This window comes from Carcharodon carcharias, chromosome 2 (assembly GCF_017639515.1).
Source record: "Carcharodon carcharias isolate sCarCar2 chromosome 2, sCarCar2.pri, whole genome shotgun sequence".
Lineage (NCBI taxonomy): Eukaryota > Metazoa > Chordata > Chondrichthyes > Lamniformes > Lamnidae > Carcharodon > Carcharodon carcharias.
The window spans coordinates 63,517,034-63,661,212 of NC_054468.1; the positions used below are offsets into that span (position 1 = coordinate 63,517,034).

At 43.2% G+C, this 144,179-nt stretch overlaps 1 protein-coding gene across 3 annotated transcripts; it reads left to right on the forward strand.

Moving 5' to 3' along the window:
• The first annotated feature begins 30,505 nt into the window (after positions 1–30,505).
• si:dkeyp-97b10.3 (NACHT, LRR and PYD domains-containing protein 1a) lies at positions 30,506–112,793 on the forward strand. 3 transcript variants are annotated; one of them, XM_041209221.1, is made up of 18 exons: positions 30,506–30,646; positions 71,032–71,063; positions 78,203–78,238; positions 79,717–79,761; positions 80,181–80,207; positions 80,417–80,464; positions 81,908–81,949; positions 84,517–84,564; positions 85,964–86,007; positions 86,177–86,229; positions 86,328–86,545; positions 87,067–87,320; positions 87,503–87,637; positions 92,305–92,443; positions 93,735–93,788; positions 101,001–101,078; positions 109,091–109,375; positions 112,286–112,793. In XM_041209221.1, exons 1-18 carry the CDS (start codon positions 30,609–30,611, stop codon positions 112,300–112,302), a joined length of 1,593 nt encoding a protein of 530 aa, XP_041065155.1. In that variant the 5' UTR covers positions 30,506–30,608; the 3' UTR covers positions 112,303–112,793. The 3 variants fall into 3 exon arrangements, with proteins under 3 accessions (XP_041065155.1, XP_041065165.1, XP_041065173.1); XM_041209231.1 differs by having other exon boundaries at positions 30,509–30,646; positions 109,094–109,375; XM_041209239.1 differs by lacking the exons at positions 101,001–101,078; positions 109,091–109,375; positions 112,286–112,793 and adding an exon at positions 99,775–99,830 and having other exon boundaries at positions 30,509–30,646.
• Positions 112,794–144,179: the final 31,386 nt, after the last annotated feature.

Below are 144,179 nucleotides of genomic sequence, written 5' to 3' on the forward strand. Positions count from 1 at the left end.
AAGGCAATCCTAATGCTTGATATTAAAGTTACACATAAAAATTATTGTGTGGTTTCTAATGTGAAACTGATATTTCATGACAAGATACATGGCAGAAAGGTAACTAAGATCTTATCATCTTACACAATCTAGGAGAGCTATTTTTCTTGGAACTTCGGTTAGGAACATGGGAACAGGAGTAGGCCATTCTGCTTCTCTAACCTGATCTACCATTCAGTGAGATCACAACTGATCTGTAACCTAATGCCATTCACCCGTCTTGGCTCCATATTCCTTAATACACTTGGCTAGCAAAAACCAATCGAACTTAGATTTTAAATTATTAATTGAGCTTGCATCTATTGCATTTTGTGGTAGAGAATTCCACACTTCTTACTCCCTTTAACTTCTCTTCAGGCCTGGCTCTGATTTTAAGGTTGTAGCCCTCTGTCCTAGCCTCTGTGATCAGTGGAAACATTTCTTTATACCTACCCTGTCAACTCCTTTCAGACCTTTAAAAATTTCAATCAAATCATCCCCATAACCTTCTATATTCCAGGGAATACAAGCTTGTTTATTTAATTTCTCCCCAGAATCTAACTCTTGGAGCCCTAGTAACATTCCAATGAATCTCTACTGTATGTACTCCATCCAAGGCTAATATATCATTTCTACAATCTAGGGCCCAGTACTGTTTACAGTTGTCCAATGTTGTCTAATCGGCACTTTCTATGGCTATAGCAATACTTCCTCCCCTTTATAGTTTACCCATCCAGATATAAAGGCTAACATTCTGTTACCTTTTTTGATTATTTTTTGTAGTTACTTCATTTTATTGATCAGTGTACATAGACCACTAAATCTCTTTGGACCTCCATGATTCCTAATTTTGCACTATTTAAACTTACACTTTACTTTTTTCCCTTGTTAAATCTCCAGTGCTATATTCTTTCTTCTGCAGGTCTGTTAATAGAAGGGTTTCATCTTTAAACCATTGCTTGTCTTATGTTTGAGGTTGCACTTGTCATCAATGAACCTGAAAGTAATGCAAAGTATAGGGTGGAGGATAGCAGGAACGAAACTCAGAAGAACATGTCACAATATCCAATTTCAGCATGGATACCTAATTTTATATTTTACTTCTGGGTTTTGCATCACCAACAAGTGTCAGCACACCCGCATGATGTGATCTCAACTCCAGCATTTAATGGGCCGATTCAAAGATGAGATTTGGAGGAGTTTGATGACAAAAGCTTAAAAATTGACTCAGGACATTCAAACATTTTACTTATGCCTCAAGTGATATACTGCTGTGTCTAGGAAGGAGCACAAAGGAGATCATCTTCTCTGCATGGGGAAAAGAGCCATACTGCTGTATTGAGAATGCATGGCTAGAGTTGACTGAGGAGGTCTGCATCAGGAATATTTGCCTTGTGTGTGAATCCAGTGCAGGAAGCAATTTAATGAATTAATCAGGTCAGGAAAGGTGAGTACAGCTGCATGTTTACCTAGATTCTGTATTGCAGGGGGTTCTCAACTTTTTTGCTTTTGACATCCCCTCCAGCGTTATAAAATTTCCATGGAACCCCTTAACACAAAAGTATTTTTCTGCACAAAAGTTAGTTATACGATTGAACATAAGTTTATTATAATTTTTGTTTTACTTAATGTGAAACTTGTTGCTGGAGCACATTTTCAATTTGCTAACTGACCTCGCATCTCCCTGTATGTATAACTTCCTCCAGCTCCACGACCATCTAAGGTCTGTGCACTCCTTCAATTCTGGCTTCTTGCGCATCCCGAATTTTCAGTGCTCCACCATTGACATCTCTGCATTTAGCTGGCTACTCCCAAAGTTCTGGAATGCCCTCGGTGAACCTCTCTAGCTCTCTAACACTTTAATTCTCTCTCTTTTTAAACTCTCTTTAAATCGCTTCTTAAAACTGTCTCTTTAATTAAGCAAGTTAACTGCATCTACTTTTGTAATTCGTGGTCAAATCATGTTTGATAACACTCATGTGAAGCACCTTTGGGTGTTTCACTATGTTAAAGGTGCTATATAAATGCAAGCTATTGTTGTTGAGGCTGTAGGCATTCCCAGGATTCCACAGACAGTGTGGGAGAAAGTTAATTTGGTGACAATAGCAGAACCACCCCAGATTAGACAAAGCAATTGGTTCAAATCAATCCTAAATTATTCAGCAGGTATTTTCATTTACTTTGTGACTGTATGAAGTTTCACTGAACTGACTTGTAATATTATCCCTCATCTTCTAAAATATCAACCCACCTGTATGCTCCATCTGTTTTCCGCAGCTTTGAATTATTTTCCTTAGTAGAATTTAAATTCTCTCAAACTTCTCCGAGATTTTTCTCAATTGTTTTTGAATCTTTCCCTCTTGTCCCAAGATCTCTGATTAAATGCTGCTCTTTCCCAGTGAGAATGTGGTGATTCTGAGTGACAGGCAATCTGACCCAATCCAATTTCCCAGGAGCACAATAACTGAAGCTTGCCTCCATCACTGAGTGACAGGCCTTTCAGCCAATTTACTGCCCCAGGAGCTCGTCAATGGACCAGAAACTGACCAATCAATGCTACTGGAAGGTGGGAGTTTACAGAGGTTGTTTCAGTTGACAGCAATGATTCTATTCATCTCTTCCCCTCCAAGGCATTCATAGGAATTTGGAGATTTTATGGACAATGATTTCTCAAAGGAGCTGATTCCTTCTCAGGGTGCACCAACATATGAATAATGCTTACCAGACACCAATGTAGATATACCTGGAAAAACTCAGCAGGTCTGGCAGCATCGGCGGAGAAGAAAAGAGTTGACGTTTCGAGTCCTCATGACCCTTCGACAGAACTTTCCAAGATCTGTCGAAGGGTCATGAGGACTCGAAACGTCAACTCTTTTCTTCTCCGCCGATGCTGCCAGACCTGCTGAGTTTTTCCAGGTAATTCTGTTTTTGTTTTGGATTTCCAGCATCCGCAGTTTTTTTGTTTTTACCAATGTAGATATAGCATTTTAGTGGGTCCTGTTCCATAGTTAGTTAGGTTTTCACTTGTAACTCATAGTTCACAGGTAAGCGTAAGCAGATACTGGAAGGAGGGACAGTTCTGGAGAGTTTGCATCAGAGGGCACAGCACTCTTGAATTTCTGCTCAGCTGGGCACAGAGGCTGAATCCTGTGGGCCATGGATGAAAAGGATAATCATAGAGTGACAGCAGCAAATCTGTGAAGTACTGGCAGTCCTGCCATAGACACTGTCCACAATAGCAGAGCAAATGGAGTGTTCCAGCTCAAGCATTAGTGGATTGATAGCACAGACCATTCTAAGAATGCCTTCTTCCACGGATAAACTGACCTCCTCCGTGAAACTTCAATCGCAGCAATCTAATCAGTCCATGCAATAATAGGCCATGGCCATACAGGCTTCAGATGCCAATATATCTGCTGTCTTAAACAAGATGATAACTACCTTCATCATAACCTTACAGCATATCACTTCTCTGCATCAAGTTGCTCCCTTCCAATGAGGTAGGAATGATGTGCTGCTGGCCTAGGAGAGGAATGATGACAAAAGAGGATATGGAAGTAGGAACTCCACTCCAAGTTCATACATTGCTCCCCACGCCTGCTCCCCGCCCCCCCCCACTAACCCCACCATACCCCAGTCGGTACCCAAAATGTTGCCTTCTTTCCCAATGGTCAAGTCTGCCCCTGCAAAGGCGTAGGTGGGGCAGTCTTTGGTGGGGTCCTCACAGGATTCAACACCCAGAGGTCATCACCCTCGAACAACTCAATAGTGTCAGGGGACTAATACCTCACAGTGGACAATTTTATAAAATATTATATATATATGTAATATATATATATAAGAACAAAGGAGCTACCATGATAGTATCACAGAAACTTGCATATTGTTATCTCTGAAGAGTCTCTAATGACCCACTGTGGGCTGCAGAGACTGAATTCAAAGATAACTATACAAAGGCCATCTCATTTCATAAGCCAGGCTGGCCAAATGAAGCCTATCCATCTACCAGGACAAAGGACCCCGCAATCTTTCTTCCAACTCTTAATTGTTAGAACACTTAACCATCTCGGGAACCCAGATGGGGCAAATGTACCCTATGTCATAGACACTGTGAAGAGGTGGGAGTCATGGGACATGAACCTCTAGCTGGTAGGACCAGTTATATTGCCTTGCTGCACTGAAAACTCCGTCTGTCATTTTTACCATCTAGAAGCAGCAGCACAGCAAAGGGGCTCTGCTTAGGCTAAATGCCTGGCCCCATCCACACTCTTTCTACCAGAATTTCTGTACCATCACCTCCAAGACTGATTCATCTCTGCATGCCCATCTCCTCGTGTGAAGGAGCTTCGGTTTTCAGTCTGACGACCTACGTGAAGCAATATCTTACTGGACTTTGATTCTGGACTCTGGACACACCTGAAACAATTATTCTTTTCTCTGTGATCTTTGCCCTGTAAATATTTCTTTTCTCTATCCCTCTTTTACTGTATGAGTGCACAGGGGACTACTTAGCAGCACCTCCCCCGCACATTCCAAGTGTGTGCAAATAAATTAACCCTCTGAATTTCTCCTATCTTGAGTTTGCTGTGGGGTTATTAATAGAAAATTGGATCACACCAAAACTGAGGGGTTGGGAAATACGCCACCACTTATAAAGGGGGAAGTAAATCAAAACACCTTTTCATTCACAAGATGGGTGGCAAGAGGAGAAATCAGGTCTGTTCAATTCAACCCCCTCCCTGTCCGTAACAATAGGTGGAGCAGGAACCTGAGCAGCCTGCCTCTACTTTTTCTGAAGACACAGGGGTTGCACCATCTAGGAGTGGGAAGCAAAGGAAAAGTTAACCATTGTAATTGCACAAGTGTATGCACATGGGTATTTGTGAAAATGCTATGTTACTCAGTTTCCCTTGTTTTATCAAATCATTCTTTGTTGTGTTTGGTATATTATCCAGTTGTCAGCATCTGTGCTTTTCTTTTCATTTTTGTGTACTTTTGCTTTTAGTTTATGTTTCTAATCTCCATACTTGTTCACGGCTGTCTTTTCTGGCAAGTAGAGCTTTTGCCCCTTAGGGGTATAAATTGATTCTGTATCACATTTAATTCTCTTTAGAATGCCTCCCACTCATCCTTTTGTCATTTTTACCCATGGACAGATTCACTCAGTTTACTGAGGGGAGTCTGTGTCTTCCCTTGAAGTCAACCTTGCCTAAATCTGGAATCTTAGTAGTTGTTTTGTGTTTCTCCTTTTCAAATATTGCATTTAACTAAATGATATTGCTATTAAATAAATGATTACAAACTGTTAGGCTGCTGTTAGGGGGAAAATATAAGGATACAGTAGAAATATATGTTGCCAAGATAAAAGGTATAGGGATGCAGTAAGAATCTATTAAAGGTCTCTGGAATTACTTAAAATACCTAAGCATGTGAAGCCTGCAATTAACAGTTAAATGTCAGGCTGGATAGAGAGAGATTTGAACCATACACACCCTTAGAGCTTGTGATTACCAGCAAGGCCATACCGGACAAAGAAGAATGCAACTATGATAGATTGGGTGTTCTGGGAATCAGACTCCAGCCTTAGGTTGGAAAAACAACCAAGATTGGGTTTGTTTGTAGTAAATAAGGGAAGAGCAGGTGGTCATAGTGGAGATAGGAGAAAGGTCGCCAGGGTGAAAGTAGGATCAGATGATGTATGTACCTTTGTACCAGAGACCTGCCTGTTTAATGTAAATCTATATGTTGAATAAGATCAGAATCTGGAGGATGTTCTTGTATGTGACCAATAATGTATAAATATGGTGAACACTTGTAGCTGAGCAGAGTACTGTCTCAAGCTGTATTGAGATGGTGCCCTCCTTGCAATTGCTCAAATAAACGATCGTAACTTGTACCTGAGTCTCCTGTGGTCCGTTCATCAAAGATACCACATCAGCTGTTAACTAAATCTGACTCGTTATTCATTATTAAACCTAATATAGCATTCCTCTTTGTTGGTTCTAGGACATATTGTTGCAGAAAACTATATCAGACTTATTGATGTACTAACCTGCTTATCTCAATCGATATGAAAGGTAAACATCCCATTAACTCCATGCTGCCTTTGCTACATGCTTGACTAATCTCTGCATTTATACAATCTACCATCTCACAACTGCTATCAGTTCCCAGTACAAAACCTATAGGTATCAGTGGTGGCTTAGTTAGTAGCACTCAGGCCTATGAGTCAAAAGATTGCATGTGTCAGGTTCCACTCAAAGACTTAAGCACAACAGTCGAGGTTGACATTCCAGTGCAGTACTGAGGGAGTGCTGCACACTCAGAGGTGCCATCTTTCAAATGCGACATTAATCCAAGGCTCTGTCCTCTCTCTCAGTTGGATGTAAAAGATCCCATGGCACTATTTTTGGAGAAGAGCAGGGGAGTTATCCCTGACATCCTGGCCAATATTTATCTCTCAATCAAAATGACAAAAAACAGATTATCTGGTCATAATCACATTGTTGTTTGTGGGAGTTTGCCGTAAGCCTACTCTATTCCTTTCTTTTTTTTGAACTGTTATTTATACTATCTTTTTCATCTGAGCCCTCCCCCAGTTTAGAATCCTTGTGATTGTCCTACCTATCCTTTCCGCAAGGACTCAAGTCCCAGCCTGGTTCAGATGCAGCCTGCTCCCAAAGGTACGGATACTGGTGTCAGTGCCCTCTGAAAAAGAACTCCTCTTTTCCACACCACTCCTTCAGCCCTAATCTGTTTATCCCCATGCCATTTTGAATGTGGCTTGGGTAATAATCCAAAGATTATATTATAACCCTTGAGGTCCTCTTCTCTAATTCAGCTCCTAGTTCCTGGTAGTTTCTGAACAGTCTTTTCTACTCTTCCCTATGTACCAACATGGATCACAACATGGATCCTCACCCTCTCCAATATCCTTTTCAAGATGATTTGAGATGCTCCTCATCCTGGTATTAATAAGGCTACACAGCACTTGGGACTCTTGATCCTGCTTACAAAGAATGATATCTATCCCCTTAATTATTGAATACCCTACAACTATCACATTACACTTCCCTTTCTTCTCTCCCCTGTGGACAATCTCTAGTTTCAAGGTACCATGGTCTACACTTTGGCTGTCCTTCTGACTGTCTTTATTCATATCCTCACAGGCAACAAGTATATTATACCTGTGGAATAGAGTCAGTTTCCATAGGATCTGTATTCTCTATCTCATCTGATTTCCCCTTACTCTGTACACCATCAGTTCCACAAGCCCAATCTGAACTGGCATCTCTCTACTAGCTGTGACTAAAATCTGAAATAAACAGTTCAGTTACTGTTCCCTCTCATTTATATGTTGGAGTGTTTCCAACTCACACTCCAGCTCAATGACTCTCAGCTGGAGAGATTCGAGCTGGAGACATCTGCCGCTGATGTGTTTGCTATCATTGGTCTCATTGTCCACAAACTCCCATATACAGCCCAGACACACAAGCTGCTCTGCCATATTTGAGGCTAGATTTTTTATGTCTTCTTGTAACTTTTTGAACATTTTTCTACACAATAACTTGCACAATTAACTGAACAATGGACACAAAATTTAAATTCTTATTGCTTCAAGCTTACATGAACCAGTACAGAAGCAAAAAAGTACTTGAGGAATTGGCCCTAGAAATAGTGGATGCATTGGTGGTCATATTCCGAGATTCTGTTGACTGTGGAACAGCTCCTACAGATTGGAGGGTAGCTAATGTGACCCTACTATTTAAAAAGGGAGGTAGAGAGAAAACAGGGAATTATAGACCAGTCAGCCTGACGTTGGTAGTGGGGAAAATTCTAGAGTCCATTATAAAACAGTGGCAGAATCGGACAGAGTCAGAATGGATTTACTGAAGGGAAATCATGCTTGACCAATCTACTGGAATTTTTCGAGGATGTAACTAGTAGAGTTGATGAGGGGGAGCCAGTGGATGTGGTTTATTTGGACTTACAGAAGGCTTTCGACAAAGTCCCACATAAGCATATAAAATTAAAGCGCATGGGATTGGGTGTAATGTATTGAGATGGATAGAAAACTGGTTGGCAGACAGGAAACAAAGAGTAGGAATAAACGAGTCTTTTTCCGAAAGGCAGGCAGTGACTAGTGGGGTACCGCAGGGATCGGTGCTGCAACCCCAGCTATTAACAATATATATTAATGATTTAGATGAAGGAACTAAATGTAATATCTCCAAATTTGCAGATGACGCAAAGCTGGGTGGGAGGGTGAGCTGTGAGGAGGATGCAAAGATGCTTCAGTGTGATGTAGACAAGCTGAGTGAGTGGGCAAATGCATGGCAGATGCAGTATAATGTGGATAAATGTGAGGTTATCCACTTTGGTAGCAAAAACAGGAAGGCAGATTATTATCTGAACGACTGTAATTTGAGAGAGGGGAATGTGCAATGAGACCTGGGTGTCCTCGTACACCAGTCGCTGAAGGTAAGCGTGCAGGTGCAGCAGGCAGTAAAGAAGGCAAATGGTATGTTAGCGAGAGGATTTAAGTACAGGAGCAGGGATGTCTTGCTGCAATTATACAAGGCCTTGGTGAGACCACACCTGGAATATTGTGTGCAGTTTTGGTCTCCTTATCTGAGGAAGGATGTTCTTGCTATAGAGGGAGTGCAGCGAAGGTTTACCAGACTGATTCCTGGGATGGCAGGACTGACATATGAGGAGAGATTGAGTCGGTTAGGATTATATTCGCTGGAGTTCAGAAGAATGAGGGGAGATCTCATAGAAACCTATAAAATTCTAGCAGGACTAGACAGGGTAAATGCAGGAAGGATGTTCCCGATGGTGGGGGAGTCCAGAACCAGGAGTCACAGTCTGCAGATACAGGGTAGTCAATTTAGGACTGAGATGAGGAGAAATTTCTTCACCCAGAGAATGGTGAGCCTGTGGAATTCGCTACCGCAGAAAGTAGTTGAGACCAATACATTGTATGTTTTCTAGAAGGTGTTAGATATAGCTCTTGGAGCATGGGGAGAAAGCGGGAGCAGGCTATTGAGTTGGATGATCAGCCATGATCATGATGAATGGCGGAACAGACTTGAAGGGCTGAATGGCCTAGTCCTCCTATTTTCTATGTCTCTATGTTTCTAAAAGCTGCACCTCCTACCACCACACCAAATTTTCAATCTCACTAAATTCCCAACTTTTGCATTCTATTAATGCTGCACTCTTTTCATGCCCACCTTGTGTGAACGCTAATGTAGTACAGGTCCAAGTATCATTTATCCAAAACCCTCGGGGCCAATTGCATTTCGGATGTCAGTTAATTTCAGTTTTCAATACAGCATTTAGGCCTAGTTCTAATTACGTTACACTGGCCGAAACCTAGGTCAGCTATAGTCTAAAGAAAATAATATGGCTAGAAAGATAAGATGTACCACTGAATAATAAATACAGGATGTGGTCAACAAGGTTTGTGTTGGCTCGGATCATGTTGGCTCAGGTCATAGATTTCCGCGCTAAAGGTTCAAAAAAAATGTGGTTTTTGGATGTGTTCAGTTTTCAGATTTATGGATAAAGGATACTCGGCTTGTACCTGGAACAGGAAGCTAAAATGTAAAGCCAGGCCTCAATTTGGGGGGGGGAGTGGGGGGTTGGTGGTGGTGGGGGTTGTGCCCAATTGGTGCCCCTGATTGGGTCCGCGCCGCCATTTTACATAGGCAGGCCTTAATTGTGTGCACCCAGAAGCGCCATGTGCTCCCTGTGCAGCCAGGGAGCCAGGGTAGGTTCCCTGAGTCGGGGCCTGTGCTTTTTCGCGCACGTGTATGGAAGAGCGCACAGATCTCCCTTAGGCTCAGAATTGCCTCAGGGAGATTAGTTTAAATAAATTTTAATAAAGAAAGAAAAATTTTAAGACATGTCCCCTCATGTGAAGTCACAGTGTCACATGAGCTGGGACATGTCAATGAACTTTCATGAAAACATTCATTTCATTTAAAAATCCTTCCCGCCCATGGATGAGGTTCCATGAAAAATGCGAAGGCCACCTGGGCTCTTCGCCTGCCCACCAACATTAAGGTTGGACAGGCAGCTTTCTCAATAGGCTTAATTAGTTCATTAATGGCCTTAACAGGCCTTTGACAGTTTGGTGGGTGTGCAGCCGACTCAGCTGCGCGCCCACCGAACTGAAAATCTAAATGACACATGGTGATGTCGTGACGCACGCCCGACGTCACCTTGCATCATTTTACCCCTTGGCGAGCGGGCCCCGCCCCCACTTGCTGAACCGAAGAATCTGCCCATGGAACCTTCAGATTACTAAAGCAACATACACATTGGTATAAAGATAAACAGACCAAGAAAGCAAATGCCTAGGTGATAATTGGTGTGAAAGTCGATCTCTCCTTGAGCACATATGAAACTGGATGAATGAACATTGGCAAAAAGTGAATAAACAATCAGTTTCAGGTTTAAGTTATTAATAATGAAGTCATTCAACATTCCAGAGCTGCATATTTAACTCACACAAGATCACTGGATAAGGAGGACCTCATCAGGAGTTAAAATCCTCTCTATGGTTCTTTTAGCCCTTTGTCTACTGACAGTGTGAATGGAACACATCATGCAAACCATAGAATTAATGCTTAATAATAAACGCAGCAGTAATTCTATGCAAACCTCTAATTTCCACAACCCTAATCCTTTCTAAAGTCTCTTTCCCTATTCAATCAATTCAGTGGTCACCTGCAGAACTCTATTATGTTATATACTGCACTATTATTAATACTGCTGCATCCACACCATTTTTTTCAATCCAATAAGAAATAACTTTCAAAACAGCTTAGAATTTAACCAGAAATAACCCAATTTATGAACTGAAAAGGGAAGACCTTCAACAGTCGGTGCCCAATGAAATGGTTTTGCATCAATGGTTTGTTTTAACCTATTGGTCACTCTGGCAGCATAGGGGTGTTTTGGAGGTGCTCTTTCAAAATTCAGAAGGCTCAATTCAGTATATTTAAACACAGTTCCTCTGAATACCATCAAACTCCAAGGGTATTTTAACATCTCAGTCTCGTTGGCTACTTTAATTCGACATTATTTTAATAATTCTGTTGTTCTTAGTGTACATGTCTTATGTGAAGCAGTTCAAAAATCATGCCTCATTATCACCATCAGTCAATTTAATCTCCCATCTTGAAAGTCCTTATTCCATCATCACACAAGAAATAGGAGCAGGAGTAAACCATTCAGCCCCTCAGATGTGCCCTGCCATTCATTATGAACATAGCTAATCATTTGCCTCAGCACCACTTTCCCATCTTCATTACATATCCCTTGATACCCTGAGAGATCAAAAAATCTATCCCAACCTTGAATGTACTCAACAATGAAGCATCCAGAATCCCCTGGGGTAGAGAACTCCTATGATTCACAGCCCTTTGAGGGAAAACATTTCTCCTCATCTTAAATCCAAATTATTGACCTCTTATACAGAGGATGTGCTCCTGTGTTTTAGATTCCTCAGCCAGGGTAAAAACCTCTCAGTGTCTACCCTGTCAAGCCCCTTCAGAATCTTGTATGTCTTGATGAGATCACCTCTCATTCTCCCAAGCAGAGTATTGACATAATTTACTCAGTCTCTCATCCCAAGAAACAATCTAGTGAACTTGCGCTGTATTGTCTCCAACCCAAGTACTGTATGTCCTTTTTTAAATGAGAGGCCAAAACTGTTCACAGTACTCGAGGGGCAGAATTTTTCATTCCGTGGTCAGGTGCGTGCCTGATCTGAACGGGAGTGAAATAGTGCATGATGACATTGGGCAAGTGTCTCGGCATCATCGCTCAATCTCGCGATCCTTTGGTCAGCGGGCACGTGGAGAGGTGGCAGCGTACCCGCTGACAGTTAAGGGGCCTATTAAGTTCGGTTGGCGGGCAGGCGAATAGGCCAAGCAGCCTTTGCATCCACGGGAGGGATGAGGTTTCCTGCGCTTACTAAAAGAAAAAAATTTTTTGGACATCGGTTTTAACATGCCCCTCATGTGACTGAGACACATCAGGGGACATGTTTATTTTATATGTTAAAAGTTTATTTGTGTATTTAAAATCTGTCGGCACCCTGAGGCAGCTCTGTGCCTTTAGGGACCTGCCAGTGCATGCACCCCCCCCTGCACATGCACGCACTCCTCCTGCCCCCAGCCCAGCAGCACAGAGGCTCCCAGCGTGCGTTTCATGTTAATTATACAGCCAGCGTGAAATCACGGGCAGCAGTTGGTTTCACGGCCATTCCTGTCGCCTGCTGCACCCACCTGGTGAGGGAAAAATTCTGCCCCAGGTGTCATCTCACCAAAGCCCTATAGAATTGTAGCATTTTTGAATGAGTAGCAATTCTCAGGCCATTGATAAATGCTGATAAATAACACATTCGCACTTTCTACGAAATTAGTACTACTTCTAACTTGCATTTTCTTTCTTAGCTTGTTAGCAATATGGCCCCAAAAACCAAAAGCATAATTAATTCAAAACTGGACAAGTAAATATATTGCCGACATTTACACCAGATGTCTTCGATTGAAGAATGGACTGAATCTTCGGCTCGGCGAGCAGGGGCCAGGCCCTCTTGCCAACGCGTAAATTGACGCCACGCGTCATTTAGATTTTCAGTTCGGCAGGCACGCAGTTGAGTCGGCTGCACGCCCACCGAACAGTCAAAGGCCTGTTAAGGCCATTAATTAACTAATTAAGCCTAATGAGAAAGCTGGAGAAAGCTGCCTGTACAACCTTAAGGTTGGCTTGGCCTAAATAGCCAATTGGTTATGGTACTGGGTTTGTAACCCCAAGATCAAGAGTTCAAATCTCACAATGGCAACTATGAAACTATGTAACTTCATCTGAAACAGATGGAAATGGGTTTGTACTCGAAAGAGTTACAACCTTAAGGTTGACGGGCAGGCGAAGAGCCCAGGCGGGCTTTGCATTTTTCGTGGAACCTCATTCACGGGCAGGAAGAGGTTTCATGAAGGGTTCAAAATTAAATACATTTTTTCATTAAAGTTCATTGACATGTCCTAGCTCATCTGACACTGTCTGCCTTCCAGTATTTCTTGTCTCAATCCTGTCTTAGCGTCACCACCACAAATTACAAGTAATAGTATTCACATGAAGGGACATGTCTTAAATTTTTTTTTCTTTATTAAAATTTTTAAAACTTATAACTTATCTCCCTGAGGCACCTCTGTGCCTCAGGGAGATTTCTGTGCTCTTTCTTGCACATGTGCGAAAGAGCACAGGCCCCAACTCAGGGAATGTCCACACCACCACCCCCCTCCCACGCCTGCACAGGGAGCGCTCAGCGCTTCCAGGTGCACGTCATGCTGGGCAGGCCTTAATTGGCCCACCCACATAAAATGGCGGCACGGACCCGATCAGGGGCGCTGATGGGGTCCGCGCCCACCCACGCCTGCGCCCGCACAACCCCCCTGATGGGGGGAGAATTCTCTCCATGAAAATGAAACGATTATTCAAAATGAAATGGAAACAGTCATTTAAATTAAGCATTTCAGTTATTGTTTTGCAAATATAATTTCATTACACCTCATATTTGAAATGATATTAACTATAAGTTCCGTTATGCACTATCAAAAAATAAATTTAAAAGGATCACATTTGATGAGGAAATTAATAACTGGGAGTTGATAAACAGCAAGCATTCTCTGAACTGACAGAAATGATTCCTACCATAATATGATATTCCTTGATGTGACAGTTCATCAGATTAAATCCACGTCTTTTTTGTTGAAATGGCTTAAATTTTAACATTTAATGATCATTATCAGCAACTTTTTTTAGGCATACACATTTGATCGATCAAATACTTGCATTAAGTAATAAACAAATTCATAACAAAAGCTGAAACCAATTATATTCAAAGAGGATTTAATTATATTAGTGAAGGCAATAATACTATTTATCTAAAACCTAAAGAAATATTGTTATTAAACTAGGAAAATCTCAGTAACACTGATTTCAGTTGAGCTGTATCTAAATTGTTGGGTACAATTTACTCTCATTTAGAACAGGCATGAATCCAAGAAATTTGCATTCTTTGTGTGTGGGCACATTAATGTTAATGTTATAAGCTTGGTGCTTGGTGGATGTAACTCAGGAACTGTGAGAATAATTATGGAAATTTGCAGGTAATGAGGCACTGCTGTAAAATATGCATCTACATTATAATGGTGATAATACTTCAATAAATACTTAATTTGGCTGCAAAGCATTTGGGATGTCCAGAAGGTATGAAAAGCTCTAATTACAATGCAAGTTTTTCTTTCTTTAAGTTACACAATTACACAACACAGTTCTCAAGCCATTGTTGTGCCAAAAATTATGAGGAACCCTGGGCCAATATATCTTCAACAAGGTTTTCATGGTGATCAACTCAGTGACTGAATTGCAAATCAAGTTGTGATGCTCTGGAATTATAACGGTCTGTTACTTTGGGGCAGAATGTTCAACTTTGGAAAGGTGTATGACAGACGATCAATCCCTCACCACCTTTTCTAAGCCCAATAGAAGTTTAAAGTTGTTCCTTTAATTAGCTAAGTCTCTATATACTTGAAATCCTTCCAAATTCCGCTATCCATCCAATTGCCTTTTAAAGGAGTTAATCAACAAACATTCTGGGGGGTGGTGGGGGATTTTTTTGGAGCTCGCAAGAGCCAGAAACGTGGTGTACAGGGCGACTTAATTAGGTGGGATGTGAAATTTTGATTTTCTGACGGTGGGTTGAGCTGCAGAGGTGAAGTCAGTGGTGTGTTTGTGGTGTGTCGAGCATTACACAGGCCTGTGGTGGGTTTGTACATGTAATACATTTGATTGCAACAAATACTCATTAGCATGAAATAGGTTTTAATAAAGTCCTACCCTCAGGGTATAATCAGTGGCAAATGAGAATCTCGTGGCATCTGGTTCATGATCATTTAAAAGCGGCTTTGTGCAGTTGTGTCTAAGGTAAGCGGCTTTCCATGTTGAACCCTGTGACGCAAGGTGGTAGGGGTTGAAATGTTTGCCTTTGAATGCTGGGAGGTGTGGTGGAAGGAAGGGAGGGTGGTCAGGGAGTTGTGTTTGGTGAACAGAGATACAGCAGAGGGAAGGGAGAGGGGACAGAAGGTGTAGTTTGGGTGCAAGGTGGTGTGGTGGAAGGAAGGCCCTAGCATCCTGGGTGTGATGACCCTATAAAGGATGGTTCCAGGCAGGAATGGAAAGATGAATGATGGGTATAAAGAGTGGGGTTGGCGCTGTCAATGTTGGAGTCCTGTGGGTCAAATTGAGGGTGCTGGGTGATGGAGGGAACAGTCACAATCAAAGACATGAGTTGAATTTGGTATGGGGGCAGGTCCAGAGTCAGGATCGGGTATTCAAAGGTCTTATGGGGTGGCTCATGGGATTGGCCAAAAGCATGGAGGGGGATACGGAATGATTCAGGGGCAGAGTGGGCATTGAGATGGTCACAGATATAGGCACTTGAGGAGAACAGCTAGAATGGGGGAGGTTCAAGGGTAATAGAGGGAAGACGAAAGATTATGTTGGTGGTTCAAGGTTGATGGGGACAAGCATGACGGTGACAAGAGGAGGGTGGAAATTACAGGATCAGGTTTCAACTGTAACACACACAATTGTTTGTGGCTTGCTGAAGACGCTCATTCAATTGTAAGGATTTGCTGATCGAAATGGGAGGAGGATTGTTATGGGTGGGTGGAGTTCAGGGTGCTCACAATTGGCTGATTAAGGGGACTCTCTAATAATTAGTTAAATGGATGAGAACCATGGACAAGCATGCTCTCACATGTATGTCTGCCCTCTTCATACAGTGCCATTACTGCAATAATCATGGCTCGCATTCACCCAGTTTTGCTGCAAACTCAGGAGCAGGAGGACAGAATGTGAAGGAGAGCTCTTGCTGTCCAACAACAGAGGCCACAAGGCCAATGGCAGGCAGCATGAGAGGGGGAGACTGGTCCAGACACAGAGATCCATGGAAGGCACCAGTGAAGCTGGGCACTGGCGCGTCAACACATCCAGAGGACAAGAACAAACTACCTTCAGATGTCAGAGACGTGATGCCAGAGATGTCTGATGGTGCTTCGGAATCCATCACTGAGATATATTGGATTGTTCATCAAGATATGTAGCCTTGTGGATTTGCTGGGCATTCCATGACAGTGCCCCTGAAGGTTACAGTGGCGCTCAATTTCTACACCAGCTGTGGCTTCCAGGGAGCGATGGGCAGCATCACACAGACTGCCACACATTGGTAAATAAAGGACGTGACCAATGCCCTGATGCCTTATTTGGTTGTGCTAATAATTTTATCCACTTCACCACCGATGAATATCGCCAGGCACCAAGGTCAGCTGCGTTTGCTCGGTTTCCTCAAATGCAAGGGGTCATCCACTGTATTCATGTAGTCAGCAAGCCACAGGCAATGGTGCATTTTACTAGTGAAACCTGATCCTGTACCTTCCACCCTCCTATCACCTTCATGCTTGTCCCCATCAACCATGAACCAACAATATAGCCTTTGGTCATCCCTCTATAACCATTGAACCTCCCCCATTCCATCGCTGCCCCCCCACCCCCACCCCCCACCCCACCCCAACCACCCCCCGCACCCCCCCGCCCCCCCCACCACCCTGTGCCTACACCTGTGACCATCCCAATGCTCACTCTACCCCTAAACCCTCCTGTTGTCCTCCTCCATGCTTTTGGCCACTCCTGTGACCCACTCCATGTGACTAGTAAATATCCCTTAGAACAGTCAGCTGCAAGGCTTTCACTCCTTGAACATACAACTGGTGTGCGACTACAGGAGAAGAATAATGCAGGTCTGTGCTCGTTTCCCAGGGCACTGTCATGAAGCATACATCTTGCGAAACTCAAGACTCCCAGAGCTGTTTGAAGCTCCGGACTAGGGCTAATGGATGGATCCTTGGTGATGAGGGCTATCCCCTGTGTACATAGCTGATGACTCCAGCAAGGAATCCACAGAGCGAGGCAGAGGAGCACTACAATCAAGCTCACGCATCCACCAGAGCCATCATTGAGCACATCATTGGGCTTCTTAAAATTTGCTTCCGATGCCGTGACCGGTCTGGAGGGGTTCTGCAATGTGCAGAGTGCAGGGTGTTGTGAATTGTCATGCTCTGCTGTGCACTACACAGCCTGGCTCTGCAATGTGGACAGCTGTTGCCAGGCGAAGAGCGCAAGGAAGATCAGCCCTCCTCAAATGAGGAGGATTTATTGGAGCATGAGGAGGAGCCCATAAATCCAAATGAGCCTTTCCTGATTGCCAGGGTCATGGAGGGATGTGCAGGATTGCCAGGGACAACCTGATCTATACAAGGTTTGCACAACAATAACAGCATTTGCCTGACCATTGTCCCATCTCCATTACCTACATTGAGGTGTAGACCTAGCCCTGCCATCCTCCCATGCTGAGTTAACAATAAACCAGTGTCCTCTACCATCTAAAATAGAATGGGGAACAGAAATTTGTCTCACACCCTTGCTAGTGAGTGCTGGTACCAAGGACATCTTAGGGATACATAGAGATCCATGTAACAGCCTGCATTACCCAATTATTCTGGTCCAACACCAGCTTTAAAGTGCATTTATTGCAACTGTACCCGACTCAGTTATACCCATTGAGAGTGAAATGGGCCAATATCCTTTAGACCGCATAATATGAGGCCAGCTGTGCCTGCATTTTAAGCCATGTTCCACAGAATGATCTTCACAGGAGTAACAATTCACATGAACATTCAATAAAAAATGCACAAAACACAACACATCTCATTCAGGGATAATGTCGATGTCTCTAACTTCTCTTTAGACATGAAATTGTGACAAACTTGGGGCATGTCATGCATCTGATGCTATGACACGCCTGAACACTTCTCAATAATTACAAACAATTATAGAGAAGGCATTATTTGTGGGCATCCCCCTTGACCTCGCTTGCTAAAGCTATTGGGGTCAATGATAGAGGAGACGAGGAGGTGCACTAACGCTAGGGGCTGTCCTAAGATGAAGGCTCCAGAGCAACTAGCATGCACTCCTCCACCATCTGGATGCGTGAAGACACCTCCTGAGGGGATGAGACTCCTGGAGGGAGGTCCAGGTGTCTCGTCCCCCTCTTACCAAGCCACTGTTGCTCTGAGCCCATGGCTAAAGTGATGGAATGCAGGTCAGAGTGCATATGAATCGAATGTTCGACCTTACTCTCCATGGCAGTCATCATCCTCTCCATGGATGAAGTTGTGTGCTAAAATCCCTGAGACATGGCAGAACTTGTGGCATGCATGGACTCCGCTATACCCAGTGCAAAGCCACGCATAATCCCTGGCATCTCTGGTTTATTTTCCCCTAGCCTCTGCTGCATGTCTAGCAGACTTCTTGTGGCCACAACCAGAGGCCTATCATCAGTGTTGGGGTTGGCAGGAGCCTGGTCCCCAGGAGTCCTCTGATCATCTGAAGACACAGCATTCATATCCATCCGCAGCTGCTGGAATGTGTCTGTGGTGCGCTCACCAGACTGTGCTCCTGAGTCTACATGCAAACCCTCCACGGCCCGTGTATGTGTAACCATACTGACAGAGATTGATGATGAGACAGATGATGGTGCATCCTCTGGGACATTGGCTTCTTCATCCCCAGGGATGGAATTTTTGGGCTCCTCCTGTGGCTGTGGCCTGGTCCTTGGATGATGATGACCCGTGTTGGAGAACAAAAAGAATCATATTAAGAATCATCACAGATTGAGTGCTTCACATTCCATCATATCTCTCCTGTGAGCCCATGTGCCACCAGCCTCATCCTTCTTGTCTGTGGACTGTGCTCTGTGACTGTGATCTGGAACTGTGTTCCAAAGAAGAGTCATATTGGACTCGAGACATTAACCCTGTTTCTCTCCCCAGAGACTCTGCCAGACCTGCTGAGTTTTTCCAGCACTTTCTGTTTTTATTTCAGATCTCCTGCATCTGCAGTATTTTGCTTTTATGTTGCTGAGCAAATAAACATTGGATCAGCCTATGTCAAGAAATGCCAAGAAATCCAAACTTCTTGTGACAATGGGAATCTACGTATTACTTATGATGGGATTATACATCATGACCCTGCCATCAACAAAGTCGTCCATTTGAAATTGGCAGTTGCTGAAGGACTCAATGACAGAAGCAAACAGAAATCCCACTGGGCTGAACAATGCTGTGAGCTATACGCCCATGAAATGGACATCTCCCATTTGATGCTCTCCGGCAGCTTCCTGTTCTGGATGAGTTAGACGCAGAACACTCATCACTTGAGCTTGAAAAGGCTATTGTTTCCTTAGCAATCAGAAAGGCAACTGGTAAGGATAGAATTCCAGCCAATTGCTTAAGCAAGCAAATTTCCATCTACAGCCTTATTTTCATGACATCCTCCTTCTCTGTTGGATGGCAGCATCCACTCAACAGGACATGCATGACCCAAAAACCATCACATTATAGAAAAACAAAGGCAACAGAGGAGACAGGAACAACTACAGGGTCATCTCACTCCTCAGCATCCCTGGGAAGGCCTTTACAAAGGATGTGCTCAAAAGACTCCATCTACTTGCAGACCAAGTGTATCCAGTCTGGTTTTCCATTCTGGCAGATCTACAGTGGACATGATCCCCTCCATACGCTAGCAGCAAGAGAAGTGGTGGGAAGAGGATGTACCCCTCTACCTTGCTTTCATAGATCCCACAATAGCATTTGACAACATTAGCAGAGCAAAAAACTTTGGAGAAAACTGGAGTAAATTTGGAGAAAAGTGTCAAAGCTCTCAAGCCCCACAGTATCCCCAACATTGCTCACCAACCACACCCTCATGCCTGACAATGTTCATCCTCTCCCAGCAATGCTCACCCCTCCACCTGGCAATGCTCCCCCTACCCCAACAATGTTCATCCCCCTCCTGTCAATGTTCATCCCATCACTAAGCTCCCCTTCCCCTCCCAGCAATGCTCGAAAATGCTCATTCCCCACGGGCAATGAACACCCCCTCCTGATAATGCTCACCATCCCTCCCAATAATAATAACCCCCCCTCCTCCCCTGATAATGTGCAGCCCCTGCCCACCACCACCCCCCCCACCCCGCACCCCCCATTCTGATAAAGCTCAGCCCTTCCACGCCCAAGTTATCTTCTGGAATCCCTGGCTCCTGTCCGGCTGATGTTGGGAGAGTCAGCCTTGTCAGGGGTGTGAGGATAAGGAGAATGAGCATGTTCAAATTGGGGGCAGAGGATGAGCTAGGGGAGGCATTGTGAGGGAGTGAGGCAGGAGGTGATCACCATCAGGGAATGAGAGAGCTGAGCAGTGTCAGGGACAGAGGTGGAGGGTGACCATTGTCAGGGTTGGGGAGGTAAGCAATGTCGGGGGAGAGGTGGAGGGTGACCATTGTCAGGGGTAGGGAGGTAAGCAATGTCGGGGGAGAGGTGGAGGGTGACCATTGTCAGGGGTAGGGAGGTAAGCAATGTCGGGGGAGAGGTGGAGGGTGACCATTGTCAGGGGTGGGGAGGTAAGCAATGTCGGGGGAGAGGTGGAGGGTGACCATTGTCAGGGCTAGGGAGGTAAGCAATGTCGGGGGAGAGGTGGAGGGTGACCATTGTCAGGACGTGAGACGGGGTGAACATTGTGGGGGATGAGACTGTGCAGTGTCAGAGGCTGACCGGTCCTTTTAAAACAAATGTAAGTCAGTGAACTGAAAACAGACCTTAAGGGGCATGTTTTCAGTTCATCTTGAAAAAGGTGGTGGGGCTTAGGTGGAATTACGCTCGCTTGGTCTCCTGACTCTGCTTGTCACTGGATTCAAATTGGAACCAGACCGGAAGGTCCTAAAGGTCCTGCATAAAGTGGTAAGTGGACAGTTCAAATCTCAGTTAGCAGCAGGCACTCCTATTCTGCTGCTGACCAGAAGATCTGGGCCTGATTGTGTTATAGCCAAATTTACTGACAACAGCATGAAAAGCAAGTTGTGAGGAGGACACAAAGGGAAGAATTTTTGGGTCGGGGCCTGCTCGCCGACATGTAAAATGACCCGCGGTGATGTCACCGTGCGTCATTCAGACTTTCAGCTCGGCAGGTGTGCACCTGAGTCGGCTGTGCACCCACTGAACTGTCAAAGGCCTGTTAAGGCCATTTAAATATCAATGAAAGTTATTACCTTCAGGTTGGCGGGCAGGTGAAAAGCCCAGGAGGCATTTGCATTTTTCATGGAACCTCATCCACGGGCGGGATGAGGATTCACGAAAGGCTTACAAATTAAATAAGTTTTTTCATTAAAATTCCTTGACATGTCCCAATCTGCACAAAAGAGCACAGGCCCCAACTCAAGGAACCCCCCCTGCTCAGGGACCCCCCACCCACACAGGGAGCGCACAGTGCTTCCAGGCACATGTCATGCTGGGTGGGCCTTAATTGGCCCACCCATGTAAAAAAGTGGCGCGGACCCGATCAGGGGTGCCGATCGAGGTTGTGCCTGCCCCCCCCCTACAACACCCCCGATAGGAGGAAATTTCTGCCCAAAGTGTGTGCAAGGAGATTTAGATAGGTTATGTGAGTGGGCAAAATTTTGGCATATGTGGGAAAATGTGAGGTTGTCCACTTTGGCGGGAAAAATATAAAAGCAAAATAGTTTCTCAATGGAGACTGACTACAGAATGCTCAGTACAGAGGGATCTGTGTGTCCTTGTATATGAATCACAAAAAATTAGCACGCAGGTACTGCAGGTAATTAGGAGGCAAATGGAATGTTAGCCTTTATTGCAAGGGGGATGGAATAATTGTACAGGGCATTGGAGAGACCACACTTGGAGCACTGCATACAGTTTTAATCTCCTCACTTAAGAGGGATATACTTGAATTGGAAGCAGTTCAGAGAAGGTTCACTAGTTTGATTCCTGGGATGAAGGGGTTGTTATATGAGGAAAGGTTGGGCCTGTACCCAATGGAATTTAGAAGGATGAGAGATGATCAAGATTCTGAGGGGACTTGGCAGGGTGGATGCTGATAGGTTGTTTCCCCTGCAGGGGAATCTAGAACTAGGGGGCACAGTTACAAAATCATTTAAGACAGATGAGGAGGAATTTCTTCTCTGAGGGATTTAGTAGTCTTTGGAATTCACCACCCTAGAGAGCAGTGGAGACAGGGTCATTGAATATACTGAAAGTTGAATTCGACAGGTTTTTGATTACAAACGAATCAAGTATAATGGGAAACAAGCAGGAAAGTGGCATTAAGGCCACAACCAGATCAGCCATGATGTTATTCAATGGCAGAGTGGTTCAAGGGGCCAAATGGCCTATTCCTACTCTGATTTCTTATGCTTTTAAGCTCAACAATTTTATTTTTTGATTTGTGTGGTGCACTCTCAGCATCCTATGGAAGGACCAAATCACAAATGCAACAGTTGCCTCAAAGGCAAATCTCCCAATGTGCTGATGCTCGCCAAACAGAGGTGACATTCTGTGTGGCAAGGTGCTGGAGCTAAAAGACCAATAGAATGCCCAAAACTCCACTTCAAGAAAGCTTGCGAGCATGGCATGAAGGTGCTTAACATTGATTTTCACACATGGCAGACACTAGCCAACAACAGAGGGAAATGGCGACATTACCTGTGGGCCGATTTGCACCACCATGATGATCAGTGGCTACAGCAGCTTGAGAGCAGGCTCCAACATGAAAAAAAGCAACTTACAGCGACACCTGATAACCACCTCATATGTGGCACTTGTGGCAGAACCTGCCTCTCATAGATTGGTCTCTTCAGCCAACAGCAGAAGTGCACCATATGAAACTATCCTACCGCCAATGGATTTGCTGAATGCTCATCATCTCACGTCGATAGAAGGACAGGCAATGACGATTTTACAGATCTATTTGTCTGTGGGAAAATAATTGCTTTGAAGTCTAAGTTTTCCAAATGGGATCTTGAGGGTGAAATTCAACTTTGGTGGTGGCATACAATGAATGGCAGTTAATCAGTTGCTTGTATAGCAGTATAATGGTTATGTTACTGCACTAATAATCCAGGGGCCTAGATGAGTGATCCAGATACTATGAGCTCAAATCCCACCATGGTAGCTGAGGAACTCAAATTTATTTAGGAAATAAATCTAGAATCAAAGATTAATATCAGTAATGGTGACAATGAAACTACCATAGTGCAGTTAAAAAATGTCTTGTTCACTAATGTCCTATATATGAACTCAGACCCTCAGCAATATAATTGCTTATCAGTCCTTTGAAATTGGTTACCAAACCACTCAGTTGTATTCAGGGAGGTAATTTACACCCACCTTCTCAAGGTGAATGATTCCCACATTCCATAAATAAACAAAAAAACACTCCACCAGATTTTTCTATTCATTTTGGAATGGAAAATTGGGCAACATATCTAATAGGTGGACAAACTGCATCTGCCTGTTTTGTGACACCATCAAAGTTTAATTTCACCCCTTCTTCGTTTTACAGGCATTAATCTGGCACTCCATATTTCACTGTGGTTAACTAGTGAAGAACCTGCCTCAGTCATGCAGAAGCTTAATTTAAATACTAATTTAGGAAAAGTGGCATTCAGTACACCACTCCCTTGACTTCTACAGTATTAATTAGATTTGTAGAACCTGCTGTACATTTTGCATAATCCGCATGACAACTGCTTCTTGCATTGCTTTTGGGATTTGCACTTGCATGCAAAATTTCTTTAATAAGCTTCTATGCTGATACATCTAACAGATTTCCCTTCACGTGACTTGTGGCAGCATAAAACAACAATAGTTATAGTAACTACAACTTTATCTTTACATTGTTTTCAGTTATGCATGAAACTTAACTTGCATTGCACTTACCAGCAAATATCAACTCTGTTTTTTCTGCATTATTTTATGGACCATCTAGCTTTGCAGTTATGTGACATTTTTTTAGACTCATTTTATTTTATCTTGCTTGCATTAGCTGTTTGATACTAAAAGCTGCACAAAAGCATATCCATTCCGCAATGGCCCTCCCTCTTGTAAGATTTCCTGGGGTTCAGGACCACAGATATCTAAATAGTCATAAGTAATTTTAAGATGGTTTATTAAGAAACAACAATTTGGATATGATACAATAACTAAGTAGACAGAAAAAAAGTATATGACCAGTAACAGCTTGTGATAACAGCATTCCGCTCTTTAGTTGAAGTGTTAGGAAACTCTTCCCTTGACCTCTTGATCTTTCTTCTTCTTCTCTGGTTCGTCTTCTGTCTGAAGAAGACAGCTATCCAATGAGCACTGTCTCATCTCCAGCACTTCTGCCCGACCTCAGCCCAGCACCTCTGCAGCCCTATTCCACCAGCATGTCTACCCATTTTGGGGGGCTGGTAGCTTACCCAGTGTCAATCATCTATCTAACTATTCTGACCAATGGCTACAGGACAGGCACTCAAAACGTCAGGGCAGTTACCATACCTCCTTGTGTGTCATCCCATTTGAGGTCAGTTTTAGTTTACATCCTGCTGAGGATATCCTGGTACTTTCTAAACACTCGCATTGATGAGGGGGTACAGAAGACTCCATGTAACAACTCAGGAAAGTCAACATGACTGCCTGAACTATGGCTGTTTAGAGGTCAATTGTGTTTAGAAATCCTCTTTCCAAAAAGAAAATCAATGCTGCTTAGCTAATCCCATAAAATGCAGAAAATACCCACTTATTAAAGTCTCCAATTTCTTACACTCTGAAGAAAATGAACAGGAAGAAGGTGCAAACCATTAACCCCCTTGTAATGTCAAGGATCCATCCTTGGCAACCCCCCCCCCCATTCCTCATTACATGCTGCCCTTTGGCAACATCATCCAAAGGCACAGTGATTGTTTTCAGATGTACGCTGATGACACCCAGCTCTACCTCATCTTCACCTCAATCGACTACTTCACTGTTGCTAAATTATCAAGCTGCTTATCTGACATTCAGTACTGGATGAGCAAAAATTTTCTCCAATTAAATATTGGGAAGACTGAAGCATTGTTTTGTTCATGCTCCAAATTCCATTCCCTAGCGACCAACTCCATCCCACGCCTTGGCAACAGTCTTACCTTAAACCAGACTATTCGCAACATTGCTGCCACATTCGATCTCGAGATGAGCTTCTGACCTCATATTCATACCATTGCTGAGGCCACCTATTCCCACCTTCATAATATTGTTCAACATTGCCCCTGACTCAGCTACTGTTGAAACTCTCATTTGTGCCTTTGTTATCTCCAGACTTGACTATTCTGATACAGTCCTGGCTGGTCTCCCACATTCTACCCTCCGTAAATTTGAGGTCATCCAAATCTCCGCTGCCCGTTTCTTAACTTGCAACAAGAGCCATTCCCCTATCGCCCCTGTGCTTGCTGATCTACATTGGCTCTTGGTAAAGCAATGCCTTGATTTTAAAATTCTCATCCTGTTTTGTAATCCCTCCATGTCCTCGCTCATCCTTACCTCTGTATTTTCCTCCAGCCTCAGAATCCTCTGAGATATCTGCGCTCCGCTAATTCTGGCCTCTTGAGCATCCCCAATTTTAATTGCTCCACCATTGGTGCCCATGCTTTCAGTTGCCTTGGCCCCAAGATTTGGAATATGCTCCTTACACTTCTCTGCTCCTCTACCTCACCTTCCTCCTTTAAGACACTCCTTAAATCCAACCTCTTTGATCAAGCTTTTGGTCTCCTGGCCTAATATCTCCTATGTGGTTCAATGTCATACTTTATTTGGTTGTGTGAAGCACCTTAGGATGTTTAATTACATTAAAGGCATTATATAAATATAGTCTGTTGTTGTTGTTGACACCCAGGAGAGGGAAGAGATGACACAGGACAACCCGTGACATTCAGCAGGAAATTATCAGCAACCTTTTCCACTTGAAAGGATATATATCCTATTATCAGAACTCATTGTACCATTTAGGTCCCTTTGAAGTGCTTACAAGCAAGCAGAACTCAAAAGCTGTTGTACATTTATCCTCCTAATATGGAAAGGGCACTTACAACACATTGCAAACAAATAAAAAAGAGATCCAAAGTTCTACATAAAAATGATCAACCAAACCCACCAATCTGCCAAAAATTGATTAATTGTATCCTCTCTACATCCTATTGCTATTTCTAGTCACTGTGGCTCTTCCTTGTGACTAAAGTTAGTTTCACATTTGAACTTGAAATCTCTTACTCCTTGAAATAATACCTCAGTGAGAGGAAACTGAGAGTTTGGTGGCTGAGACTGACTATGCCGATGGAGAGAGCTATCTGCTGCTAAAGCCTTTGCTACTTTCAGAATTGACCATTCTGATGCTCTCCTGGCTGGCCTTCCATCTTCCTCACTCCATAAACGTGAGCTTATCCCAGCCTGCACCATTCTACTCACTCATCACCACCGTGCTTGCTAATCTACTAATTTGAATTTAAAATTTTCTTGCGTTGCATTCAAATCCTTCCATGACCTTGCCCTTCCTTATCTCTGCAACTGCCTCCAGCTCTGTGTTTTTCTAACTCTGGCTTCTCATGCATCTCCCACTCCCGCTGGTGCTGTTGTACCACTGGGGATGCAACAGAAACCCCAGCAATGATACACATGATGTTTGGACACCTGCAAGAAAATTCACAGTCTGCATAGGGCTAGATGAAGTGGTATCATAATTTCCAGTTAATACCAAAACACCAGAGGTTCTCTGCCCTCTGTTTCAATCCGCAAACCTGAGATTGTAAAGCACCAGCAGAACACAGGAAGAATCGTTTATTTTCCGAATTTGATGATGCTGAGTTGGCTTCAAGTTTCTAAGAACCAGTTACTCATCATTCCAGTTTACTCGTTTTTCTTCAAATTTATAGGTTTAAAAATTTAGGAGGGAGAGATGACAACTTGGTGCAGTGCTTTGTCATTCATTCAGCTCCTAACAAAAACCCTTCCTGATCAATAAAAGGAAGACACTTAGTGGTAACGGATAATTCGAAGAGCCGTTTACAGGCTAAGGCTCTTCCAAGATGTTTGGGACTTGCTAGCTATTAGCTCCCAGGTTGAATTTTATTAATTCACCTGTGAATTGAAGTTTTTCGGTGCCTTAACACCATTGGAGGGGAATGAGATGCCCTGTGCTCTGCAAAGCAATAATAGAAACCTGGGAATAACTTACTGCACTCCATTCTCTCAGGTCCAACCCTGACATCGTCATCAAACCCGCTGACAAGGGTGGTGCTGTTGTTGTCTGGCGCACTGACCTCTACCTCACGGAGGCTGAGCGTCAACTCACAGACTCTTCCTCCTACCTCTCCCTGGACCATGACCCCACCACTGAACATAAAGCCATTGTTTCCAGGACTGTCACTGACCTCATCTCCTCTGGGGATCTTCCACCCACAGCTTCCAACCTGATAGTCGCCCAACCTCGGACGGCCCACTTCTACCTCCTACCCAAAATCCACGAACAGAACTGTCCCAGTAGACCGATCATGTCAGCTTGCTCCTGCCCCACAGAACTCATTTCTCATTATCTTGACTCCCTTCTCTCTCCCTTTGTCCAGTCCCTCCCCACCTACATCCGTGATTCCTCTGACACCTTACGTCACATCAACAATTTCCAGTTCCCTGGCCCCAACCGCTTCCTCTTCACCATGGATGTCCAATCCCTCTATACCTCCATCCCCCACCAGGATGGTCTGAGGGCCTTTAGCTTCTTCCTCGAACAGAGGACCGAACAATCCCCATCCACCACCACTCTCCTCCGTCTGGCTGAACTTGTTCTCACACTGAACAATTTCTCCTTCAACTCCTCTCACTTCCTCCAAATAAAAGGTGTGGCTATGGGTACCCGCATGGGCCCCAGCTATGCCTGTCTCTTTATGGGGTATGTGGAACATTCCTTGTTCCAGTCCTACTCCGGCCCCCTTCCACAACTCTTTCTCCGGTACATCGATGATTACTTCGGTGCTGCTTCGTGCTCTCGTCAGGACTTAGAAAAATTTATTAACTTTGCTTCCAATCTCCACCCCTCCATCATTTTCACGTGGTCCATCTCTGACACTTCCCTTCCCTTACTTGACCTCACTGTCTCAATCTCTGGTGATAGACTGTCCACCAATATCCATTACAAGCCTACCGACTCCCACAGCTACCTTGACTACAGCTCCTCACACCCCACTTCCTGTAAGGACTCCATCCCATTCTCTCAGTTCCTTCACCTCCGTCGCATCTGTTCCGATGATGCTACCTTCAAAAACAGTTCCTCTGACATGTCCTCCTTCTTCCTTAACCGAGGTTTTCCACCCACGATCATTGACAGGGCCCTCAACCGTGTCCGGCCCATCTCCCGCGCATCCGTCCTCACGCCTTCTCCTCCCTCCCAGAAACATGATAGGGTCCCCCTTGTCCTCACTGATCACCCCACCAGCCTCCACATTCAAAGGATCATCCTCCGCCATTTCCGCCAACTCCAGCATGATGCCACTACCAAACACATCTTCCCTTCACCCCCACTGTCGGCATTCCGTAGGGATCGTTCCCTCCGGGACACCCTGGTCCACTCCTCCATCACCCCCTACTCCCCAACCCCCACCTATGGCACCACCCCATGCCCACGCAAAAGATGTAACACCTGCCCCTTCACTTCCACTTTCCTCACCGTCCAAGGGCCCAAACACTCCTTTCAAGTGAAGCAACATTTCACTTGCATTTCCCCCAACTTAGTCTACTGCATTCGTTGCTCCCAATGCGGTCTCCTTTACATTGGAGATACCAAACGTAAACTGGGCGACTGCTTTGCAGAACACCTGCGGTCTGTCCGCAAGAATGACCCAAACCTCCCTGTCGTTTGCCATTTCAACACTCCACCCTGCTCTCTTGCCCACATGTCTGTCCTTGGCTTGCTGCATTGTTCCTGTGAAGCCCAACGCAAACTGGAGGAACAACACCTCATCTTCCGACTAGGCACTTTACAGCCTTCCGGACTGAATATTGAATTCAACAACTTTAGGTCTTGACCTCCCCCCTCCATCCCCACCCCCTTTCTGTTTCTTCCCCCTTCCTTTTGTTTTTTTTGTTTTTTTTCCCAATAAATTATATAGATTTTTCTTTTTCCCACCTATTTCCATTATTTTAAAATATTTTTAAATCTTTTATGCTCCCCCCACCCCCACTAGAGCTATACCTTGAGTGCCCTACCATCCATTCTTAATTAGCACATTCGTTTAGATAATATCACCAACTTCAACACCGATGCGTTCTTTTGTTCTGCTGTCTGTGACATCTTTTGATGATCTGCTTCTATCACTGCTTTTGCCTACAACCACACCACCCCCTCCACTTCTCTCCCCCCACCCAACCCCACCACCTTAAACCAGCTTATATTTCACCCCTTCCTGGGATTCGCCTAGTTCTGTCGAAGGGTCATGAGGACTCGAAACGTCAACTCTTTTCTTCTCCGCCGATGCTGCCAGACCTGCTGAGTTTTTCCAGGTAATTCTGTTTTTGACCTGCGAATATTTCTGGGCAAGGCACCCTATCCTAATTGTGGGTGGCCCGCGTTTACAAATGCTCAGGACAATAATCCGAGTCTTTCAAAGCAAATGATCGTTGTGACTGTTCCTGTTTAAATATTTATAGCCACACAATAAACGCATTTTTGTTTTTAAGTAGATTATTACATTAAATAAATCCAATCTTCATGGAAAACCATTTGGAAAAATTTACTCATTCAGTTTCAAAACTTCGAGATGTTTCGCCACCAGTTTTATGGTGAGAATAACACGACTCCTCACCCCTCCGTATAAAAACAAGCTCTGATGAAAGGTCATCGACCTGAGAGGTTAAACTGTTTGTTTCCACAGATGCTGCCTGCCCTAAATATTTGCAACAATATCTGTTTAAAACAAAAACAGAATTACCTGGAAAAACTCAGCAGGTCTGGCAGCATCGGCGGAGAAGAAAAGAGTTGACGTTTCGAGTCCTCATGACCCTTCAACATTCTGTGGGGTCATGAGGACTCGAAACGTCAACTCCTTTCTTCTCCGCCGATGCTGCCAGACCTGCTGAGTTTTTCCAGGTAATTCTGTTTTTGTTTTGGATTTCCAGCATCCGCAGTTTTTTGTTTTCATATTAATATCTGTTTAAGGCACTTTATGAAGACAGTGTGATGTATCTTTTTGCCAGCTGGGTCTTTGGTGTCTAGTTACTGGTGGCTACTGGCACAGAATACAGTTACATCTAATCAACAACTAAAACACAGCGCTCACAAGTCTCACAGCACAGTATTCCCTCTCCGCTCCGCTTCCTCGTATTGACTGTAAGAGCACTGGCTGTATTCCAGCACTGCGTTTATTCACCCTGCTTCCTGCCCATTCAACAGCAGCACTTTCTCTGTCCACCGCCCCCGCCCACCCGCAAACCCCGACCGTTCCAATTATACTCACTGGAAGAGCAGCTCGACTTCCTTCCCGCCAAACGCTTTTAAACATAAAAGTACCGAGCACTATCTCAAACATTAAATGGATAGAAATGGTTGCAGACTGCTCAGTTGAAAAAATGCAAGCCAGGTCGGTGAAGAATTAGCTTTATATCTAATCAAGAAAAATTACATGTACTTGTTTTATGTGTGTGTCATTCATAATCATAAAGAACGTTGAATATCGTTTACAATTACTTCACGTGTTTGATGATAGTAAAATATTCATAAATGCTCTTGCAATTTGGATATTTTAGGGGACTGCAGAGGTTGTTTTTCTTTGTTTGGGTAAGTTCCTGTAGCTGTGGAAGCTAGGTCCCATTGTTATTGTTTTGGAGATTCAACGTGGTTTGGTTGTACACTGTCTTTGGCGCCATGTTTTTAGAACAAAGACTTTGTTATTATTGCTGCAATCGGTGGTCGTAACCAGCAAACTGCACACTTGAAGCAACTCTCGGTTGTGTTACATCGAGAGCAGATGCGTTTCTTTTTTTTGAGAAAACACATTTGATTCCCCAGGAAGACGTTTGTTGAACGTATTGCCCGGAAGCTCACCTGAGGAGCAGGTGATGTGCTTCAATCTGCAACAAACATCAGAGAGACTGACGGCTGAGCTCAGGGTGGGCAGTGGCTGCAGCGTCCCACCTGGACCTGTACAGTGTTTGCGCTGACTGGGGTCAAATGGGGAAATGCGACTAGATCTTCTGGAATCTTGCCAACGCAAATTTGTAGCTAAGTTTTAGCACTCGCTGCAAATGTCTAGCATTCGCTTAACACCCTGTAACCTGGGAAAACAAGTGTTTCTTGCACAAGTTACTGGTATTAAATGCATCCGTTTCGTTATTCTCTTCAGGAAATGTTTTTTTTTGAGTTGTGGCAATAATGAAACGACTGCTAGCAATAATACTTATTTGTATGGATGGCTAGGTGCCAATAGATCACCATAGAAATAATAAAAGATATAAAAGATAGTGTACAGGTTTAAACCTGGCCAGTGACGTACTTGTAGCTGAAGTAGAACGAGCCAGTTGTTAGCCTATACTACCTGCGAGAGGTTGATTTCACAGAGCTCTGGAGGCAGTCCTATAGCAGACACGTTGCTTTTGCACCGTTGTAGTCAGTAGCGAACGCTTGTAAAACACTCTTCCGCAGAGCTCAATATACAAATAAAACGCATTGCAACAATGGGATAAGTTTTATTCAATCGAAGACGATAGTGGAGTCAATTGTGAATGTGGCCCATGACCAGAGTAGCCGTGGGTGGCACTTTGATTTTCTGGGCCCCAATCGCCTCTTCCAGTGCAGAGAGCACCAGTTTGCTGTGTATGTTTCTGCATTTCAGTTCTGGAAGTTATGAGAAACAATGACACTGTTTCCAATAATAATAAACAAATATGGTCATATGACACAAGTGCCAGGCAATGACCATCTCCAACGAAAGGGAAATCAACGATCACCCCTTGATGTTCAATGGCTTTACCATCACTGAATCCCCCACCATCAACATCCTGGGGGTTACCATTGACCAGAAACTGAATTGGACTAGCCATATAAATACTGTGGCTACAAGAGCAGGTCAGAGGCTAGGAATCGTGCAACGAGTAACTCACTTTCTGACTGTCCAAAGCCTGTCCACCATCTATAAGGCACAAGTCAGGTGTGTGATGGAATACTCCCCTCCTGCCTGGATGAGTGCAGCTCCCACAACATTCAAGAAGCTTGACACCATCCAGGAAAAAGCAGCCCACTTGATTGGCACCACATCCACAAACATTCACTCCCTCCACCACCGATGCACAGTAGCAGCAGTGTGTACCTTCTACAAAATGCATTGCAGGAATTCACCAAGACTCCTTTGACAGCATCTTCCAAACCCACAACCACTAGCATCTAGAAGGACAAGGGTAGCAGTAGATGGGTACACCACCATCTGGAAGTTCCCCTCCAAGCCACTCACCATCCTGACTTGGAAATATATCACCATTCATTCACTGTCACTGAGTCAAAATCTTGGAACTCCCTTCCTAACAGCATTGTGGGTGTACCTACACCACATGGACTGCAGAGGTTCAAGAAGGCAGCTCATCACCATCTTCTCAAGGGCAACTAGGGATGGGCAATAAAAGCTGGCCCAGCCAGCAAAGCCCACATCCCGTGAATGAATAAAAAAAAAATCATGCAAAACGTCCAGATATTGGTTAGTATAACTCCCATCAAACTAGGCAATGAGAGTTTATGGGTAGGCAGTACTATGCATCACTATTGTTCAGCTTCACTAAACAGGCAAAAAGCACAGCAAAACATTGCCATGAAGAAACAGCGTGCTATGATGTACCATTACCTGGTCAATTTAATACAGAACAAAAATACATTGCTATATTGCTCTTGCATATGATCTTGGCTAGGTTTCCTTTAGAATATTATGGTCATTTTTTATTCTTTCACATTATGAGTGATATAGAAGCCTTGGAAAAGGTTCAGAGGCAAGGTGTGGATTGCTACCTAGTTTGAAGGACCTGAGTTACAAGAAAACATAGTGAGCTGGAACTTCTTACACCAGAAAAGTGCAGACTTCGTGAAGACTGGTCCATGCAGATGGACTAGTTAATTTTGATAGGTTAAAGGTAATCAGAGGACATAAGTAAAAATTACTTTAGAAAAGCACCAGGCTAGCTGCCAGAGGGTACTGAAACTCGCACAGTTTCCTGCTCATTTAGTGAGTGCAAATGCAGTGAAAACATCTGAAAAGGAGCTGGATGATTCTTAACTGTGGCTCACATTATAACATAAAAAATGTAAGTGAGTTATTTATGAATGTACCACCCAGTCACTGTGATCTACTGGAAATTGTTTGGTTGCTTTTGGGGATCCAAGAAGAATTTCCAAGATAAAAACAGAAAATGCTAGAAATGTTCAGCAAGTCAGGAACATCTGTAGAGCAAGAGAAATGGAGTCTGTGACCTACAACATTAATTTTCCAAGCTTCTTTTCTCCATATTTTGTAGAACTATTTTAAGAATGCACATAATCAAATGTTGGGCACTGTACAATTTGTGCAATGCAAAATTCAGTCATTTTTAATCATTTCTGAGGTCTTGCGAATAACACATTTGCCCATAAAATTGTTTATCCACTTTCGTGCAGAGAAAAGTTCAGTTTGGACATCTGCTTAGTTGTTAGCTACTTCGTCAGCAATTTCATGGAATTAGATGCCAAAAATGGTGCTTTATTCCTGTTTCTCCATCTGCTGACCTGGAACTATGAGTTTCAATGTCTTCCTCACTCTGCTTTCAGCAGTTTCTGTCGCACTGTCAGCAACTTTGTGCTAGCAGCAATCTGGATGCCAGCTCTTCCTTATCATTACCAGGCCTACAACCCTCTGATAACTGTGTTCCTCCAACTCTGGACTCTTGTGAATCCCCCACTTCCTTCATTCCACAATTGGTGGTTGTGCTCATAGCCATGTAGGCCCTAAGATAAACCTCTCCACCTCTCAACCTCACTTCCTTTAAGATGCTCCTTGAAACCTATCTCTTTGACTAATCACTTAGTCACCTGTTCAATACCTTCTTTTGTTCAATCTCAATTTTTGACTAATTATGCTCCTATAAAGCACCTTGAAATGTCTTTCTACATTAAAGATGCTCTATATGCAAGTTGTTGTTGTTGTTGACAATGATTCAAAGCTCATGTCTATGACAGTTGCATTAGAGAACTTATTTTCTGCAAGTGGCTCATGGTTGTTGGTCCCTTTGTGGATCCTTGGCTGTATTAGTTGAAGTTGTTTCCTCTGCTTGAAGGAAGAATTCAATCTGCCAGAATAAGTTGGCAAAGGATTCTGCTTTCAGCTTCTCACACAATGAAAATGTATATAAATTTCTTGCAGAACATCTGCTGTAATGACATCACAGGATCACGCTAACCAACATTTCTTATAATATTGTTTCACAACATAAACCACTCCAGCCTCCATTAGCTGGATCACTGATGCTGTGTTAGATGGAAGAAATATTAGTTCCATTGCACTTAGGTGAGCCCCCAGTTGCCTGGTAATATCACCATTGACCAAGCTGATCGAGGGCTGAAGGACACGACTACAAGACTGCGCCTGTGTCAGATGATATGGGAACCAAAATGAAGAAGTAATTTATTTGATCTTCCCCTTACTTAACTACCTGTCACAGACAGGCTGCCCATGATAATATTGACATATGCAAAATCTACACAGAGTGAAGAAAGAGTCTTGTCTTCACAATGAGACATCTTGCATCATGTAATGAGGCACTACCACTTTGCTAAGTGGACCAAACTAAGAACAGATATAGCAGCTGAAAACTATCCTTGAGGCAGTGTGGGATACCAGTAGCAACAGAATTGTATTTTACCAACATCTGTCACTAGAATTGGCAGAGGGAAAATCAAAGGTTCCTACATGTACCTTCAAATTAATTAATTGTAGTAATTATCGGTAAATAACTAATATTCACAACGTGGTTTGATCCCTGAAAAACTATGCTTGGCTTTTACATGAAGTGTCTAAAAATATCAGATTCTTTTAGGCCAAAAGTCATGGGTCAATTTTTACACAAGATCAACCTTTTCACGAGTATACGCGGTAAATGCCGGGATGTGACCATTTCAACTACTAATAGAATGCCCAGTCGCATTTCAATCTTCAATTGTACCATCATCATAGAATTCCCAACAATTAACATCCCAGAGTCACTAACAACTTGAAACTGAACTGAATCACAGTATCAACAGCATGTTGCCAAGAACAGTGCAGAGTCTACACACTGTGGCTCAGTTCCTGAACCCATGAAACCTCCACACCATTTGCAAAGCTCAAGTCAGGATTTTGATGGAATACTGACCACTTACTTGGATCAACACTCAAGAAGCTTGACAAAATCCAGGACAATCGCTTGATTGGTGCTGCACCATTGGACTGAATCTATAGGATGCATCACAACAACTTGACAAGGTTATTTTAACTTATCTATCCACCACTGAGGAGGATAAGAGCAATAATGTCACAGGAACATTATCATGCCCAACTCACACATCATTTTGACTTCAACATTGTTACTTCATCATTGCTGGCCCAGTATTCTGGAACTCTGTATAGAATACTATCGTCAGAGCATGATCTTTCCAAGAACAGCGATGGTAGAAGAAGAAAGTGCACCACCATCTTCTCAAGGTAACTAGGGATGGGAAATAAATGGAGCCTTGCTAGTGTCATCCGCACCCCATGAACAAATAAAAAAAATAAAGCTATTATCAAGGCAACTTTTCTCCCTTCAGATGCCTTTAGTCAAAAGGACACAACCACTTCTCAACAGGAATCATCAGTCACCAATACATTTTTGTTGTTTCTGTGGATTACAGGCAGAATAATAGCATCAAAGTTCAGAGATTTTTGGAATTCCCAATCACCAGCAGGTTTTTGTTCATGATAGCACTAACTATGATGCTAATTCAGTTAACTATTTCTCATCTGAAAATGCTTTATTGGTGAAAACTAGTTTTCTGCTTTGGTGAGTACTGTAAAAAGGACACTTTCATCTGCATCAAGAATGTGGACTTGTAGTGAGATTAAAAGTCGAATTTTGATATGCCAAGCACAGTGGTGGGTAGGCCGGGTGCGGGGAATGGAGGAGGGGCAGGTAAAATTGCCTGTGGTACCTACCCACTGAGATCTGTTGCCTCCTCATGGGTTGAAGCTTTAACCTGCTCTTCAGAGCAGGCAAGAGGGACCATTCACCAGAAGCCAGTAGGCTCCTTGGAATATGCTGATCAGACTCTCATAATGCCATCATGGCCTGCATAGGAAGCTATTGTCTTGCCTTGGACTCACCTCTCCAAGTAGTTTACCAGAATTCCCTTTCAACCACTTACATAATTGCAGAGGATTCTTCGTTTGGAGCCTGAAGGCCTCCTGTGCTTGACATATCACTTTCACCAGCTGCCATTTCCTGCCGGTTTCAAAGCATGGGGAGAGATTAATTTTGGATTGCTCTAACAAAGTGTCAGCACATGAATGATGGGCCAGACAGCCTCCCATCATGCTGTAAATGCCCATATTTCACTGGTTCTATAACAATCGGCTACTGAGGAAATTAAGTGCTTTTCACCATCACCACCATAATCCAAGCTGACTGCTTCAGCTTCCTGATCTTCAAGGCTGTATATCAAACTTTCTCACAGTATATCATTTAGACGAAGTGATGCAAACTGTGTTCAATGAGAAAGAATATATGATCTTACAGGAAGTTGACGCTCTGCCAATAAAGTGTCCATTAGCTTATAGAAATAAAGTTGTAGCTGAGCACTTTACCCGTTCTAAAATTTGTTTTGAGTTCTGACTGCATAAAACCACTAAATTGAAGGATTTTTATTTATGCACATGCAGTGCTTCCAACAAAATATGTTTCTCAATCATCAAATTTACAGCTTTGTTTCAGATTAATATAAAATGGCAGCCACCAAAAGCAATAATTATATTCTTCTAACAATTAGTGCTTGTGTCTTTAATAAGCTGAATGAAGATTGGTGTTAGCAAACTTTTTATTATGAAAAGCCTCTGCTAAGTTCAATAAAAGACAAATGTTTGACTTCAAAGTTATATTTTGCACTTGGGTGATTCAGGTTTCGTATGGGCATGGTCTTAAATTGGAAAACGACTGAAACTATCTCCATGCATGATGTGTTTTTTTGCAACAAATATCACATTGATGCTTTTGCTATTAAGGACCTTCTACATATTTGTCTCATGAATGGTGAAAGGTCACTTCCGCAAAATGCCAGAAATGGATCTGCATAGCACTGGTTTTCAAAGCTTAGAGTGCCGCTTAGAATCCTAGTTTTTCTGTACTGAAACCAGGCTTTTGTAAGTTTGCATCTCAGGAATTTGAAAGGAATTGGCTTATGAGCATATTCTTTTGTAACTTTTTTCATGAATTGTGTGGATTCTGTGTTACTGAGATGGCTTAGTGGCTTGGTCATATGAGCAATTTTGAGCAGAAGCAGCAGCAATTTGACTTTGCGGGAGCAGCAGAATTTCCAGCAGCAGTTGAACTTCAGGTGGAAGCAGCAGCTTTTCTCACTTATCAATTAGCAACAAATCAATCTCTTTCACAAGTTAGGCACTGATGAGAAAGAGCATTCAGCAGATTAAAATGAGCAAACTGTTCAAATGATTTTTCAATCCCACTCTTCATAGGGCAGCCACACTCAAAACTTGCAGGGCTATGAAATAGAGTGTGGGAATGGGAGTGACCGGATTGCTCTACAAAGAGCTGACAGGACTTGATGGGCTGAATGGCCTCCTTCTGTGCTGTACTGATTCAATGACTCAAAGGGACCGTCAGGTCAGCAATGTGGCAGCATTATTCTCTAACCCACTTTTCCATTGAGTGTGGCATTCCACTGGGAGAGCAGGATCATAGAATTACCTGTTAACATAAGGACATTGACAGATGTTTGTCTCTGAATATGGGAGGTTCCTGGCATTGCTTAGCAGTAAAACAACCCTTATCATAAGATCACTAGATAGATGCAGATCGGAGAATTATAGAATAGTATACCACAGAAGAAAGCTATTTAGCCCATCATGCCTATGCTGCTCTTAATGAGCATTATCAATTAGTCCCACACTCCTGCTCTTTCCCCATAGCCCAGTAAGTATTTCCTTTTCAAGTATTTATCCAATTCCCTGTTGAAAGTTATTATTGAATCTTTTTTCCACAACCTTATCAGGCAGTTCATTCCAGATTGTAACAACTATTTTTCCTCATGTCATCTCTCGTTCTTTCGCCAATAACTGTAACTCTGTGCCCTGTAATTACTGGCCTTCTGCCACTGGAAACACTTTCTCCTTATCCTTATCAAAACCCTTCAAGCTCTATTAAGTCTCTCCTTAACCTTCTATTAAGAAGAATAACCCCATTTCTTTGGTCTTTCCATATAACTGAAGTATTTAATCACTGTTACCACTCCAGTAAATCTCCTCTGCATTCTCTTCAAGGCCTTGACATCCTTCCTAAAGTGTGATGCGCAAAATTGATTAATGTCCAGATAGGGCCTAATCAGTGTTTCATGAAGGTTTAATGTAACTTCCTTGCTTTTGCACTTGTTTGTAAAGCCAAGAAATCCTTATGCCTTTCTTAATAGCCTTCTCAACCTGTCCTGTCTCCTTCAGAGACTCGTGTATGAATACCCTCTGGTCTCTCTGTTTGTGCACCTTCTTTAAAATGTAGTTCATGTTGCTTCTCCCAATTCTTCCTATTAAAATACTTCCCAATGTTAAATTTAATCTACCATGTGTCTGCCTATTTCACTCAACTGCCTATGTCTTCCTGAAGCCTGTTACTATCTTGCTCACTGTATACATTTTTGAATTTTGTGCCATCTGCAAACTTTGAAATGATCCCTTCTTAACCCAAGTCCATGCCATTAGTATATAGCAAAAAGAGCAGCGGCCCCAGATTTGATTCCTGGAGGACACAACTGCACACTTTCTTCTAGTCTGAAAAACAACTCTTCAACTTTGCTTTTTTCCGCTTAGCTAATTTCATATCCACATAGTCAGTGCCCTTTCAATGCCTTGGGCTTCAATTTTTCTACCAATTCTATTATTGAATGCCTTTTGTTTATATACACAACGTCAACCACACAACCTTGAATTCACCCTCTCTGTTATTCCATCAAAGAACTCAATCAAGTTAGTTAAACTTAACTTTAACAAATCCATGCTGGTTTTCATTTATGAACAGATATTTTTTCAAGTGGCAAATAATTTTCTTCGTCCATAGAAGTTGCCCTGACTGGCCGAGGTTGTTGTGTTTATCCTTCCCCTGATTTTAAATAAGGGTGTTACATTGTAATCCTCTAGTCCTCTGGCATCACTCTCATATCCAATGAGGATTGGAAGATTGTGGCCAGAGCCTTACAAGTTCCATCATTACTTCCTTAAGGGTGGAAACTAGGATGCACCCATCTAGACTTTTCTACTTTGTGCATTGTCAACAATTTAAATACCTTGTCTTTGTCTATTTTATTCCAGCCTGTTTCTCTGCTACCTGTTCCTTTACTGTGATGTTGTCTGCCTTCTCTTCTTTAGTGAAGACAGATATAAAGTACTGAGTTAGTAGCTCAGCCTCAATATGAAGGCCTCACTTGGTTCCTAATTGGCTCCACACTTCCTTTGACTACACTTTTGCAATTTATGTTTAGAAAATACTTTTGGGTTCTCTTTTATGTTATCTACTAGCAGGGGTATAGTGCCAAATTTTGAGGTGCAAGAGCTCGAAGAAAATGTGTTGGCCATGTCATTACTAAATCTACTATTATGTTGTTTTCCTATGTTTTAATCATTTAAGCCCCAAACGACAGTAAAACTATGTGTTTCAAGTGAAAACTATTAGTGCCATTGGGCATTTTATTTCAAACCATGTGGTATTTTGAATCATTAGTCTTTAGCATAGCTAGAATTTCATTATGCAACAATTTAATTATTTAATTCAAGCCTATTAAAAATATGAATACAGAAAACTTTACTTACTTCTAACTGGGGGATGATATTTAGAGGGGGCCACTGCTTTTCTTGATTTTTGTTAATAACCTAGACCTGGGTATACAGGGCACAATTTCAAAATTTGAAGATGATGCAAGACTTGGAAGTATTGTGAACTGTGAGGAGGATAGTGATAAACTTCAAGAGGATATGACAGGCTGGTGAAATGGGCAGATACATGGCAGATGAAATTTAAAGCGGAGAAGTGTGAAGTGATACTTTGGTCAGAAGAACAAGGAAAAGTGACATAAAATAAGGGGTACAATTCTAAAGCAAATGCAAGAGCAAAGGAACCTGGGTTTATATCTGCATTAATCATTGAAGGTGGCAGGGCAGGTTGAGAAAGCAGTTAATAAATTATACTGAATCCTGGGCTTTATAAATCGGGGCACATAGTACAAAAGCAAGTAAGTTATGAACTGTCATAAAACACTGATTCAGTCTCAATGGGAAAGGCCGCCCCATCACTCTACTCTCAATCATCAGTAAAGTGATAGAATGGGTCATCAACAGGGCTCTCAAGCAGCACTTGCTTAAAAATAACCTACTCACTGACGCTCAGCTCCTGACTTCATAACAGCCTTGTTTCAAACATGGACAAAAGAGCTGAATTCCAGAGGTGAATTGAGAGTGATTGCCCTTCATATAAAGGCAGCAAGCATTACACCAAGTATAGCATCAAAGAGCCTTAGCAAAACTGGATTCAATGGGAGAATCTCTCCACTAGTTGCAGTCATACCGAATAAATAGGAAGATGGTTGTGGTTGCTGGAGGTCAATCATCTCAGCTCCAGGACATCACTGCAGGAGTTCCTCAGTGTAATATCCTCAGCCCAACCATCTTCAGCTGTTTCCTCAGTGACCTTCCTTCCATCGTAAGGTCAGAATTGGGGATGTTCGCTGATGATTGCAATATGTTTATCACCATTCACGACTCCTCAGATACTGAAGCAGTCCATGTCCAAAGGCAGCAAGACCTGGACAATATCCAGGTGTAGGCTGACAAGTGGTAAGTAACATTTGCGCCGCTCAAGTGCCAGGCAATGACCATCTTCAACAAGAGAGAATCCAACCACCGCCCCTTGACATTTAATGGCATTACTATCACTGAATCCCCCACTGTTAACATCCTGGGGGTTACATTGACCAGAAACTGAACTGGACCTTTTTTTTAATATTCATTCATGGGATGTGGGCATCAATGGCTGGGCCAGCATTTATTGCCCATCCCCAGTTGCCCTTGGGAAGTCGGTGATGAGCTGTCTTCTTGAACCCCTGCAGTCCATGTGGTAGTGACCATGGGTTTGGAATGTGTTGTCTAAGGAGCCTTTGTGAGTTCCTACAGTGCATCTTGTAGATGGTGCACACTGCTGTCACTGTTCATCGGTGGTGGAGGGAGTGAATGTTTGTGGGTGGGGTGCCAATCCAGTGGGCTGCTTTGTCCTGGACAGTGTCAAGCTTCTTGAGTGTTGTGGGAGCTGCACTCATCCAGGCAAGTGAGGGGTATTCCATCACTGTCCTAACTTGTGCCTTGTAGATGGTGGAAAAGCTTTGGAGAGTCAGGAGGTGAGTTAATTGTTGCAGGATTCTTAGCCTCTGACCTGCTCTTGTAGCCACAGTATTTATGTGGCTAGTCCAGGTCAGTTTCTGGTCAGTGGTAACCCCCAGGAAATTGATAGTGAGGAATTCAGTGATGGTAATGCTATTGAATATCAGGTACTTGTCTGGCACGAATGTTACTTGCCATTTGGCAGCCCAAGCCTAGATATTGTCCAGGTCTTGCTGCATTTGTACATGGACTTCTTTAGTATCTGAGGAGTCACGAATGGTGCTGAACATTGTGCAATCATCAGCAAACATCCCAACTTCTGACCTTATGATGGAAGGAAGGTCATTGATGAAGCAGCTGAAGATGGTTGGATTGAGGACACTACCATGAAGAACTCCTGCAGTGATGTTCTGGAGCTGAGATCACTGACCTCCAACAACCACTCGATATGACTTCAATCGGCGGAGTGTTTTCCCCCTGATTCCCATTGACTTCAGTTTAGTTAGGCTTCCTTGATGCCACACTCAATCAAATGCGGCCTCGATGTCAAGGGCAGTCACTCTCATCTCACCTCAGGAGTTCAGCTCTTTTACCCATGTTTGAACCAAGGCTGTAATGAGGTCAGGAGCTGAGTTTATCTGGCAGAACCTAAACTGGGCATCAGTGAGCAGGTTATCGCTAAACAAGTGCCGCTTGATAGCACATTTGATGACCCCTTCCATTACTTTACTGATGATCGAGAATAGACTGATGGGGCAATAATTGGCCAGGTTGGATTTGTTCTGCTTTTTGTGTACAGAACATTCCTGGGCAATTTTCGACATTGCCGGCTAGATGCCAGTGTTGAAGCTGTATTGGAACATTTTGGCTCGGGGCACAACAAGTTCTGGAGCACAAATCTTCAGTACTATTGCCGGAATGTTGTCAGGGCCTGTAGCCTTTGCAGTATCCAGTACCTTCAGCCATTTCTTGATATCACATGGAGTGAATCAAATTGGCTGAAGACTGGCATCTGTGATGCTGGGGACCTTCAGAGGAGGCCGAGATGGATCATCCGCTTGACGCTTTTGGCTGAAGATTGTAACAAATGCAGTCTGCCTGCAAGAATGACCCAAACCTCCCTGTCGCTTGCCATTTTAACACTCGACCCTGCTCTCTTGCCCACATGTCTGTCCTTGGCTTGCTGCATTGTTCCTGTGAAGCCCAACGCAAACTGGAGGAACAGCACCTCATCTTCCGACTGGGCACTTTACAGCCTTCCAGACTGAATATTGAATTCAACAACTTTAGATCTTGAACTCCCTCCTCCATCCCCATCCCCTTTCTGTTTCTTCCCCCTTCCTTTTGTTTTTTCCAATAAATTATAAAGATTTTTCTTTTCCCACCTATTTCCATTATTTTTAAATATCTTTAAATCTTTTATGCTCTCCCTACCCCCACTAGAGCTATACCTTGAGTGCCCTACCATCCATTCTTAATTAGCACATTCGTTTAGATAATATCACCAACTTTAACACCTATGTGTTCTTTTGTTCTGTTGTTTGTGACATCTTTTGATGATCTGCTTCTATCACTGCTTATTTGTCCCTACAACCACACCAACCCCCTCCACTTCTCTCTCTCTCTCTCTCTCTCTCCCCCCCGCCCCCACACACCTTAAACCAGCTTATATTTCAACTCTTTCTTGGACTCGAACTCAAGTTCTGTCGAAGGGTCATGAGGACTCGAAACGTCAACTCTTTTCTTCTCCGCCGATGCTGCCAGACCTGCTGAGTTTTTCCAGGTAATTCTGTTTTTGTTTTGCCAATGAAACAAGCTGCTTTGTCCTGAATGGTGTCAAGCTTCTTGAGTGTTATTGGAGCTACACTCGTCCAGGCAAGTGGGGTGTATTCCATCACACTCCTGACTTGTGCAGATGGTGGACAGGCTTTGGGGAGTTAGGAGGTGAATTACTCACCGCAGGATTCCTAACCTCTGACCATACTCACCTCTGCCCCCCGACTCTCTTGAACTTTGGGGATGTCACTCGTGTTTTCCACTGTGAAGACAGACGCAAAGTACCTATTCAGTTCCTCCGCCATTTCTTTGTTCCCCACTACTACTTCTCCTGCGTCATTTTCCAGCAGCCCAATGTCTTTTGCCTCTCTCTTACCCTTTATATATCTAAAAAAAACTCTTGCAATCTTCTTTTATATTACTGGCTAGTTTACCCTCAAAATTAATCTTCTCCCTCCTTATTTCTTTTTTAGTTGTCCTTTGTTGGTCTTTATATGCTTCCCAATTCCCTGGTTTCCCACTGCTCTTCGCCACATTGTATGACTTCTCTTTAGCTTTTATGCTGTCCCTGACTTCCCTTGTCAGCCATGGTTGCCTCGTCCTCCCTTTAGTCTGCTTCTTCTTCCTAGGGATGAATTTTTGCTGTGTCTCCCAAATTACTCCCAGAAACTCCTGCTATTGCTGTTCCACTGTCTTTCCTGCTAGGCTCATCTCCCAGTCAATTCTGGCCAGCTCCTCCATCATGCCTCTGTAGTTGCCTTTATTCAACTGTAATACCGTTACATCTGATCCCAGCTTTTTCCTCTCAAATTGCAGGGTAAATTCGATCATATTATGGTCACTTCCTTCTAAGGGTTCCTTCACCTTAAGCTCCCTTATCAAATCTGCCTCATTACACATCACTAAATCTAGAATTGCCTGTTCCCTTGTGGGCTCCACCACAAGCTGCTCCAAAAAGCCATCTCATAGACATTCCACAAATTCCTTTTCTTGCAATCCACTACCAAGCTGATTTTCCCAGTCTACCTGCATATTGAAATCCCCCATGATCAATGTAACCTTGCCTTTCTTACACACCTTTTCTATCTCCTGGTGTATCATGTGCCCCACATCCTGACTACTGTTCGGAGGCCTGTACATAACTCCCATTCTGGTTTTTTAACCAAAACAAAAACAGAATTACCTGGAAAAACTCATAAGGTCTGGCAGCATCGGCGGAGAAGAAAAGAGTTGACTCAACTCTTTTCTTCTCCGCCGATGCTGCCAGACCTGCTGAGTTTTTCTAGGTAATTCTGTTTTTGTTTTTGTTTTGGATTTCCAGCATCCGCAGTTTTTTTGTTTTTCTATCTATGGTTTTTTAACCTTTGCGGTTCCTCAACTCTACCCACACAGATTCTACATCATCTGACCCTGCCTCATTTCTTGCTATCGATTTGATTTCATTTCTTACTAACAAAGCAACCCCACCCCCTCTGCCAACCTGGCTGTGTTTTCGATAGAATTTATATCCTTGGATATTTAGCTCCCAGTCCTGATCTCCTTGCAGCCAGGTTTCCGTAATGCCCACCACATCATACCTGCCAATTTCAATCTGCGCTACAAGCTCATTTACCTTATTTCGTATACTGCGTGCATTCAGATACAACACCTTCAGTCCTGTATTTCCCGTCCCCCTTCTCATTGTCGTCCCTTTATCTGATGTGCTTGAAGTTAGATTCCTAGCCCTTTCCAAACACTCTGTCCTATTTTATGTTCTGGAGACTTTAATAGCCTCTCCTGGGCTCTTTTTTTCAGTTTTTTCATAATTTTCCATGAAGTTGAATCCACCCCCCGATACGCTAACCTGCTGCTTTGTTTCCCATTTGTCATGCTTCTTGGAGTTTTACCCTTCCCTCCACCCCAACTTTCTAGTTTAAAGTCCTGTTGACCACTCTATTTACCCTTTTCGCTAGAACATTTTAATTCGAAACTCAAGATATGATAATCACATTGAAGAGTTAAATATTTAAAACGTGCTTTAAGTGTAAGCAAGCATTCTAACTGCCATAGTGGAGGTAAAGCAAAAAGATAAAGGGGGAAAGATTAGATTAGGCTGTAAAAGGGTGTGGGAATCGCAATGCATGATTAACTCTCGTCCATTCGCACTGAATAAGGCAGTATGCCAGCTCTGTGCTACCTGCTAATGTAAATGCAGCCCAGCATTAAGTGTACTACTGAGTGGCTGCACGGCTCAACAGGGATGCCACGTTGTGGGAAGGCTTGCACCACTTAAAGCTAGGCGGTACTAATTAAAGCGCCTCTGAAAGGGGAAATGTATTCTAGCTGCAGCAGGTGTTACAACTGGTTATAGCAGATATCTAAGCAGAAAGAGGAAGAAGAACTGTGCAACAGGCCAGAGATTGTGCTCCATAAGCAGTATTGGAGACCTTGGTGCAGGAGATGCACCAGGAGGAGAGAGGTTCTCATCCCTGAGGGCACAGGAGGCCCTCCAGATGCTATGGCGGCAGTGATTTTTTTAATTCATTCATGGGATATGGGCGTCACTGGCTAGGCCAGCATTTATTGCCCATCCCTAATTGCCCTTGAGATGATGGTGGCGGGCTACCTTCTTGAGCCGCTGCCGTCCCTTTGATGTAGGTACGCCCATAGTGCTGTTAGGGAAGGAGTTCCAGGATTTTGACCCAGCGACAGTGAAGGAACGGCGATACATTTCCAAGTCTGGATAGTGTGTGGCTTAGAGGGGAACATCCAGGTGGTGGTGCTCCCGTCTATCTGCTGCCCTTGTCCATCTAGATAATAATGGTGGGTTTGGAAGGTGCTGTCTAAGGAGCCTTAGTAAGTTGCTGGAGTGCATCTTGTACATGGCACACGCTGCTCCTACTGTGCATCGTTGGTGGAGAGTGTGAATGTTTGTGGATGGGATGTCAATGAAACAAGCTGCTTTGTCCTGAATGGTGTCAAGCTTCTTGTGTGTTATTGGAGCTACACTCGTCCAGGCAAGTGGGGTGTATTCCATCACACTGACTTGGACAGGCTTTGGTGAGTTAGGAGGTGAATTACTCATCGCAGGATTCCTAACCTCTGACCTGTTGTTGTAGCCACAGTATTTATAAGGCTTGGTTTCTGGTCAATGGTAACCCCCAGGATGTTCACAGCAGGAGATTCGGCGATGGTAATGCCATTGAACATCAAGGGGCGATGGTTAGATTCTTTCTTGTTGAAGATGGTCATTGCCTGGCACTTGTGTGATATGAATGTTACTTGCCACTTGTCAGCCCAAGCCTGGATTTTGTTCAGGTCTTGCTGCATTTGGACACGGACTGCTTCAGTATCTGAGGGGTTGTGATTGGTGTTGAACATTGTGCAATCATCAGCGAACATCCCCACCTTATGATGGAAGGAAGATCATTGATGAAGTAGCTGAAGATGGTTGCGCCGAGGATGCTACCTTGAGGAATTGAAGAGAGCAGATAGCCATTGTAGTCAATGCCAGCAGTCTTGCCTCGAGGACCTGGATGCCGTCCACAAAAAGTTAACGACCTCACAGGAGTGATCAGTGAATGCATCTTCATCAAAAGCCCTTCATTCACCTACCAACAATACCTATCTTGCACAACTCATAGCTAACATTCATAGCCTCACTTCATCTTCAAGCACTCAACACTGCTACAAACTCCATTCCCACATTTCACAACTTGTGCACACTAGCAGCTATTCAATTGTGCAGGCACATCACCCAACCACATTGTACCACACTCACTGACACACTTCCCTCTCTCTGACAGGATAAGGCGGTCTTTATTTGGAGGCAGCAGCAGATTGCTGGCAGGGAATGGGAATGGCTTCATGTCCTCATCCCCATGGAAGAGATGGTGCTGGCAACCATTGCAAAGAGCACAGCTGAGGCTGTGGTCAAGAGCAGGACTGGAGAACATAGGGAATAATGGTAAGTTCCTAGCTGATCTACCATCTCACATCCCATCTCCTCCTCATCATACAATCTCTTTTGAGTTACAAGCTATAAATAGTATCAGCATGTAACTCTTGCTTCCCCTTTCCCTCACTCAAACTGTACCTTTATGCGTTTTCCTTTCAGATATCAGACAGCTACCAACTGGTCAAGCACTGGTGCCAGAACCTGAATTGCAAGTGGAACATGACCGATGCAGAAGAAACCTAACCTCACACTTGCAGCCTCAGCTGAGATACTGGCACTGTTTCTACTTTAGAGGGTAGCATAGAGCCAGGAGCTTCATGTAGTGAACCACTGGGTACAAGTGACCTGTTGCCAGGTCAGAGCGAAAGAGCAGCGCAGGTACCCACTTACTGGAGTGTAAGGCCACACACAAGTCCTGCTACGGAGGATTCAGATCAGGATTCCATGGGGGCATATAACAACAGACTGATGGGGATGCACACCGTGATGCTTGAGGCATTGGCAGGCCTGTTAGAATGCCGGGTGTCATTGTCAAGACGCATGGCCGAGTCTGGCTCCAACTTGGCACAGGGCTTTGCTTAGAGCTTGGGGCCCATCCTCTCCCAACATAGAAGTGTTGGCCAATTCAATGAGAACCCATGCAGACCAGACCATGACGCCGCATCTGATGGCCGATTTCTCAGCTTCCATTGCAGCCCAAACAGAAGCTGTCCAAAGTCTGAGTGCGGGAGTGGAAGCCCAGATTAAGCCTGTTGCCATGAAGAGTTGGACTGCTGCCATAATGAGCCATGATGGCTGTGGATACCAGTGCTCAAAGAGACTTTCAGAGTCTTACCACAGATCAGTAGTCTGTGCTTTAGCAAATTAACCAGATTATTGAGGCATTGCTCCTGGGGAGTGGCAGTGACTCTTTGGAGCATGAACCTGCTGTCCTCTCTCAGGATGGCAGCATTCGTCTTCCTACCCCTGCCAGTGCTCTTGTTGTCCGCCAGCCAGCCAGCAAGCCCAGACAGCTGCAGTCTGAAGCCAGGCCTTCTAGGCCCAGAGCTGCACAAAGGCATCCTGCAAGGCTACCTGCAGCCTCCCCCACTGAAAGATGGCATTGTGGCCAAGAGGACATTGTAATACTCTGTAACAGAGGGGTGGGTATGTGTGTGTCTGATGTACAATAGTGATTTGGGGTTGTGTTCAGTGCAACCATAGTTGGATAAGGTGTTCATAGATTAGCTAAGAAAGATAAGGGATGTGCTGTTGCCTTCTTTATGCTTCTCCTCTTTCTCCTGCTCCTGTTCCTGAGCTGTTCACCGCATCCATGATGGCAAAGGCAGTGTCTTCATAATAGCCAGCCCATAGCAGATACAGCAGACAATGACAAATTGGGACACATGCTCCGTTAAGTACTGCAGAGTTCCTCCAGAACTGTTCAGGCAGTGGAACTGTTGCTTGAGCACTCCAGGGTCTGTTCAATGATGTTTCATGTAGCAGCATGGCTCACATGCTGCCCACATGTGGTTGGGTTGCAGAGTGGAGTTATGAACCAGCTTTGAAACAAATAACACTAGTCACGCAGCAGCTTGCCCCTGATTTCATGAGGTTGGCTCAAATGCTGATGTAACAGCAGGCTAGCACAGAATGCAAGACTGCTGCCAGGACAGCGGACCAGCGTGATATCTGAACATTGTAACACACCAATTTAAACAGCACCTTCCAAACCCACACTGCTACCATCTAGAAGGACAAGGGCAGCAGACAGATGGAACACCACCACCTGGAAGCTCCCCTCCAAGCCACTCACCATCCTGATTTGGATCGCCATTCCATCACTGTCACTGGGACAAAAACCTGGAACCTCCCTAACAACACCATGAGTGTACTTACATCACGTGGACTGTAGCGGTTCAGGAAGACAGCTCACTTCCACCTTCTCAAGGGCAATTAGGGATGGGCAATAAATGCTGGTGTAGCCAGTGATGCCCACATCCCATTAATGAATATTAAAAAAACTGCACATTCAGCAAGTGGTAAATTGGTGTTTATGGTGCATATCAGCATTTTAGATGCGGTGCCCATGTGTGTGCAGTCAATAGCACCCTATACCATGGGGAAGCCCACTATCCTGGTAAAGCCACATGCATGCTCCTCCTGCTTCTCTTCAGTCATTGAGAACAGATGAACCTCACTCTACCGGCACCAAAAGCATCTGTCACTAACTACGCCAAGCAGCAGCGGACAGTGAGTTGGGAGATGTTACAGATGTCACCTGCTCTACTATAGCAAGACCCTGACAGGAAGAAATTTAGGGCCATGGTCACCTTTACAGCCACTGCAGCAGTGTCCTTGCCCTTCCCTGAGGCTGCAGATCTGGGTGCAAGAGAAGTCAAACACCTCATTCATAAACAATGAAGACATGCAGACTAATCCTGGCTTACTGAAGGTAAGAGTGGTGCTCCCAGATGACCCTAAGTGGCTAAGGCTTCTACTCCCACTCCTCCTTCTGTGAGCAGTTTGTCCTCTCCTTAGCTGCCTGTGCTCTATCTCCCTCTCATGTTGCAGGCCCAGGTGGGCGGTAACTATGACTAGGAGCAAATGGTCTGACCAGAACCTTTGATGTCAGAATCAAAGCCTTCGCATGCAGCATCACTGCCTGTCAACTTCACCAACTTTAAACAATTCCAAAAACCACTAAGCACACCTACAAATGCAGTAGAAATTAATCAATAACTACCTTGCAAGATGTCAATGATATCTTTAGATAGCACTGAGTGGATTGTTGGTGAGGGTGAGGTCCTTCCTGTAGTTGAATGGATGTTCAGCTGTACATGCTTAAGATAGGGCTTTAGCTAGAGCAACAAGGTCAAAAAGGGCAATGCTGATGTGCACATCATCATGTGCCTACTTCTGGCACACATTTCTAATGCCCTCACCAAATCCATCACACTGTTCATATGTGGATAGATTGGAGAAGCTGGCACTGTTTTTCTTGGAGAAGAGAAGGTTGAGAAGGTTTGATGGATGTATTCAAAATCAGGAGGGACCTGGACAGAGTAGATAGGGAGGGATTGAGAACCAGAGGGCACAGATTTAAGGTAATTGGCAGAAGAAGCAATAGCGACATAAGGAAAAACTTCTTCACGCATCGAGTGGTTAAGATCTGGAATACGCTGCCTGAGAGTGTGGTGGAGGTCGACTCAATCGAGACATTCGAGAGGGAATTATTACCTGAAAAGGAAAAATGTTCAGGACTATGGGGAAAAGGCAGGGGAGTGGCATTAGTGTTGGGGTTCCCCTTTTCCCTCAGAGACCGCCCCCCACACTCAAGTTCGTGACACCAGATTCAGAAGTGTATGGCTTGAACAGAATGACCAGGGAGAAAAGATTCTCCTGATAATTCACAATCACTTTACTGAATCACCCACAACCCCAAAGTACAAAACCCAAAAGTTAAAACAACCTATTCCCAGTAACTGACACGAAGTCACCACGACTCGGTTAAAACTTAATAAAACACAGGCAAAACACCATGTCCTGCCCTGAAACCTCAAGAAAAAACCCTCAGACCAATATCACCAAGAAAAGGCTGAAACAAGTTACAAAATACCAGCAAAGACACAGGTTTTCGCCCCAAGCCTTCACAAAACCCTCAAACTATTAGGACTACGATTTGACTGAAATTTACAATCTGGTCTGCCGGTGTTTACTGTAGGCCTGAGTCAAGGTGACCAAACTCGACCCTTCTTCCGACTGTAGCCCAAAACCTTCAGGCCAATATCTCCGCGATATGGCTGAAAATACTTACAATCCCCAACGTGGCTGGTCTGTCTCAGATCTGCTCTGCTTTTATAATAATTTAACTCAGACATGTCAAAACATATTTCCTGTTGTTTCAATGTCCCTTTAGTTGATTCCACGTAAAGTCCAGACAAATGCCATCAGCTCCTGCTGGTTGAAACAATACAGGGTTTTCCATGGGAGATGTATCCAGATGAATATTATCAGTTCTCATTGTATGAGCAATTCTCCTGCTGTTTGAGGTGGCACAGTAACAGCACCTGGCTCCAGTGTTAATGAGGGTTTGAATGCCCTATTCCAGTTCTATTGTCTGTGGTGGTTGAATAATTCCTTGAGTGTATTGTATTGATGACATGTCCTTTGTGCCATTGTGTTGGATAATCAGGCTTCTAGATGGCAGGTAATGGCATTTCCCTGGTACCATTGTTCCCTGATAGCAGTCAATGTCCAAACCTTTTTAATGAGTCACTGTGTTTTCATTAAATGCCCGATTTAACCCCCTTGCTGCCCAGCCCTATACTTCTGACTGCAGCTTATATTTTTTGAATTTTATAGTTCCATAAATTTCCCAGCTGGAGGGGATTTTGATCCTACACTAGGTGAATTGCTTCTTCAGAAGGCCAGCAGAGACACAATGGGTTGAATGGCCTCCTGTGTCATAACCATTCTATGATTCACAGCCTCCATGCTATCATGCAAACTAATTAGTATGAGAAGTGATCAATGTATCACTGACACTCCTGAAGCCTGTTTTACTTGCTATTGTGTGTCAGAATGTGCTGGAAACATCCTCCAAAAACTGCAATTATGTGGCATGCACTAAGTACATTATCTGTTTGAATGCAGGGCCTGTAGATCTGGATTTGTATTGCTGGGTGGCGATCTGGGAAAGTGCAGAAGAGGCACACATTCCAACAAGGAATGCCCTGTAATGCCCTGTTCTTTGTCCCTTAGCTCCAATTGCTTTGTTGTAAAAACAGTGATGCGCTTGTTGTGTTTCCTTGGATATTGTTACTTAAATCTCCTGGGGTGGATAGACATGAATGGAAGTTTAGGAGATGTGATGGTGTAAGTACTAAGATTCTTGAACTTCTAGTGAGGGCAAGGCCTCAGCATTGGCTGGTCCACAACGCCTGAGTAGAAATAAAGCAGCGAAAATGTTAGAAGAATGATTGCTTTACTTTGTCTCCTGAAGTGATGCCACTTTAGATCCCGAACATTCAGTGAGAGTGCGGAGGTACACAAACCCATGGAGGGCATTCCTCCTGTTTCTCCATCTCTAGCACCACCCCCGCTCCCCCCCCTCAACCCCTGCTTCCTATAGATATCACCTAAATTGTTAGAGCCCTTGGCTGTAAGCTTGTGATTTTTTGCAGTGATGCCAAACTCTGCCTCTTACTGGGTGCAGGCTTCGCCTACAATAATAAATGCATCAAGTCAGCTCTTGTCAAACTCTTGGACTTAATCTTGTCCCCCTTCCATTTCATTATCAGCTCCAGGAATGCTAGGGAAAGAAAGTTGTGCAAGGTGCCGTTACTAGTCAGGGGTGGACATGCTGAGCGAGGGGTGTAAGAGCCTCACAGTGTTACCTGATGACCTGGGAGGTGCAGAGGAGGGTTGTTTGTGGTACCCACATCAGAGAATGTGGTTCAAGTGCTATGCAATGCTTCTCTATACCCAGTGATAGCAGCAATAAATTAACGGTCCTCTTCTAAGTTTCCTCCTCTAGTCAGACCATTGAATTTTTTACTGTACTGAAGTTATGTCCTCAGCAGCATGATATCAACACTTCTAGATTTGGCTTCCTTCTGCCAAGCCTCCCCACACACACACCGAGATTTTGTGAAAGGAAAGCAACAGAAACTCCCTCCTTTCCTCAAAGCAGAAGCTGAATACTCTCATCCTCAGTGAAGGAGATCCAATTATGGTAGGCAGAGTGTGCATTCATTCTTCAAAACTCTTTTCCAGAACTTTTCAGATGCAAAGAACTTAGTACAGATATTATTCCAATTCATCACAAGGCCCAAATCTTCTTTTCAGGGTTGGAATCCTTATTTCTGATCCTGGTCAGACAAAAAATACTCACTTACCTTCCTCTGATTTTTCTGGGCGACCTTCTGATGGAGGATCCTGCAGAACCCACTCAGTGCAGGAGAGCTCGGAGGGAACAGCGGACAGAATCTGTGCAGAGATCATGCCCCCTTTTTATGACACTAGCTGCCATATCCTGATAAGTAAAGAATTTAAAAGTCCTAAAGCTTCTTTGAAAAGCAACGGAGACAAAGCAAGTGCATAATGGGGTAGGGTGCGTAAGGTAAGTGTGTAAGCGGTTAGGGTGGGTGACTGAGTAGGATAGATAGGTAAGTGGGTAGAATGAGTAAGGGGTTAGGGTGGGTAAGGTAAGGGGGTAGATGGGTGGGGTGTGAGGTTGGGTCAGGTGTCAGAGACTACTGGGTGGTGGGAACTGGTCAGTTCAGGCCACAGGGAATTGGAGAGTGGAGGGGGTGTTTGGGTGGTGGGGCTAGTCAGGTCAGTTGCGGAGTAGTTGGGTGGGCCAGGGGATACTTGGGTGGTGGGGGCTAGTAAGGTCAGGCTGGGGGTGAGTTGGGTGGTGGGTTCAAGTTGGGGGGTGCAGAGGGTCAGGGGTGTGGTTAGGTGCTGGTGGCTAGTCAGGTTGGATTGGGGGGTTGTTGCATTGTTGGGGGATTCAAGGGGGTCGATGGGGGAGTTGGGGTGTCAGTATGAGTAATTTGGGTGTCAGTTGTTTAGTTACCCAGGAGCGAGACTAGGTTTTAATCTGCCTAACACTTCCTGATAAGTAAGTTGGAACTGTCCGAAGTTTCCAACTCTGACAAAGTTGGAGACTTTTTCGGAGGGTCCCAAGGAGCAGGTAAATTGCTCATCAGAAGTTCAAGCTTCCTGGGCAATTCCCATGGAGTCATTGTGTTGGAACTCCTGGGGGTACCATAGCGCATCTTGGAAAGTATATCTGGCCTCTGACTGTTGGGAGACCGGAAGATCCAAGCCATTATGTTCCATCCTTTAAACCAGGCCTGAAACTAACCATGTATTCCCTGCTGATCAGGAACCTGAGCCCGTTAGCTCCATCAGCACTACTTCAACAACACCCTCACTATGCCAGCTAGGGCAATGAGGGGGAGAGAGGGTGGAGGGAAGTCAGGAGATCTGAGAGCTTGCTGCCTTTCTTCCAGTATGCTCCCCTCTTTAGCGCTGACAGGACCCAAGAAAGTCAACCCATGGAAATCCAGGTTAGAAAGATTTACTAAGTTTCTTTACATTATTCTACGAAAAAAAGTGCTTCACAGCAATGTTTTTCGAGTGATCAACATCCCTAACTAAGCGTTTTGCCTGGCTATGATTTAAAATGAGAGCAGTGATAGTAACACCTACTTTTACATTGCCATTAAACCGGGAGCAAATGCAGCCCCTGATACAAAGGTGATAGGTGGTCTCAGTACATGGGGGAGAGATTTGTTACACCGAGGTCATGCAAATGTGTCATACATATTTACGAATCCAATTTTACCTCTCCGGCACTGACTGGCACGTACACACAAATAAGGGGGAAAGTGGAACCAGCGCTGTTTGGGCAGTCCAAAATGAACTAGAAAGAATCCCATCATTCTTTATTTCCTCCACTGCTTTTGGACTTCTGTTTTGCAGGGCAGAGGTACTGCTGACTTGTTGGAAAAAGAATCTGTATTTTAACAAAAAGCAGGAAATTTACTGTTTATCTTTTTCCTTTGAAGGCTGTTAGGTCTACTGTGTGCTTCCAGCGTTTTTACTTCCAGTTTCCTGCATCTGCACATTTTTTCCTTTTTCTTTTCAATTTTTCCTTTTTTCTTGCATCTTCCCTTTTGCAGGCCTTTTCCCAAGGCTTTTCCCTATCTTAGCCTTTTCCAGGTTTTTTTTAATGTCTTTCCATTGCCCACTGAGAGGGCATTTTATATCCAACTATCCCCTGCTTTTAGATTAAGCAATTTTCTAATCATTCTACCCTACTGTTACAATCCCCGTTGAGACTGATAACTTTTAAAAAGATACTTGAGTAGTTGGAGGTGGGGCGGGTGGCACTTTTAAAAAGATACTTGTGGTACAATTCATTTAAGTCACTACAAGATTTCGTTCTAAGACTTTTACTGTACCAAGCAAACTTGAAACTACTTAGTAGGCAACTAGTACTCTAAACGACAGAAAAGATGATATCCCCTTTTAGCTTTTTAACATGACTGAAAACACCATGACATAGTTAAAGTTCATTGCCTGCTCTCCACGGAACAGCAGTTTGTACAGGAAGCAGTCCACTCCACTCCCAGCTTCCAATCTCTGCACTTCTCCCCATTTCACCGAGCTGTAACATCAAGTGACCATCAAATGACGCTTCCCTCAGTTTTTGGCTGGCTGACATGGTTACCATGGGGACAGGGGTTGGGGGTGGGGGGAGGTGGCGCAAGTCCAAAGCTACTAAGAGCAAGGTGTAAAATGTTCACACCTGAAACAAAGGCAAGAAAAGTTGGTGCTGGCTGTGGACAGCCTTTTTATTTCTCTTTGTGAGACTGCTCTCTCTCTGTCCGAAATCTCAGACAGAGTCAGCCCTCAGTCAGCCCCAGTTGCTTTTGCCATTGTTTCAAGTGTGAACGTTTTGCAGCTTTCTATTAGTAACTTTTGACTTGGGACTGCCCTGCCCCTCCATCCAATAGTAATGAAGGGTTGTTGTTGGGTGGAATTTGGAACAGATCATTGGAACAGATCACATGACTCTTCACCACCCCATTTTACCTTAAATTACAGCGACAGCTCAAAAACATAATAATCTTACAAACTGTCACATTCATAACACTATTAACTCTGCACACGATTAAATTATCTGTTCTTCCCCTCCTTTTCTCCTGGTACAATGCTTACATTCAGTTTTCAGATTTGGCATAAGGTTATAGCTGAAATATCAATTAGCCTTTTCTCTTCACAGATATCAGTGGACTTGCTGTGTATTTTGAACGTTTTCGGTTTTTTTGCTTATCCAGCATTTTCAATTCTTTAAAGTCTTCTCACTGATTCTGTATTTCAGTATTTTCAAATATGTAACTCCTGGTTGGCTGTGAAGCAATGAACTGTCTTAGAGCTGCAGCTACAGATGTGGGATGGCTTTTCTGACCTTCCGCCAAATGTTTTTAAAGCACTACGTCCCAGTGGAATAGAAAGCAACCGAGGACTTGTCTAATCAAAGATAAAACATTATCGGCCTTACCAGATACCACAGGCTATTCATGTGTACATACGAAACAAGTCCTGTGTGAAAAGAAAGCAAGTCTGGGGAAAATACTTTCAACACCTTGTAGAGTGATCTGACTCCATTGCTTTTTTTTAAAGTATGAGCACTTCTGGTTTCTTGTTAATTATCCCAATAAATGTAACATGTTTACTTTGAGCAGCTATATAAGGCAGAACTTTATGCCTCTTGGGCGGGCGAGCCCCCTACCTGAATGGACGTGAAATAGCACAAGTTGATGTCAGGCGATCATCCCGACGTCATCCCGAACACGAGCAATCTTCAGGTTGGCGGATGCCATAGCTGTGCCCGCCAACAATGAAAAGGCCACTTAAGGCCATTAAATAGGCAATTGTTCGTGATTTTACATTGCCCGTGCAATTTTGCACTCGTTGCACTGGCAGGCGGACAGCCCACTTTTAACGAAACCTCATCCTAGGGCAGGATAAAAAGGGTCTCCAGCATTGCCAGTGTGAGTAGTGAGGAGTTTAGGAGATAGTTTGCTGCTGGTTGCTTATTTGAACTTGACAACTTCATCTCTGTTTTGAGCTTCATTCTTAGCATTTCTAGGTTTCATTTCAGGACTTATTGGTGTCTTCAGGGTCCCTGGAGAATTTTGGCCATGTGGACCCTTCCAGGTAGCAGACAGCCTTCTGTTCCCCTGGTAATGGGGACTGTGATCTCCGCTGGTGGCACCTCCTCTGAGCAGGAAGAGAGGGGCACAAGGGAGAGGAGGCCAGGTGTCCCAGTGCAGCTTCCAGGGGAGCAACCGGTGGGGGAGAGGCGCAGGCACAAGGGGCACAGGACCAGCAGGAAGCCCAAGACAGAAGGGGCTGCAGAAGACACCACTATCCTGCCACCAGTGTTTACAGGCAATGATGCAGCTACCTCAATATTTCCAAAGTACAATGCCAAAGGAGGCCCCCCCCGCCTCTTGAGGGAGACTGTGGCCTCCATTTGTCAGATGATTGGGCCTGAGATCAGGTCTGACTGTGTGGGTGGACACCCCATACCAGTGGCTCTGAAGGTCTCAGTGGCCCTCAACTTCTATGCCTCTGGCTCTTTCCAGGGGCCAGTGGGGGATCTGTGTGGAGTGTCCCAATCAGCTGTCCACAGTTGCATCAAGCTGGTGACAGAAGCTCTGTTCAGTTGGTAATGACATTTTTTTCATTTCCGGATGGACAAGGCCAGCCAGGCCGAGTGAGCCAGAGGCTTTGCAGCGATTGCTGGGTTCCCCCGCGTCCAGGGTGCCATCGACTGCACACATGTGGCCATCAAGGCACTAGCAGGTGTGAGCCGGTGCCTTTGTCAACAGGAAGGGATTCCACTCCATGTACATGCAGATAGTGTGTGACCACAAGACTTAGATTCTGTAAGCACTCCTTTCAAGTGAAGCAGCATTTCACTTGCATTTCCCCCAACTTAGTCTACTGCATTTGTTGCTCCCAATGTGGTCTCCTCTACATTGGAGAGACCAAACGTAAACTGGGCGACCGCTTTGCAGAACACCTGCGATCTGTCCGCAAGAATGACCCAAACCTCCCTGTCGCTTGCCATTTTAACACTCCACCCTGCTCTCTTGCCCCCATGTCTGTCCTTGGCTTGCTGCATTGTTCCAGTGAAGCCCAACGCAAACTGGAGGAACAACACCTCATCTTCCGACTAGGCACTTTACAGCCTTCCGGACTGAATATTGAATTCAACAACTTTAGGTCGTGAGCTCCCTCCCCCATCCCCACCCCCTTTCTGTTTCCCCCCTCCTTTTTTTTCCAATAAATTATAAAGATTTTCCTTTTCCCACCTATTTCCATTATTAAAAAAAAAATTTAAAAAAAAAACCCCACTAGAGCTATACCTTGAGTGCCCTACCATCCATTCTTAATTAGCACATTCGTTTAGATAATATCACCAACTTTAACTTTAACACCTATGTGTTCTATTGTACTATTGTCGTTGACATCTTTTGATGATCTGCTTCTATCACTGCTTGTTTGTCCCTACAACCACACCCCCCCCTCCACCTCTCTCTCTCTCTATCTCTCTGCCCCCCACACACACACCTTAAACCAGCTTATATTTCAACTCTTTCTTGGACTCGAACTCAAGTTCTGTCGAAGGGTCATGAGGACTCGAAACGTCAACTCTTTTCTTCTCCGCCGATGCTGCTAGACCTGCTGAGTTTTTCCAGGTAATTCTGTTTTTGTTTTGGATTTCCAGCATCCGCAGTTTTTTTGTTTTTATCTCTGTAGATTCTGTAAGTTTGTGCAAGCTCCCATGACGCTTACATCCTTTGACACTCACAGATGCCAAGGCTATTCAGTGTTCCACCTCGACTGGATGGATGGCTGCTGGGTGACAAGAGCTATCCAGTGAAAAGGTGACTTATGACGCCTCTCCACCATCCAAGAACAGAGGCAGAGCAGTGTTATAATAGGATCATGCCTCCACAAGGGTGGTGATTGAGTGATGCGCTTCCAATGCCTGGACTGTTCAGGGGAAGCACTCCAATACCCCCCAGAGCAGGCGTCACTGATCTTGGTTGCATGCTGTGCTCTGCACAATCTGGCTCTGGCAAGGGGGGACCCATTGGAGGAAGAGGATCTTGAGGCAGCTCCACAGGCCACAGAGGATGAATCCAGTGGTGAATCAGAAGAGGAGCATGGTGAGGAGAATGCTGAAGGCACGGAGGCAGACCTCTGTAATCTTCTAGGAGTCAGGGACACCAGGGATGTCTTGATCCAACGCTGCTTCAGCTAGGCTGCCTGTGATCAGCTTCCTCCTTATGCCAGGGCTGCCACCTCCTCCCTGGATGTCTGAAATGACCCTTTCATTTGAACCCAAATTTCACTCAGTGCCTGTGCAATAAAGTTTAGAGCCACTCACGATCAGCATTACATACTGGCGTGCCCTGCACTTACAAAACAAGTGAATTATACTCAGGCCATTAAGACAAAAGCAAAATTTATATCATATTGACACATCAAATGAACAGAACTATATATGGTGTTAACGGCCACATCAGTAAACATATTCACAAAACATGGCAGAACAGAAGATCACCCATGAACAGTCCCTCTTGTGCTGATGGTGCCTTAAACATATGTTTGGAAATGCTCCCCCCCCAACATCCACCGCTGCTGGCACCAACATTGGAGTCAGCCTGCAGACTCTACTGCCCTGTTGGCTGTGATGACCTTGGCAGTTGTCCTCTGGCCATTGGAGCCTGTGCTGGCCCCACCTGGGAGGGAGCGGCCAGTGCCACGACTGGCATCTCCCCAGTCATTGCAGCCTCATGAGATGCCACAGTCACTTGCAGAGGGGTGGAGGAGCTGCTGCCATCATCCAAACCGCACAGAGAGGAGCCCCCAGAGGCGACAAACAAGTCATGGTCCAATGTGAGGTTGCTCTGGACCTCCCTGTTCACCATTGATGGACGGGCACCTAGCTGGGATATCGGGTGCCTCATCCATCTCCCATATTGGCACTGACCATCTGAGGTAATTGCCTGTGTGAGAGCTTGCAGGTCTGAGCGCAACCCCACAAACCCCCGATTCTGTCCCTGGAGTTGCCTCTCTATGAGAGTGACCACTCTCTCAATGGAGGAGGCAGTGTGCTCAGCGATGAGGGTCAACACAATGCTCATGATGCTCTGCATGAACTCTCATGGATCTCCACCAGATCCTCCTGTATATCCCGCTGGACATCCAGCATCTGCCACCTTATGGATGACTCCTTCGGTTCAGCATGGTCCTGGCCTCCAGCAATCCTCTCACTGTTGGTATCCTGAACACTCTCTGCCTCCGTCTGCTGCTCAGGCGAGTGTGAAGTGCCCTTACCACTGTGCACCGAGATGCTAGCTGATGATCTAATGCCCACTGAAGTGCTGGCATCTGCACTGGTGCCTGGTTCAGAGAGCGGGTGTGACACAGGTGCATCTAAAGCCCTTTGATTCTCAGGCGTCATGGGTGGCTCTTCAGGATCCTGCATACAAGTGCAAGCTGGATAATCGAAGGAAGAAGAACAACATGTCATTAATTTAAGTAATCACACTGTCACTGTGCATGCCAGACACCCTGGTGAGACAGTGGAGATCTGCACCATGGTGCCATCGTCTTTCAATGATCAATGGGGACTCCAGGTTTGAGGCTCCCATTAATGATAAGAATGCACAAGAATGCTTACTCACATTGACACTCTCGCAACTGTGCACTACACTCTTACCTTCATCAGAGACCCCTGCGTCTCCACGACTGGCTCACTGAGGTGGGTGGCGGCTCTCCAGCTCCAATACATCCATCTTGTAACACGTCAAAATTAAGAAGTTTGGAGGTCCACGGCCTGTCCTTGACCTCTTGATGGTGTTATGGCTCCTCTTCTCCTGAAAGGACGAAGGAGCATTGATTCGTCCACTCGCTTCCTGCAGCGCCATTGCAGCCTGGCCAACCCCAGCTGAGGAACACCTTGCAGGGCACATTCAAGTCATGGCCCTTGACCCCGCAAGGCACTCAGTCCAAGCAGCCAGGGCTCACCCCCTTGGTCAGCTCTGGTGTCATTAACAGTTGGCACTCGGACTAACACCCCTGAGCACCAAGAGGAAAAGGCCAGCTCTTAACATTTCTCCATACTGATTCATGCTAACTCGGTACTCACCCTTGCCGAGCGCAGCAGACCATTGAACCTTTTGTGGCACTGCGCCAATGTGCGCTACACAACGTTTTGGCTATTGACTCCGGCTGCCACCTCCTTCCAGGCCTTTTGGTCAGGTGTGGTGGCCTCCTCCTGCCATCCCTGCGTACGAGCTTGTCCCGCCTGACACCAACCTCCTCTATGAGGACACAAGTCATTCATCCAAAAAAACGGGGTGGGGGGGAAGGGGGGGACAGAGTACCCACCAGACTTGCCCTCTCACCTGACGTTTCCAGCTGAGGTCATTGTTCCAGTCTCCAGACTGACTCGATTCTCCACTGGCAGCCTTCAGGGAGCTGCCTTTGCTGGTTTTAAGGCGCCCGCCAAATCGCCTTTGGACTCGGCGCCCGATGGGTCCTCACCCCCACACAGCCCTTCCCTACCATTCAGAAGACGCGTTTCACACTGGACAGACCTTAATTGGCCGTCCAGCGTGAAATCATGTTTGCAATGCAACCACGGCTGGGAGTGGATTCCGCACCCGCCTCCGCTTCTGCCAACTCGGCGCACGTCAAGCGTGAAATTCAGGCCGTAGGAAGATAGAAAAGGAGTAGGTCATTCAGCCTCTCATGCTTGTTCTGCCATTCAATTCAATAATTGCTCCAATTATCCACCTTGACTCCATATCCCTTTCTAGGGATTTGGACTCCATAATAAATTCCAGAGTAAGAAAATTCTTGAATAACCTTATTGGCAAAAAGGACAATCATTAATTTAGAATGGAAACGAACAAGGTTTATTGGACAATGAAGATTGATACTTAACCTTTTATCAGTTGAGGTGTGGCATGATTCACAAGTTCAGCTTCTGTTGGTCTGTCTCTTCCTGTGGATCCTGGGACTTCGGGGATATTCTTTTCTTGGTTCCTTGAACCAGGGTCTGAATTTTTAGCTTGGCGGACGGATGCAATTGGAGAGCCTGGGATCATCTGGGAAACGGATCACCGACCTCGATCAACCCCCGGCCAGAGTGGGGGCGGGAAGAGGATGGGCGATGATGCCAGCACGGGCGTGCACGAGCACTGAGAGAAAGCCCCCTGAAGGCAGAGAGCTGTCTCAGGGAGCTGCAGACCCAAAAGTGTTTTAATAAAGTTTTAAAACACAGAAAAAAAATTGTCCATGCATCATAATCAGGTACCTGAACATATAGATGACAAAAATGCTGGTCCATATACTTTTATTTTTATCTTATTTAATAACAGAAACCTCATCCCGCTCTTGGATGAGGTTTCATGAAAAATGCAAAGTCCGCCTGGCCGATTCACCCATCCGCCAACCGTAAGGTGGGCCGGCCAGGAAAAATCAGAGTCAGTTGCTCCGTTAATGGATTTAATTGTCGGTAGGCGCACTTGCGACTTTTGCGCATGCCTGCCAACCGAAATTTCCCGTGAGCACATGATGACATCAGGATGCTTGGCCGATGCCTTCTCGCACAATTTTATGCCTGATCAGGTCGGGCATGTGCCCACAGGATGTAAAATTCCACCCCTGATCTCTTGACTTACGACAGTTTTTTTTATTCATTCATGAGATGTGGGCTTTGCTGGCTGGGCCACCCTTGAGAAGGTGGTGGCGAGCTGCCATCTTGAACCGCTGTTTGGTGTTGTAGGTACACCGGCAGTGCTATTAGAGAGGAAGTTCTACGATTTTGACCTAGTGACAGTGAAGGAACGGCGATCTATTTCCAAGCCAGAATGGTGAGTGGCTTGGAGAGGAACTGGCAGTTGGTGGTGTTCCCATGTGTCTGCTGCCTTTGTCCTTCTTGATATCAGTCATGGGTTTGGAAGGTGGTGTCTGAGGAGCCTTGGTGAGTTCCTGCAGTACACTTCGTAGATGGTACACACTGCCACTGTTCATCGGTGGTGAAGGGAGTGAATGGTTGTGGATGGGGTGCCAATCAAGTGGGTTACTTTGTCCTGGATGGTGTCAAGCTTCTTGAGTGTTGTTGAAGCTGTATTCATCCAGGCAAGTGGGGAGTATTTCATCACACTCCTGATTGTGACTTGTAGATGGTGGACAGGCTTTGGGCGGTCAGGAGGTGAGTTACTCACTGCAGGACTCCTAGCTTCTGACCTGCCCTTGTAGCCACAGTATATCTAAGACTAGTCCAGTTGTGTCTGGTCAGCGGTAATCCCAAGGATGTTGATAGTGGAGGAATTCAGCGTGGTACTTGCATGGCATGACTGTTACTTGCCGCTTGTGTGCCCAAGCCTGGATATTGTCCAGGTCTTGCTGCATTTGGACAAAGGCTGCTTCAGCATCTGAGGAGTCACAAATGGTGCTGAACATATGGCAATCACAAGCGAACATCCCCACTTTTGACCTTATAATGGAGAGAAGGTCAATGATGAAGCAGCTGAAGATGGTTGGGCTGAGGACACTACCCTGAGGAACTCCTGAAGTGATGTCCTGGAACAGAGATGATTGACCTCCAACATCTACAAACATCTTCCTTTGTGCTAGGTATAACTCCAACCAGTGGAGAGTTTCCCCCTGATTTTCATTGACTCCAGTTTTGCTTGGGCTCCTTGATGCCACACTTGGTCAAATGCTGCCTTGATGTCAAGGGCAGTCACTCTCACCTCACCTCTGGAGTTCAGCTCTTTTGTCCACGTTTGAACCAAGACTGTAATGAGGTCAGGAGCTGAGTGACCTTGGTGGAACCCAAACTTAGTGTCAGTGAGCAGATTATTGCTAAGCAAGTGCCACTTGATTGCACTGTTGATGACCCCTTCCTTCACTTTGTGATTTTAGCTTAGCCAACTTAACTCTAACATACATACAAATCCTTTTGCAGCTTTAATACTTCAACTCCATTGAATCCTTTTTCAACTCACTTTTACAACTTCCCAGTCTGCCTTAACTGCTGAAGCTATATACTTCATTGTTGCCTAATGAATGTTCTGTTTCTATCTCTCCCTCTCTCTCTCAAATCAATTACTTTAGCCCTGTCAATGCTAGATTCACTGATTCCTAATACTGGGTCCTCTCAACCTGTGATAATTACTTTAGTCACTAACTAAGCCTTATACTGGGTTCTTACAGCAACCTCTCAGCCCTGTGACAAATACCTGTGGACTGGCAATGTCCTACACAAATGTTAACTTCCTAGCAAGTGCCCTACTCCTAACTCTCTCCTGACAAATACCCCTACCCCTTCAGCAAGTGTCATGTGACAAATGCTCACCCTTGGTGAATGCAAAGACCTCAGTGATGCAACCCTATTTTTATAAACTTTTTGCAGGTAGCTTTGCAACATTTAGCTCAAGTATGTGCACCTGAATCAACTCAACTAACAAATTCCAACCCAATATTTGCAACTCTTGACCAGTGGAAAGAGTGCTCATATCTTCCCCACAATGATCTAACCTTAATTTGTACCCCTTAAGCAGAGGTCCTGCTTGGCCTAAATAGCCAAGTGGTTATGGTACTGGGTTTATATACCCCAAGATCAAGAGTTCAAATCCCACAATGGCAAACTATGAAACAACTTAACCAGAGGTCCTCCACAAAAAAAAAATTAACCAGAGGTCCTGTCCTCAGACCATTCTTCTATCCAATCAGCTTTGTAGCTTTATCTTCTGTTTACCGTTAAGTTAGACTTGCTGGAGTCCAAATGTGCAACATGTCCTAGCTAGAACTGCAGTTCACTCCATGTGTTCTTTCTTGAAGCTACAATATTTGGCACTTAAAGGAATGCCAACTCTAAGACTTTCTCAACAACATAACCCAAAATTCATGAATCATCCCACTAATACATACAAGTTAAAACTTTTCATCACTAAGCTACGTACAGCTATGCACTACTAACTATGTACAGTACAATTTGATAATGCAAGCTTTATTAATTGCACAAATGTGCTAATAAGGTGAAGTCTAACACCTTAATACCCTGGACTAACAAAAATCTATCAATCTCCTATCTAAAATTATTAATTGAGCTACCCTCTATTGCTATTGGTGGGAGATTGTTCCACACTTCTGAATGGAGAAGTGTCCCTACACTTTTCTCTTGAATGGCCTGGCTGAGATTTTAAGGTTATATCTCCTTGACTGGACTCTCCAACAGGTGGAAAAAACTTGACTGCAAATTGACAGTTAATTTCGTTTTGGCGCTGTAATTACCATTTTTCTATCAAAATAACATTTGTGCCATGTGAGCACACACTTTCGGTATAGCCAACAGCAAGTGCCATTTCAGGGAAGCCAGTAGTGCAGTTATTAGGAGTATAAGCTGGAAGTATGCAGATTAGGCTGATCATTACATCAACCATGTATAATGTTAATTTGATGCCAGCACAACCATTTTCAACATCACCATTTCAGTTGCCATTCTCTATGAGTGCATGCTCAGCAGCAGAAAGAATCCAGCCCCAAACCAGGTAGCGCTATTTAAAAAGGTCATCAACCACTTTCAGTTAATTTGCTGATTAATTTCTACTGCCTCTGTTTGAGTTTGCAGAAGTGCATGGTGGTTTGCACGTTAGTTAAAGTTCCTGAAGTCAAAAGGTAGTGGTACTGTAAATGCAAAAGCCCTTGGTTGTGACTGCAAGGATTCTGGATAAACTACTTGTTCCCAGTCATGGGTGCTATAGTTGCCATCCCCCTCAGTCTGCGGTATGACAGTGATGGGAGGATGAATGCTGAGAGAGAATAGCAGGTTTGTGCCCCATGGAGCCATAGCTAATCCCCTGGGGCACTGGCTCAGCCACCCTACTGTTCTGATGGATTATAATTGCTGAGCTGCTGTGAGACCCTGAAACCCCACTGTGAGTTGATATCCACAGTCATAATGGCAGCAGTGAGCTTGCATGGCATCAAGCTGAGGTATCATGAATTCAATCTGAGCTCTCACAGCAGCACTCAGACATTGGGTGACTTCTGCTTGTGTTGCAATGGAAGCTGAGACATCGACCATCAGATGGCATATCATGGTTGGATCTGCAAGTGTTCTCAGGGAGTTGGCCAGGTCTTCCACACTGGAAAGGATAGTTTCCTAGCTCTGCACAAAGTCCTGCACCAAATTGGAGCTGGACTCGTCCATACTCCTTGACTGTGACGTCAGGTTTTCTGGCAGGTCTGCAATTAACAAGCATAGCTGTGCACGTCCACGTCAGCCTTTTTCAATGGCTGCACCGTTGAAGCCCTGAGTCCTCTGCAGCTGAACTTGTGTGGAACCTCACCCTCACCCTCACCCTCTGCTGAGCTGGCAGCCGCACAATCCTTTCCCCCTGCCGTGGCTTGCGGGCCACTCCTGCCCAGTGACTCACCACATGTAGATCATGCCTCTATTCTACTATCTAAAGTACATGCAGTGTCTACGTTGGTGGTGGATGTGAGATCGAATCTAATTGATCATGCCCTACTCCTTTTGCAATTCACACTCTCACATCACTGGCAATTCTTGGATATCTGAAAGGATAAAGGCACAAGGGTAAGTTTGGGGTGAGAGATAGAGAAGAAAGCAAGAGATACTTGCTTACACAATCTGCACCTTGTAACTCAGGAGAGATTGTGGGAAAAGGATGGAAAAAAAAGTGGGATGGAAGATGGAGGATTAGGTAGGAACATCCTCTTATGTTTCCAGCTCCATTGTTGGCCATGGCCTCAGTCGTGGCCACTGCAATGATTGCCAATGCCATCTCTTCCATTAGGGTGAGGGTATGCAACCATTCCCAACTTCTGCCAATTCAGCGCTGCTGCCTGCAATTATAGACCACCTTGGCGGCAAGAGATGGGAAATGTGTCAGTGGTGCAATGTGTTTGGGTGATATGCCTGTCATTGTCGAATAGCTGGCTGTGTGTGCAAACTGTGAAATGTGGGAGTGAGGCTTGCAGCAGCGCTAACTGTGTGAGGATGAAGTGATATCTGAGTTCAAAACTAATCTCTATGTTGGCATTATCAAGGATTGAGAGGCAATGGAAGCTAATTGATTAACTTCATTAGAAGTGAGTTGGCATCAAATTTGTGACTTGCCATGCCAATTATCTCCAAAATAATTTCACTATTACCTAAATCCAGCACCTTGCCATCGGGATCATCTTTTTTGCTAGGCTGAGATTAAAGACTGCTGAATAGGTCGCTAGCTAGGGCAGCATTTATTGCCCATCCCTAATTGTCCTTGAGAAGATGGTGGTGAGTTGCCTTCTTGAACCACTGCAGTCCATGTGGTGTAGGTACATCCACAGTGCTGTTAGGAAGGATGTCCAGGATTTTGACCCAGCGACAGTGAAGGAACGGTGATATAGTTCGAAGTCAGGATCACGTGTGATTTGGAGGGGAACCTGCAGGTGGTGGCGTTCCCATACATCTGCTGCTCTTGTCCTTCTAGATGGTGGAGATCGCAGGTTTGGGAGGTGCTTTTGAAGGAGTCTTGGTGAGTTGCTGTAGTGCATCTTTTATATGGTACATACTGCTGCAACTATGCATCATTGGTGAAGGGCATGAATGTTTGTGGATGAGGTGCCAATCAAGCGGGCTGCTTTTTTCTGGATTGTGTCGAGCCTCTTAAGTGATTTTGTAGCTGAAAATCACTCATCCAGGCAAGTGGAGAGTAATCTATTACAATCCTGACTTGTGCCTTGTTGATGGTGGACAGGCTTTGATGAGTCAGAGGTGAGTTACTCTCCCCAGAATTCCCAGCCTCTGACCTGCCCTTGGAGCCACAGTATTTATATGGCTAGTGCAGTTAAGCTTCTGGTCAATGGTAACTTCCAGGATGTTGCTAGTGGAGGCTTCAGTGCTGGTAATTCCATGTCAAGGGGTGATGGTTACCTTCTCTTTTGTTGGAGATGGTCACTGCCTGACACTTGCTTGGCACATATGTTACTTGCTACTTATCAGTCCAAGCCTGAATATCATCCAGGTCTTGCTGCTTATGGACATAGACTGCTTCAGTATTTGAGGAGTCATGAGTGGTGCTGAACATTGTGCAATCATCAGCAAATAACCCCACTTCTGACCTAATGATGGAGGGAAGGTCATTGATGAAGCAGCTGAAGATGGTTGGGTCTCGGACACTACCCTTAACCACTGTAAAGAAGGGCAGATATAAACGATTGGGACTGAAGAGGTTTTTGTGCTTCAGTAGAGTGTTGCGAAGCGGAGAGCTTCCCTCTCCCTCTTAACCTCCCACCCACTCTGCCACTAACACATTTGCACACTGCACTGCATTTTGTTTTTGGGCAAGTTAGGTAAAGTTTTTGGGTTATTCTATTTTATACCCTTATATCAGATTAAGTATAAGATGTCCAGGGATATCTGAAGTCAAATCTTCAGAGCTGTAACTACAATGTGTTGTGTAATGCTCGATTTGCTAATGGTTTTATATTTAAATCTACAAACCTTGGCCTAGAAATTTGTGCGTTGCATTTTTGGAAGCAGGAGATGCAGGCTACAATTCCTGCACCTGAATGGTCATGCCCAACCTCCCCCAAAATTGTGTTGGACTTCATTTCCATGGAGCCAGCAAAATTACTGGCAAATCATAATTGAAGGTTGAGCTACTGAGACACTGCAGGTAAGTGAAGACAGGTCATTGAGCGGTCCAGGAAGGATGGGCAATTGAGTTGGTGGTAATGGAGATTGAAGGAGATGGAGTGGTGAATGGGGAGATGGTAAGAGTGGTAGCTGAGAGGGGTATAGATGAGTATGGGGGCATTCATGCCTGTTAGAGCCACGTTGTGCTATCAGTTCAGTACCTGATGAATATTTGCTGTGGCAACCACAAACAAGTCTTATAAGACATACAGCACCCTAATTTTGAATAAATTATTCTGTCCTTTAAATGTTCCTTATGTAAGTTCTTGCAACCAGTGGATCCACTGTATGCAATATGGTGGGTAGGGAACTTCTAGCTGGAAATCTGCACACACTCCCTGCCAACCACATTGGGAGCTTAGTAGATCAGTTATGAAAAATTGGTGCTACACAGCCAAATTTCTGGGCCCTTGTTAGCAAAGCACTTGCTTAGCTAATGTCAAATTACTCCTGTTAAATGTATTCTTTGTCAAATAACTAATGTACATTTCAAGCAGTGCATCTTCTCCAGTGTGTGTTTCTTTTACTGATATGGAATCCCCTTCTTCTTGTGACAAGGAATGATACCCTCCTTTCTGGCCATGTATTTGTCAGTTCCAGACTGACTTGAGTCATTTAATAAAGTAAATTCAAATTCTGTTTCTCATTATATTTCTTGATGTGAATATAATTATTGGCTGCTTGCTTTTTCTTTGTCTTCATAGAAAGAAATTGCTGTTTCGCGTTTTCAGACTCCAGTCTCACCTCAAGATGGAACTGTTATTTTCACTGTGTGTCACTTTCCCTTTTATGCCATTATACATAGCTCTAATTTAGTAGTACAGAAATTGAATACTGCTGAAAAGGGAGATATGTTGATTAAGCTTTTCATCTTTCACTCATCAAACCCAAGAATGCCAAATTTCAAACAATCAAAACAATTTATACTAAGGAGAAAAGGGTGCTGATTTGTTGGCAAGTCTACTCTGATTGGTGAGTTGGAGAAAGCAACAGGAACTATAGGCCCCCTAAGCTCCTGGTAATTCAAAAGAGGTACAAGGCTTGAACAAATACCCTTTGTTTGCAGAGAACAGGTCCCTGCATTGGAATATATGTTGCTTTTAGCAACTGTACCTGAGGCATATTTTGAGTTTGACTGATTATCTTAAATCTTAAAACCTCAAATTACCTTGGAAGGCAAAGTATCTCAAACATTTGAACAACAGGTTAAGCAAGCTGCTGCATGCTACTACCATGCAGTGGCTACACAAGTGGTATTTTCCACTAATAGGATGCTGCCGTCAGCCCAAAAAGACACTCTGCCTATCCCACAATAGAGCAATGTTCTGAATGAATTTCAGTGCTGCTGCGATGGCAGGTATGTAGGCCATACATCCCAGTGATTGGCTGACTGAAACAAACAGCATGTTCTTTCAGTTGTTCCTAATAGGCAGTGTACAGACTGTACTTCTACTGTTAGATGAAATTATGCAATTGGGCAGCATTTCCTGAATAATCCTGAGTGCACTAATAGCTACACAAACAACCAACTTAAGACAATCAGTTGAGCTTGTAATGTGGCTCATTTACACTTGCTAGAAGTGACATATGTGGGCACCTATTCTATGCAAACAAAAGGAATACATTCAAACCTTTTTTGAAGTATGCAGGAGCTTGGGGAGCCTATAGTTCCTTATTGTCCTCCCCATGGCAATGCCCCAGCCAATCAAAGTTGACTTGCCAACCAATCAGCCCTTTTTTCTCTTGTAGTATAAATTGTTGTGATCATTTGAAATTTGGAGTTCTTGTGTTGTCCTGATGAGTGCAAGACATTAAGCTTCGGCAACATGTCCCTTTTTTCAGCAATAACACTAATTTGTTGTGGTGAATTCCTTTCTTTATTCTGGATGCAGCTATACTGAGTAATAAATTTAGTCATATTTTAGTTACATAAATGTTTTGTTAGAAAAATAAGCTATGTAGCAGCAATTTAATGAATGCCTGCAGGATGTCAAATATCTTTGTTGGTTGTTGATACCACAGAGACCCAGGTTTTAATGGGGGAGGTGGTAGACTGTAGGGGAGTTAAAATCAGGGTCTTACAGTCAGTTTGCATTTTAACATAAACTTTTATTCTGTACTGCTGGATGATTAAAAGTTTTCACCTTTTTGTTCCGTGATAGCGCAAAGCCCAAATGTCATAAAAGGTGTTGTATTTGCAGTGGTTTTAGTTTCTTCTTAGCATTACTTCAGTTATGAAAGCTAAATTGTTCCACTCCCTGGAAAAATGCTGATGTAAAACTTTAGCCACAAGAACCATGACTGACCTATAACTGGTCTTTAATTTTCTTACAGTGAAGAGAGAACTCCACCAAAGGACTTGAAAGGTAATACCATGGTATCATTGACATCTCTGACTTTTTTGTCTATACTTGAAGCTATTGTATGTTTTGCATATAGCCTGGCAAGAATGCAAAGTATGTCAATATGGAAATATTGAAAATAGGCAGTGTTTCCTGTGCAAATTACCTCTCTGTTGTTCTCTTAAAAGGAGACACAGTACTTTGTTCCTATTAAGGCAAATCCTCATCCTGGACAGCATTTTTGATCACAAAGAGTCCATCCTTTTGGGTCTTCTTTCCCAAGCTTCTATGGTGGCATAGATTTTGGGAGTATTTTGCAGGTATCTCAGAGTGGTAGTAGTAAAATTAATGGGAACTGGCACTCTGGGCCAGTCTGTGTACCGATGTAAATCTGCACATCCTGTGCATTGCTCAAAGGTCATCCAGAATCTGGGGCACATTTGATATTCCGCTACAGAGATGGAACTTGGTTAAATCAGTTTATCCCTTTACCATTGCTGAAGTACTTCCTGTGAGAAATGGTCTAAATAGACAAACCCAAGTAATTCTTATAGCTGCGATCAATAAGAGGGCACCTGCCAATATCTTTTCTGTATTGAAGGAGTTGTATGAGTGCACATTGTTATAGTTGGAAAGATGATTAGCTTTTCGTTTTTAACTGAACATCAAATTCCAGTAGTAGGCACTTCAGCAGCAACAATTTGCATTCATATAGTTCCTATAGCTGAGAAAAAAAAAACATAATCTGCCAAAAATGGGTGCTGAGTCAAAGAAGGAACTATTGATCAGTGACCAAAGCTTTGTCTTAAAGGAGGAGGAGTTTGGCATGGAAATTCTGGAGCATAGGTGCTAGGTCACTTTAGTCACATCTGGCAATGGTGAAGTGAAGGGAGTGGGGTAGGGAGGAAATGCATACGACACTGGAGTCAGAGGAACCAAGTGTTCTGGGAGGTATTAGGATTGGAGGAGGTTACAGAGATGGGGAAGTGCAAGGATACAAATGTATTTAAACAGACTGGGCACAATTTTAATTGCCAGGGGAAGGTGGATTCAAATGCAAGGAGAGGTTAAAGCCTCAAAAAGCAGCTTCAGAATGGGATCCTGACAGGATCTTGCCCACTTCCAGCTTTAATCGAGTGGTTTTGCAGGTAGGCAGGGAACCACTGTCCAGCTGTTGGGTAGGCAATTACAACATTCAAACAGGCAGTTAACTGAGAACTTAAGCCAGCATTCTGACTTTAACACCCAACACATGGGTTTCCCAAGCTGTGTGGAACTCACCAACATCAACAAGGCGAGAGCACAGTGGAAAGTCATAGATCAATGAAACTGACAGGATAGACAGCCTTTAAAGAATGAAATGTGGCCTGTCTCAGTGAAAGGCTGTGCTTACACAATTTGTTCTGAGAGTCTGATTTCACTGCTTTTCAAACTTTTTGGAAGTCATTTCACCTACCTTGAACTTTGTACCCCTTGATCTGATTTTCTCCGCTGTCAGCCTTCTTCACTACAGCATGGAAGCAACTTATGCAGCTATGGCATTGACCTCTGATGAAGAGCAAGAGGAGTAACCACACCAGCAACTGCAGCAGCAGCACCAGGAGCACCACAAGCAGCTGCCTTTTCCACAGCTACCTGCTGATATACAAACTGAGGTGCTGAACACAGAGCTCCAGCTTGAAGGAGGTGATATCCTCAGCACAGGGTTTACAGACAGAGGGTGGGATTTCACAACATGACTGAACAACGGTACTTCCGGCTTTCCCAGCAGGTCATTGCTGACACCTGCAAGGGCCAGATGGACACACATTGCAGTGGCTGTCAAAGTGATGACAGTCCTTAACTTCCTCACCTCCAAGTCTTTCCAGGGATCTGCTGGTGACATCTCCAGGATCTCACGATCTGTTGCCTGTAAGTGGATCTATCAAATCATTGATGCCATACATTCCAAAATTGCTACTTGTGTACGCTTTGCAATGTGTAATGCCGGTCAGCCACAGAGGGCCATTGGCTTCACTGTGGTGGCTAGATTCCCACAGGTGCAGGAAGTCACTGACTGCACACGTGTGGCAATCAAGGTTCCCCCACATTACCCAGGCGCATTCATCAATTGCAAGGGATTCCACTCCCTCAATGTTTCAATGGTTTGTGCCCACCGGATTATGATGTATGCGCTAGATACCAGGGAGCTGCCGTGACTCAGTCTGTGGCAATCACATCTCCCCCAGGTTTTCACACCTTCAGAGAGGATCAGCAGCTGGCTCCTTGGAGACAGTGGCTACTCTCTGAGGCCCTGGCTGATGATTCCTGTAAGGAACCCTACTGGTGAACCAGAGGAAAGATACAACAGGAGCCACATGACCACAAGGGCAATAATAGAACAAATGATTGCATTGGTCAAAGCGCTTCAGGTGCCTCAACAGATCTAGAGGCACCATTTAGTCTGACCCATCAAGAATCTCTTGAAGATCCTTATTGGCTGCTGTTTCCTTCACAACATAGTGCTGAGAGAAGAGGGCAGCTGCATGAGGAGGAAGTTGCTGAATGATTAGCATCCTTTCCACCTCTGAGGAATGCAGACATGCTGCAGCTAACATAAGCTCATGAGGGGATCTCACAGTACCATCAGAAATCCACCCACATTTCTGCATTCATCCGGATTAAGGCCATTGCCATGGATAACTTTCCTGCCCCACCAGTTGTTGCCCTTAAGTAGGCAATGAATGCCCACTCAAAAGCCTCATCCCACCACCACTGGCTATAACCCAATGGCAGGTGGGGGCTCGCCATGTGGGGAACATGATAAGTAAACCTATGCAGGGTTGCTGGTGGGTCTCTGGCGTGGGGTTGGGAGGGCGGGAGAGTTGCAGGGGCCTCCTCATTCAAAGGCACTCAGTGCCTGATCAAGGGAACCTGATTGGGGCCTGTTGAGAGCCATCCTCCACCCCCGAAGGATCTGGGGCCTAATGACGATCCTAGACCTCGGGTGGGTGTCATACCAGCTGCAGCCACTGCCTTCCTGGTGGTGATGCCATTCCACAGAGCTGCCATCCTCTGATTGGCCAGTATCTCTTGGTGGACGGAACCTCCAACTCCAGGATCCTTGATCCTAAAGGAAGGCCTACCACTGGCCTGTCATGTGCATGATTGGAACAGGATGTGGCAAGCCTTCCCTAAATGAGGTGACATGGGGCTCTTGCCAGCTCTGCAGCTGGCTGCCAAGACCCCCACCAGTTGCAGAAGATTCCATCCCATGTGTGCTCTAGCTGAGGCGAGGGGTGTGGGGGATGGTGCGCGACAGGCAAGGGGTGGGAAATGCGAATGCCTCAGGAAGAGTCCGCACTGCCATATGCCCTTTCTCCATCTCCCCTCCCATGATTGTCCATTCATGTGGTCACTCCTTCCATGGAGGTGAACATTAGCATAATGCCTGCGATATCATGGCACTCCTGTTGCAGAAGGACTTCTCCGGTCTCTCTCTCAGAGCGCCCACTGCCTCAGAAATGCTGAGAGAAGCACACATATTTCCCACTGCTGTTCCAGAAGAACCCTTTCCGTGGATGACCTCCGGCACTTAACATCTTCGCCCAAGCAGAGCCCTCCGACAGGAACTCTCCAATGCTGTCACCATCTCCTGTACTTTCTCCTGCTCACATGATGTGTGCATCACCATGTAAGAACCTAGCTATCTCCACTGCAGTACCCCTCAACGTATGTGTATTTGTGCTTGTGGTGGGTGCACATGAGTCACACGATGGTACATTCTCAGGTTGTTCGCTCTTCTTTGAGGAATCCGTGGCCTCCTCCCTCATCAGCCCCTTTGTCACCCTTGAAGGAGCTTTGGCAGATCAAAGATATAAGTTGTTTTTTTAAAAATTCATTCATGGGATGTGGGCATTGCTGGCTAGGCCAGGATTTATTGCCAATCCCCAATTGCCCTTGAGAAGGTGGTGGTGAGCTGACTTCTTGAACCACTGCAGTTCCTATGGTGTAGGTACACCCACAGTGCTGTTAGTGAGGGAGTTCCAGGATTTTGACCCAGTGACAGTGAAGGAATGGCAATATATTTCCAAGTCAGGTGGCTCGGAAGGAAGGTGGTGGTGTTCCCATCTATCTGCTGCTCTTGTCCTTCTAGATGGTAGCAGTCATGGGTTTAGAAGGTGCTGTCTAAGAAGCCTTGGTGAGTTCCTGTAGATGGTACACACTGCTGCCACTGTGCATTGGTGATGGAAGGCGTGAACATTTGTGGATGTGGTGTGAATCAAGTGCGCTGCATTGTCCTGGATGGTATCAAGTTTCTTGAGTGTTGTTGGAGCTGCAATTGGAGAGTATTCCATTATAATCCTGACTTAAGCCTTGTAGATGGTGGACAAGCTTTGGGGAGTCAGGAGGTGAGTTACTCGCCACAGGCTTCCTAGCCTCTGACCTGCTCTTGTAGCCACAGTACTTATATGGCTAGTGCAGTTCAGCTTCTGGTCAATGGTAACCCCCAGGATGTTAATAGTGGCAGATTCAGCAATGGTAATGCCGTTGAATGTGAAGGGGTGGTGGTTAGATTTTCTCTTGCTGGAGATGATCATTGCCTGGCACTTGTATGGCATGAATATTACTTGCCACTTGTCAACCCAAGCCTGGATATTATCCAGTTCTTGCTGCATTTGGACATGGACTGCTTCAGTATCTGAGGAGTCGTGAATGGTGCCGAACATTGTGCAATCATCTGCGAACAGCCCCTGCAGGTGGGACAGGACATGTTGATGGTGGTGTCTGGGACCTTATCCGTAAAGTATGGTTCCATGAGTATGACTCTTGCTTGACTAGTCTGTGAAATAGCTCTCTCACTTTTGGCACAAAATGTTAGTAAAGAGGACTTTGCAGGGTTGCAGCTGTCATTTCTGGTCGATGCCAGGTAGTTCGTCTGGTTTCATTCCTTATTGACTTTCTAGTGGTTTGATGCAACTAAGTGGCTGGTCAGGCATTTCAGCGCCTGTAGGCCTGTCCAGCCCAGTTAAGGACAGCAGATTCCCTTACCTAAACAAAGGACATTAGTGAACCAGATAGGCTTTATGGCAATGGCTTTGTGGTGGGGTCCAGCTGTTTTCCTTCCCTAAGGGACCAGAATGGGTTCTTATGACAGTTGTTTCATGGTCATCATTTGACTTTTAATTCCAGATTTTTCCTAGCCATGGTGAGATTTGAACCCAGGTCCCCATTCCCTGGATTACTGTCCAGTGACAATAGCACAATGCCACCACCTCCTCTTAACTGACATACTCTACATGGTGCATACCATGATACTTCAATTAGTGATGACATTGATTCAATGATTAAGTGCCAAGTGGCACTGTTGTATCTAACATTATCACCAGTTCTGTGGGCCAATGGCATCTCTTCATTGATGACACCTGATGTCTATGCCGCCTGCTATTCTCTAAGATGTTCTCCTCCACTGTGATTTGGTGAGGAGCAGGGGTCTGTTATTGGCTCCATGTCCACCCCCCAACCCCAGTTCTCTGCCTCTCCCCGGAGTTATGCACTCTCTTCTCCCGCAGTGAGAAAAAGCAGGGATTAAAGTGAAAAGTGAAAAGTGTGCTGAGGATGGACTGAGAAGATTTGAGGAGAGAAACTCTGAGGGGTAGGTACAAGATGGCAATAGGATGAGGGTAAGTTTGTGTGTTGGCTGTTCAGATGGAAATTTGAGGAGGTGCCTAAAGAGAAAAGAATGTGTGGATCAGTTAGGTGTGTCGGGCAGAGGAGTGCTGTCAGGAGAATGCTCGGGAAATCAGAGAGTGACGGATGCCACCTGAAAGTGGTTCTGTCGAAGGGTCATGAGGACTCGAAACGTCAACTCTTTTCTTCTCCGCCGATGCTGCCAGACCTGCTGAGTTTTTCCAGGTAATTCTGTTTTGTTTTGGATTTCCAGCATCCGCAGTTTTTTTGTTTTTATTTTGAAACTCACCTTTCCTGACCTAACGAGCTGATGAAACCATTTCCAACAATGAAGCCCATGTGCTCCTTGCACATTTTGTTGGAAATGAGGGTGTAGGGGACTGGAGAGCTCAATGAAAGGAGGTGGTTGGTAATGGAGAACAAGAGAATCATATCAGATCGACTAGAGTGAAAAGGAATAAAGCTTCTGCAAGGGTTAGGGCATCAAATGTAACTGTAAGGAAATGGCGGAGCAGATTAACGGCTACAGAAGTATCACAGCAAATCAACGTTGGGATTCAGAAAGTGCAGTTGTGAGTAACTTGGAGAAATTTGTTCCAAAGAAAGACAGACTAAGAAGTTGAATTGTGCGATATCAGGATGTGGTCAGAGATCGCCTCAAGTACAAAAGAGTGTACACAACCAGTGAGGTCAAAAGACATGGTGAGATCCAGGGGATAACTGTGAAAATTAATAGGTGATTATATGGAGGGAGAAGTTTATAGAGGGCAGGAGGAAGGATATCTCTGAAACTTGGGTGGTAGTATGATAAGAGGATTTTGAGATGTGAGCTGAGTGCTCAGAGGAGTGAGGGGAGAGATGGAGATGTGATAGTTTGATAAGGATAACAATGTTAACATCAGCAGTTTGAATAGGTCAGGTGATTGAAAGTTTGACCTGCTGGAGAGATGTCAAGAAGGAGCAAGGTGTTACCACCCATCAGCCACGTTTCAGTCAAAGTCAGGATCATCCACAAGGTCACAGTTCACAAGGGACTTCTTCATGAGTGAACAGACATTCTAGAAGGGGAAAATAGAGGGATTAATTGGCAGAGTCCACAGCATCATTTGTGGGATACGATAGGCTATAGGATAGGAAGAAGGTTGGTGATGTTAGTTTCCAGCAGGCACAATGAGCAGAAAAGGCAGCAAGCAAGGAGGATAGAATAGTTTGGGTGTGTGTTAGTGGAAAGCTGCATTATATTAGGGGATGTAACTTCAGTTCAGAGGTTTGCAGGAGATTTGGACAGCAGTTGCGCAGATTTATCTGCATAACTATACCGGACTATTGTTTTGGCTAGCAAGGAGAATGTACAACCTACTTATGTTGGTTAGTAGACTGTTTTATTGTAATGGTTCTGGGGATCTTACATATGAGAGACAGTCATAGTCTGTCCTCGTAATTGTTCTTTCTCTGTCTCCCATTACCATTGTTCTTTTCTTTCCATTGTACAGAAGAATATCCAGATAATTTTGAAAATTCTGAGTCAGGTCAGTGATGTTCCATTTTTCACATTCTTGCTACCATCAGTTGAACATCATAATTTGGCACTCATACAGCGCAGAAATAAACTTAATGGGTGGAAATTAATGCTCACACACCCACCCCCCAGGGCAAGTTTGGAGGTGGTAGTATTGGCCGTGTGATTGGCCAGGAGGGTGTGGGGTGGAGATCCCACTGCCTTCCCACCTCCCTCCGATTAGGTCCGGGGCAGGAAGGCATGCAGACAGTCTTCACCCCTGGAGGCCAATTGAGGTCGTTAAGTGGCCACTTAGAGCAGGGGCTGGCGGCGGTGGGGGGCCCTCATTCACAGGCGATTTGTGCCCGATTAAGGGACTGGACTGGGAAAGGATGCCCCAGCAGGGAGCCAGTCCCTGCTATTGATTCTGATCCCCCTCCCCTCTCACCAACAACCTCCTCCTTGCCACCCCATCCTGCCCACACTCACTTCTATCTAGAAATCCATCGCTGATCCTTCCTGTAGGCCCCACTGTAGTACCAGCAGTGGCCACCGCTCCTGGTGGTGCTTCCAGTGCTGCTCAAATTGCCAGCAGCACTCTGGGGCAGGATTGTTATCCTTTTTGGGGGCTTAATCAGATGGAAGGCCTGCACTGCCCAGTTAAGTGCCTGATTGGAATTAAGTAGTGTCAGGCCTCCCTAAGAAAGGCAACGCAGGTTTTCCAACTGGTGGTCAACCCCCCTTCAACCACATTAAATCCTAGCCAATGTCTGCACTCCCTGGTGCAAGCTTCATTGACAGATGTTTTCATTTTATGTGTTGCGATTTAATTTTAGTCTCTATTTTTTATTCACTTCTTTATCTGATATCTGACAATCCTAACTCTGTGAGTTGCTCATCTTGTAATACCCACCACAACTTCCTGAAGCTTTTCCACATGTTTATCAGCTGCTAAAACCTTGGGGCCCAAAACTCTAATTAGACCCTGGGTGTAAATTGGATGGATTGCCTGACAAGAACAGACCTCTACCTCAAGACCAGAACCATGATCAAATTCTGGGGAAGAAGGCAAATCATGCACCCACACCTTTAAGCCAAGTAGGCATATTAGGGGGTGGGGTGTGGTGGTAGGGCCTTGGGTATAAGTCCTGCTGAGACCCCAAGAGAAGGCCAATTTCTCTTAAAACCTAAGGTAATTGATCCCAGACCCCAATCTTAGGAGTACACTTTAAGTATTTGACCTTCCCATTTTTGGACCTTCCCGGGGAACTGATCTACTGTTGGAGCAACATGGCACCATTGACTTTCCACTGCTATCCTTTTACATGCATGGGCTACCTGACCTGACTATGGATATAGCCGCGTCTGACAATTTGAGAAGGGGGCATTGGCTGACGTGGGGGCTACTCCACTGCACTTGCACCGGCAGAGCAGCTCAATCAGAATTTTGGACCCTTGACCTGTGAGCTTCATGGATATTTTCTAATTTACCTTTTTTTAATGTGAAAGGTTCTGATTATGAAGGTTCTTCAGCATCAGAAAAGAGTGAGTCTGGTAAGCTGAGACTCTTCCTTTGTTTCATGTACTTACATACACTTAACAACTGTTTTCAATATTCAACTTAGTGGTACTGTGAAGAAAATAAGTACATTTATTTCAGCATAAAAATCAGATCAGGTAATGTTAAGATAGAATGGCTACTAATTAACACTATGCCACCTATTTTATGAGACTAGAATAAAACATACACAGTCTCATGCAAAACAGCCAACCATTCTCCAAAAAACTGCTGAAATTTTTTAACTGACTAAGTTTTATTAGTACTACAAAGAGTTTAAGTAGTGCATGAAATTTTACAGTTTTTAATTTAAGCATGTATTTTGTGTTAATATTATCCTGTTCCATGATAGAAATGTTAATTTTCATTTCATTTCTACATAACATTCAAAATGTCACTTAATAAAATCATGGAGGTTCCGACTCATCGGAGACAGAATTAGGTAATGTATATATGATTTACATTGCTCTATTATTTTGCACATTATTTTTTTTCAATGGGCAAAACTGCAACAATTCCCATAAGCATTGCTAATATTTAATTGTGTATGAAAGCACTACTCTTTAAATGAACACTTCCTTGTTAGATCCTGTGTATTTTTTTATTGCTTGTAAAAGTTAAGCATTAACATGAGATATCTTTGTTGTTTAGACGCTGGTGAAAAAACTGCTGGAGGTGACCAGCCAAATGATAATTCAGGTATTAACTATGTAAAGATTATACCCCACATTTATTACAGTGCTTCTGTAAGGCAAGAATTATTTCATTTCCACCAAAGTACCTGAGTATTAATCACTAAATGATTATTGCATACACATTAAATTAATATTGTCAACTTTGATAGCAGTATTATAGTACGCAACATTTACCCAATAGCTAAACCTAGGCCTCATCTGTCTATTCTGTTAGTTCACATGGGCGTTAAACATCCCATGGCTTAGGTGAAGAAGAGTGGGATGTTCTTTGCATGGAAAACTACTGGAAGAATGAACGGATGTGTGACATGCATCCCCACAGTTTGGTTTGCATAAATTTGTCTTGCCTCCAGTTCAAATTCCAGAACTGCCCCTGATATCCCCCCGCCCCCAACAACCAAATTTTTACTTGTGGTCATGGCTATGTTCTCCTGAAACTCTTCCCACAAACCACACCATCAAATGCTGATTAATTGGATACTTTTACTATTGCTCTTTGTTGTGCAGTAAAGGGCTGCCACATACATCTACAGCTAAAGCACATTCAGACGTTTCTGAGAGATGTGATAAAACACTATACAAATGCATGTCTTTCATTTTTATAATGTCTTGTTAGGTGTGCTGTGTTGGTTGTTTAAATGTTATTAGTAAGATACTTAAGCCCCTTTGTCCTTTCTGTATTGTGATCTCAGTATACACCAACAGGGCAAAATACAGTAGGGTTGAATCTTCACAAGGGTTCTCCTGATCATCCATTGTAACTAGAGAAATGTGTAAACACTGTGCATGCTGTTTCTTTGGGTTGTCCATGGGCCTTTCATTGAAGTTATAGCAGACAAATGGTAGAATTGCTGCAGAAATTCAACTCCAATCTTGCTGTTGGCATTGCATTCACTTTTTTAAATAAATTCACCTGATTATTCTCTGACTGTTGACTGTTTAATTAAATAAATCTTGAATAAAAATCTAGCATCCTTAATGGTGATTATAAACGACTGGACTGTTGTAAAAGTGTATTTGGCTCACTAATGTCCATCAGGGAAGGAAATTTGCTGTTTTGACGAGGCCTGGCCGAGATGTGACTCCACAGCAATGTGCTTGACTCTTAACTGCCCTCTGACAATTAGGAGTGGGGGATAAATGCTGGGCTTGCCAGCAATGTCATATCCCATGAACAAATAATAAAAAAATAGGCTTGAAGAACAGAAGTAAATTAGATATTAATAAACACAAATACATGAGAACTGTCATAAAGAAGTGGAGCATTTAAAAGGTAGAATCAACTTTGCCTCTCTAGAGAACAATTTTTGCATTAATTAAACAAGTTACATGCTGATTTTGAATGCTATGAAATGTTAAATGGACACTGGAGTTGTAGCAGCTTATGCTGTTCAATTTACTGAATATGTTACTGAAATCAGCCTTTCCAATAATGTTTCAACTACAGAGCAAGCTGCAGATGGCCCCCACTTGCAAAGTCCAGCACCAGGTAATTGGAGATTTAACTTAGCTGCATTGAAGCGTACAAGATCAATATGAGAAATGTACATAACTGTAAAAACCCATTGTCATTAAAATCAATTAAAATAAAATTTTAAGTTGCATGAAATTACAGCTTTTATGAAATACGTGGCTACTTGTGAACTTCTTTTTGGATTTACCCACAACCTTTACATTTTATAACAGAAGCATTTGACAGCCAAATAGTTTGGCAAATAGTAAGCTACCTGTAAGCTAACTAACCTTATCCATCTCCAGTTTAGCTTTTTTCTTCTCTCCCGTGAGTGTGATATGTTCATGTTAGGGTAAGTACAGTGAGGTTTAGAATTGTACATGAGGAGGCTGGGAAGTCGCAAGTTGCTCAAAACTCACTTACTTTCTATTTGTTCTGCAACTTTTCCTGACTTGGTTTTCTGCTGGTGACACGCTGGATTACATCACATAATTCTAAGCATTGGACGATGGGAAACTTTTGGATCTTCTTGGCTTCAGCACTGCATAGGGAGCATGTTTAGTTTGCTCATTTTAGATAGGCATGACAAGTTCTTGCATGTTAGGAACAGATCCATTAAAGTTGCACTGTTAATTTATTTTCCTGCCACATAGTTGCAAGCTTCAGGGAATTGCTTTCAGGGCTTTTCTCGGTGGATTTGATGAAAGAAGGGTTTTCAGACACAAAATTCTTAAAACATAGCCTAACTCTATGATGCATGTTCATTTACTGACACAGGATGAGGTGCATAATAAGCACATACAGTGTTTGCTCATTAATCTTGCAATATCTGGAGACTACTTTTATTGACCACAGAGCTACGCACACTTAAGAAGATTTGGAAAATGAACTTCAGGAGGCAATGCCTAAGGATTTGAACTTCACAACATTTTTGTATGAAATCAGGTTGCTGCCTGAGCAAGAGAATTCATAAGAGTCACTTGAGTTTATCCAAATGCTGTCCATCATCTTGCTATAACCCCTTGCAGTTATATAGGAAGGCTTTTCTGATACTTGAACATTGGGAGTCTTAAAATAGGGAATGCTTTGGGTACAGGACAGACACTTTAGATCTGTCTTCGCTAGAGAAGAGGATGCTGTCAATGTAGCAATAAAGGAGAAGGTAGTAATAATATTAGATAGAATGAAAATAGGTAAAGAGGTTGTATTTAAAAGGTTGTTTGTTCTCAAAGCAGGAATGTCATCCGGTGAAATTACATGCTAGGTTACTCAGGGAAGTAAGGGTGGAAATTGCGCAGCTCTGGCCATAATCTTTTAATTGTCCATGGAAGTACAAATGGTGCCAGAGGCCTGGAGGACTGAAAATGTCACATCACTTTAAAAAGGGGGAGAGGGAGAAACCTGGCAACTACAAGCTAGTCAGCCAAGCACTGGTGGTGGGGAAACTTTAAACAATAACCCGGGACAAAATTAATTGGCATGTGTAAAAGTATGGACTAAAAAATGAAAGTCAGCATGGATTTGTTAAAGGCAATTTACATTTGACTAACTTGATCCAGTTTATTGATAAAGTAAGGGTTGAGGAAGATGTTCAAAATCATGAATGGTAACACATTTTAAGGTGATTGGAAAAAGAACCAGAGGCGACATGAGGAAACCTTTTTGCACAGCGAGTTGTTGTGATCTGGAATGCACTGCCTGAGAAAGTGGTGGAAGCAGATTCAGTGGCAGCATTCAGAAGAGAATTGAATAAATACTTTTAAAGGAAAGAAAGTGCAGGCTATGAGGAAAGAGCAGGGGAGTGGGATTAATTCAATAGCTCTACCAAAGAACTAGCACTGGCATGATGGACTGAATGGCCTCTTTGTGTGTTATATCATTCTATGATCTACTGTACTTTATCAAAGAGCATATAGTAACTCCAACAGTATCAACAAAGAGTCCTAAGCCCACCTGGAGTGCTCAGGCTGTTGCTATAAAACATCCAATACACAAGAGGACCTTCTCAGGAATCAGCACAAGGAGGTAAAGGGTCACCCGAATCCCAGATGACTTCCACTGAAACACTGCAGAAGCCAACACACTTACTTCTTCCCCAGACGAATCAGGCTAGAGTTTAGAAATCACACACAGGGCAAGAACTGTAGGAAAAAACATTAACATCACACTCAGAGACAAAGCAGGTTAGCAATTGACCATGCTACACTTGAACTGTCTAATACTTCTTTTGCATTGTGTATAAACTCACAGTACCACAATAAATAGGCATTGATGTTACTTAAAGAACTGGAAATGGCAGTGTTGCAAAAGGGGGTTGGCCCAGCTTGCTGAGGGGCCACACAATCGAAAGGCTTTTGTTAAAGGACCAACAATATCTCTTACATGATCACCCAAGTATTATGGGTGTAGTTGGGAAGTGCCCTCTGGCATGCTGTTGAGATCATGTTAGAATACAATGGAGATAATAGAGTTTTGCAATTTATTGAACCTGGGATTAATTGCTCGTGTCAAGAAGGACAAAGTGGAAATTTATGCTGTTAAACATTCTATTTTCATTCTTATATAAGGAAACATATTACTAAAAGCTACAATCTATTTTCCAGGAGACTGCAGCACTGAAGAACCAACAGCAAAAAATCCACCAGACTCAGGTCACTTATTTTCAGATTGATTAAAAATTGATGATGTGTAGGAAGGTTTTTAAATTCTCATCAGAAAACTTTCTCGTTTTAATTGGTGCTGGTGGGGATCAGAAGTGTCACATTGTAAGGTAATCTTTTGGATGTGTCACATTTACAACGAATATGATTATTTTCACATCATTCAATGTGCTAAAACAGAGAACATATTGACTAAGTATAAAAACAAAACTGCGGATGCTGGAAATCCAAAACAAAAACAGAAATACCTGGAAAAACTCAGCAGGTCTGGCAGCATCGGCGGAGAAGAAAAGAGTTGATGTTTCGAGTCCTCATGACCCTCGAGGGAGGACCCATGAGGACTCGAAACGTCAACTTTGCTCTTCTCTGCTGATGCTGCCAGACCTACTGAGTTTTTCCAGGTATTTCTGTTTCTATATTGACTAAGTATGCTATTTAGATTTTAGAAAGCTTCACTTTGTATCTTTAATATCTAGAGCACCGTGATATTGGTGTGTTCATATTTTAAATGGTTAAAAAACACCAAGTTTATAGTTTTCTTTTGCTGCATGCAGACAACAGTTTGAAACATTTTCATTGTCTTTTTCAAAGAAATCTTTGTGTGTGGATGGAATCTTGTGCTCTTGCTAGTGGCGAGCTTGGAGGTAGGAAGTGCATTTACTTAGGCAGGGTGGTGGGTACCTGAACCCTACCACCTTTCCACCTCCACCAGAATTAATTTCTGGGTGGGAAGGCCCACGGTTGACCTTCCCACCACTGCGCTCCCCCCCCCCCCCCGGTTCGAGTCAGCTGCACCATTCAATATGACCATAGCTGATCCTCTAACTCAACGCCATACTCCCGCTCTCTCCCCATACCCCTTGATGTCTTTAGAGTCCCGAAATCTATCTATTTCCTTCTTAAATATATTCAGTGACTTGGCCTTCCAAGCCTTCTGCGGTGGAGAATTCCATAGGTTGACCACCCTCTGAGTGAAGAAATTTCTCCTTATCTCAGTCCTAAATGGCCTACCCCGTATCCTTAGACTGTGGCCCCTTGCTTTAGATCTCCTACCAGAGCAAACATCATCCCTGCATCCAGTGTGTCCAGCCCTTTCAGAATTTTATACGTTTCAATGAGATACCCCCTCATTCTTCTAAACTCCAGTGAATACAGGCCTAGTCAACCCAACATCTCCTCATACAACAATCCTGCCACACCAGGGATCAGTCTGGTGGGCCTTCTCGAAAAGAGGCCCTGTGGGTCTCTCATGGGCTCTCCTGCCAGCAGGCAAGACCCTCGACACCTCAACAAGATTCTGCCGTGTGTGTGTGTGTGTGTGTGTGTGTTTGTGATGAGGTGGAACCTATCACATCAATTTTTTTTAAAAAAAGGAATCTTTCTCTCATAGGCTTATATGTCGAGCCATCATGTCCTAACTGTAACTGTCAAATGGTGAGAAACTTTATTTTTAAATCATTTCTATTATAAATATATTTCAGGTGATTTTGCAGGCAAGAAATAATGAGGCGCACAATATATTGTGGTATAAATGTAGTAAGGACAGACAGGCATCTAAAATATTGTAATCAATTCCATTCAGACTTTTTTTTTTAAATAACAGAATCAAAATTTTGAACAAGTAACACCTAGACAGATTTCAAAGGAACGTTTTTGGTAGGTATTTTTCCAGTACTTTGTAAATATAATTAGTGCACTGGTCTGTCTCAGATCAATTTTAATTAATTGTGTTATTTTATCTTTTTAATATACAGTTTGAAGTTGGATCATGAAGGAACCTATCAGTGTGTTGCGACTGGTCTAGTATTTGAAGTGACAGACAAAGCTGACATAATTTACTCAATTCTGTCTTGGTATAAATATGACACATTTCTGGGGAAAGATTGGAAACTTTGTGGCCCACTGTTTGATGTGAAGAGTGATCCAGCCTTACTAAAGAGCATTTACTTCCCTCATTCCCTCTGCTTGGCAGGTAAGGGTTTTCCTTTTGCAGATAATTATAATTTCGTAATTTTCTTGCCCTTTGTTGTTGATCTTCACACCATCGTCCACTAGGTGGCATAATGAACTCTGTTGCAATGTTAATACTCTGTAGATCAGACACAGCAATTCACAACCTGTGAGTGTGTGTGTTCATTGTCCTCACTCATTTCCCTGTTGTCAGTTGGACTTATAATGATGGTAGAATTTTAAAGCAACTTTATTTTATTTTTCTTTCCTCACTCCATAAAGAAAAATCGTTTCATTTTTTTCTCTCCTTTATGTTCCCTATACTGTTCATTGATGAGGAGAGCAAAGCCAGCAGCCTGTTTGTAAGATCTCTAAAAACTCTGAAGCTTGGAAGGATCTTAACTTCTTGTTGCTTCTAATTGTCACCAGGACCTGGCATGGAGTCGCTTTATTAGAGTCGATTTCAGGGCTATACTCACAAAATGATTTCACAAATATTTTAAGCAAGTGTTTACCTTTACAAATTTGTGTCTCATCCTACAGATCATTTGTCTGATTTACAATTTGGAATTTTACACATAAAGAACAAGAAACCCGAAATAGAGCCAACTACTGATCATTCAACAACACATGTTCAGTGGAAAGTCAGCTCCTTGTCACCAGTTGGGCCAATTTTTCAGACCTCTTCTGAGGGCATTCAACATCACGGGGTTGTGCTGATTTACAAAGTCATTAACAACCTCCAGTCCTTATTATTTCATGTATATATGGCAGCAAACAATGACTCTGTTATTAAGGTAAGAACTATTCTGTCTGTACTCATTTTAATTACAATTATGGCTTCTTTTTTGTCATAGTTGCACCTTGTACAAGTATTATTTTGTTAATGTTTGAATGGGTTTTTTAGTTAATTGTTGGCACAAATGAAAGGTTAATTAAATAAACAGATTTGTATATGAATGTGCTTGTTCACTTTTAGGATATCACAAAGGCTGAAAAACATTCGAAACAGAAATCTGTAAAAATTGATAAACCTACTCCATGTCACAAAAAGCTGATTATTGGCAAAATATATCGACTCCTGAGTGACCCTCAAGCTGAGATAATTCCTGGGGTATGTTGGAGTAAACAATTATTGATTTATTTCTGCTGCTTACATGCAAAGTTTTCTATATATATTATATATATTATAGAAATACACTTAAAAAAACATTTCGAGGTGATGACATTTTCCAGAATTAGGACCTAAAAAATTATGCCAAAATCCTTGTCATTTTCCATTGTCCTAAAAACCCTCTTAGATCTGATAAGCTATAGTTGACTCTTGGAATCTACTAAATATGGTGGGACCTACAGTGGCACTTAACAATCTAAATTTAGGCTACAGTCCAATGTTTGCAGTGGCTGTAATCATACTAATTTGTTAATCGCAACTGCTACAGTTTTGGAAAAGTACTATCTTGTTTTGGCAAAGAAAATAAAGAGAATAAGAAGAAAATAATTAGTGTCTTTCATTACCTCAGGACACCCCAAAGCTGTTCATAGGAAATGTATTACTTTTGAAGTGTGGTCACTTCTTGTAAAGCAGGGAGGTGTGGCAGCTATTTTGCTCTTCTTTGAATAGCGTCTTGAGAGCTTCAATGACCACAGGAACGGGCAGATAGGGCTTCAGTACCTCTGAGAGTGCAATACTTTCTAAGTATTGAACTGGACTGTCAGCCTGGAGCATATGTCAGGTCCTGGATCCATAACCATTTGACTCAGAAATGAGAGCACAACCACTGAGGCATGGCTCATTACAGATAATCCATCAGCATTATGTACATTAGACATTTTATTATTTGATAATGTACAAGCAAAGATCAATACTTTTGCAGGTTATAAAAATCATCACTTTTCTCTATAATTCGATATTATGTGCAGCTTATAAATGGGCCAACATTTTAAGAATGAGTGGGGAAACTTCCCTTGATGGCTCAGCAAATCTATCCAATGAATTGCTGAGCCATAAAGATTTACAAGATGCTGCTTTTGATACTGGCACAACAGTGCAATGGTTATCATAGTGAACTAGCAACCCAGATGTTGTGAGTTCACATCCCACCATTCCAATTTGTGGAACAGTATTCAATAATCTGTGGGTGTGCACCAGAAAAATACCTATTAAAAACTATTGAATTGTTGTAAAAACCCATTGGTAACCTGCCATTCCTACCTGGATTAGCCCATCTATAACTCTAGTTTCATGCCATGTACTTGACTGTTAGTACCTTCTGAAATGACCCAACAAGCCATTCAATTATAAAAATAATTGCTATCGCACCACCACCACTCGGCAACTAAGAATGCAATAAGTGCAACCTTGCCAGCATCATCCACATTCTGACAGCAAATACCATGACTGTTGGCTGATTTCAAACAAAAACAGAAAATGCTGGAAAAACTCAGCATGTTTAACAGCATCTGTGGAGAGAAAAACAGAATTAATGTTTTGAGTCGATATGACTTTTCTTCCGAGCTGAAGAGAAGTAAAATGTGATGAAATTTATACTGTTTAAGGGGGCTGGAGCGGGTGAAGCTGGATAGCAGGCCATCGATAGGTGGGGGCAAGGGAGAGATTGACAAAGCTTTCATGAACAAAAGGACAAAGGGGGTGTTAATGGCAGTGGTAAGGGCTAAAGAAGGTGCTGATAATGGCTTTAAGGTAAGAAAGCAGAATGTAAGCACTCTGAAAAGAACAACATGAACAAGTGGGGGTGGGGGGAGGGGACGGTGGTAAGGAAAAAAGATGGAAAATAGGATAAAAGGTAGGGATAAAACAATGAATAAATGGTTTCAGCGTGGATGGTAGTAACTCTTTCGAGTACAAACACGTTTCCATCTGTTTCAGATGAAGTTACATTGTTTCATAGTTTGCCATTGTGAGATTTGAACTCTTGATCTTGGGGTTACAAACCCAGTACCATAACCACTTGGCTATTTAAGCCAAGCGTAGTTGCTCTATAAATTACAAGTTACGGAAGGGAAACACCTGATTGCTATCTAGAAGCACATGATAAAAGTGGGCATTGGATGAGGAAAGACTCAGGCTAAGTTGTAGTTCATCATGGTTAACCATCTTACTAATATTTTTTGGGAAATACAGAGCTCCCAGAGGATTATCATAAGAGTGGAAATAGGTGCAGAAGTAGGGCCATACAGCCACTTAAGCCTGAATTAAAAATAAAAAAAGCAGAAAATCACTGTGATTGCTTTTAAAAATGCACAAAAAACCTTTTAGATCAAACTGATCTGGGATAAAATTTATAGTTCAAGTTCAGCTGTAACAAGCGAACAGGTAAAACCAATCAAATAATCATAAGAAAAATGGAGCTGGGAGTATTGTGTTCCTGCATTCTATTGGGCAAGTCCAGGGGAACTGAATTGAAGAAGGTCAAATCTTTGACAGAATTTGAGTATACTTCCTGCACATTTAGCACAAGTACGGGTAGTGCACAAATGGAAAGGGTGGGAAATCATGATAGCAGCAGCTTTAAAGGGTTGCTGCTCCACTTTAAGTTTAACTTGCTGCTTACTTTGGCTCCAGTTAAAGGCAATTGCAGAAAATGAAGGCAGGACTTCACACACCCACACTTCCATTTCTATAATGCTTCAGCATGAATTTTGTAACAGGCACTTCAGAAAGCTTCTAAAATTACAAATAACTTGCATGTTGGGGCACCAAGTCAGGTGGACATCTGAATCTACTGCACTTTATGAAGTCATACATTCCCACAAGGTCAAATGTTGTCTGGCTTGATACATCTCTGTGTTCTTCCAAATACTGAAAACTATGGATGGAATCTTATCATCTTTAAAACTAATTGTTGATCAGGACCGTTTCCAGGTCCACCCTGAGGCACCCTCTGCAGAGATCAGTGATTTTATAAAATAAACATAGGCCACATCTGCCAAGCCAACGACCCCACGTCCCCCAACCGAAAGCTTGGCCTGCAGCTGCAACTGTGACCCACAATCCCCACATTTCTGATGGGGAGAGGGAACTAAAAGAGGCAAAAACAGAAAATGCTGGAAAAACTCAGCAGGTCTAACAGCATCTGTGGAGAAAAAAAAACAGAGTTAACGTTTCGAGTCCATATGACTTTAAGAATCATAAGGATTCGAAATGTTAACTTTTTTTTTCACTACAGATGCTGTTAGACCTGCTGAGTTTTTCCAGCATTTTCTGTTTTTGTTTCAGATTTCCAGCATCCGCTGTATTTTGCTTTTAACTAAAAGAGGCCTTGCGGGACCCACTGACCAGCTGCCGGCAAGCTGCTATAAGCAGCTGCTGGACTTCGAACTCAGCAAGGAGCCTGACCACCTCTGGGAAGATGCCACTGCCCAGTGGGTAGCCATTGTCAATTTCACTCCACCTCCAGCAAAATCAGCCAGAGGCAGGAACGGATCAGCCCACCAATCCAACCCCCTCATTTCAAAATATTTTTTCTGATTCCATGGGACTGGGAAGATTCTGCTTGTGTGTCTTGCCTGTTCTTTAAAAAAGAAGGGTACCTGTACCATGACCAGGGAGAGACAAACCGGATTGAGGGAGGCCCTGATAACTTCTCAACTGCCCAGATGTGTAGATAGTGCAAAGGGATGGAACCCTTCCCGTTTAAATACAAGCATTTCCAGGTTGGCTACAAAAGAACCAGATTCAAAGTAAAGCCCTCACAACAACATGCTAGCCAGTCCTTGAAAAAAGAGGAAAAAAAAGGCCACATGGTTACCATTTCGATATACAGTTCTCAGAATGCAGCTCATAATGGGTAGAATGAGAAATGGATGCAATTGGCAGTTACATATTACAGGAGGTAATCTTTTTGTGGTGAATGAATATGAGGAAGCGAGTGATGGAAAATTTACAGGGTGAAGGCTGACGACACTGCAACTTTTAGAAATTGGTTATAAGCAATTCCAACACTTTTAGAGCTTTAGAGAAAGGGATCTTTGAAAATGGTTGGCAGCATTACTATATTGCATTATGACAAAATGTGCCTCTTATTTTGTCTTAGTAGGGCCATTAAACTCTTTCTGGCACTGTGAACATGCAGGGAATGTTGCTGTTGCACTCATTACCTTTGCAATCTCCTTCCACTGTCACTAAGCATCACTCCTTGTGCATCACTCTGTTCTAATAAAACTTTTACACATCCGACTGACTTTCTTCAGCAGCACTTGCCTAGTTACATCAAAGGTGCATATACCTCCGTCTAGCAGCAAATCTCAAAGACATTTCTAGCAAAGTAACTTGCTTAGCAGCAGCATAAACAAATTGGATGATGCCTAAATCTTTATACTACTTCAAACCTTTAGATCCTGCAGCAGCAATCTATTTCTCACCCTCCAACAGTCAAACGTCTGATGACTTTCTGATGCCTGAACTAGTCTGGAATATCTGAATAACCTGTCTATGGGAATTATTATCCCCTTTCTTCCCAAATAGGTGGAGTGTTCAAGATTTGGGAATTTCAACCAAATGCTAATATTTCTGATCTTGGATCAAGATTTCTTTCGTGTCCTGTGCAATTACCTCATAAGTCTGTTCATAAAGAACATGCTTATAATTTTGTGGGGAAATATTTGTCCCCTGCAATGGTTAAGTGAGGGCTTTGTACAATAGAACTTGTGTGCATTCGTGTGTACCGACTTAGAAATGCATGTACTGTTTAACAATTAAATGCTGCAACGTTATTTTTCAATGGAAGGATCGGTAAATTTCTTTTTTTATTTTAATAGGACATTGAATTCATAGACATGACACCTCTTAAATGTAAAAGTTACTTTGAAGTATTTTTGGAACAAGCAGAAGACCTTCAACTAACGCTGAAGGACATAGATTCAGGTGAAACAATGTGGACCTCAAAACTGCGGGAGTGTAAGTATTTCCAGAATATGTAATCATTATTAAATACTTTTAAACTGAACTTGTTTACTGTGTTTAATTTGCAACTATTTTCTGGGTTGATTTAAACCTCCATGATTGCTAATGCTATATGAAGTGTCAGAGAGCCTTTCACAGCTATTCACTTTTTGCTACCTGAATGTTGCAGGCTTGTATGTTTCATTTTCATTAGTGCAATGATATCTGACATTTTGGTTGTCCAATTAATTTGAATTATCATTGTTTCCTTTTGAGATATCGAAGAAACCAGATTCATTCACCCACATTTAACAGACATAAACAAAACACAGCACGTAGTTCTTCATGTCTACTGCCCAAATTCTGATTTCTGTGATCATCTGGAGAGATTTTATTTTTATTGAGCGTGTTGGGCACTGCCACTTTTCCCTCTCACTGAAGTGGAATTGTGAGCTACTGCAGTTTGCTCCACATACCAACTCAGCCACGAAACGCCTAACAAAATTCTGCTGGATAATGAGATTAACCAAACATGAAACTTTCATGTCTGTATCGTGATTACTATGTCACTTAAGCATCCCTTCTAATTTGCAACCTCTTACTTTGCAATGGTTTTTTTGTCTCCACCTATTTTCTCAATAGGCATACTCTCTCTCTCTCTATATATATATATATATATTTATATATAGGCATACTCCTCTCAACTCTTCTCTTTTCTCCTTCTAAACATTCTTCTTTTTCTCTGCTTCCTCACTCTGAGGGAATCAAGACCCATTACACTGTCTCCTAACCCAACCTATTTTTTCCCAACAGCCTCACCATTATGCAATGCTTTCCATCCAGCAGTCCTCATTCAATCTTGTTTTTATTTAAACAAAGAATAATTTTACGAAATCAATATTGTTTGATTAATCTCACCTATTTTACTCTTCTCTACTTTGATGAAGTTTTTCACCAACGGCCTGGGCCTATTTCCTAAATTTCTCACAAAAAAGAACATTAGACAGACACCTTTTGCAAGTAGAGATTTTAACGATAGTACATTCTGTATCAGGACCTCACAGTACAAGTCCTGGAGTAGATTTACTGGGATGCAGGCCTAATCTTCACATATATAGTGCATCATTGAATTTCATAAAAATAATAAATTGAATTCTGAATTATTCTTTGTGCTTTTATATCATACTTTGCATCTTTCGTCTTTTAAGTCTTGTCTTTTAAATTTGCTAATTACACTATCTTACTTCAGATGTAACCTCTCTTCTTCAATCTGAAAATATCTTTATGTTTTAAATTAACATTTCAGGTGACTGGGCAAACCATGAACAGAATGACCAAGGAAAATCAAGAGACATTAACAGTAAGTTTTTATTATGGTATTTTCTTAAGCAAGATGTAAAGAATGCTGGACTTAAAAAGGCCATTGATTTGGTATAGGTTCTTTAAGGCCTGTTAAAAAAATCATAATCATAAGTACAACGGAGTTCTGCTGCAATAAAAAGATGCACATCTGCATAAGAGATTGAAGATAAATTGCTGTAAAGGAAGCAGGGTGTTGAGAAGATGTGAATTTCATAGACTTGCCTCCAAGCAAGCATTTTAGATAATTCAAAGGGAAGAATTCATAACACGATAAAATATTTGTCCTAGCTAGGGACAGGGATAAGGATGCTACAAAAGGTCCCAACATCAACCTACTCTTGATGGCTATCTACCAATGTCTGCTGACAAGTGCCTCTGTACATATCAGGTTGGGGCTTGGCTTGGATATTTTACCAACACTCCTTTTCAATGCTGATGTATGGTGTATGGTAACTTGGATAAATAATGAGGGCTGTTGGTACCTATAGAATTGTACCTCAGTAAGAGGCATTGGCTGGAATTTTCCTGCCCCATTGGCATCAGACGTCATGGTGGGTGAGGGAGGGCGCAGTATGGCAAGAAGACCAAAAATCGGTTTCTCGCCAGCATAAAAGCACAGCAGGATCTTCCGAGGCAGATTGCCAATCCTGTTGAAGGCTGGCGTGAACCCACTTTTCATCCCACTGATGGAGTGCAAAGTAAGGCCTGACCGGAATCTTCCCCTCAGGCCAGATTTACCGTTACGCTGGTGGGAAAACATGCTGGCCCAGAACACGTCTGGACAAGTGTGACATACAGAAGTCAGGCCTTATTGTTAGGGCCTTGCTCAGATCATGGGCATCTGAGGAGCATAAGATGCTGGATCCCTACAGCAACTGGACCCTGGAGGAACACGTGCATCGCTGGGTGGATTTTCATGGCCATGGTTCTGCCATGAAGCAGCTCACGGAAGGTGGAATGTCACGGGTCTGCTTTGGAACATCATAGTCTTAGCCATGAGCTACTACGAATGATCGGGGAGTGGGGGTGAGACGGAAATGTCAGAGTGAGATGGGGCGAGGAGGAGGGAGTACGGGGGAAGGAGGGTGTAACAGGGGAGAATGCAGCAAGTGGGGAAGTAGGTGTAAAGGAAGGAGATCGGAGGCGGGGGAGGAGATCAGAGCTGGTGAGGAAGGAAATCTGTGGGGGGGTGGTAAGGGGTAAGGTTGGAGGAGGGAGTAATTAAGGGAGGAGGGAGTAAGTGGGGAGGGAATAAATGCCCAGGTGAAAGATTAATGAAGGGGCCTGTGGAGTCAATTACTGCCTCCTGGGTAACAAACTGACAGTGGGCATGGTAGGAGGGAATTGTGAGTATGAGAGGGGGCAGAGTGAGCCAGGAGGGTGAATGTGCGGCAGTAGCAGCAGAAGGGATGGAGAGGGTGGTTGGTAGGTACTTGGAGGCAGACACAGACCCTGAAGCTGGGAAGAAGGTTGGGGAAGTCAGTATGGATGGGGTGTGATTTTCAGGAAGGTAGGGAACGTGCACATTCACCTGCACATCCTGGAAAGAGAAAGGTTTTGGTTGGTAGGTGACGGTGGGAGGTAAAAGGTGATGCCAGGGGGGTTCAACAATGATGGGAAAAAGGACATTGGTGATTGGGGGAGGGGAAAGGATGGGGGAGCTGATCAGAAACTTAACAACTACCATGGTTGTCGAAATTGAAAGTGGGCGGAGCCTCATGTTGGACAGGCATAGGTGCTGCAGGGGAGTGTGGTCAGTGGGTGGGCGGCGGTCCGGTTAAGTGAGACAGTCAGCTGAAAGAAAACCCAGCAGGCAGGGTTGAAAATGCTCAGGGCAGTGAGATGAGTGCGATGGATTACGGTTCTGCTTGCTCTAGGCCCTGAAAGGTCCTGCCACTCATGCACTTCTCCCTCCAGAATCACTGCGTGCAGCTGAACTGCTAGGGGGGTAGGGGGTGGGGGGTTGTATAGCCTGTAAATGAAGCTGAAAGACAACATTACACATTATTTAGTAAAAGTGAATATATTTTCACTTTGTATAGTGACAAAATGTGTTCACCCGTGCAACCACTCGTGATCAGCATTTCTTAACTTTTCTAGGCCTGCCACTTCTTCTAGGTGCTGCCCTGACATCCACAGCAGGGGTGGAGACAGCCTGTGCAATGGTTGGCCCTGTTGCTTCCAATGACTTCGGCATCCGTGCTCTGGAGAGCCGAGATCTTAAGGGCCCGACTTGCTTCAGCTGTCCTCCTGTGGGTCAGCTGCTCCCTCTGCGCTGACAAAGGACAAGTTTGAGGGGGTCATGGGCAAAGGGAAATCAGAGGGAGAGGACAGCCTTTGAGATTCCTGAGTGGATGACCCAGGGGTGTCCTCCCTTCGCATGCCCATGGGCCCTGGACTAACTCCTTAGGGGGAAGGAACACCTGGAGGGATGTCACGGTGCCCTGTTCCCCTCTCACGTTGCCTTGTAGGAACTGACTCATGGCTGCCACAAAGGAGTGCAGGTCTACGCACATCTCCGCGTTCTTCTGGACCAAGGTATCCATGGCATCTGCCATCCTTCCCATGGAGACCTCCATATGCACACATTTGGGCACCACTTCATCAGAGAGCAGGCAGACACATTCTCCAACTCGCATGCCACTCTGTTGAGGGTTTCCACCAGCTCTGCGTGATGTTCCCCCGCCTTCTGCTCACTCTATGCGATGAGCTGGAAGGCCAAATCCAGAGGCTCATCATCTGATTCGGACCTCATGGCACCTCTTCCCCAGCAATCCTCCGAGTGGCTGAACCTGCCTCCTCCTGCTGCAGACACGTGTCCATGTGGTGACCACCAGATTGTGAACCGAGCCTGTTCTAGATCTAGGTCCCACCGAGCTGTGTCTCTGTGCTGGTGGAGGGTGTGGGTAAGCACTGTGATGCATCTTCCAGGCTGCTTATTTCCAGTTCTTCAATGGAGGAGGTGTCCTCTTGGCTGGAGATGAGGACCTGGATGGGGCTGAGGGAATGGCTGGCTGAGGGTGTCGGTCACTTGGCAGAGCTTCCTGCGAACCAAAGTAGAGATAAATTGCGCCCAATTTCCACCCCTCTATCACCTTTACATGGTCCATCTCCGACACTTCGCTCTCCTTCCTTGACCTCTGTCTCCATTTCTGGTGATAGATTGTCCACCAATATTCATTAAAAGCCCAGTGACTCCCATAGCTACCTCGACTACAGCTCCTCACACCCTGTTTCCTGTAAGGACTCAATCCCATTCTCTCAGTTTCTTCGCCTGTGTCACATTTGTTCTGATGATGCCTCTTTCCAAAACAGTGCTTCTGACATATCTTCCTTCTTCCTTAACCAAGGTTTTCCACCCACGGTGGTTGACAGGACCCTCAACCATGTCCGACCCATCTCCTGCTCCTCTGCCCTCACACCTTCCTCTCCCTCCCAAAACCGTGATAGGGTCCCCCCCTTGTTCTCACTTTTCACCCCACCAGCCTCCTCATTCAAAGAATCATCCTCCATCATTTCCGCCAACTCCAGCATGGTGCCACTACCAAACATATCTTCCCTTCACCCCCCCTGCCAACCCCCTGTCAGCATTCCGTAGGGACCTTTCCTTCGGGGACACCGTAGTCTACTCCTCCATCACCCCAACACCTTATCCCCTTCCCATGCAATTGCAGAAGGTGCAACACCTGCCCCTTTACCTCCTGCCTCCTCACCATCCAAGGACCCAAACACTTCTTTAAGATGAAGCAGCCCTTCACTTGCACCTCCTTCAATTTAGCCTACAGTATTCACTGCTCCCAATGGAGAAGAGGGAGAGGCCAAACGCAGACTGGGTGACCCCTTTCTCGAGCACCTTCGGTCTGTCCGCAAGCATGACCCAGACCTTCCTGTGGCTTACCACTTCAGCACTCCACCCTGCTCTCATGCCTACATGTCCGTCCTTGGCCTGCTACAATGTTCTAGTGAAGCTCAACGCAAACTGGAGGAACAGCACCTCATCATCCGACCAGGCACTTTACAGCCTTCCAGACTGAAATATTGAGTTCAACAATTTTAGATAATGAACTCTCTCCTCCATCCACTCCCCTTTTTTCAAAATTCATTTTTATTTTTTATACACTTATTTTTATTCATTTTTATTTTTATTCATTTATTCATTGTTTTATCCCCCTTTTTATTCTCCTTTTTTATCCCATTTTTGATCCTTTTTATTTCCCCCGCCACCCCCACCCTCACAAGGGCCACCTGTTACTTGTCCATGTTGTTCTTTTCAGAGTGCTTACACCTATTCTGCTATTATCACATTCTGCTCTACCTTTGTCATTATCAGCACCCTTTTTAGCCCTCACCACTACCATTAACACTCCCTTTGTCCTTTAGTTCATGACATCTTTGTCAATCTCTCCTTTGTCCCCACCTCTCACTGGCCTTCTACCTAGTTTCACCTGCTCCAGCCTCCTTAAAACAGTATATATTTAATCACATTTTTACTTCTCTGTAGCTCTGAAGAAGGGTCATATGGACTCAAAATGTTAACTCTGTTTTTCTCTCCACAGATGCTGTCAGACCTGCTGAGTTTTTCCAGCATTTACTGTTTTTATTTCCAATTTCCAGCATCTGCAGTATTTTGCTTTTATATAATATTAGAGATAATTAGTGCATGACAGCAAAGTCAAAAGCAGGAGAGAGAGAGAGCACTCACAGCTGCGTTGAGAGAGGGATGATGTGGTGTAGGATCCTCATGTGGGTGTTCGCCGCCGACCTCACTGTTGCCGCACACAAGGTCCACGTCCTCACCAGTCAGCGCGATGGCATGCTCCTCAAAGTAAGTGAGGGGCCTAATGTGGGCCACTCCAGCCCTGGTCAGAGACCTCTCCCTGCTGCTTTGAGCCAGCTTCTCCTTCATGAAAGCAGATGGAGAGAGTGAGAGCAGGACACATGGCATTGGATGGAATGTTTGAATGGTGAGTGGAGCCATGGATGGGATGAGGATGCGAGCTCCAGAGGATATGAGTCTGATGGAGATGTGAGGGTGTGTGTGAGAGTTAGTGGTGTTGTCCCTTGTGTAAGATCCCTGTGGATGTGTGATGGGTTTGTGAATGTGTAAGTTGAGAGTGATGAGGTGGTTGACATACCCTGGCGGAGTGGATGAGATCATGCATCCTCTTCCTGCACTGAATGGCTGACCTCCCCTGTGCTCCGGTGGTGCTGACCACTGCTGCCATCACCTCCCAGGCTGGATTGGTGACTCTGGTGTACCTCCTGTGGCCAAAGTGGGGGTAGAGGACATCACAGCAGCCTTCCACTGCGTCCAGCAGGTGCCCCAGAGAGGTGTCACTAAATTTGAGGGCTGCCATCTTTGCTTTTGGGGCCTTCTGTTGCCCAGAGCAGTCCTGATCTGGAGACATGAAGTAGGCTGCGCTTTGGTGAGCTTTAAATATGGCACCTGGAGCAATGAAGCACTGTGGCCACTGTGTGGCAGGCAAATCCTAGCCCGCCTGCCAGTGATCCGGCATGTTCCCCGTGAATGCATTATTAATGAGGCGAGACATGCCGAGTGTGGGACAATACAGTATGAAAACCACCATTGCGGCCAGCGGGTAAAACGTCTTTTTTTCCCGCTTGCTACCACACTTGGTGCATATCTAGGACGATTCCACTCATTGCCTTTAAAAGAGAGAAACAGACTAAGGAAAGATGTTACAGCATCTTTGGGTAAAAAGCTAAAAGAGGATGTATGGTAAACTAATCTGTATTGATTACCAAATTGAAGGAAAACTGGCCGGCTGGATGGTCCAACATAATTTATTTTCCAGAATAACATAAGATTATCTGCCTTTCTCACTGATATGCAAAGCAGAAGCTAGAAGTAGTATTTTGGAACTGGATAAATAAAGAGTTGCTTCTGCCACATCAACCTGCCAATCACACTAGTTTGATGCAAAATTAAATCACGGACTATTTTCCCTAACTACATTTTCTAGCTCATCTTTTTAATGAATATTCCTGAAGTACCATTGGAGGAGTCGCACAGATTTAAGTGAGCTCTGCTTATTCTTTATTACTGAGCTTGTTATTTCCTAATGTTTTACTGATGTTAAAAGTGGATGTTATTTAAACTTAAACACCTGAGAATGGGTAAGAAATTGGGTGAAAGATTGGAAAGGGGAATGACGTTAGGGTGGCGGAAACACAGTGGGATATCTCATTGATTATCCTAAATATCACCCGTTAGATCAGACTATTTCTAAGTTAATGACTTGAATTTAGAAACACAATTCAAACTGGTGAGTTTCACAAGGATACCAAACAAGGAGGGGGAATTTTAAAAAATGACTTGGACAAAACATGTAAATGGACAGAGCAATAATAGACAGAACTGTAAAGTACTGCAAATAGGAAGAAAAAGGTTGACTTAAGTACCTTATTAACAGTGTTAAAATGGTTAAGGATGATGTTGAAAGAAATCTATTGTTTTCATAAACAACAGATTCACTTACTGGAGCAGAAATTAACTTTGTAAATAGATACTGAAGTATATAGCACCAGTCAGAAGTTGTCATTCTCAAACTGCGGTCAGACCATGTCTTGGGGCAACTGAGAAATCTTACAGAGGTGTATAGTACATGGTATAGGAAAGGTAGATTTAGGATACAACTTTAAACTGAACAACGGGAAGAGGACAATGAACCACTGGTGCAAACTACTAAACAGCACTTAAAGAGTGATTGATGAATAGATTAGACTTCTAAGTAATGTATTGGAGGCAAGTACCCTGAAATTATATGAAAAGAGTTACATGCTTTGAGAGCAGCCTATAGGGTCTCATGAGTTGAATAACCTAATGTGAACTATAATATTCTTTATATTGTTAGACTTATACAGAATATTTACAGACTCTGCTGAGGTATGGAAAACAGAAGCTTTATTGCGAAACACCTTACTGTGTTGACTGCACCTTACACAATGCTGTAAGAGAGAGCAAACCACATGACATTGCATCAGTTCATCTTACACAGTTAGAATTAACCCCTTATGCTACATGAGCCTCATTTATATTTATCTTGTGTCAAATTTGGGAACAGTCCTGAAAAGCGCCTTAGGATGTTTTACTACATTAAAGGCACTATAAAAAGTCATGTTGCTGTTGTGTTCTTGTGAAAAATAAACTTGTCAGTCAAGTGTTAGTGAATAATTCTTTGTCCTTAAGAAAACAGGAGAAGGAAATCAAGCAGTGACTGCTTTCTGGAAGAGAACAGTTCCAAAAGGCTACGATGGAATGATACAAGTACGGTACTTCAAATTATTCAATGGAATTAAACGTAATGTGTGCAAGAAGATGGTATGTCATGTCATAGCCAATTTATGGGACTACAATCATCATGATATCAGTTTCTAAACTACAGGAACTCCACTTGTCAATTCATCAGAACCCCTGAGAGTACCTTAAACTTGGGATGTACTTTCATGTACTTTCACCTATTACCCCTATTTTCGGTGATTTTGCTTAGATATCTTAGTGGCATTGCAGGAACTTAAATCATGTCACTAGAAGAGGCCGTGAGGTGGGGTTGGGTGGGTGTGGAGGGGATGAATTTTTTTGGGGCCTGCAAGATTGGCAAGTGTGGTGGGTGTGGTGACTTAATTAGACGGGAGTTGAAATTTCGCTTTCCGGACGGCAGTTTCAGATTTGGAGATTAATTCAGTCATGTGTTTGTGGCAGGTCGGGCTTCACATTGTCCCGTGGTGGTTTCCAACTTGTAATCCCATGCATTCCACAAATGCTCACTATATTAAAACGTTTTCTAATTACATCCTGCCTTCATGATTAGGTCAGTGGCACACAAGAATCTCTGGCACCCAGTTCACATTTGCTTTAAGATGGTACAGTCAGCTTTGTGCCTGAGTGGTTTTCCTTGTTAAACTGTTTGGCAACAAGGGAGGGGACTAGAATGACAGCTTTCTCGGGACTGACAAAGGTGATTCAGTGGTGAGGAGAGATGTGGAGCTGGGTTGGGGCATGGAGGAGTGAAGTGGAAAAGGCTTGGCGTCCTGGGGTGGTGAGAGTCAGTCAAGGTACGAAAATGAGAGGCTTAAAGGGCGGTGGCGTACTGTCCACATGTGGGTCCATCTCAGGGTGTTAGCTGGCAGAGTGCAACCGGGGCTTTGAATTCACCTACAACGTTTCAGTTAGCCCGCTGAGATTACACTTGGACAATATCCTTTACAATGCAAAGAAGGGAGGGCCAGCTGAGCCTGCAAGTTCAGCCTTGTCCCACAGAGTGGCGAGTACAACACTGGACACTAACAGGAACATTCAATAAAGAGTGAGCGCAAAAACACAGCATTGGGCAGAATCTTCTGTTTTTGCTGGTGACAAGCTTGGAGGCAGGAAAGGAATTTAATTAGGCAAGATACTGGCAAGCCTGAACTTCACAACCTTCCCATCCCTGCCAGAATTAAGTTCTGGGCGGGAAGACCTATGGTTAACCTGTCCACCCCACCACCAGTTGAGGCCCTTAAACAGCCAATTAATGACCATTTAAGGGCCTCATCCCACTACCGCTGGTATCAGCCTAGCTGCAGGCAGGCCTGTCACCATGCAACTTTTTATAGCAACTAAAACGTGTGGCCAGCTTCTCAGCTCCTGGGGGTGGGGTGTCAAACGCACTCAGTGCCAGGAGGGGGTTGGAGGCCGAATGACCCATTGTGAGAGTGCCCTCCTCAACACCCTTGCTGCTGACCAGCCTGCACCCCTCACCTCATCATCCCCACCCAGTGAAACAGCAGCACTGCCGCCTCCCCCCGACTTTACCAGCGCATACTAACCTTTTGCGATTCATGCACTAGGACACCCAGATCCCTCGGCATGTCAGAGCTCTCACCATTTAAGTAATATGTTTCTTTTTTATGCATCCTATCAAAATGGACAACTTCACATTTTCCGACGTTATACTCCATTTGCCAGGTCTTTGCCCACTTACCTAACCTATCTATATCCTTTTATAGCCTCCTTATGTCCTCTTCACAACTTAATTTCCTACCTATTTTTGTGTCATCATCAAACTTAGCAACCAAATCATGAGTCCCTTCATCCAAATCATTTATATAAATTGTAAACAGTCAAAGCCCCAGCACTGATCCCTGGGGCACACCAGTTGTCACATCCTGCCAACCTGAAAATAAACCTTTTGTGCCTACACTCTGTTTCCTGTGAGCTACCCAATCTTCTATCCACGCCAGTATGTGACCCCTGCACCACCATGAGCTTTTATTTTCTGCAATAACCTTTGATACAGCACCTTATCAAATGCCTTCTGAAAATCTAAGTACAATGTATCCACCAGAGTCCCCTTTATCCACAGCACCTATTACTTTTCAAAGAGTTCCAATAAACATGATATCCCTTTCACAAAGCCATGTTGACTCTGCCTGATTACCTTGAATTTGTCCAAATGCCTTGTTATAACATCTTTAATAATAGATTCTAGCATCTTCCCTATGACAGATGTTAAGCTAAATGGCCTTTAGTTTTCTGCTTTCTGTCTCCCTCGCTTTTTGAATAAAGGAGTTACATTTGCTATCTTCCAATCTAATGGAACCGAGTGAATTTTGGAAAATTGAAACCAAAGCATCAACTGCCTCTCTTGCCACTTCTTTTAAGACCTTAGGATGAAGTCCATTAGGACCCAGGGATTTGCCAATCCACAGTTCCAACAATTTGCTAAGTACTATTTCCCTGGTGATTGTAATTTTCTTGAATTCCTCCCTCCCTTCCAATTCCTGATTTATAGCTATTTCTGGGATGTTACTTGCATCCTCTATAGTGAAGACTGATGCAAAATACCTGTTCAATTCATTTGCCATCTCCCTATTTTCCATTATTAACTCCCCAGACTCACTTTCTGTAGGACCAAAGCTCATTTTGTTAACTCTTCTTTTATAAATATAGAAACTTTTACTATCTGTCTTTATATTTCTAGCTAGCTTTCTCTCGTACCCTAATTTTTCCCTCCTTATTAACCTTTTAGTCATTCTTTGCTGTTTTTTATATTCTGTTGAATTTTCTGACCTGCCTTCTTTACACAATTATATGCTTTTCCTTTAAGTTTGGTACTGTCTTTAACTTTTTTAGCTAACCATGGATGGCGGGTCCTCCCCTTGGAATTTTTCTTTCTCGTTGGAATGTGTCTGTTCTGTGAATTCTGAAATATCCCCTTAAATGTCTGCTGCTGCATTTCTATTGACCTATTCCTTAACCTAAATTGCCAATTCACTTTCACTAGCTCTGCTTTCATGCCATTATTAAAGATTAAAATACTAGTTTTAGATCCATTCTTCTCAACCTCAAACTGAATGTAAAATTCAATCATAATATCATTACTGCTACCTAGGGAAGGCTTCACTATGAGGTCATTAATTAATCCTATCTCATTGCACAATACCAGGTCTAGTATAGACTGCTCATACTGTCTACGCAGAACCACTTTTCTAGTTCTACCTATGTCGTTGGTACCTACATGGACCATGACAACTGGATCCCCCTCCTCCCACTACAAGTTCCTGTCCAGCCCTGAGCAGATGTCCCGAACCCTGGCACCGGGCAGGCAACACAGCCTTCTGGACTCTAGCTCTTTGCTGCAGAGAACAGAGTCAATCTCCCTCGCTAAAATGTCCCCCACTACCACTACATTCCTTTTTGCTCCCCCGACTTCAATGGCTTCCTGTATCACGGTGCCATGGTCAGTTTGCTCATCCACCCTGCAGCCCCTGCTCTCATCCAAACAAGCAGAGAGAATCTCAAACCTATTGAACAATTGCAGAGGCTGACACTCCTGCCCTCTGGGTCCCCTTGCCTGCCTCACTCACAGTCACACCCTCCTCTCCCTGATCACTACCAAATCAGAAAACTCGATCCTAAGTGGTGTGACTGCTTCCCGGTACAAAACATCCAGGAAACCTGCCCCCTCCCTGATGTAGTGTCTGCAGCTCAGCCTCCAGCTGAATGGCTGAGTCAAAGCTCCTCAAGCTGCAAAAACTTACTGCAGACCTGTTTGCCTATGGATCACACCAGCATCCACAAGTTCCTACATGCTGCAGCCTTGACACATCACCTATTCTGCCATCCTTAATGTGTTATAATTATTTACTTAGTTATATTATTCACCTATTTATGATTTTTAAATAAATTTTATTCACCTTACCACCAATTTGTATACTATTTTAAACCTTAGGACTGGAACAGACCTTAACCATTTACCAGATACACACCTGACAAACAGCTAACTCCTTTCTTTGTAGTAGAGTAAGTACCAATTCTTACAGGGTGAGAAAGGTAGAAAAAGCAAAGGTAAACAAACACCCCCCCTCCCCCTCCCCCTCCTTCTCCCCCTCCCCCTTCCTCCTCCCCCTCTCCCCTTTTATAGCCCACCCATACCTGCTGCATTGCTAACTGACAGCAAGTTTCACTACTGTAAAGCTTCCCCCACTGCGTGATCGCATGTGTTTCCCACGTACGGCACCAGCATTTTAAATTTTAATTGGAATCAGCAAAAAGAAAGTAGGTGGAAGTGGCTCCCACTTCCTATTCCACTCTCGGGAATGGCGCACCACAGTTAAAATTCCGCCCTGTATGTCCTAAATACCTAGCTTTCCGTGGTGCATTTAATTCATATCTAAAACATTAATCTAGCAATTTTTTGAAACTCAGAGGAGCTGAGGCTGAACTCCCAATTTTGTGAGGGTTACAAAGGGAGTGGCAGAAATCGTACAGCAACTTGTGGCCATTTACAATTCATGGCATATTTCCTTCTTGGTACAAGTTGCTGGGGTTTTCACTCTGCTATAGCATTTTCCTAGCAAATTCTGGACCGATATGGTGCAATTAAAGCAATGTACAGTAGAGGGCAACATATCATTGATCTATGCCAATAGAATACTCTTGCACTGGCACTTGGTTGGTATATATTTACCTCAACATAGTGGTGCATCATCCTTGGATGCAGGTTATAAATATTTGACAGAGGAAAGTTGTAAAATAACATATCATGACAAGGACTGCTAAGCTTACGCTTTATATGGTGACTTTTAAGCTCACAGCATTTCTAAAAATGTTTTACAAGGCAATGAAGTAGTTTTGAAGTACAGTCAAATTTGTTATGTGGGCAAGTATTTAACTGCCTCAATAAAAAGTTGACGGGACTATTTTATGACCTCTTGATTACTGTCAGAGCCTGTCCACTATGAGCATGTTCTAGAATCATAGAATAACACAGCACAGTTTGTTTCAAAGAGCAATCCAGTTAGTCCAACTCCTCAACTCTTTCCTCATATCACAGCATTTTATTCTTTTCATGTATGTATCCAATTCCCTTTGGAAGGCTACTGTTGAATCTGTATCCACTTCCCTATCTGTCAGTGCATTCCAAATCCTAACTACCCACTGCATGAAAACGTATTTCCTCATGTCCCCTCTGGTTCTTTTGTCAGTCACTTTGAATTTATGCCCTCTAGTTATTGACCCTTCAACCATTGGAATCACTTTAATCAGACAGGGTGGTGGCATGTGGATTAAGTCCATGGCGAGAAGGCCCCAGGCTCTCCCACCAACTGAGACCCTTAAGTGGAAAATGAATGCCCACTTAAGAGCCTCTTCTTGTTTCCTGTATTAACCCAGCGGTGGACAGGCCTGTCACCACACAGGGAGTGTGACAAGCAAACCCGTGTAGGCCACTTGTGGTCTCCTGGGGCGGGCGAGGAACAACATTCAAAGACCTGATCAAGGGACATGGCATTGGGAAGGCGGAGGGTGGGAGGGGGGGTGGGGGGGGGACAGTGTCACATGAGTTGGGACATGCCTATGAATTTTAATTAAAATATTTATTAAAGTTATAAACCCTTCATGAAACCTCATCCCGCCCATGGATGAGGTGCCATGAAAAATGTGAAGGCCGCCTGGGCTCTTCGCCTGCCCGCCAACCCTAAGGTTGGACGGGCAGTCCTGACAAGTACTTCAATTAGTTGATAAATGGCCTTAATAGGCCTTTGACAGTTCGGCGGGCACGCAGCCAACTCTAGAACTGAAGATCGGAATGATGCGCGGTGACATCGGGAGGATGCCCGAAGCCACCGCATGTCATTTTACGCATTGGCGAGCGGGGCTCACCCCTGCACACTGACCAGAAGATTCTGCCCATATAAAACTAAGTTCTACTATATTGTGCTGGAGATGTACACTTTCCCACTATTGTAATCAATTGGATTTGATTTATCTGTAAGCCTGTGACAAGAATGGCACAGGCCTTTAATCTGCAGAAAATCCATTTGAATAGGCAGCAGAAATCATATTTGTGGCATGTTGTAAGTTGATACCTTGCTGTGAATGCCCTTCTACATTTACTGCAGCTGCCAGTTTACCTCATAAATTCACAATAGATGCAAAGCAGTTCCTCAAAGGTTATAACATCAAATTTAAACATGAGGGAAACAGATGAGGATGGCCCCAGGATCGATGCCCTGCTCTGTGCTGAATTGTTTGATGTCTGTCAGGTTCGGGTAGGTGTGCTACAAGGGGGTGTTCAGAACCATTGAACTAGAGAAGGGATGAAAATCAATCAGCTTTCCCACACTTGATAATTATGCAGTGACCTCTACTGGAGCATTTGTGTGTGAATGTCAGCAGAGGACAGCAGAGGGCCTGGATGTGATCAATAGTTGAACAGCTGACTGACTTCAGTTTGTGCATGAGGACTGGCTACTTGGGTCACATGCTGGAGAGTAACTCTTTTGAGTACAAACACGTTTCCATCTGTTTCAGATGAAGTTACATTGTTTCATAGTTTGCCATTGTGAGATTTGAACTCTTGATCTTGGGGTTACAAGCCCAGTACCATAACCACTTGGCTATTTAGGCCAAGCTATGCTGGCGAGTAGCTGGTGTCTGTGGAACCACTCCTTAACCTGAGTCAACACATTTAGGAAAGGAGGGGAGAAAGTTGGATAACAAGAACACTGCAAATCTCTTGGTCACTTTAATTGATGGGGAAATGTGATTTGGTAAAAATGAGAAGGCAGCACAATAAAAAAGCACATAGCTGACAGATTCCATCCTTAATCATAGGTGGGGTGTTAACCCGCTAAAACAGGTGGGCTTGGGATGCTAAAGTGCTTAAAATCTGAATCCCAAACCCAACTCATCTCCAAACAACTCGCTTCCTGTTTTAACAGAGGTAGGATAGGGGTTTGGGAGGGCTGTACGCAACCAGACTAGTCCCAAGAGCCAAGCTGGTAATGTAACTATTATAATGCAGCTATGTACCTCATAATTAAGCAACATATTAAATTTAACACTGGCTAGCTGAGTTTCTCAGGCCTCAGGAAAACTATTGGCTAAAAGGAGGCGAGAACTCATGCATCGAGGAGCTCGGTGTCTTTCCATTTACCTGCTAAATCCAGTTTACCCACTTCACCCACCCGCCATGATCAGATTTCCCACCTCACTCCGAGGCCCTTCAGATCACCTCCACCAACCACCCTTCCGATCCCCACCCCCACTGATACTTCCAATCTCATCCACCTCAAATTATCCTAATCTTCCCCAAGACCTCCACTCCCCTCCATAAGGCTTCTGGTCTCCCCCCCACGACCTGATCACCCCACCAACATCCACCCGCAACCACCCCCACACCCTGATCTTTAATATCCACCAATCCCTGACTCTTATTTTCCCTCTGACCTTGATGACCCCCAATCCAGATCATGATCTCTCTTCTTGCTTCCAGTATGCTTTCTGGCTTTTGACCTTACCACCTGCTCCAACATCCAGTCTTCCTTATGGCCTCCAATCTACCCGCTGACCACCCTGCCAACCTTTCTAATCCCTCTCTCCCTCATCATCTTGCTGTGGCCTGGTGCTCACAGCTTAACTTGACAGTTAAATGAATGCCCTGTAAACACTCATAGACCTGAATCTTGCAGTAAGCTTTTGTAAAGTAGCAACAGATTTGAAGTATATTTATTTTGCTTGACAGCAATAAAGAAAAGGTTAGAACTAACATGCAATATTTAATTACTGTGATCTGGTGCGATGGCACATTTTATAATTTTTCCACAGTATGGAATCCAAGTGCTTTGGTTTATTTTGATAATGAACTCAAATCTATAATGCATTAATCCTGAAGTCAAATGCCAGCAAGTTACACATGATTTGCCATGCAGTTATAAAGATCTTTTTTAACAACTTATTGAAGCTTTACAAATGATTCTATTGTGGCCACTTCATTTTAATGCATTTTTTTGCAGCAGATGGACAAACATGCAATAAGAATAACATTATTACTGAGAAGCAGTTAATGCAGTTTGCTGCAAAACTGGGGAGTAATTGGCAAGTCTTTGCCATTAGTTGTCTTGATCTGCAGTCCCAAGATATTGAGAAAATTAAGGACAAAAATGCAGAGCCTACAATACAAATATTTCAGATGTTACAAACATGGAAAAATAAGGAACTGAACAATGCAACGCCTTCCAATCTTTGGAAAAAACTCATAGACGCTAATATTGAACCTGAAGCCAGGATTCTCCTAGAAGGTACAGAAAAATGATTTTTTTTTAATTCATTGAGATGTTGTAGAAAAAATCCAATTATATAAACAGAGGGGGTGCTTTCCACTGTTGTTCAGTGGCTAAAAAAATGGCAGCAGCAGCCAATAGAACTGGAAGAAAAACTGGACAAACTGCTAAAATTGACAGTTTTATCCTTGACTATGCTGGTCCTTATTTTCTGTCCCAAAATGGCACTTTAAATTCATTTTTAAAAATTGTGTTAAAATATATGGTTGCTTGTTGTGCCCTTATTAATGCAATTCGAGGCAAGCAAGCAGCAATTTTTCGTTTTAATTCTCCCCTGCAATCATGTAGCGGTTATTATGTAATGATTACCTCATCCTCTCAGTTGGAGTTAATTAATCAGCAGAACAGTTAAACACTCTTGATGTCATGCGATTGTTACATCTAATAACTCAGTGCTATGTTTAGTGCGAAAGGGCTGACTGCTGGGGAGGGTCCCACTGTGGGCTATGTCCCGTCCTAACTAACTACCATGGAACTTCTAAACTGTGCTGCTCACAGGCATTTTAATCAGCTTAGCAACACTAACTCAGGAGCACATTAGACAGGTGAGTGTATTAAACTGTTTAAAAATCCCCCAAGTGCACTGATTACTTCTACATTACAGTCTCTTTCATGTTAAATCAAAGATCCCAGTGTTTTATATTGATCATTACAAATACTAGAAGAAATTTATATACAAACTTAATTTATAATACAATCTACAAAAGTAGATAACATAAAACAGTTTTTAAACCTTGAACTGTTGTTGACTCTTGCTGATTTCAGATCTCAGGGGTTGATTAAATAAATAAAACAAGTACTTCGGCTCTGATTTGATGGATATTAAATCAGTCTTTCAAAATCCCGAAACGGCTTTGTCAATTAATCAAACTGTACAAATTTGCTGCTCAGCTTAATTTTCTAGTTTCCCCACTGTACAGAGCTCTATTACTGTCCTTGATCACTACTGTACTACATGAGTGGATGTGACATGAAATCAGCATTATTGCAGGCAGGTCCTGATAGGCCAGGATTCTGCTGCTAAGGCTAACAAATACATATTGAGCTAACTCATCAGTGAAAAACTGACCTCATTAGAATTTCTATTCACCACAATTGAGATAAAAATTGAGTGGGGATATTAAAACCCTTCATTTTAACAATGAAAAATGTCTCCCAAAGAGACAATAACAGTGGGCATTTATGCCTATTGGGGATAGGTTTCATCAAGACAAAATGGTAGTGTGTTGGAGATTGCAGGATTCATAACCGATACACCCAATCACTGTATTGAACACAGCACACACAAATGAGGATGGCGCTTATTTCTCCAACAAACTACATATAATGCTTTCATTTGATTGTCTAAAATGGTCACTGAAGTCAGTAAAATCATGCTCAAGAGGACAGATTAAGAGCTGAGAGTAATAGATTCAAAAATATGGGCCTGGAGTTTCTGCTTGTTTGTGTTTTGCCAAAATCAGGAATCCAGCGTAAAAGCTTATGGAATTTTAAGCACAAATTACGTTCATTGCAACTGGAGTTTTCAGCAATCTTTTGCACTAGTTTGGAAAATTTTATGCTAGAATCTGCCCCTGCCCACAAAACTGGCCACACTCCCAGTACAAATGAATCAACATTGGGAGTTCCCCCTCATTGCATTCCTTTGCAGGCCTTTGAGGAAGCTGTAAAAAATAAGATGGATCTTTTGGGTCCAAAGACACTAACGTTTTAAAAGCTTTTGAATGCATTTTGTTTTTATTTGCTAAGAAATTGGCTGCCATGCCCCAATATAATTAGTAAATGGTTCTATATAATTTAAAAAGTCACTTCCAGTTATTTAAAGTTGGGTTAATTACAGATGATGGACTACATACAGATTAAAGTCCTTTATTTTTTGTGATCAACCCATTTTCAGCTGTATTAATCAAACTACCTCAAATTACTGCTCTTCACTATGTGAAGAAATATTTTTTAATACAAAGTGTTTTTTTACAAATGCTGTTTTAAAACACTGCCAGATTGTGATGGTTCACAGCAGATATAACAATCAGTGATATGCAATTGCATTTGAGCAGAAACTTACAAAAAAAACTTCTCAAAACTAGTTCAATTTGAATGTAGTTTGTGCCAGATCACTGATTGCGCCTAGAGTGGAAATTCTATCCTAATGATAAATTTGTCACATAAATTACATGCACTTCTTAAATTATTTATATCAGAGTTCAGTGGAAAAATTCATTGCACTTACATTGAGCTGCAGTAAACTAAAATAATTCCAATATGAAATGGTTAAATACAAAATTAATAAGAATTTTGTGTCTACTGAGTTCATAGTAATCAAATTAACAAGAGATTTACCAATATACTGCAATTTTCTATAGTTAAGTTGAATCATTCTTAAACAGGAGCATTGGCCCTGAATTTCCACAGGGATTGTCCCAATTTCCTGCCATAACCTCAGCAATAGATGATGATAGCAAATGATGAGGCCCTCAAATAGTGGCTGCTTCCAGCCATTTATGGCATTTCTCCAAAGCTTGATGTCCTGTCAAAGTTACAGCAGGAGGTCAGGTGAACACCCACAGCAATTCAGAGCCATTATAGGCTCGACTTTGGCTCTGTGCAAGTGGATAGGTTTTGAATGAGTTAAAATCACACCCATTGTATTCTAACTATATTTTTGAAAACACAGCCAGGCAGGACAGTGGCTATAATTTGATCGGCATTCATCCAGAATCTTTTTAAGCTCTGTACCACCAGATTGAGCCACTGTCTGAGTTTAAGTCCAGTGGAAGTCTCCTTACAGATCTGTTTGTCCATGCCTTTTTTTGTTCTTTTTATTTCTTACTTTTATATCCATTTTGTTTTTTTGTTGTCTTCTCCTAGGTTTCTGTAATCAATAAGGATGCATGAGGAACATGATGAGTAGACTATGTGAGGAGAAGTCTTTAAAATCCATTATGGAACCATTGCCACAATCATTTGCAGTTTGCCTAATTGCAGATTACATTTTTCTACATTGTCTATTTTATAAAAAAGCAGGAACTTAAAATGAAACATTAATTTTTGTACATTACTATTTGAATAAGAAACTATAGACAAGTTGCTTTTACAAAAACATTAAATAAATTGGTAAATGTATATATTTCTTTAAAAATGTGGACTTTTGTTTATCTCTTATAAGCAGTGAGCTTCATTTGTATATAATGTAAAGCTTTCTAGACTCTTAAAGCAATAAGCCGATGTAAAATGTGATTACAAAGTGGCACAGAAAATGTACAGAGATCTGTTTTGAATGCCTAGAAAGCTTACTTTTAAATTGATGTTTAGAATTTTAGTCACAGTCATGTCTTTTTCATTGAGAAATTAAAATAAAATCAAGTTTTATATGAAATAGTATAGTTCATTTCTTTCTAATCCAGACATGGGCAAACCATGGCCCACAGGCCACATCCAGCCTGGGGGAGCTTCTAATCTGCCCTATGACTACATTAGGGAAAGCACACAACTGGACTGGTTAAGAGGGTGACTGACACCAATGAGCGTGAGTACATATCTATGTGAGTTGAGTGCTAGGGTGGCCAGGCATCTGGTTTTGTTCCGGACACTGGTTTTTATCCAGTCTGGCTACTGTCTAGTACTAGATGGCTTCACATCCAGAATTTCATCCCTGAGTCCACTTACCTTAGTAAAGCACTGGCAAGGGCCTGTATTCCTTTCCTAGTCTGCAGAAACCTCGATACAACAGCGACGCAAAAGTCAGGTTTCTTGTAATACTTTTTTCCACCACCCCCCCGCCCTACATGGTGACGTTATGGCAGTACATCCTAGTATTGATCGCGTACGCAATTATGCCATCTCGTGCAGGATGTGTCACTCAACATGTGTTGCAAGATGTCTAATTTTGGTGACCTGCGGCACTGGCCACCCTATCGAGTGTGCATGCGTAACTGTTCCTGGCACTTATTGGATTGCCGTCAAGAGTTACACTGAAAATAAAATTCCAATTGACAGCTTCAAAGGAAGTACTTAAAGCCCAATGATCAGAGGCCATAGGCGAGCTTTCCTTGGTGAATGCTACTTGTTAAGGTAGGTGAGCACGTGGAGGAGCAATGGGAGCAGCACAAGATGAATGCATATTTAAGATGACTTTACTAGATTACAGCATTTATGATTCATATTTTGATTTTGCAAGTGTATCCAGTTGTAATTTCAAAACTTCAACTTATTTTTCAATTAAGTTTTAATTCTCTTTATGAAAAGACAGGCAAACTCTAATAACTCTTCCCCATTTCACTCATTCCCTCACTGAAGATGCTGATTCTCACTGACGTTTAGTGCCATGGGTGCTGGCAGTCCAGTATTTGAACCTGGTACCTTCAGATCTGCATTGGCATAGTAATACCCTGAAAACTGCCTTCACTCACCAGAATGGTTATATATCTATAATGCATTTATTAAAAAAACATGCATCTATCTGTATGTCCTGTCAACCTTTTACATTATAAATGTTTACAGTCATATTTATAATGGTACCAGGGATGTAGAATTTCAGTGAAGTGGGAAGATAGAAAAGCTGAGTTGTTCTCCTTAGAGCAGAGAAAGTTAAGGGTAAGGCTTGCAAAATCACGAACGCTATTCATTGCGTAAACAAGGAGAAACTGCTTCTGGTGGCAGATTGGTAACCAGAGGACACAGATTTAAGTTAATTGGCAAGTGAACCAGAAGGTGGCAAATTTGTAGACCCGGCAAAAACTTAGGCCAGGATTTTGCACTTGTTGGGTGGGCTCGGCAAGGGCGAACAGGAGCGGCCAGGAAGCCGACCACTGCCCGCAATCAGCTGTGATCGCGATTTCACGCTGACAGGCCAATTTAGACCCGCCCATGCGTGAAATGCTTGCTGTAGCTCTCATCATTACCAGTGTGGGGGAAGGAGGATGGTGAGTGGGGAACTTGCGCATGCATGTGGGTGTGCGCAGGAAAAGCTCACTGTGGCACAAAGCTGCCTCAGGGAGCTGAAGATTTAAAGAATTAAAGATAAAGAATTTAAAAATGTTAAAAAACATGTCCCCTCATACGACTCTGTCACATGAACAGGGACATGTTATTAATGAAATGAAATGTTATAATTTTTATTTAATTTTTAATTGCTGTTAGAAACCTCATCCAACCCGTAGATGAGGTTTCCTAAAAAATCTAAAGGCCGCTTGGCCTTTTGGCTTGCCTGCCAACTGTAAGTTGGATGGGCAGCAAAAAATGTCTTTTAATTATGACTTTAATGGCCTCAGTAGACCTCTTAGTTGTTGGCGGGCACACTGCTGATCAACAATATGAGGGGCAAATTTGCTGTGGCAGCTTGGGAAATTACATGAAAAGGTATGACAGGAGATAGGTAATGTTTAGCATTTACAGAATTAATACATGGTTTACAACAAATTTACATTCCTTTGAGGCACAAAAATACAGCAGGATAAATGATCCAACCATGGCTAAACAAGAGAAGTTAAAGATTGTATTAAATCAAAGGAAGAGGCTTATATAGTTGCCAAAAAAAGTAGTAAGTCTGAGGATTGGGAGCATTTTAGAATTCGGCAAAGGAGGGCCAAGAAACTGATAAAGAGAAAATAGAATATGAAAGTAAACCAGCGAGAAACAGGCTGTAAAAACTTCTATAGGTATGTAAAAAGGGAAAGGTTAGCAAAGATAAATGCCCACTACAGGCAGAGACAGGAGAATTTATAATGGGGAATAAGGAAATGTCAGAGAAACTAAATAAATATTTTGTGTCGGTTTTTAAGGAGGAAGATGAAAAAAACCTCCCAGGAATACGAGGGAACAAAGGGGCCAGCAAGAATGAGGAATTGAAATAAATTAGTGTTAGTAAAAAGTAGTTTGGGAGAAAATAATGGGACTGAAAGTTGCTAAATCCCTGGGATCGAATGATCTACATCCCAGACTGTTGAAAGAGGTGGCTGCAGAGACAGTGGATGCATCGGTGTTCATCTTCCAAAATTCAATAGAAGCTGGAACAGTTACTGCAGATTGGAAGATGGCAAATGTAACTCCACTATTTAAGTAAGGAGGGAGAGAGAACGTGAGGAAAGAAATAACATCAGCAATAAAGAAAATGCTAGAATCTATTATAAAGGATGTGACAATTGGACAGTTAGAAAATAATGGTAGGATTAGGCAGAGTCAAAATGGATTTATGAAAGGGAAATCGTGTTTGACATACCTTTTGGTGTTTTTGAAGATGTAACTAGCAGAATCGATAAGAGGAACCAGTGGATGTGAGGTATATGGACTTTCAGAAGGCTTTCAATAAGGTAACATAGGTTTGTAAAGCAAAATTAGATTGGGGCTAATATGTTGATATGGATTGAGAATTAGTTAATGGACAGGACACTGAGAGTAGGAATAACCGGCAGGTCTAGCACAATGGTTTCTGCTGCCCTAGGCAAACCTTCAGCCAGGTGCCATCCCCGTCAACAAAATACTTCGGAAAATGCATACTTTAAAAGGCTGAAAAGTAAAATTCCCAAACTCATCACGCAGTTCCGCAGCCTGCCCAGCCCTCAGCTCTTGCTCCAGTCTCAGCAGCCTCCAGTTCCAATGCTCAGTGCTCCATTGTGAGATCATCACCCAGGAGCTTGCCTAGTCTCTGAGGTCAATTTGAACTTAAACATATGCACGGATCTCTCAGGTTAGGTAACCGGCTATGCATTTTTGATTGGCACCACCATTCCCGGCACATGATGCTGGATGATTGAAGATGAAATTAACTGTGTCTGTCTGTATTATTGTGCAGATAAAAATTCTGTATCCAATAAATCCCACATGCACTCATCCATCTGGAAAAAAATTGTCAAACAGCTAACTCATGGCGGGTAGTTACATTATCACGGGCCGGCATGTTGGGAAACTGCCCTCATAGTAACCCAAAGGTGCAGCACTGTCTACCATGATGTTCTTTCGGCTTGGCACCACTTAGATTCATGTGTTCCACTCCCACACCTCTCACAAGACCTCGACCTGCAACATGAGATCATGATACCTAGCCAGGTGGCTGGAGCTGGGTGTCGCCCATTCCCTGAGCACCACCAATTCACTTCCCTGCGCATGCCAGATAGAAATTAACCATATTGATTAGTTAAATCCCTATTAGTTTATAAATGAATATGGATTTGGTCTGACCATTAGAAGAAGCTGAAGCTCACTAGTAAGCTAACACACTCTCAGTCTCAGGGTCCCACCGTTCCTTTTACCGGTTTCCCTGGCATTGGCAGTCGAGGAAACCCATTTCCAGTTTGTTCCACCTCTCCTTTCATTAATTCTCAGATCTCCAATTCAAATATTTTGTTGCCTGGCTGTGTTGACTTTGCCTATCAGAGGGGTGCACGGTCCTCCCACTGCACCTGTAATTACTTAGAGGAGTGATTAGTCATGAGAGTGGCTTGTCTGGGCAGGGTGGCCATGAGGCACATGCAGCTAAGAGCCTAACCTGACAGTCAGACTCAGTCAAATGGCGCAAGATGGCTTTTGGAGCAGCATGCGTGGCAGCGGAGGGCAGAGAGCAGCTCGCAGGGGGACACTACACTGCACACTGCAGCACATAGAGACACACTGAGTGGAGAAGGCGGCTGAAAAGGTGGCCGCGAGCAGCTGAACCGAAGTCAGATATCAAAACAAATGGGATTGCGGTGGGGGCGGGGAGACTATTGGATGGAGTGAGCACATGCACACACCATGACCTGAGGGAAAAGATCGGGAGGCTGGGAGCATGTGTGGGGGTCAGGGGTTGCCAGGAAAGAACTGCGCCTGCTGTTGGCTGCTGTTGGCTGTTGCATGTTCCAGGCCAGCTGGCCAGAGGAAGGGACTGCCTGTGTAGGGAGGGTTGGAGGGAAGAGAAAATTGCATAGTTTCCCAACCCTGGGCACTCGATTCAGTGCTGAGCTGTTCATAAAGTCTCAAGTTTAAGTTCCGTTTTTGCTTGCCAGCTATGCTGGTGCTTGGCAGCTGCCGCTGTTGCCCCCCAAATTCCTGCTGCCCCAGGCAACCAGCTAGTTCGCCCAGTGGATGCACCAGCCCTGATAAACTGGTCATTCTCAGGTTGGCTGTGACTAGTAGGGCAAGGACCAGTGCTTGGGCCCCAGCTATTCACAATCTATATCATGATTTGGATGTGGGGGGCAAACATAGATGTAGGAAGGGTGTTTCCCCCAGCTCGGGGGTCCAGAACCAGGGGATACCATCTCAGAATAAGAGATAGGCCATTTAGGACTAAGATGAGGAGGAATTTCTTCTCTCAGATGGTGGTGAATCTTTAGGATTCTCCATCCCAGAGAGCTGTGGAGGCTCAGACATTGAGTATATTCAAGATAGAGATAAATAGATTTCTAGATATTGAAAATATCAAGGGATATGGGGATAGCGAAGGAAAATGGCATTGAGGTAGAAGACGATGAACTAGTTGAATTGTGGAGCAGGCTCAAGGGGCCACATGGCCCACTCCTGCTCCTATCTGTTATGATCCTATGTTCCTAGGCATGGCTATTCACCTATTAAAATTATACAAGAACACAAGATATAGGAGCAGGAGTATATGGCCCGTTGAGCCTGCTCTGCAATTTGATACTATAAAAGCTGATCTTGGACTTCAATTCTATTTTCCTGCCTGCTCCCCATACCCTTTAATTCATGACAGACTAAAAATCTGTCTATCCCAATCTTAATTGTATTCAATGATGGGACATCCACAACCCTCTGGGATATAGAATTCCAAAGATTCACAACCCTTTGAGTGAAGTAATTTCTCCTCATCTCAGTTCTTAATGATTGGCCCCTTATCCTGAGACTATGCTCCCCTGTTTTAGACTCCCCAACTAGAGGAAACAATCTCTCAGCAACAACCCTATCAAACTTCTTCAGAAATTTGTAGGTTTCAATGAGATCCCCACTCATTCTTCTAAACTCCAGAAAATATATGCCCAATTTATCAGCCTTTCATCATAGGATAACCCCCTCATATCAGGGACCAATTTAGTGAACCTCTGCTGTAACACCTCTAATGCAAGTATATCCTTTCTTAAATCTGGAGACCAAAACTGCACACAGTATTCCAGATCTGGTCTCACCAAAACCCTGTATAATTGTAGTAAGGCTTATTTATTCTTGTACCCAACCCCCTTGCATTAAAGCCTAACATGCCATTTGTCTTCCTAATTGCCTGCTGCACCTGCATGCTAACTTTCTGCATTCCTTGTATGTGCACATCCAACTTTCTTTAAACATTATCACCTATAAGTTTCACACCTTTTAAAAAATATTCTGGTTTTCTATTCTTATGACCAAAGTGAATAACTTCACACTTCCCTACATTGTATTGCATCTGCCATCTTGTTACCCACCCATTTAACATGTGTATATCTCTTTGCAGCCTCTCTGTGTCCTCCTCACAGCTTCCTTCCCACACAGCTTGGTATCATAAGCAAACTTAGATACGTTACAATATAAAAACAAAAAACTGCGGATGCTGGAAATCCAAAACAAAAACAGAATTACCTGGAAAAATTCAGCAGGTCTGGCAGCATTAGCGGAGAAGAAAAGAGTTGACATTTCGAGTCCTCATGACCCTTCCACAGAACTCAGTCAGACCTGCTGAGTTTTTCCAAGTAATTCTGTTTTTGTTTTAGATACATTACTCTCTATTTCTTCATCAAAGTCATTGATACAGATTGTAAACAGCACTGATCCTTGCTGAGCTCCAGTATTCACTGCCCGCCAACTTGAAAAAGCCCTGCTTATGCCCTTTCTCACTTTCTATACATTAACCAATCCTCTATCTATTCTGAAATATTACCTCCAACTCCATGAGCCCTTATCTTGCCTATTCAGTCTTTGTGTGGCACCTTATCAAATGCCTTTTGGAAATCCAGGCATACTACACCTACTGGGTCCCCTTTATCTACCCAACTAGTTACATCCTCAAAAAACTAACAAATTTGTCAAATAGGATTTACATTTAATAAAACCATGTTGATTTGTTCTATCATATTATTCTAAGCACATTGTTAAGACTTCCTTAACAATAGATTCCATTTTCCCAACAATTGACGTTGGGCTAACTGCCTGTAGTTCATTGTTTTCTCTCTCCCTCCTTTCTTGAGGTGGTGGTGTAGTGGTATTGGCACTGGACTAGTAATCCAGAGACCCAGGGTAATTTTCTGGGCACCCCGGTTCGAATCCCATCACTGCAGATGGTGGAACTTGAATTCAGTAAATATTTGGAATTAAAAGTTTAATGATGACCATGAAACCATTGTCGAGTATTGTTAAAACCCAACTGGTTCACTAATGTCCTTCGGGAAGGAAACCTGCCATCCTTACCTGGTCTGGCCTCCATGTGACTCCAGACCCACAGCAATGTGGTTGGCTCTTAAATGCCATTCAGTTGTATCAAATCATTACAAAGTCTACTGCAGCAGTCCAAGAAGACAGCTCACCACCACATTCTCAAGGTCAATTAGGGATGGTCAATAAATGTTGGCCCTTATCCCATGAATGAATAAAAAAAAATTTGCCAACTTCCAATCTAATGAGACTGTTCTTGAATCCAAGGAATTTTGGAAAATCATAGCCGATGCATCCACTATCTCTGCAGCTGACTCTTTTAGAACCAAAGGAAGGAGGCCATCAGGCCCCGAGGCTTTGTTGGATTTTAGTCGCTTATGTTTCTCCAATACTTTTTTGTTGCTAATATTAATTTCCTTACTATTTGTAGCCACTAAGTTACCATCTATTTCTGGTATGAAACTTGTGTTGTCTTCTGCGAAGACAGATACAAAATATTGGTTTAATGCCTCTGCCATTTCCTCATTCCCCATGATAATTTCTCCTGGCTCTGCTTTGAAGTGACTAATGTTTAATTTAGCTACTCTCATCCTTTTTATATGCTTATAAAAACTCTTATAATCTGTTTTTATATTTTTGATTAGTTTACTGTCATATTCTATTTTTCCATTTTTATCAACGTTTTGGTGGCTCTCTGCTGGTTTCTAAAACACTCCCACTCCTCAGATTTGCAACTGTTTTTTTGCGACATTGTAAGCCTCTTCTTTAATTTAAAGCTATCTTTAACTTCCTGAGCGAGCCATGGATGAGTCTTTCTTTCTTATTGTTTGTCAATATAATGTATTTTTATGGAACATCTTGAATTGTTTCCTTAAAGGTTTCTCACCTTCATTTAGCACCATACCTTTTAGTCTATTTACCCAGTTAATCTTAGTCAGTTCTCCGCTCATACCTATGTAATTGGCTTTGTTTAAGTTTAAGATTCATTTGTGATCGGAGTATGTCATTTTCATACTTAACATGGAATTTAATGGCATTATGATCACTATTTCCCAGTGGAACTTTTGCTACAACATTAGTAATTAACCCTGCTTCATTATACAATACCAGCTATAAGATAGCTTCATTCCTACTTGGTTCCATGATGTATTGCTCCAAGAAACTGTCACAAGAACATTCTACAAGCTCATCTTCCAGGCCACACTTGTCAATTTGATTGTCCCTGCCTACATGAAGATTTAAGTCATTGACAATTATTACATTTCCTTTGTTACAAGTTCAAATAATTTCTTGATTAATGCCCTGTCCAACAGTATAGCTACTGTTAGGGGGCCTATAAACTGCTTCTACCAGTGTTTTTTGACTCTTGCTATTCCTAATTTCCACCCATGCTGATTCTTCTTCATGATCTTCTTAGGCCAGATCCTTTCTCATTAATCTCCTTGTGTCATCCTTTACTAGCAGGGCTAACCTCCTTCTTTCCCATTCTGTCTGCCTGTCTTTTCGAAATGTTGTGTAGCCCAGAATATTTGTTTCCCAACCTTGATCACCTTGTAACCATGGGCAGAATTTTTCCAGAATTGCACTAAGTGCGGTAGCGGGTAAGTACCTACTGACGAAAATGGCAGGGTTTCACGCTATATCTTCCCAAGCCCGCCTCATTATTTATGCATTCCCAGGAAACACGTTGTTTCCATGGCAGGTGGGTTCTCATTCATTCGCTCACCATCACCCTGTTGTTGCATCACGCTGGCCGCCATCTTTAAAAGGCAGCCGCCAGCTAAGCACTCATTGCCACCAGCTCACCACCGCTGTCCGGGAAACATGGCCAGAAAACACAAAAAGACTGCAGCCCCCCATTTCAACGACGGGCCCCTCGAGTGACTGCTGGATGCCTTGGAGGCCTGACGGGATCTGCTCTACCCCTGCCCTGGCCACAGGATGGGCAGCAATGTCACCAACCCAGCTTGGGAGGCGGTGGCAGTGGTGGTCAACACAAATACCCTGCAGAGGAGGACAGCCATCCAGTATCACAAAAGGAAGAATGATTTCCTCTGTTGCACCAGGGTAAGTCACTCTTTTCATTACTCCCAACTCACACATTCACAAACCCCTCACACAATAACGGGGCCTTCACTCACTGCCAGTGCAAGGGACATCACCATTTACTCTTTTGCACATACCGTCATTGTCCTCATGGGACCACTCAGCACCCATACAGGCCAAGCATACTTACCATCTGGCTCGGCAGGAGTCCTGAAACAGTCTCCCCATCTCTATCCATGCAGGACAAACTGGCTCACAACAGGAGGGAAAGGTTGCAGACAGGTGGAGGGATGCCAGAGATCAAAGTTCTGACAGAATTCAAAAACAGAGCCATCCAGCTGGCCAGCGATGACTGGGACCGGCTCTGTGCTGACAGTGAGGTCAGCGCTGCTCTACCAAGTAAGGATCCCGCAATGTAACATCGATCAGACAACTATGCTGTGAGTGATGAGTCCTCTTTCACAGGCCACTGCCATGCACTAATTATCTCCCCCTGCTTTCGCAGGTGCATCTGCCAAACAGCCGGTGGAGTCCATGGCCCAGAGCCTCCAATCAAGCCCCGAAGAAACCTCTGAAGAGGAATCTGAAGGCACCCTCCCCGAAGACCCATCACAGCGCTCACCCACACTCTCTGCCAGTGCAGAGACACACACTGCACTCCTCATATTGCAAGGCACGATGGAGGAGTCCATCCATCTTCAGGCTGAGGTGATAGCACCGGCATTGAAATACACCGAGGTCAACACTGGCAGGATGGCGGCCACCATGGAGACCTTGGTCCAGGATGTCACTCCTGCACTGTTGTGAGGGCTTAACTCCCAGGCTAATGTCATAGTTGGCCTCCAACAGTGTGTACATGAGTAGGGTGCTGGGCAGCTTGATCTCACTCCAGCTACCCCGTCCGCTCACGGAGTTACCCATAGGGAGGAGGATCAGCAGGTGCATGCTCCGGGGTCATCGACCCAGGTGACTCTGGGAGTGACGGGCCCATCTGAACCCTATCTTCTTGTGACCTTTGCAGATCTAGCTTCACAGGCCGAGGAAGGTGCCACTGCCACATAGCAGGACCCTGAAAGCAGGCCAGAGCCCTTCAGGTCTTGGCCCTCCAAGACACCCACCAAAGTCATCACAGACAGGGTGTCACAGTCAGCAGGCTGCCTCCACCTCTACTGTAGATGTCCGGGGAGCACCAAGATGTAGAGGCAGGGTTAGGAAAGTTAAATAAAAGTAGTTGCACAGCCTTGGCATGGGTGTTGATCACTTGTACATACTGTTCACTATTGTCAATAAACTCCTAAGAATGTCTCTCTGCCTTTGGCTCCTTGTTCTGATGAGCAGTGTTCCTGTCATTCAGATGTGAAACCTTTCTGCACAAGATAAAAGGCAGGTGTCTCAGTCCAGGGCCTCTTCCCTGTTCTGCATGTAGCCTTCAGACCACAGTGATGGTCCAGCCTCACACTTCCTGGAAACATTACTGGTGCCTGCACCTTGGCGGTGCTGGTCATTGCTGCTGGAATGTAGAGGGCAGGCGCCACAGAGTTCTCTCATTCTCTGTGTGCTCTCAGCACTTTTAAGGTGGGGCTGGCTCCCATCACACCAGCATCTGCGACGAGTGATGCTGTGCACCAGCTCCTGAAGGGCTGAGGTGCTGAAGGCGGACACAGCATCAGATGCGTCTAAAGTTTCATGGCTGCGTCTCTGAGATGATACTGATCACGGAGCACAAGCGAGCTGCCCTCAGCCAGATATTCTCAGAGGCCAAGTGAAGATCTGTGGAGTGTCCTCCATGCATGTTGTCATCAGCCTCCTGTGATCGAGCGACTATTAGGGCTTGCATTGCATTTCTATGACAGGAGCATTCTCACAGAGGGTACTTGCACTGCGATAAGCCAGGCTGGAGTCAAACATTCATAACTGCAATGTGAGGATCTATGGGGACACCTCACTGCATGGCGTCATCATCCTCCACAAATCTGGCAGCTATGAGGGCCTCCCGAGTACACCTGCCTCAAGCAACTGCCTCATCCCCATGGTCGTCACCACGGAGTACTCCCTCACTCTCATCCCTGTCAGTATCCTCCTCATCGGAGGAGACGTGCAGCTCCTCCAACTCCTCCTCCCCATTTCAGCGCCAGGTTGTAAAGGGTGCAGCAGATGCGTGACATCCTCTGTGGACTGTATTGCAGGGCCCCACCAGACTGGTCCAGGCACCAGAACTGCATCTTCAGCATCCTGATGGTCTGCTCCACCAAGTTGTGAGCTGCAGCATGAACCTCATTATAGCGTTGCTCTGCTGCAGTTTGAGGCCACCGCACAGGTGTCATCAGCCACGGCCTCTGCGTCCCTTGTCCCTTAGGAGCCAACCCTGCAGCCTCTGTGGATCCTGGAAGACTGCAGGAATCTGCGAGCGACTCAGGATATAGGTATTGTGCACACTCCCTGGAAACAGTGCGCATACCTGCAGGATGCATTTCTGGTGGTCGCACACCAGCTGCACGTTCAGTGAATGGAAGCCCTTGTGGTTGATGAGATCCACTGAGTGTAGCGACAGAGACCAGAGCGCCACGTGAGTGCAGCCAATCATACCCTGCACCTATGGGAATCCCGAGATCAAGCGAATCCAATGGCCCTTACATCCTGGCTGTCCCAGTTCCAGGCAAAATGCATAAAGCTGTGTGTCATGGAGATGATGGCAGCTGTGACCTCACGAATGCATTTGTGGGTTGCGGATTGTGAAATCCCGCAGATGTCACCTGTGGAGCCCAGAAAGGAGCCACTGGCATAGAAATTGAGCACCATGGTCACTTTCACAGCCACTGGCAGTGGATGCCCTCTATGTCCCCTTGGTGCCAAGTCCTGCAGTAAGTGGCAGATGTGAGCCACCAGGTCCTTAGACATGTGCAGTCGTCGGCATCACTGGTTCTCAGTCATCTGCAGGATTGGCAGGTGGTGTCAATTGGCAGGGTAGACCCTGGGCGTCAAGAGGCACCGACCAGCCACAGCTCACTGTCACTCCTGGGCAACATGTGTGGGAGCCCCAGCTGCCCCTTCTTCAGGAGGTTGCTGCTCCTGCCTTTGTGCGGCCAGATGCCTCAGTCCTCTCTCCTTCATCTTCTATGGTCTCTGAAGGCCATCAGGCATACAGCTAGGTCACCAGGATCCATGATCCAGACGTGGTCCTCCTGCAGCATGAAAGAGAGAGAGAGATGTGGTTATCATGGCTGTACTTGCACCTTTCCTGGCCCTAGGTGACCTCCCCTTAATGCTTCCCGAAGAGTACTGCTCACCCCTTGGATGGCCAGAGATGAGCACGCTGCATGGCTGCCCTGTCAACCTGCAACATGGCGGACACTGGTCCAAACTGGATGCTGAGATTGCAAGGGGCTGTGAATGCCTCCAGCTGTGACTACAACATGGCCAACATTGGCAAGGAGATTGTATAATGTGTGCAGTCCAACTGCTCCGCCTAACCTAAGGAGTGTAGCTGCCTCCAGGAACAAAGTGTCAAGGGAACTCCCGCCCTCCCTAATGCCCTGCAATGCCCACAACTCAGACCCCAGCTCAGAAATTCTAAGCTGACGTTGCCTTAGCTGCAGATATTCACTGCAGACATGGTTGCAGTGCATCCCACAAAGTCCCACATGCTGCAGTCATGACACACCACCAGCTCAGCCATTTCTGTCCAACCTTACTTATCTACTTAGTCAATTAGTTACTAATTTCCACCAATAAAATAATAGAAAGTTGCACTCACTTAGCTTGGAGACAAAGGAAGAAACCTCACTAACTACTGGAGGTAGAAAAAAGTAGAAAAAGGAGCACCTCTTGCCCCTCTGCATCAAATTCCCACATGCACCAAATTCCTGTTTGCGTCTCACTCCAGCATAGTCTCCTCACCGTGCATCCCCTTACTTTGTCTGTACAGTTGAGTCACTGGCATGGCAAGGGTAAATAAAGAATAAACATAGCCAAATAGAAAGTACCCCTGACAAAAAACCAGAACGTAGAAGCAATAGTCATATACCTGAGAGTAAGATCATTACAATATTGATAAAATCTGATAATTTGCTTAATATATTTTAGATTTGACTTTCTATTAAATAGCATATAACTGTATCAACATAAAAATGTTCACAAGAATGACATATTTGTCAACTTATGCTCTGTATTTTTACCCCAACATAATGAGCATAAGGAACCAGATAACAGAAGCTTTAAAGTTATGTTTATAAGGAAACATTAGTCAAAGGTGGCATTGTTTAAACTGTTATCCTTCCACCTCCCCCTCCCCTTGAAGATGTTAGTATTTTGTTTATCTCTGTACCATCCTTTTTGATCTGCAAGATGTGCTTTAAAGAAACAATTCCTCAGAAATTGCACTCCTCCTTAATTTTGAGCTTCCAATAAGCCGTGCTGGCAGTGCAGCGTTCATAAGGCAGAATTTTGCCGCTTGGCAGGAGCGGGTGGGGGTGATCCAGAAGCCAATCACCGCCCGCAATCCACAGTGCACCATGATTTTATGTGAGCAGACCAATTAAAGCCTGCCCAGCGTGATACGTGAGCGGCAGTGCTGGGCACTGCCTGTGCAGGTGGGGTGAGGAGGGTGAGCAGGCCTAGCATGCACTTCACGCATGCACGTGAAAAAGCGCTGAATAATCTCCATGAGGCACAGAGCTGCTCAGGGAGGTGAAGAATATATTGAAAAAATTATTAAACAGCAGAAAAAATTAATAAAACATGTCCTCTCATGTGACTCTGTCACATAAGCATGGACATGTTTTTAATTGAAAATTAAAGCTTTTATTTCATTTGTTTTTGCTTTTGGGAATCTCATCCCACCCCTGAACAAGGCTTCCAAAAAAATGCAAAGGCCACTTGGTCTTTTCGCCTGCCTGTCAACCATTAGGTTGGATGGGCAGTGAAAAATTCAGGACAATCAATAAGTTAGTGGCCTTAATAGGCCTTTTAATTGTCGATGGGTGCACTGCCAGCTCCGGTGTGTGCCCGCCAACCGAATTATCGCTTGACTGTGCGAAGATGTTGGGACGCTCGCCAGTCATCATCGCATGTCATTTCACGCTCGGTCGGATTATGAGGTGTGAAGTGGATTAAAACCTTTTGTAATTGATACTTTGAATAGGTTATGTGTGATTACTTTTATGAGGTTTTAAAATGAACAGTTATCTTAAAAGGAGATTTTCAGTGTTTCAGAGGCGGATTTGAGGCATTGGAGGGTGTTCACAAATCTGCAAACACCTCATCTGCCCAATCCTTCAAGCACTACCTGCCCTACATGTGGCAGAGTCTGCAGATTACACATTGTACTTATTAGACATTTCAGAACCCATCAAACCAGTGTGCAAGCAAATCAACCTGAGGGAATACCTAAGAAGAAGCATTCACATGCCATTTTATTTTAGTAATTACTTTCTACCTACAGTTTTTCACTTTGATGTGCCAGTGACATATGGAAATGCTGGATGTGGGGGTGCAAAATTTGAGACCGAATTGAAATGCAGATTATGTATTGGGATGTATCACCTGTGTTCTTTTTAAATTACTATTGGAATCCCATATTTGTTAGCAACTTCACCTGAACCCCACCATTGCTGGATGTATGTCCAAAAGTACAGTTTCAAAATGACCTCCTGTCTTCAGAACATAGATTCTTAAAGCTATATGTCACTGATTTTCCAAGTGACAATGAAGATGTCTTTTATTAGCCATTTTGATTTGTTTTCACAAACTTTTTTTGGGCCTGTTTTTGTGTGTGGATATTTCTATAGTTCACTGCTGAACTTTCCTTTTTTTTCTGTCACCACCTTTGACCACTAAGTGGAAAGCAACCTTGCTGCATAGGCTGGGCATTCCTTTGGGAATTCCTCTTATTACAAGAAATTAGAGGATAAAGAAGAGTTCTACAGGAGTTCTACAGGCATGAGTAGAAGTATGTTTCCTTAACAGTGCTGGAGTTGGGCAGTCCCTCAGCTTGTCTTGAAACCTAACTGGGACATACCACAGAGTTGCAATGAGGTCATAGAATCTCCACATCAGGGTACTGTCCAGAAAATTTCCCCATGTGATGAATCCATATTGAATAGACTTGTTGGCAATGGAGCTCTATATCCCTATGGCATCAACCAGGCATTCCTGAAAGGATGGCCAGCTGTATGTACGACCTCTGTTCAGGGAAGAACACCATTACAGATTATGCTGGAGTTGCTTTGTGCTGCAATGTAGACTACATTTATACAATTAAACAGATGTGAGTAATTTCAGCCTTGGTTCATTGGTAACATTCACCTCTGAGTCAGGGAATTGTGAGTTCAAGGCCCACTCCAGAGACATGAGCACAAAATCGAGGTTGAAGTTTCAGTGCGTCACTGAGAGAATGCTGCCAGGTGCTGCCTTTCAGCTGCAACATTACACTGAGGCTCTATCTGCTCTTTAAGATTAATGAAAAAGATCCCATGGGAGTATTAGAAGAGCAAACAAATTGGGCTGGCCAACATTTATACCACCCTAAGCAAATTGACTGACAATTTACCTTAATTATGGGACATTGCTGTGTGCAAATTGACTGTTGTATAACAGTACAACTTTGGTTGTATGCTTGCTGCCTATTTATGCTTGGGATGCACACTGAAGTCATGAGCCACGTGGTCAGGCAGATAGCCATTCTCATCCAGTAGCCATTGTCTGGCTTGCTGTGGCAGTTAAAATCCAGATGATACAAGGAATTGCTGCAGGATGAAGGCATCATAACTGCTGCAAGGATACCAAGTATTGACCTGCCTGATTCACTTTGTATGGTCACACGCTAACTGGATGCTGAAGGAGTGGAATCCTTCCTTGGTGCGGTACATTTCAGAGTTGGCATGTGGTGCCCACGAAGTGAGATGCACGTAGCTAATGGCACCCGGCAGCATGGAGAAGCCTGAAATCTTCATGCAGTCATATACTTTCTCCACCTGCTTCTCTCTGGCAAGAGAAAATCAAATATATTCAAGACAGCTTACAAAGAGTCTCAAGGATCTCCCTTACACAATGGTGGATGGTGAACTTGGAGATGGTGTAAGTATCATCTAATGCAGTCTATAAGGTAAATTTTTGCCCAATCAAAAGAGTTGTTATTGAGAGAATGGCAAAAACGCAAGAGATTGCACCATGAATGGTAGGATACTAAAAAATATAGAGGAACAGAATGGTCTTGGTGCACAGGTTCCAAAAGTAGCAGACTGGTAGATAAGGTTGTTAAGAAGGTGTATGGGATGATTTCCTCTATTAGCTGAGGGATAGAACATAAGAGCAGGGACGTTATGTTAGAATTGTATAAAACATTATAGCCACAGCTACAATACTAGTCACCACATTAAAGGAAGGATGCGATTGTACTAGAGAGGGTCCCCCTCCTCTATCAATTATCATGCTGTAAGAGGATATTGATGACCATGGATTATTCTTGGCAAAGTACTGCAGTGGTGTGCCATTGAATTCTGCAGTATGGCTGACCAGGAAAGCTTCCCACTCTTACCATCTGCCATCAGGTTTATTGGAAAGATTTGGTCATGTTACAAACACACCTTCCATGGTCATCAAGTCTTGAAATGGGACTTGAACACAGAGCTTCTGGCACAGAGATAAGAACACTTTTGACATGCCGCAGCCATTAGTCAGCCAACACATTCATCCTTGTGACCTATTGGCTTCTACACCTATTGGAAAGCAAAAAGACTCATTACCCAATTTGGTGATGCTCGACTGTCAGTCAAACAACTCTTTTTTCCCCCATTTTCAATATTTTTACATCTGTTCAAAGAAACATTTTACAAATGTTCAAAGAAAATGTCAAAAAAAGAATCTTTTTTAATGCCCCGATGATTTTTCTCCACTGTTGCACATAGCAGTGTCCTGGAGATTGGTCTTCAATCCCTGGAGTCTCCAGGCCAATTCTGGAGGGTTTTGCTCTCTAGTAGCCATGCATTTCAGAAAACCATATATCTCAATCCATTTAGTTTTCAAGACAGAAGCACCTTTTATTAGAATGACAAGATGATGGACACTGCATCACATGCAGACGAATGAAAGGGACGATTTTTACACAATTCATGAAAGACGGTGCTTTTTTAATTGGGGAATGTTTAGGAGCTCGGCCACATTATTGGCCATGTACCAATTTCGAGGTTGCAAACTCCAAAAGGAGTTGGAACAAATGACTCCACTTTCGGCCACTTGAGTTTTGTGCTAGGGTTTTGAGGGTTCCCTCTGAGTGGTTGTCGGAGCAATTTACAGGCTGAAATCTCACTGGGCAATGCCACCGATTACGAAACAATGAGTGACACTAAAAACACTGATGTCACTGTTAACAAAAACAGAACACCGCAGGTAATCTGAACATTATCACTATGCTTTGCGCACAAGCCTTTTCAGAAAGCTCCATGCTCCAGCGTAGCAGGCACTGAAAGTAACATAGAAGGTTGCGATTGTATTGCTAAATATACTTTTGTGTAAAAAAAACTGATCTGCGTTAAAAGGGCGCAGCTGGAAATGTGAAGTGAACAGGGTCAGTGAACTCACACTTCCCCTTCAGTGACTGCTCTCTATTCTGCTTTCCATGAATTGCGCTTGTTTCCTCAGAAGTTCGATTCAAGTTGTGATTTTCCAGCCGCTCAGACTGAAAGTGCCGTTCTGAATTTGAAAGCTGACATTTAGAGACGGTGATTTTCACTGTTCGGGTTTACTGAAAGCTGCATGCGAATCCCCCGTTCACTGGGAGTTGTGTTTTCTGTCACAGAAACTTAACTTCACCAGCACGGGTTTTAGGATAATTTTATTCGCATTCCTCCTCCCATGCGCTCATGAAACTTGAGGAACTGGGGCGAAAGGTTCTCCACACTAAACTCATGCTTGCCATTTCGTTACCAATAGCGCCCAGGAAATTCCCCTCCTCTGAAATTGCTCTCGAGCTTTGTAGTGGGCAGGAAGTGTCTGGGTGTGTTTTGGGGGCGACATTTGGCAACACATTCACGAGTTAAATGCGAGATAATGCAGCCAGAGGAAGCACTTAGCATTATTATAGTAGAAATCAGCTTTATAGTCCAGATTTCTCGCGATTTTAAACATTGGATTCCCATGTTACGAAGCTACTACACAAATGTGTGCATCTTATATACTTTATAATTAACGGGGTATTCACTTTGTGAGGTCAATGTATATTTTAAGTGTTTATTTTCATACATAATTGATTTGCCAGATTATTACAAATGGGCTTCCCAGCTGACAAAACAAAAACCCATACAGGGCACCCAAATCCTACAGCTTGCTCTGCCAACTTAACTGTGGCAGAATGGGCACCGCTGAGGTCTGCTTGGATTCTGCAGGGGATACTTTGGGTTATGATAGGGTCAGCTCAATAAAGTGTCTGCAGTACGGTTTCCAACTCTGGACATATGCTTGGAGGTTTCATTACATGGCCTCCTGCCATCCTTGCCACTGGTTGTCCGACATGTCCATCCACATAGTGCCCCACCTTGTGGTGCCAATCTGAAAGGGAACATAAGTTACATTACTTGATTGACAATGATGAATCATCCAGCCCTTATTCCAATGTCTAATATTCTATTAAATGTTCAAAATTTCCTCTTTATATAAAAAAACACAAATCTCCTGGGTTGCTTGTGCAGTGTCCTGGTGATTGATTTTTAATTCTTGAAGACTCCAGGGCAATCTGAGTTTTCAGTCCAAGTCCGCGACACTGTGGAGCAACCACATCAGGAAGGTGAAATGGGAAAAAAAGCAGTGCTACCAAACCATAGTGGAGGCCAGTCTGAGGTAAGATTTTTTCGCTCATCAATCACCCTTTTATGAGTGAACTGCGCATGACTGTGCTGGTGTGCTTCTGGAGCTGCTCCAGACCTGAATCCTAACCTGTAGCCCGAGGTCAGCTCCAGAACTGACCTGTAGAATGGCTCTACTCAGCATCCAGGTCATTAGGTAGAATGGAATGGAGGTGTTGGCTGAGGTTTTCTGAATGGGACAGCACTCAAGATAGCCCCACCTTCCCTGACGCCATTGGCCATCTTCTTTCTGGTTGTCCCAACCATGTGAAAGGTGTTTCCTCAAAGTGTTCGTGAGCTAAGAATCTGTGTGTGTGTGCACGTAGCCCCCTTCTAAATATGTGAGTGATTCAATTGAAAAATAACCAGCAGCAAAGCTTTAGTTTTAAACAAGATGAAGGTCTGTTTATTATAAAATTACTGCTGTAAGTTACTTAAGTAAAAGTAATAAAGTTACTAACTGAATACATACAAAGATTAAATGCAGATAAGGATAAAATATACTTATAAAGTTGAAATTCAGTTCAATCCTTTAAGATATTACTGCAGGCCTATAGCTTGTAGTTGAAGTGTTGGCTGTCTGGAGCGAAGGGTTAAACTTGAAGAGTTATGTTCAGCAGCTGCAATGGCTTCTATAGTCAATTAGTTGGTGTTTGCCTTTTCAGGTGGACTCAGCAAGTCAAGCAGTTTTTGCGAGAGAGAGAGAGAGGGTTTCTTGCCTCTCATTCGTTCTGCAGTTATGACACTCAAAGATTATCGAGGTTTTTTTCAGCAGAACAACAGTTGATTTCTAGAGACCTTCCTCCTTGTTCTCCCTTGACTGAGAACCCTCTCTGATGATGTATCTCAGATTTCTTTCTGTGGGTTCTGCACACATGGCAATCGCAGCCTGTCTTTATCACAACAAAAATAGAATGGCTGCTATGTTAATTTAGATGAATCATTATTCCACTGGGCAAAGAAGTTAATTACATTGAGGCCCTTCACAGTCCTTTCCTGCCTCCTGTTTACTCAGAAGTCAAGTGGTGTTCACTCCTTAAAGAAGATTCAAAATGGACATCCCAGGAGGAAGCTTTGCATTTTAATGACTCTTCATAGCCAGCTCTGGAGATAACCGAGCCTGATAAGGTTTGAGCAAACACAGAAGGGTGCCAAGATGCCTGTCCATACCTCCATTTTGAAAAGAGGTTTTAAACTCTATTTAACGGTTTCAAATCAAAGTATCTTCAAAACAATTGCCCTTAAAATCTATAATACCATAATTACACGTTCATGACATTGGTGAACAGAACTTCTGCCTGCCCATGTCCCCAAGAAGTTATTGGCTTGGTCCATCATTTCCAGATCCTGCCCAATTTGCACCCCCTGCACTGTACTCCCAACTTATTTACGCCAGGAGTACACTTCTGGTCATAGTTTTTCTTTAAATTGCCAATGGTATATTGTAGTGGGTAAATATAGTAAGCTAGTAAATGCCTAGAACATTAATGCCTGGCATTTTAATGTATTCTGGCCATAAACTGTGATTAATTATGATCAGCCATTAGTTCCAGAGAAAGATTTAGGAAAACATTGCAAAGCACCAGCCTATCAGTGGCTATGCATGGCATACTGGCTAACTGAATGCCAACCTACAATCTGAAAGAGGGGAAGAAATGGAGTAAAGCAAAACCAGTTATAGAGGAAGATACTGCCCTGGAATTTTTTAGAAATTATGCATAACAATTATGCAGTCTAGTTAATTTTCAGTGGGATTTCCCTTAATTTTGGAGTGATTATTTTTAACATGTTGGTAATAGGTTATTTTAAAGGAATTATCCTATCTGCAGTTTCAAATTTAAAGATACACGACTTATGAGTGGAAATAAGATTGCTAAAATTATGTAATATCTTACTTCTGTAGAGTAGCATGCAGTAAATTACATTCCACAAAGTAAATTTGCCTTTGTCGTTAGAAATTAGCAAGCTTGGAGTGTTTTCAAGAATTATTTGCTGCTTTTCCCTACTCCAGCTTTTGTTTTTATTCTTCTGAACCTTTTGCACCAGTGAAGTAAGTGATATGATACAAGCTGGCACAAAGGCTGTTATACCCAAATTCTGTCCATTTGTCAGATCTAGAAATATATTCTGTCACTCCCATTATTCAGCCCTCACTTGGAAAAGCTCCTGACACTTTGATCAGCTTAAAGCATTCTGAGTTAACTTTTTCTCTGCTTGCAAATCTGTAAGTCTGCTCTAAATACCTTAACTTAACTTAGCATAACTTAATGAAAAAGAAGCTTCAACTACTGTTGCTGGCCCTTCTAGCAACCTTGCTATCTGGTTACTTGCGTAAGGTTGTCTCTTTAAACTTCTGTTAATTCACTTTCCCACCTTTGTTCCAACTTGATGATTCGATTGCTACCTCTACCAAAGAGAAAAGCTGATCTTCTGGATCAGTTTTTCCTCCAATTCTAATTTTAATGGTCTTAACAAAGAACCTTCCTCCAATATTTCATTGTGTTTTACCATCATCTCAAGAGAGGCTCAGGGCCAATCCTTTTTGGAATCCTTGATTGTAAAGATATGTGCTTCTAATTATATCCTGTCCATGTTGCCTCCTCGGTCTTCCTGACTTCCAGTCCACATTTCATCTCCTTGGATATTTGCTCATGTTCATTTTAACTCTAAAAAAAGGCAATGCCTCATATCATCCTCACCACTGCTAATTCCCCGTCAATCTGTGCTTGTAAAGTTATGGAAGCTGCTATTGGATCTTACAACATGCCAATTTGTCAGTTCTGGCCTTATCCATGATCACTAGTATGGTTCCTGCATCATCATTTCACTCTTCACTCTTTTGAATTGTGCTTTCGATAATCTATTTGTCATTTTTTTGGACATCCAAAGTTAACTTGGGACCCTTCAGACTTATTCTTCTCATAATGATCATGAGACAAATCAAACACTTGTTACATAATAAGCTATCTATTTCTCACATTTTATCTTGGAATGCTACTCCCAATTTCTCTTATCTGCTTGTCTTTCTTTATGCTCCAATGATTCTTTCTTTTCCTTTTTCAACTGCAAATGTGGCACTCATCTGTTCATTCCCCTCTCAGAACCCTCATTGTATTGAAGTCAAGACTTCTCACATTCTGCCACCCTGACTTATTGGCTAAACTGTCCAGCGGGAAACTGACAGTGTCAGTTGGACCAACCACTTTAATTGAAGTCAATGGAGTTGGAAGAAATGTAAAATAAGCTGCTTACTTACTTTCACCCATTTTACACTTTCACACCAAGCAAGATCTTACCTTAAGGACTTCATGAACAGAGGTACGTCTGATAACCCAAAAGCAAAGGGAAGCCCCTACCTTTCTACCCAAATGTTATTTTGCTTCTGGAGTTGTTTCTGGTAGATTTTTGTTGATGCAGTAAATTCAAGAAAAAAACTTTTCAGTCTTGGTTGCCACAGAATGCAGATACCCTCATTCCTCAGTCCCAATTCTTCCTTCCTTTCCTAGAGTTATTGGGCAGAATCTTTGGCTCGGTGAGTGGGGGCAGGGCCCACTCGCTGAGGCGTAAAATGACACGTGGTGACGTCAGGACGCATGCCCGACATCACTGCACGTCATTTAGATATTGCGTTCAGCGGACACACGTCGGAGGTAGCTGCGTGCCTGCCGAACTGTCAATGGCCTACTAAGGCCATTAAAAATACAATTAAACTTGTTAGCAATGCTGCCTTACGGTTGGCGGGCAGGTGAAGAGCCCAGGCGGCCTTTGCATTTTTCATGGAACATCATCCACAGGTGAGATGAGTTTTCGTGAACATTTTTCAAGCGTTTTATAAGGTTTTTAATAAAATTAATGGACATGTCCCAGCTCATGTGAGAGTTTCACATGAGGGGACATGTCCTTAAATTTTTTTTTAACCTTTAATCATACGTTCATAAGTGAAAGTAATCTCCCTGAGACACCTCTGTGCCTCAGGGAGATTTCTGTGCTCTTTTGTGCACATGCGTGAAAGAATACACTCCCCGACTCAGGCAGTACTTCTGGGTGCATGTCATGCTGGGCAGGCCTTAATTGGCCCGCCCATGTAAAATGACGGTGCCCAGCTAATCAGGGGCACCTACTGGCTGCATGTCTACCCGCACCCGCCCCCACACAGCCCCCCCGACGGGGAGAAAATTCTCCCCATTGACTCTTGATTGGGTATGGTTTTACGATTGCTGGAAAGGACCATAATAAGACGTCTCAGTCCACCTGGCAAGTGTCAAAATCTCAATCACCCACTCCCTCAAATTTCTAGAAAAGAGGTGAAATATAAGCTGGTTGAGGTGGGTGGGACAAGGAGAGCTGGATAGAGGGCCAGTGATAGGTGGAGGCAAAGAAGAGATTGCCAAAGATGTCACCTTTGGGAAAAGACAAAAAAGGACAAAGAGGTGTTGTGGGTGGTGATATTAGCTAAGTAATGTGCTAATGGTGACATTAAGAGTAGAAAGCAGGACGAGCAAGTATCAGGTAGCCATAGTAGGGGTGGGGTGGGGGGAAGGGATAGAAATAAGCTAAAAGGTGGAGATGAAACAATGGATGGAAATACATTTAAAATAATGGAAATAGGTGGGAAAAGAAACCTCCCTGTCACTTGCCATTTCAACACACCACCCTGCTCTCATGCCCACATGTCCATCCTTGGCCTGCTGCAGTGTTCCAGTGAAACTCAACACGTACTGGAAGAACAGCACCTCATCTTCCGACTAGGTACTTTACAGCCTTCCAGACTGAGTATTGAGTTCAACAACTTTAGATCATGAACACTCTCTTCCATCCCCACCCCCTTTCCGATCCCCGTTTTTCCAATAATTTATCTTTTTTAATATATTTTTCTTTTTCCTTTTATCCTTTTTTGTCTTTTCCCAAAGATGACATCTTTGGCAATCTCTTCTTTGCCTTCACCTATCACTGGCCTTCTATACAGCTCTACCTGTCCCACCCACCTCAACCAGCTTATATTTCACCTCTTTTCTACATTTCCTCAGTTCTGATGAAGAGTCATACAGACTTGAAACGTTAACTGTATTCCTCTCCGCAGATGCTGTCAGACCTGCTGAGTTTTTCCAGCTATTTTTATTTTTGTTTCAGATTCCCAGCATCCACAGTATTTTGCTTTTGTGCTCAAATACCTATCTGATTATTGCTCAATGTTTTTCCAGCTAAATGATTCCACTGATTCATAGGGCATTCTATTCCTCATGCTCATGACACCACTGTAAAGTAAATTTAAACTGCCCACCTTCCCTCTTCTAAGCTTGAGCCCATTTACACAGTGGCTGTCTTGTCCTCAGGACACTCCAGAGTGCTTTACAACCAATGGATTACTTTTGAAGTGCAGTAACTGTTATTATGGGCAATTATTGAGTCAATTTGCACATAGTAGGTTTCTACAAAAAGCTAGTGTTGCAATGATCAGAAAATCTGTTTTTGTTGCTGTTGGTTGAGGGAGCAATGTTTGCCTGGACATTGGAAACATTCTGCTCAGCTTTTTCCTAAATAGGCAAATGGAACACCTCAAAAAAGATGATGTCTCTAACAATACCATGGTTCAATTTATCAGTTTTCTTAAGGACCTTGAATAATTCAATAATATTTCACTTGAGCCAATGCTCCCTCAAAACAATCAATCCCAGGGCATTCGACAATTCCGAAGCTTTCTGCGGTTTGTTTGTCCTTTTATGCACTTCCTACACGGCACTGCCTCCACTGCCTGGATATCCTTGCTGTTGTACACCGTGCTGCGGGTCTAGTTGTACAATACATTGTATGGACTTTATGTCACCCGTACACTTTGGCTCTATTGTTGCTGCACACTGATGTTGGAAAATTCAAAGAGTATCAAAGGAACAATATTGGATCGTGGAACCAAATTTTGGCAAGTGAAGGATAATGAAGTTTGTAATGAACGTTCTCAAACTGTAAATGGGATGGATCGCTACGTGACAAATGTAGTTCAACAAGAATGGGGAAAGAAAAATCTTGTTATGCAAGATTTTAAATAGAGGAGTACACATTCTTTGGTATGTTTTGAAGCTTTAAATTTAAAGGATATGAGAAAATGGATGGGAAGGGGACTTAGTGGATAGCTCTATCAGAGAGCCAGCACAAACTCTGTGCTTTAAAATGATAAGATTCTATAACAAAGACTATTCTAAGGACCCAGGATTAACTGTGCTGTCAAACATCATACAAGCACTGCTCTTTTCAGATTTATGAACAGATTAAGTACATGCAACTTTTTCCTTCCCTGTTCTGGATAATTTGTTGACTTCCTAAATGTGCTGTAAGTATTGACTTTTTTTTTAGAGTCATGTACAAATAACAGAACATTATTTTTCCACATTTTAACTTTTTCCTTAACGCTTGTAGTGTAACTGTGAGGAATTAATCTCAATTATGACAATTTCCAATTTATTCGAAGAATATGATATTGGTAATGATTAGTAAAATGCTATTTTCCAACATGGTTTTGACTGGCTCCTACACACCTGTAATATGCACTGCAAAACAACTATGTTGAACAATATTCAACTTTGATATTTAAGTTAATCAGTCATGCAAATTGTAAATGAATTTATGCATATTTTTTAAAGTTGTGTTTATTTGTGTACCTAGTTTGTAGTTCATTTTTATCAGTGAGTTGCTAAGTATTAAAGGACTATTGCTGTTGAAATGGGGAGTTTCTTACACTCTGTTACTGGAACAGTGTAGGATAAACTATTCTGATAATTTAAATGGGAAAGTTTGCATTGCAATACTTGCTATAACCTACTACATCAATTATTGTTTATTTCATATTTTTAATGTTAGTTTTTGTTTACATATTTAACCATTGACACTGTCATTGTAGCAAATGAAAATGCTTCCAGAACATGACTTCCTGTGTTGTATAATAGAAAAAGCATTTTAACAATTTTTACATTTTAATTTATTTGTGGCATAAAGTAGTACACTGACCGTAACAACCAAATAACCAGTTTCTTGTTTGTATTGAGATCTATAGTGAAGCACCAAAGCACAATAAAGCTTAATTCCACAGTATTTCAATAAATCAAATAGTACTGATGTACTGTAATACTTCCAACCACACGTTGATGCAGAGCAATTCATGTTCTACATGAAGCAGACACTTGTTTTAACTGTGTGCTAAGAGGAGACAGTGTTCTGTAGTTCGGTTGAGATGAAAGGATTTGTTTAGTGGAAGTAAATATCATCACACTTTTCCATGCATAAACTAACTTCCTCTTATCTATTTAACAAGATCATAGACAGTCTTAATACAGTAATTAGGAAGAAAACTGTTTCCTATGGCAGAAAGATCAATAACAAGGGGTACAGAACTAAGGTGATAGGCAAAAGAACTAGAGGCAACATGAGGACACATTCTTTGCACAGTGAGCGGTTGTGATCTGGAATACATTGCTTGAAGTGGTTGATAGAAACAGATTCAGTGGTAACTCTCACAAGGAAATACTTGATTTTTTTTACAGGGCTGCGGGGACAGAACTGGGGAGTGGAACTAATTGGATAGCACTCTCAAAGACTCAGCACACAACAGAGCAGTGGGCCAAATGGCCGTCTATGCTGTGCCATTCTCTGATTCTATAGAATCACTGCACTCCAAACATAACTCAATATCTGAGATAGCCATGTGCCAAATGAAGGGAACTAGTATGTTATTTAAAAGCTGGGTGTAACTACTTTCAATGAAGACAAAAATAAGTTGATAAATTGCTCCTAAAGAGTCAAACAATCTTGATACGTTAGAGAGAAAAATCTCCTGTGATTTATGATAGTCTCTTTCCCCTGAACTTGAAAGATTGCAGATTATTGTAATAAAAGCCTCTTCTCACTGTTACCTGTAACACTGTATTTATATTATCAACTTTTTTCTAATGTCACAAGTGGAAAAATACACACTAGTGCAGTGGGACAAATACTTCAAAGTTAAGGATGAAGCATGTTGTTTAGGATTAGCTAGATAGAACTACACCATACTGGAATGTCTCCTATTGATGCTGGGCTATCAAGATGGTAAAATATGTTCCCATCTAATTCTAACAACCCTTGAGCACAAAAATGCATCATTTTTAAAAACAATACAACTACATGACTAATCAGCATAAGTTTTTGTAAATATGTCAACTTCCTGTGATTTTATAATCCTGCTTTCTGGCCCACTCATTTGATTATTACACCTTCTCTGGAGCATCACCACATTTCTAGTGGAATTAGCAGCCACCTGGGCAGCCCAGTTTTAATGGCACGGTAGTGTGCTCTGCTTGAAGGCAGGTCCTTGCTTATTATCTGCTAATGGTTCATCCTGAGCCATTTTCTTGGCAATTTTTGTCAGTGGTAGCTTGTACTTGCCTTCCACCCTCAGGGACAGGACAAGCAGATAGGCCTCAAGACTACATCAGCTGGAACAGGAATCGAATCCACTCGGTTAGCATTATTCTAAACCACAGGCTATTCATTTAACCAACTGAGTTAATCAGCCCCCAGTTTTAACAGTATCTGTTAACTATTTAATGTTGCAATTCAAAATCAAAGTTATTATGTGTGGAAGGAATTCTTTGACATCTCCCAATATTCTTAAAGGATTAGAGTTATGTTATTTATAGCATTATCTGAAAAGCACTTGATTGTGTTACCAACTCACAACTTGCTTCAACTGCTTGATTAGAGATGCGTTGTTTAAAATAATGTGAAAGGTTGCTTAATTTAATGCATTAACTCATGATGAATAGATTCAATGTACTGGTTTTAACTGATAAACATATGATACAAAATCATATAGTATTTCTGAATAAATGCATAAAAGACCCAAAATAATTACATACTTTCAAATATTTTAAATGGACCATGGTTTTAATTGCTGCATTTCCATTTATCTCTAAAATATTACAACTATCATTTTCCTTACATAAAAATATTAATTACGGCATTTATCTACAAGATAGAAAAAGATGACAAATGCAAAAAACATATCTATGGGAAGAATTTTCCTGTCGGCGAGGGGGGACGGGCCCTGCTTGCCGACGCATAAAATGACGCGCAGTGATGTCGGGTGGGCATCCTGACGTCATCGCGCATCATTTAGATTTTCAGTTTGGCACCAAAGGCCTATTTAGGCCTGTTAAAAACTAATTAAAACAGTTAAATGAGCTGGCCATCCAACCTTACGGTTGGCGGGCAGATGAAGAGCCTAGGCGGCCTTCGCATTTTTCATGAAACCTCATCCACGGGCAGGATGAGGTTTCATGAAGTGTTTTAAAATTCAATAAAAATTAATTAAAAAATTCATTGACGTGTCCCAGCTCATATGACACTGTCGTGAGGGGACATGTTTTAAAAGTTTTTTTTCTCTTTATTTAGATATTTCAACCTTTAACTGATCTCCCTGAGGCACAGAGGTGCCCCAAGAGCATCACGCTAGGCGGGCCTTAATTGGCCTGCCCACATAAAATGGCGGCAAGGCCCCGGTTGGGGATGCCAATCGGGTTCACGCTCGCTCCTGCACAACCACCCCCCTGACGGGGGGAAATGTGTTATTAAAAATCTTGCCTAGGGTATATCTTCCTGTGCGCCAACCTTGCATATGCTCGTATGTCTGCATTTACCATTGCAAATTTCGATGTTAATATTTTCCATCCAATTTTGCAATGTCAACTTTCACAAAGTAACTGCTTGGTCTGGCAATTTGGTAGTTCTATAGAGTGAATTTCTGGTGTCTCTGCACACTTCATCTCCATCGTGCATATAAAAGAACTTTACATTTATCAACTGAGGATAAACAATGCAACAGGCAACTTACTTGCACTTAATGTCTTTTAATAAATATTTCTTTAAAACTTCAGCACAGATCAGTGTGAACATTGCAAATTTTGAAGGTTAATAAGAAGAAAAATATAAATTTATTTAACAATATAAATTTATTTAACAATATAGCTATATATTCAATAAAAAAAATTAAGAATTGATTCTTCTTTTGATGTGACTGAACTTTTTACCCCAGCTTCCTGATAAGTAATAATACCTTTGCCCCAGATAAAGAGATAAATAATAAATAAATACTTAAATAAATAAGTTGTTCTGAGAGGAATGTTATGTTAGTATATTTGACAAAAATAGTACAAAAAAGGGAAATGATTCTGCTGTGCAGAGAATATTTAGATTTTGCACAGTTAGAATTTGGTTTCATTCAGATAGTTCATCACTCTGTTGATTGTGATAGTACGCAACTTGAAAGCCTGCAAAATTTTGCACAAAACTATTCTCTGCGGGAATTCAATGACATGTTCATCCATTGTTGAGCCATCTTCAGAATATGCGTCTTCGTAGACTGAATCAGAATTAAGAGCCTATGAACAAAAATATAAATAACTATAATTAGAACTTTGTATTATAAGCTTTAGATATTAATTATCTAAACAGAAATTACATCTAAACTAAGTAACAGAAGGTTTTTCTGTTATAGACATTCAAATAGGTGGACAATAAAATTCAAGGTATGCAGAGTAAGGAATTAGGTTTTTTACCCTTAGTTAAACTGAACTTAACTAGTTATCTAATGGGTACAAACCTACCCAAGAGTAGATGTAAAATAGAAGGAAATTCAAAGAAAATAGGCAACAGAAAAATGAAATAGAAATGGAAAGAAGTGAAAGAGCACTGTAGAACAATTAGAAAAAACACAAACTGAAATAGAATGGTGCACAGCCAACAGTGCATGGAAATGCATCTTCCAGTCCCGGGACCCCAACACATAGAAGAACAAGGGCAGCAGATGCATGGGAATATCATCCTAACATGGAAATATATTGCCACTCCATCGATATTGTTGGGTCAAAAGCCTGGAACTCCCTCCCAAACAGCAGTGTGGGTTTACCTACACCTCACAGACTGATGAAGTTGAAGAAGGTGGCTGACCACCATTTTCTCATGGGTAATTAGGAGTGGGCAACAAATGCTAGCCTTGCCAGTGATGCTCACATCCCATGAATGAATTAAAATAACACAGTAAAACGTGATTGGATGGGGTGGCAATAAAGGTATGCAACAAGTGGATTAAAGAGACAATGCTGGAAACATACAAAAGGTTGATTAGTACGTGAAAGATTAGAGTGTCCTGACTCCTGATGAAGGCTGACATCCAAATCATTAGTTTTTCTTTGAACCCTACACAGTTGAATGGACCACTGTTACACTGTTCATCTGCTGAGGTGAATTTGATGCACAGTGAAAGCTGCTTTATTGGGATATATGTATATGACTGACATCAGCAACTGACATTGAAGAAAAGTTTCAGAATTGTAAAACAAAATGGAGCTGATAAAAGTACCAGTTCACTGTAAAAGTACACACTCTTTAGGGGAAGAAAGTCTCCCTTTAGGAGCACTGCTTATGCAATTCATAGAGTCATGACATGACAGAGTCCTGCATGCTGGTCTGTCCTCCAGCATAAAGCAGGAGGGCTGTGAAATCACATGCAGGAGTTGATTCTCTCTCCAGTGCATGCTCTCAGAGCTGGGAATTCCTCGGGAGTTTTCTGGATTGGCTGACATAACTTTGATGGAAGGTTGACGGAAACCCCATTTACTTGGTTTATCTGGGGTTTGTGATGATCTCCAGCTAATCTTACAGTGGCCATTCGGAAGAATCCCTGAAGATTACTGTCATATAACTTCAGCATGGTGGTGAATCTGATTCTACTTCACGAGTGCCACATTTTGGTAGTTTTTTGACCATTTTTCCAGAAAAGGGATTTAGAGATGAATTATATACAGGCTTAGAATTTTCTTTTCCAGTATATGCTGAAACTGCTGAGACTAAGAGCAACCATTAATAACCAGGTATTGAAAATATGTTTTCACAATAACCAAGGACAATAGCTAATTATTTTTCTCATTTCATACTTACACGGACATCCACACATGAGCATGACCAGCAGAGAGAAAGGCAAGAATATCCTTGGCAATTTATTTTAAGACTTTTGCTAAATAGGCATGAGTGAGTCTCTTTCAATGCGTTAGACTGCATAAAAGCCTGAGTATTTAGAGTATTAATTGGGACAAAGCTGCCTGGTTTGTTTTACTTATCTCTGAGGGGGACTTTACAGTTCAGTAAAACGAGTTTTGATTATAACTGCTAATTTTCATCTTCAATTGCTGTTTGTAAAATAACGCAGTTTAATGATTTATATCTGATGTCATCTCAATAAAGTGTTTTTAGTCTTCTTACTGAAAAGTTGATTGAGGGCAGTGTCAATAGGGTACTGCCTGGCCGAAACTTGAACTGCAGCAATCAGCAACAACAACTGTTTACATTTATATAATGCCTTTAACATGGAAAGAAGTTTGAGGTATTTCACAGAGATGGAGGAAAACGAACATTGAACCGGGGGGGGGGGGGGGGGGGGGAATTGATTGCATTGACCAAAAGCTTGGTCAAAGGGATGTGTTTAAGGAGCGAAATGCAGAAGTGATACAGTTTAGGAAAAGAAT

Excerpts from the sequence above, each read along its gene's own strand:
- si:dkeyp-97b10.3 (XM_041209221.1), top strand. The coding sequence starts at position 30,609 with ATGGTTGCAGACTGCTCAGTTGAAAAAATGCAAGCCAG. Across the intron at positions 81,950-84,516 it reads CTTGCAAAGTCCAGCACCAG|GAGACTGCAGCACTGAAGAA; the intron begins GTAATTGGAGAT and ends TCTATTTTCCAG. Across the intron at positions 86,546-87,066 it reads TCATTCCCTCTGCTTGGCAG|ATCATTTGTCTGATTTACAA; the intron begins GTAAGGGTTTTC and ends CTCATCCTACAG.